Consider the following 115,960-nt stretch of genomic DNA (forward strand, 5'->3'; position numbering starts at 1 on the left):
TCTTGCCATTATGATGTCCCTTTGGAGACATCAACTACATTTAGGGCTGTCATCTTCCCTTTAGAAATGAGGCTTCTTTTTGGTTGGTTTTTCTTGACGAGGTGTTCAATATGGACAATCTGAGCCATTGGGGCATTCATTTCTAGATGTGCATCACATGCAAGCCATTTCTGGAGATGCATTACATGCAAGTCAGAAAAGTTGTTGGTGGATCATTTGTTTACTATTTCCATGGGACTTCTGAACTTGAGAAATTCTTCTGCCTTTTTTCTTCTTGACATATCATAGTTGTGTCCTTTCCTTGTCTATGATGTTAGCCTTTCTTGGCCTTTGGCTCCAGTGGGCCATAAGGGCTCTATCCCTTGAACTAAGGCGTTGTTTATTCTTTTGCAACAGAAGAATTTTGAAGGTATAGAAGAGTCTTTTCATGTACTTCTGCAGGGGCAGCTATCCTATGGCTATGGAATGGCTTTCATTTTTAAATATTTTCTGGCACCATCCACATGAATTTTATTTGTAACTAACCTCCTATTTTTGGGTGCACAGGGTTGTAGACTAGAAGGTTCTTTGTGGACCTTGCAGCCTTTTCTATATATCTCTATGCTTCTGTATTATTGATGATACCTTTTCTAATTGCCGTTTGGGGGAGAAAAGATGGAAATAAAAAACCTTCTTTTTCTGATGAATAGGAAAGAAAGAAAGAACCTTTTTGGCACTGCCTCTTGACAATATGTTAAAACAACAAAGGTGTACCGTAGGGTACAATTTTATGATTCTAAATAGACAAATGCTTTGGAAATCCTTGTCTTCTGATAGCCCAAAGACACAAAAATTGGAAATGTAGTAACACACTATGAAGAGGTGGCAGATATAGCAGTTTGATTTCCTGATTGGGTTTTGGTAGCCGCTTCATTGGTCTGGTTAATCAAAGATACAAAAATTGTATCACCTGAACCCTTTCCAGCTTGCCTGGACATATGCAGAATCTGACATTCACCCAAGAACCAACCCAAACTGCATAAATCCTGATTGCCACTCTGATTAATTCTGATGGCTAATTTCATTGCTTTGGTTGAAGATAGATTTTCAACCTTGCGGAGAAGTGCAATGGGCATCTAGAGCACCTGAAAAGGCCATTACAGAATGTTGTTCTTGGCTATCTGGAATCTTGGGAAGGTGGATGGATACAAACCTAACCTTTGTTATGCCTTTGTGAAAAAAAAAAGGCTAATTGACCAAATGAAGTGGGTCAGTTTGTATAGGTATCAGGGTCTATTGGGGTGAAACTTGTACTATGAGTAAAGGATGCAAAAGAACACTAGAAGAGTCTTGGGATAATTACCAGAAAGGTATGATTGTTATTTTAATTCCTTATGCCACCCAAGGATAGTGTAGGAAAGTCTTTGCAGTTGGAAGTTTGAACTAATTTTTCTCATTTTTAAAGCTATTTCCACCAAGTTCTAAATCTAATATAAACCCCATTTCATGGTACTTTAATACTTTATCAATTATGAACAAAATAGCAAGATGACAACTGGCTGGTTGGTAAGGTCTCCAGTTGGTTGTAGCAAGATGACAACTGGGTTTTCCTTTTATTTCTCAGGACAGGGGTTGTGAATAACTGGTATTCTCATGAAGCCATCTCAAAGACTCAAAGTCTGGGCTGCCCTGGAAGAAACCAAACTATCCACCCTTTTACATCCCTATGGCTAGAAGAGAAAGTCCATGGTCTCTGCTCGACATTGATTTCTTGAAATTAAATACTGGTACTGCTTGGATCCCTAGAACGGCTAGAGTTGGGCTGGGTGCAATTGTGGGAAGCCATAGAGGTGATCTAATTTGCTTTCTGCACCCTATTCTCCCCTGCATATCAGCTTTTGTAGCAGAAGCTTTAGCATTGAGACCATTTCTCTGAGGATATCAAAACTAGTATTTGAAGTGGACATCCCTCTAGCTAATTCAAGACATCAATGCATTGACTAAGCCAGCCTGCTCCTCACTTAAATATCCTTTAGGACATTCGCTCCCTTTCACTCAATTTTTATGTTATATTTTCAAAGATCAAAACAAGTTGCTAACAGTATAGCTGAGAGAGCTCTTTATAATCCTTTGGCCTGTTTTTTTTTCCTACTTTTTTTTTTTTTTTTTGCTTCTGATGGCAGCGAGTCCTTCGGTCTTTAGTCCTGCTTTTTTGTTACCTTTGGGGTTGCAATTTGTAATCGCTTCTGATCGCCCCTCATCTTTGGAGTGAATCTTTGATTGGTTATGTAGGTTTTTGGCAATTGGCACCAATGCTGTTGCTTCGAAAAACAGTGTCACATCAGCACCATGTCTGAAAGTCCATTTTTTATAAAACGACTTTGTTTGGTTAACCTTTTCATTTTAAACATTTTCTCAGACCATGCCTTAAAATCAGGGAAGGTGTGGTTTGGTGTTTTCTTGTGCCTATGTGGCAGCAACAGTAATGTCACCAAATAGAAAATCCGGGGAAAAAAACGTTTTCTGAAAAAAAAAGCATGCCTATGCAGCACCCTTTTCTAAGAAAATGCCTAAAGAAATGGCATTAGTTCCAAACACCGCTTAAATCTACCTACCAAAAGAATGAAAAGAATATAGTTTTAAACTTTCAATAAGCTTAGCTTCATCTTATACAATTTAATTTTTTCAAAAATCAAATATTAAAAATGAAATTTCTCATATGTTTAGTTTCGTATCAATTGCATGATGCAAAATTGAGAAATAAAATTTTACTTTCTGATCACATCCTTTCTCATCCCATCTGCAACCAAATGCACTTAAAATCTAAAACCATAGGAATTTGAATTAAAGGGAATTTCATTTACCCCCACTTCATAAAATCTTATATCATTGTATTTTGTAGAGTTGGGGAATTGATGCCAATACAAAGAGGGATATAATGTGATAATTGAGGGTTTTGAAAGTCTTAAATTGTCATGAATCTAGGTGAAGGAAAAATTTTTGGGGTGGTTTTTGGTGAAATTTTCCTTTCAACTAAATAAGGTTTTTAAAACTGAATCAGACAATAATCCGTTTAGGGGTCCTGTTCCCAGGTCAAACAGTCCAACCATTCGAACTGAATGGATGGCCAGCTCTGATTAAAAAAATAAAAAAATGGCCAAAAATTGTTGAATGGTTTGAACGGTTCGACCGCCCAGATCAATAGTTTGCTGATCAAATCAATAGTTTTTTGGCCAAAATGACGGTTCTGGGGTAAAATGGATGACTGGTTTCCATTTTTTCCGGTACGGTTCAATTTTGAAAACCATGCAATTGAATACAAATCTATTAATTTGATGGTTTTGATTGATTGGTTAAATGTAAAAAGTTGATGGAAAACTTATATGAATATTCTTACAAACAAATTGGGAAAAAACCATAAAAGGATAAAGAAATTTTGATCCCAGTCCTATTAGTGACGAATCAGGATTTGCTCCTTACTCATCCTCACAACATTACATTCCTTACAAGGAGACCAGATCTACTCCTCACATGGGGCGCCTCACACCAACCTCACGCACATCCTACCATGCATTGGGAATATCTCCCATACTTATAAGTTATTATTCATGGGAGATGGGAGATGTTCCCAATGCACAGTGGATGTGTCTATGAGGTGCCCCTGTTTGAGGAGCACATCCTGTTCCCCTTATACCAACTTCACAGCATTACAGTCGTGCATTTAGGGGTGTAAATTGATCGAATTCGAATCGGATCAGGCAATATCCGAATTTGAATCCTATTAGAAAATCTGATATCCAAATTCGATTTGATATTCGATGGATATTGAAAATTAATATCCGAATTCGAATCCGATTAAATATCTGAATATTCGATTCGATTCAAATTTGATTAATTAATTATTTTAGATAATTCATAAATATGTACAATAAATATTTTATTGATATCAAGTATATAAATTAATTATTATATATAAATTATATAAAATATTTCGTATATTATATATAATAATTAAATAATTAGTCGAATTCAAATATTTATCAAATCAAATCAGGTCATATCCGAATTCGAGTCTGATTAACTATTCGGTAAGAATAGGATATCCGAATTTGACCGATTAGATATTTGAATTATCCAAATTCGATTCAATTATGTCGAATATTGAATTCGAAATCGGATTTTTGAATACTGTTGACACCCCTGTGTGCATTGGGAGTTTTGTGACAATGCATAGTTGTCAATGTATAGTGAGGTTTGTGTGAGGTGCAAGTACAATTTCGTTAGCGAGTGAACCCCATGAACATTAGAATGTGTAAATTGTAACACTGGGGTGAAGGTTTGTGACAAGGTTCAAAATAGCGATATGTATATGGCCAACATGTATCGTATTGGGAGCTTCCCGATACACCCCTATAGAGAGTGTATCGGGGTTTTGACTAGTTCAAGGGGTGGAAGGACCTTAAATCGGCCCCTCTAAATCTGATTTGAAAAAAAAAAAACTAAAAAACTAAAAAACTAAAAAATTACCTATATTACTTGATACACCTCTACCAATGTATCAATATTTTGAACATTGGTTTGTGATACATAGTCCACTTAACAAACTCTAGTGGTCAACTAATCAATATTAATCCTTAATCCTATTTTTATTGAAAAAGCGGTTTAAATTGAATCAATAAAATAAAAACAAATAGAATAACTGATGATTAGAAAACCGAATGGGATTAATCTATCAGATGGGTTAAATCGTAATCCAAGCCTTTGACTGGTTTAGCAAATTTGGGTAAAAAACTGGCCATGTGAAAAAGATACTACTTGTCCAAAGGCGGGAGACTCACCTTAATCAAAGCTTCTTTGGCAAACTTGCCCACAAACTATCTCTTGTCCTTTTCGAATGCCAACCAAAATTGTCAATCAGCTTGAAAGACTTCAAAGAAATTTTATGTGGGAGGGAAGTGGGGAAAAGGGACCCCATCTTGTGAATTGTTCCCAAGTGTGCAATTCTAAGGAGGAAGGTGGTTTGGGAATAGGTCATTTGAGAGGAAAAAAATACAGTTCTTCAGAGGACATAAACCCTTGGAAAGCTATACTCTCAACCTACCAAAATTTCATATCCTTTATCAGGTACAAAATGGGAAATGGGAATAAAATAAATTTTTGGACTGATATTTGGTGGGGTGACTCTACCTCGGCTGAATCCTTTCCTCGCCTCTATAGCCTTACACGAAACAAAGAAGCTCCCATCTCCCTTGTCCTATCCTCACATCACTCCTAGTATAACTGGAACCTAAACATTAGAAGACCCCTAAGAGAAAATGAACTTGAGGAAATATCTAGATTCCTTTACACTCTCAGAGAAGTGCTCCTTTCCCCAAACAGCCCCTAACACTCGAGTCTGGACCCTATACCCAGTAGGTAAGTTCTCAACCAAGTCCTACTTCAGGGCTCTAATCAAGAAATATCAGTTAATTGAACTTTTCCTATTTAAGACAATTCATTGCACTCACATTCCCTCAAGAGTTTGCTTTTTTGCGTGGGAAGCTAGTCTAAAGTAGATCAACACTTTGGATCTTCTCTAGAAAAATAACCAAAGAAAGTCCTATTTATCCCCTCATGTTTGTTGTTTGTGTTTAAGCAAAAGAGGAATGATTCTATGGATTTTCGTAGCACATGCCATCTTATGGAGCATCTGGGAAGAAAGAAATAACCAAATCTTCAACAACAGAGAAAGAAACTTTGAAGAGCTTTTATCTATCATTTCTCATAGAATTTTCGTTTGGACCTCCAACTCAGAACATTTTAAAGGAGTACCACTTTTTGACCTCCAAAGAAATGCTGCAGAATTTATGTTCTCCAAACACCAACCCTTAATCCTCCCTACCCCACATTCTTCTATGGTAGAAGGGGAGATAACCTTGTAATTTGATGGAAGTGCATTTGGAAAACCAGGTGCAACAGGAATTGGTGGAATTTTTAGAAGAAGAGATGCTTTCAGTGGACTAATAGGGATAGCCTCTTCAACAAAAGGCTGAAATTATGGCAGCACTAACTAGAATCAGGATTGCGAGAGATTTGGGCTTTTAGAACATCACCATAAAAGGAGATTCAGCAAATATAATCAGGTGGCTTGCTGACTTTGGCAGTGGGCCATGGGCTTTAGCTCATTTTTTGACTAAAGCAAGGGATACCCTTCTCAACCTAAATGCAGATCTGGGTTGGATCCCTATGGAGCTAAACACTGATGTGGATGGTCCAGCAAAAGCTGTGCTCATAGGGATGTCTTGTTTAGAGTTGTTTTCTGTCTACATCTTCTTACGTGCCCTCTATTTCTTTAATAAAGTTACCATCTTTTTCAAAAAAAGAAAAGAAATCAGCCAGAACTGCCTAACCATTGAGTTGAACTGAAAAACTAATCAATCTGTATTGGTTTTAGAAAATTGGCATTTTTTTGTGAAAGATCTTCTTAACACAAAAATGCAAACATCTAAAAACTATAACTTTTTGCTCTGATATCCAACTATAATGATCTTTTTTTATTCTAAATAATTTGTTGAGATTTACATATTCGCAAAAGTGCCTTGTCCCACTATTTCTTGGCCTCAAATCTTAATCTTTAATATAAAAATTTTAAATTAAAATAAAAAATGTTACAGAAGAATATAATTATATAATTTAACATTTAATTATAATTGATATTATTATGAATTATACATATAGTCGATGCCCATAGAGGAGAGTTCGTCCTATTAGCTCCAAAATTCACCCAAATCCCCCCATTCCCGCTCTAGACTCGAGACTCGATTTCTTCGTGCTAAGGTCGGAATCCATAACTTCTCCAACACCGACGATCCTTCTGATAGTCACACCGTCCGGAGGTAATGTACACGTCTCGCTCGCTCGCTCGCTCGCTCTCTCATCCTTTGATATTATTTTTTTTTTCTTTCACTACAAAACAGACAAGGGGAGTAACCCACCACCGGTGACCACCGGTGACCACCGGCGACATTAAACAGGTGCGTTTTTTTTTTTTTCCTCTTCCCTCTACTCTATGTTTTTTCATTTGTATTTTACCCAAAACGGTTATACTGTTATATGCTGCCGAACATCCGAAGATGAGGGTTTTTTCTATGTCATCACCAGCGAACAATTTTTTTGGGGTTTTGTTTTGCCTTTGTTCCACAATCTCTGGACCTTTTGAGACAATGTATCTCTAAGATTAAGCACAGTGTATCCCTGAAGATTTTGCACACCATGTTTATTGTCAATTTGAAAGGAAAACAAAGAAGATCGTATATAGATAATAGTCATAATACAAGTATACAACAATGAAGCCAAGCAAAAAATCCAAGCCTTTTGCAACAGATATTTTATCAAACGATTCGAGCTAGCTGAGACAGACAACCACATAAAACACTTGATCTGGTCAAACCCATCAAACCCCCCTTTGTTATCCTTAAAAGAGAAATCCAGACAACCTCAGCATATAAAATAAACCATGACCAACCTTAGTATTACCATCACCTTCTATAAAAATAGCTGAGATTAGAAATGATAGAATTGATGCATCAATGACAAGCCCATCTGCCAAAAAAAGTATGTTGTAAGTGGTCGCCAATGATGGCCAATGGTGGGTTCCTCCCCTTGTCTATTTTGTAGTGAAAGAAAAAATAATATCAAATGATAAGTGTGTGTGTGTGTGTGTGTGTGTGTGTGTGAGAGAGAGAGAGAGAGAGAGAGAGAGAGAGAGAGAGAGAGAGAGAGAGACATCACCTCCATACAGATTGTTGGCGTCGGTGAAATTGTGTATTTTGAGCTCTGGCGTGAGGAAGTCGAGTCTCAAGTCCAAATCAGGAATGGGGGGACTTGGGTGAATTTTGGAGCTAACGGGACAAGCTAATGTTTGTCTTGTTAGCTCTGCACGCATGAAGGAAGGAGTTCGTACGTAGGGGTGCAAATGGATCGGATCCGATCCGAGATTTGGTCCTATTTGGTCGAATTCAATTCATGGTCCGACGTTCGATCTTCAGATCGAATCCTATGAACTGATCAGAAACCGGATCGAATTTTGATCACCCCCTATCTGATCCGATGTGTTATATATTTATAAATATAAATATATATGCTATTTATTTATTTATTTATAAATATATTATTTATACTATATTTTTATTAATTTGTTATATTATTTATTATTATTTTTTAAAAAATGTATATCTATGATGAAAATAATTAAAAAATACTTGTATTTTTTAATTTTCTTTATTTAATTTATTAATTTTTAAAGAAAACAAGTCGGATCAAATCAGATCCAAAGATCCAATAGGATTCGAATTCAGATAAAGTTCTATCAGATCCATTTGGATCTTCAAATTGGATTGTATTAGAGATGAACAGTGTTGGATCGGAGTCGAATATACCCTGATTTGAATCCAATCCAATCCGTTTGCATCCCTATTCATATGAGAGGATAGTTGTCGATGTTCGATTGTTTGGGGCGCTCGAGTGTCACGAGGCTTGTCGTTGAGGCCCCGTGCTATGCTCTAAGGTGTCGAGAAAGGCTATGAAACAAAGCAACAAGCAATAAAAGCAACAATGATGACATACAAATTAGTCAAAATGCACTTTATATTGCATTAAAAGCTGGCAAACAAAAGCACACAAGTTTGTGTTAAGGAGATTCCGTGCTTAACCTTTATATGGTATTAACACCACTCTGATAAAAGGAAACATCAATATTGGTAAAAAAAACATACTAATAATTATAACAACGCCATTGGGATTCCCCCTATACAAAACACATATATTGCCCCACCCAAGACACTCGAATGGCATGATGTGGGCACGGTGGATGGCATTTGATGGTGCGGCAAAGATTTCACTTGTGACAGTCTCCTCCAGTCAATTCAGTCTCTGTCCTTGAAGATTGGCTTCTGCTTGTTGCTTGGGTCTTGGATGGTAGGCTTGAATGTGCTTATTATGTTGAGGAAACCTATAGAAATGTCCTAAGTTAAGTCCTTGGATAGCGGCTTGAAGGTAAGTCAGGTGTGACTTGGGTTAGCTTGCACTACTAGCTAAGGTAAAAATTGGTGCAAAAGTTGAATTTGGATTAAAAGGGTGGTGGACATTGAGGGTGTTCTCCAAGGTTCTCTCCTTGTAGGATTACTATATGGGTTGGATGGAGGTTGGGTGTTGGAATGATTCCTATTGTATTAGTGTCACTCTCTTCCCATGTTGGTGTTAGAGTTGGCCTTGGGTCTTCTTTTGGGCCCATCACTTGAGGGCGCATATGGCTTCTATTGCGGCTATGGCAGTGTTGGTGTTGTCCTCTTCCTAGAGATGTCACGATCACTTTTGGTGGTAGTGTCTATGGTTGTTGTTGCATATCTCTTTGATGTCACTTGATATAGGGTTGTAGAGGTGTAAATCGGGCTAGGCCGCCCGCGGCCCAACATGGCTTGATCCGATGGTTCACGAGCCGTGCCGCGGCTCGGCACGATTGTATGGGCCAATGGGCTGTGTTGGGCTTGGGGTTTCATGTTAGTGGTTTGGGCCGGCATGGCCTGCATTGTTGTGGCCTTGGCACTGCCTGGCCAGTAGCACGACTTGGTCCGTTCGAAGAACTAGCCGTTGGAGACCCCCTCAACAGCTAGTTTCAACTTTTTTTGGGGTTTTTTTATAGAAATACCCCCCAACAACTGTAAACAACTATATAGGGGGGTATTTATGTATTTTGGCTTCGAGGGAGATAAAATGACAATAATCCCCCCCAACAACTATAAATAGTCTCAAGAGAAGCGCTGAACTGATCTTCTTGGACAAAAGAGATGACAAATGCAACGAAGGTTTTTGTGCCGTTTAACATATGATTTCCTTAAGGTTTTAAAAACCGGATCGGACACAAAGCCGTTTTGGGGACCAGCTTCCGCATTGATGGTCCGACCGTCTGGTTCGAACAAATGGTCCATTTTGATTTAACAAAAATGAGTAAAATAAAAAAAATGGCGAAAACCGTTATCTCGGTTGATGGGTTAACGGTTTGACCACCCAGGTCAGCGGGTCGCTAACCAAATCAACAATTTTTGGCCCAAGAGTGGCTTTGGGGTGAAATGGAATTGATTGCCTGATCAGTTCCAACGTCAACCAGTCCGACCATCCATCTTGCTCTAGTTTTCAAAACATTGGTTTCATTTGTGGAGTTGGCATTAGTGCCCCACACTCGTGTCACAAGTGAATTCTTCGTCGTGCTATCAAGTGCCATCCATTGTGCCTACAACATGCCATCTGAACGTCTTTGAGTGTGTCTTAGGTGGGGCAATATATGCATTTTGTAGTAATTATTAGTATATTTTTTAGCATTGTCGATGTTTCCTTCTGTCGCTCCCCCAAAAGTCTAACTTACTCTTTGAGGGAAGTAGGTAGTTGAATGGTGTCAATAACGTGCAAAGGTTAAGCACGAGGTCCCCTCGACCAAATTTGTGTGCTTGTGCTTGTTATCTTTTAATGCAATACAAAGTGCTTTTTGACTAATTTGTGTATCATCTTTGTTGCCTTTGTTGCTTGTTGCTTTGTTTCATAGGCTTTCTTGACACCTTCGAGTGCCGCACGAGGCCTCGATGACTAGTCTTGTGATAGTTGGTATCAGAGCTAGGTTGCTCATTCCTAGTCATTTGACCCGCAATGCAAGCAACACCATAAAGCACAATAGGGACATTATGGAGGAGATTGAGCATGGGCTTTCTCCATCCCACGAGATTGATGATGCACCCGTTGATGACATCATCAAAGACAAAACACCAAAGACCAAAACATCAAAAGCAAGCAAGCGCAAGAAATCCACTAACAAGCATGCAACTATCAAAAGGAAGATCGGTTTAATATTTTAGCTGTTTTTAGTGTTTTTCAATTTGTTAGATGATGAATGGGATGATCCCTAGCATTTAATAAGCCTCTAGTAAGAAAAAGGCAAATCTTAAATTAAGGAATTTGTGCAGAAAGCTGTGGGTAAACTACTGTCTTGGGTGTCGGCAACGTAGGAATTTAAAAATCAGAATTTGTGATTGTTGTTTAGTTCTCAGACTTGGATGCATTTGTAATCTGAGGTGGCTCGAGGCAGCCTTTACTGGCCTAGGCTCCTTTGTACTGTTATTTGATTTAATAAAATACCTTACCTTTTACAAAAAAAAAAAAAGGAATTTGTGCAAATACATGTATCCTTTTTTGTCTTTTTTGTGTATAGGTTCATCATATGCCCTGGATCACGTGGATAGCATTAAAGGATCCATTATATATTTAGATCTTGTATGTGCTTCATATTTTATTTTCCCCACTATGTTTTCATTTTGGGCATTATTTTGATGTTAAATAACTTGAATTTGAATTGAGTAATGAACTGTTTTATCCAAATGGGAAATAAAATGCTTTAGTTGATGACTTTCTATTTGTGATGTTGCTTTTGATTTCTCCATGATTTTAGTTTTTGGTAAATCTAAATACATGATTTTAGTTTTTTTTTTTTTTGGTGTTGTATTTGCAAGTTGATTTCCTACTTGCGATGAAATCCCCCTTCCAATAATTAAAGCTACAGGTCCCTTGTTAAACATTAGATTGGTAGGCCAGCAGTTGATGTGAACCAGCCTGTAGTAGTTTACCATAAAATACACCCCTCCAGTGCAAAGAAAGTGCAATAAACCTTTTCACCAATCACAAATTAAAAAGTTAGAAGACTCGTACGTTTTTTGAGAAATTATTGATAAGCCACTAATGGGTTCTAAAATCATATTTTTTTAGGAATTTTGGAAACTTAATGGATTCTCAAAGCCAAAACACTTCATTGCAGAGACTTCATCATGTGGAGAAGGTAATAGAACCTAAAAAACAAGGAAAATAAATGTTTCTATTCAAATGATACTCTGTGGTGTGTTTCCCAATAAGGAGGAAATTCTCTTTGATTTCTCAGAGAATCATCAGGGTTTTGGAGCTTGCTGGTAGTGTAATGGATGAGCTTTCAAACTCAACTGGTCCACGGATAGAAATTCTTAACAACCATTGTCGTGAGTTTATGCAGTCGATCAAGGTTTGTATCTTTTTGGTTATTTATGTACAAATTCGAATATTTGTTGATCTATTTGTCATGATTAGTTTCTTATTAATAAAAGGATTTTGAGCTTCCATAGGCCTGAGCAGGAGACAAAATTGGGATGTGATTTATGTTATTTATTAAGTTTATCTACTTATAAAAAACAATTTATATACATCCACATGTCTATACTGTGTAAGGCTTAAACTTGTAAGTTCAATGTCAATTTGGTTATTTTAAGTATGTAAATGTAAGCTCAGTTCCTCCCAACATTTGTACTTTTGTTCCCCCTTTCTCCCCAAAAAGAAGAGATGTGAGTATCTTCTGATTCCATCTCACTGACAGTTCAAGCATAACTTGTTGAGCTGGTGCTTGCGTCTTAGGCCTCATTATTTCTTTAGGCTGAGAACCAACTGTTGACCTAGATTTTTAGTCAATTTTCTTGGTTGGACTGATGCCAACAAGGCAATAATAATGATAAAGATGATTATGATGAGTTTTTCTGACTTGGGTGAGTGGAATTTATTTAGATTCGGTTAGTTATCTATTTTAAAGTGTTTCAGAGTTTAAAATTTAGAAATAGTCACAAAGCAATTCTTACAGTGCTCTATAATTGTCAATCTTTCTAGTAGTGAGAGGGAAGTAGTTGGTTGTTGCTTACCACTTAAATTGAAAGACACATTTGGTTCAATGGATTTAAGATCTTCAGTTGGTTGATGTGCATGAAACCAAGCTTTATGGATGAATTTTAAAACTTTCTCCTTGCATACTCTGTAACATTTTCTTTGATAGTGGTGGGTATTTTGTACTCTGGTTTTATCCATTGATAACAGTGGAGCTGTGGAAGACTAATATGTATTCCATGCTTTAGAATTTAGATGGATCCTCAGAGGTTACATCTGACTACAAGCCAGCTAATCTTGCTTTGTTCAACTAAACTATGACCCCGTGGTTTGAGGTTGAACCAAGTTTTATCCCTTGTAGACGTACACAAAGATCAATTTGTTCTGGGTCATGGCTTCTATTCTATTTTAATGGATACCATCTCATTAATGCAAATCCTTTTAAAATCAGATCAGTCATAAAGTGCTCAGCCTGGAGCTCATTATCCTAACAATATTTAAGCTTGATCCTCTTTTCTGCCCACATATATCTAGTTACTTAGGGTTTATTCCAACCCTCATAGTTTTAACACTATGGCTCTTATTGAACCTTGATTCTTCCAACCATTGGCTGTTGCTACCGGAATATAAAGATTTTAAGCACTTGATACATTATGTCAGGACATCCAAGTGACATTGCGGGAAGAAATCAAAAGTGCATGCGAGTATCGTCCATTTGAGAAGTGCGATTACAGTTCAAGAATATCCAACGAGATCTGTTTCAAGAAGCTGGAATATGTCATTGAGCAGTTAGATGGCATGAAACAAAGCATTGATCAATATTATGGTGCAGTCTGATGAACTGTGACGTGCAAGTTCCAACATCATAAGCAGTTAAACACACTTCCTTCCAACCCCTTTTATGTACTGTCCAATTTAGACATCTTCCTTCTCTGTCCAATTTACAAGTCCCACTATGCTTTACTAGTTTGTTAGTCATGTCCAACAAAGATGTATTCATTGAGTACCTTATTACTCTGGATTTCCTACAAGAATTATATAAAATGGTTTTCCAACAAAGATGCAGTTGTATTGATTACCAATTTACCATGTTACTACGGATTTGTCATCTGTGTGTAGTGTAGGAGTTGGATTCTCAAACCGCTGAATGCAATGCACATATTGCATGTTGGTTAATCTACTTTTAGTTTAGGGTCAGTTTGGAAGGAGTACAAATGCAAATTTGTAGAGTGTAAAACCTTGTGTTTTGTATGTATTTGCACTCTACAAATTTGCATTTGTACTCCTTCCAAACTGAGCCTTAGGGATGTATACTTAAAAACCTTCCTTGAGGTACAATGCCAAATTCTACAAGTATCAGATACTTGGGATTGTATCAACCTTTTAAATTGATAGAAGATCATCTACCACCTTTCCTTCACTAGCGCCAACCCCAACCCCAAGCAACCTCAGCTGGTTTGCCTTGGATGATATATCTAACCATGCCAACATGATTGCCAGTTTTCGGCCATATCAATGTCATCATTAAAGGGAGTTACTGGTTCAACCACATAGTCATGATATCAAATTGTCCTAATTCAAACTTGATCCCATGTGGGGTGATCTGAATATGACTCGATTTCCAACCCAAAATTTGATTAGTTTATAATTGAATCAAATATGGATGCACTCCTCCCATTCAATTCAATTTTGAGCATATATGCTTAAGTTTTACATTGTATCAATCAATAAAGGGTTTGTGTGTGTGAAGGCAAAACACATTTCACTCAATTTAGCAGTGGGAACTAAAAATTCAGGAACAGGTGACCAGGTCTTTGGTCTGCTAAGGGGGAGACCATATCCAGCAAACATTTATGCAGCACAATTAGCATTTTTTTAGGTACTTATCTAACCAATCCATTAGGAAGGTGGTTCAGAAGGCTTGTGCAATTTGCGGGCACGGTACGTGATCACCAGTTCACCACAACAATGGGTTGAAATATGCCACCGATAGAAGTTGAACAATAGGTTGAACATCAGACTTGAGGCTCTCATAAAAACTCTTCACTCCAAGCCTTTAAATGCTTCAAGCTGGCAAATGGGTACTGCACAAGCAAAGAGAAAGGTTTTTGTATGGACTTGACACAAGCAAAGAGAAAGGTTCTCATTCCAACAGATGCACTGGAATGCTCAATTGGGTTTTGCTTTTGCCAAAATTTTAATGGACTCAACACAAAGCCTGAACCCAATACAGTTAAAATTGAGCCTGAAGCCCAGCCCATGAACAAGTCAAATCGTAGCATCCACGTTGCTTTCAAGAATGTTGGTAGGAGGTCTACACCACACAATTATCTTTAATGTCAGTCCGCTGTCTGCCACCAGAACACCAGACTCATGAAACTGTAGTTCAGCTTCGGTCAGTGCAAAGCCTGTGCGAACAGCCTTTACAGCCTTGCATTAAGAATATCTCTGTACTCATGTGCTTTATTTCATGGAGAGATATTTCCAACGCAAGATTGCAAGAGGCTGTTTCAATGGTGTTAGCACGGGTTTGCACTGGCTGAAGCTGAACTCATGAAACTGAGTCTTTTAGTCTAGAATCTGGATTGCATGTATGACCGAACCAGATGATCTTCGCTCCAGGACAATAATAAAAGATGAATAAGAGATTCCAATTCACTGTTGCTAATTGGCCAAGTTGTATCCAAAGGTAGGTGGTGTCTAATGTCTATTGAGAGCATCTCTTGTAAGCAACCATTTACAATAGCAGCGTTGTACCAATGCAGTTGTAAATGTGGTAAAAGAAATAGGGTGTAAAAGATCCAATTAGTAAAGTAGATTTGCATTTTATAGGTTCAACTTTCGTATACTTGTATCGGGTTTTACGTACATCATAAATGCTAAATCCAAATACCATATTTATATCATATACTTTTTTGGGTATTTATATGTATATTATGTATGGCAATATTTCTTTACACACGAGCATATTACATGCTCTTACACTAGTAAAATATAATATTAAAGTTATTTATATTCTTCAATATCCCATTATCATCTGAATTCAATTTGAATGCAATATTTTGGGTTGAATTGATGAATCAAATTTAGGTCTATCCATATCTGATTTAGTTCCATCCATTTATAGTTTATCATGGTAGATTGTGAAAAATTTTGTCTATTTGGGAGCTTCTTGTGTGTGACTGGTTACCATGGCTGTGATGTAAGAGAGTATTTGCGACCAATAACTCTTTTAACAGGCAAGGAAATAAAGGAGTTGGGATTTCCTACCAATAAAACAAGTCTCAACATCCTTCAAAATTCCAACATGATATGACACCGCACATCTCACTATGCGATTAGGACCCACCACAAATTTGAGACCCGCCATGTATTAGATGTAGGGATGATCATGGGTTAGGCCCGGCCGGGCTTGGGTTGGGCTTTTGTAGGTTATCAGCAATATTAAAGCCTACCTGGGCTTGGCTCGACCTACCCAAAAGGTTCATAACTCAGCCAGCCTTCTAGCAGACGAAATACACGTTTGTCACTTCTATTCGTCGAGTCGAATGGGGAGGTACCCCCGGCCTGATATTTCATGCCCAGGCCTGGTCTCATGTCGGACAAGGCCAGGCTGAACATCTGAGTTGGCTCATATGAATTAAAATTGAAATTTTAATTTAACTTTATGCTCATAGTTACATAAAAAACACACTTAAAAAGTTATTGTATATAATAATATATAATACTATAGTATTATATATATAAGGCATACATGCTACATTTATATAGACTGGCCCGGGTCATTTCCCAGAAATATGGGTGCCTAGACCTAGAAATTTGTGAGTCATGATGGGGGATTATTAGATGATCATCCTAATTAGATGTATGGTGTTATATCATGTTGAAAGGGTTTTTGAGTGTATTTTATTGGTAAGAGAGCTAAATCTCCCTTTAAGAAAAAATCTTTATACATAACATCTAGGAGATTCCTTTTGGTCCCCACAAAATTGGTCTTATAAAATTGTAATTGTGCATTAAGAACATTTTCATATCTCGTATGTATTCATTTTATGGGAAGATGTTTCCCATACATGGCTGAAGTGTTGTGAGGTTCATGTAAGACCAATCTTGTGAGGACGAGATCTGGATTCAGCACAGCTGCACATTTAAAATATCTCTGGTACATATGTGTTGAAATTATGGGACATGTCTGTAACGTGGGGCTGATCCCGACACCACACATCTCACCATTAAACTGGACCCACCATAAATTTAAGCGGTTTGGATTGGTCGAAATGTACATTTGCCTCGGGAAAATAAGGACAGGCTTCGTTTTCCAAAACCAAAACGGTCCAGATTCGTTCTACAGGAGGAGTACAATAAATGTGTAGATACTAGATATACACTATGTGACCAAAATAACATTCCAATCTCCTCCAATTACTGCCAAAGTGCCAAGCAAGCAAGGGCTCGGATCTGCTACCTATAAACTGTTCCTACATCTCTACCCACTAGACGAGACATTCTTAAGTGCTTTGTGGGTAGAGATGCTGTTACATAGGCGTTACTTCAGCAGATGCATTGAAAATAATAAAAATAGATTTCGATTTTTATGTATGTCTATTATTTAAGGAAATTATTTTTTAAAGTTTCATAAAAGGTCAAGTATTTTTTCATTGTTACGTTAATGTAGAGCCTAATGATGTCTAATTATCATAAACAATTATGATTATTATTTTTTTAGATTTTATAAACAAATAAAATACAAACTTAAATGAAAAAACATAAACGAAATCAAATACATACTGCATCATTGGTTATATCTCCCATTGTCGGCATATGTTCCCAATAGTGCTCTGTGGGTAAAGGGTGGGAACAACTTGTGGGGAGCAGATCCCAAGTGGCCAAGCGACGAGTTGGATGCTACGTGTGCAGAGCTTTTGCTTGCGGGAGGCCCATGCTTTCACACAATGTGCAGAGTTTTTTTTGCTTGGAGGAAATTCCGTCGCCTAAAGTCATATCCCGCTAAAAAGAATTTTCCGTTTCGTGACGCATTCGAACAAAGCACCGCTAAAACTTATAAGGTTCGATGCTTCGATTCATAGGAACAGGATCCTATTCAGCTTCTCTCCCATTTGAATTGACAGGGAAGAGATAAACGTAGAACAGATGACTGTGAAGCTCTCAAGACCTCCAGCTTTCTCCAAGATCCCTTCTCTCAACCATTGCCCTTCCTCTTCGTCGCGATTTCCCACTTCGTTCTCTTTCAGCTGCTGGCTTTCCCGCCGGATTTCGTGCCAGAAAATGTCATGCTCGCATGAGGACACTCCTCAAACACTTCAGACAATTACCATTTCGTATTCAGAGCTCAAAGTATGTCTGTTTCGATTCAATAACGACTTAAAATTTCATGGTTCTGATCATGAGACAATTACCACTTCAGACAACTTTTTTTTCATCTTTTGTTTTTTTTTCGTTACTCTGGATTTATATGACTTGTTTTTGTTTTTGTGGAATAGGACAAGGATTTGGATTTGTCGACGAAGATTGAAGATGGATTTGGACCCAATGGATTGGGAATTCTATCAGTTTCAGAAGTATGGATTAAATGTCGTCTTGAAGTTTTTATGATCAATTTAAGTTTCGTGTTTTGAGATGTTTACTTTGAGAATAATCAGATGCTGTTATCTTTTGTAGTATCTGCTTGTTAAACAAGTAGGAAACACGAACAAATTCGAGGAAAAAAATGAACACTCTAAACAACGAGCTTTGTATTTCCAAGTGGACCAATCCATTGTATTTCCAAGTGGTTTGATTGATAAATTCGAGCTTCGTTTGAATCAATCAGCACATCTTGATGAAAAAGCTGTGGTTGAAGCAATAGTTGAAGGCAATAAACTTGGTTGGGTCAATGGTTTAAAACTCAATATTAAATTCAACTATTTAAGACAGTTCAAATACAAATTCCCTTTTCCCAAAAATAATTAGAAGACAAAACATTATTTGTTCTTCTCATAGCTAAGCTATCTCAACACAACCAGTACTTATTAGCTTTTTGTGGCTTTACATGCACCTGGACCATCCACCATTGCGATATATTATATATAAGAAGGCTTTTCCTCTTCCTCAGTCTGTGTCTCTTTTTCATCTTCAATAAGTTTTTCTGCCTTTATGAATAAAATATGTTCTTTAAGCCATGAAGTCCCTAGTGGTTCCTGCTTTACAAACTAAGAATGATGTAGTTGGCATATTTTGTTATCATGGGTCTTGACACATTCATTCATCATTGCTAAAATTTAACAACACTTGTTGAATATGCTTCCTCGTCTGTCAGAACAATATTGCTGTTAGTTCTAAATTTGGATGGTAATGCCTTAGCTGTTTTATATTGTGGCTTGTGAAGAAACAATTTGGAGTGCCCTAATATGTGTTGTAGGGCTGATGACCCAGTAGTTGAGATGGTCACTTGGCATCACTCTGATTATGGTGGCGTGGAATCAAACCTGTGTAGCTGCAGGCTCTCTGTGGCAAGGTCGGTGGACCTCATGTGTTCCCTTCTCTGTCCCCACCCCTTGATCCCCCGTAATGGAATTTGTAATACCAAAAAAAGAAGTGTTGTAGGTGTCATGGTAATTTGCCTTAAGTTATAAAACTGGGCCTGAGGTCCAAATTCCTAATAGATCTTTTGATCCACACCTTAATTTTGAAGACAATTGATGATATCCTTCTTTATTTCTTTTAAGGTTTATTTGCTATGCTCTCTTGGTTTGAGTTATGGAAAGCTGACCTTATTCTTGCATAACTGTTTGCCAATTTCTTATTATATTTTGGATGCTTTGACTCTCTCAATCTTTTTTTTCAATGAATTTGACTCTCAGTCTTTCTATGTGAAACTTTTGGCAGCTTTGGCTAAAATTTATCCTGGCTTTCTTTTCTTCTCAGAAACACCTTGTTTGTTCTTTTAAAACTTTTTTGCTAGGTTTTTTGGTTTTAATTATACAACGTTATTCTAATTCTTGCCTATTTGTTTGCCAACCTATAGTGATTTTTTATCTTTTGACTTCTTTTGACTCCTTTTTTTTTCCTGTGGTTCTTCTTTTTTCATCTGCTATTTTCTTATGATTTTTGTGATATTGTGGCCTCTCCTTTTATTATAGGTTCCTGGCTTTCCTTCATTGCGTCAAAATCTTTTACATCTTTCACCCAGGTACTATTTTTATTTTTGTGAGGGTATGATGTAAGAAACAAGACAAAAAGAGGCTTGAAGTGATCAGAAAGTGTTGTTTGATCTTTCTCCTTTAATAGGTTAGCAAGCATCCCAGAGGAGGTTAAGAAGGAGCTTGAAGATCCTCAGAGCAGGTAAAGCTGTCACTTTTCATTCTACTTGGTATATACATTTTCTTTTTAGTCACAATGTCATTTTCTTGAATGCCATGGAATCATAGAAATAGAAATTTTGGAAACCACAAGGATTTTGATTAAGTTTAGTAGTCAATATTATTAGGATAAAAGGAATTCAAAGTATGGTTCACAGAACTACTTGACCAAAAATGATTTCATTAGGTCAACATAATTTTCACTATGATTCATCAAATTTATCACATAAACAGCTTAAATGTCCCTCAATCAGTAAATATATACCATCTATTAGATATGATGATTAGAAGTGGCTATTCTGTTCTGGTGGCAGCGGTGGTGGTGTAGAATGTAGATGCAGTTACAATAACTTAAACTTTTAAAGTTGGCTACTTGATAAATATCAGGGCACATTAGCTAGGTTTTGAGAGAAAGCAAAATTTTGGCATCTTAATGGATGAAACTGTTGTAAGGCTTATTTAATTGTTACTTTATAGTTGTTGTTAGTAGGTTGACTTCTTAAGATACTGTCAGTTAGTTACTTGTCTTTTTTCTTATTTGTTTGGTTCTAGGGTGTGCCGCCCGGGGCATACTTGTAATTTCTATTATTTTTATTAAGTTAATATAAATAGAAAATTGGCGGCTGCCAGTAGAACTTTTTTCCTCTCAATCGTATCTCCATTTTTTTCTTCTCTTTCTCTCTCTCTCTCTCTCTCTCTCTCTCTCTCTCTTCCACTCTCCATGAATCATTACATTGTATCAGAGCAGGTTTTCTGGGCTGTAAAAGACCTACGATGCCTCCTGTTTTGAGCAAGGTTTCCCTCTTAAAAAATCTTGGATGTGGAAGACAGGGAAACCCTAGTAGGTTACTGGCGGAAACCCTAGCAGATTTCTGGCGGCACTTCTTGCGTTTTTTCCTTGGTCATAATACCAAGGAAACCCTAGTTGGAGAAGGGCGATGCTGAGACAGACTCCCTTCCTTCTCTGTTCGATGCTGTGAAGTTGATTTCAGGTTAGCACCTTTGTACAAGTGCTGAACAGGTGTGTTCTTTGTGTCTGTCTTCTTTGGCCGATGATGTGTAGGGTTTATTCCTTGGTTATATATATATTGGTTTGGATGTTGGATTGTTAGACTGTATGAACTGCAGTCAGACTGATAGTAATGTCTGCCTTGGTTGTGTTGAACTGATTACCGAGCTGGTTTAATGACTGAAGTTGTGTGGTGTTTGGACTGTTTTTCAGCAGTATCCGATGGCAAACTATGAATCAACTTCATTGGGGGTTACACCAACCCGCAACGCAGCGGGTATGGGAGGTGAAAACATGATTTTTCCCATGCCAATTACCCCTTTAAATGGTCTGAACTACCTGGAGTGGGTTAAGAGCGTAAAACTCTATGTAACGACAAGGGGTAAAGCTGGTTACATTAATGGAAGGGTGAAAGAACCCAAGGGTGAGACAACTGAACATGATAGGTGGGACCAATATAACAATATGGTTTATCAGGTTGAATCTTTAACCTGGTTACTTTATGTGGGCAGACACCGCTAGTAAGATCTGGGAACATGCCAAAACTACCTATTCTGAGCAAAGGCATTATGCCTAGGTTTACCAGTTACAAGCTAAATATTCAACCTGTAAACAGGGAAACCGTAGCTTGTCTTCATATTATTGAGCCCTTACCTCCATATGGAAAGAATTGGATCATTATCAGGCTATAAAGTGGAAACATGATGATGATGCTAAGGCCTACAGGAAGCTGGTTTCTCAACAATGTGTGTTTGCCTTCTTGTTGGGACTGAACCCTGGATATGAACCGTTGAGGGTTCAGATACTAGGAAGCAAAGAGTTGCCGACGGTTCACGTTCAATTGGAACAAAGCAGGCGGAATGTAATGGTTACAGCTAAGGGGGAGCAACAAGTTGCTTTGGCTGCAATGAATAATAACTCCACGGGGAAGAAAAGTGACACTAAGAAGATTGATGATAAAGATAAGTTGTTCTGTACCCACTGTTGGCGTTCACGACATACACGTGACACTTGTTGGGACATCCACGGGAAACCCAAGTGGACAGTGAAGAATCAAGAACAGGGTAAAGGTCAAGGTCAGAAGAAAATGAACACAGCTCAGAATGCAGCACATGTGGCAACCTAAGATACTCAGGTTGCCGGTAGTACCCGGGACCACCCTAATAGGTCTGACCCCAAGGAAGATATAATGAATTCCTTCAGAGAGCACTTAGAATCTTATGGTAGGGCTTTGCGACAAATGGACAACTCAGTCACTGGTACTCCCTCTACTTCATTTGCATCTACTTCAGGTAATACGGCTTCTACATTCCATGTCACTCCCACGGATTCCCCTTGGATCATTGACTCAGGGGCCTCTAACCACATGACCGGTAAGCCGAACTTGTTTCAGTCTTATAGCCTTTTGTCAGGAAGGGATAGAGTGAAACTTGCAGATGGTTCTTTTTCCTCCATTGCAGGCCAAGGATCAATATCTTTTCCCCATGGCCTTAACCTGAATTGTGTATTGCATGTCCCTCAACTTCCTATAAATTTGCTTTCAATTAGTAGCATTACAAGCTCTTTAAACTGTAGTGTAACCTTTTTTGCTGACTCATGTGTTTTTCAGGACCTAACTTCTGGGAGGACAATTGGTAGAGGGAGCCTAGTGGATGGTCTCTACATTCTTGACAACAAAACTGGTCTCTCGGTGACATCCTCAGAGTCACATAGTCAGTCAAATAAGAGTCAATTTTTTTTTTGTGGCATAGTCGTTTAGGTCATGCTTCTTTCAAAATAATAAAGTCTTTGTTTCCGGTTTTATTAAGTCATGTTCAGTGTCAGAGTTCCAGTGTCAAACGTGTCAGTTGAGCAAACAATGTAGAACAACTTTTCATTCAAGTAATAAAAGATCAAATGTTCATTTTCATGTTCTGTATTCTGATGTATGGGGGCTTACCAATGTAATCTCTGAGGGCGGATATAAGTACTTTATCACATTGATCGATGATTACTCTCGCTATACATGGGTAATTCCTATGCGTAGTAGAGACGAAGTTCCAAAGATTATGAAAGACTTCCAGAAGATGGTATTTACGTAGTTCCATGTTGAAATACAGATCTTCCAATCCGACAATGCAAAAGAATACTTCCATGGGGAGCTCAATGAGTTTTTTGTCTCCCATGGCTCTATTCATAGGAGCTCATGCGCTAGAACACCACAACAAAATGGTGTTGCAGAAAGAAAAAACAGACACCTCCTTGAGGTAGCTTGCGGGATGATGTTACACATCAATGTTCCAGAAAAGTTTTGGGTGGATGCTATACTTGCAACTGCTTATGTCATCAATCGCATGCCCTCCAAAGTGTTGAACTACATGGCCCCTCATCAGTTATTGTATCCTTAGTCTCTATTTTCCATTCCCATGAGAGTCTTTGGTCGTCATGCCTTTGTCTCCATCTCGAGGTAAGTTAGACCCTCGGTCCATTGCTTGTGTCTTTCTAGGGTATCCCTCATCTCAAAAAGGGTATCGGTGTGTAGAGAACACTGATGTGGGCCCCACTGCAATGGTTTCCATTGTGTTCATAGGACATCATTATTTGTTTCAGTTATAGTAATGTTAGTTTGAGTCAATTTGCTAATTCAGCTATTATTTATTTCAGTTTTATTTACTTTCTTTATTATGTAAGTATCAAGGGCTGATGTGTCCTTTCATCATGTACTAAACATAAACCTATAAATATTAAGAGAGTGGCGGCGGCAGATCAATTAGAATCTGTCCCTCCTTTCAGCAACTTGTGTTCTCTTGCTTCTCTTCTATTCTCTCCTTTTTCTCTCATCTTCTCTTTTGTTTTACAAACCTAAAACCTTTTAGGATTCAAGACTGATTACAGTCTTGATCTTCTACTTGGTATCAGAGCCTATCTAGGGCTTCTCATGTGTATCTAGTCCAGCCGACCACATGAGAACTAGCTAGGGCTGGAAGTCTTGAAGAAGTTTTTCGGCGGCTGAATCTTGGAAATTACCAGGAGAGGTTCGCAGCAGTTGAAGACTTGCCGCAGCCTGCAGAGAGTTGGTAATCAGGAAGAGGCAGCGAAGGTTAGGGTTCAGGTATCCCTAGAAGACAGTACACCGAAGGCAGGTAATCAGTAAGTAAGTTTGTTTCTTTACTGATTTTTAGAGATTGCAATCAGCCGAGATAGGTTGGACCTATCTAGAAAGAGGGGCCGAACTGTGTTCAAGTTTGCTCTAGGGTTTGGCTTGCCGAACTGTGATTAAGTTTGTCTAGGGTTTGATTGTTGGGCCGAACCCTCCTCTTCAAAGGGGATTAGTTTTTAGGGTTTCACAGTGCCCTACGACAAGTCCCACTGGTGCGGACTGTTTGGAGAGTGCAGCTGAGCACTTTAGTGATTTCAGATCACTAATTTTCTTCAAACCTACAGTTGAAACCCTATTTTTGCTCTCATAGAAGTGGGCCCCACAGTAGTGATTTCAGAGAACAACATCTCAGATTGATAGGCGATTGATTTTAGATCAGTTTTGTGTTGGTATTCCTGATCTGATTAGACCAGGTTCAGATCACATCAATTTTGTGTTGGTATTTCTGATAGGATCAGATCAGTTTTGGATCAGCTTTCAGACTTACTTCCTTGACTCTGTTTTCTGGTATAATTGCTCTAACAGTTTGTAGCCACTGAATCTTGATCAAAGATGGAGTTCAAGGGTCAGGGAGATAGTAGTTTTGGAAACCACAGCTATGGTAATGTATCTGAAACCGGGTTTCAGATTACAACTATGAGATTTGATGGGTCAAATTATTTGGAGTGGGCACAATCAGCCATGATGGCTATTGGAGGAAGGGAAAAACTGGGTTATCTCTTGGGAGATGTGAAAGAACCTTCCAAGGGGGACCCAATATACACCAAGTGGGTTCAAGAGAACTATTTAGTTATGGCATGGCTGTGTAATTCCATGCAGCCACATATCAGCTGAAATTACTTATGGGCAAAGACAACCAAAGAAATATGGGATGTTGTGAAAGAAACCTATTCCCAACCCCTTAATGTTGCCAGAGCCTATGAACTGAAGTGTGAGGTGAACAGCCTTAAATAAGGAGAGAAGCCAGTTTCTGTCTACTTCTCTACTTTGAAATCCTTGTGGCATGAGATTGACCATCTGGAGACCCTTGAGTGGGAGAGTCCCAAAGATGCACAGACTCACAGAAAACAAGTTGAGACAAATAGGGTATTTGAGTTTCTGGTTGATTTGAATTCAGAATATGACATTGTGCGACAATAGATATTGACAAGAGATAGTGTGACCCTTTCTCAAGCATACTCCTTGGTGCATAGTGAAGAGACCAGGAGGAAAGTTATGATGCAGCCTCAGCCTTCTTTCCCAACCTTGACAACTATTAAACCCAAGCCAGGGGGTGACTCAGAAAGGGACCGGAAGAAGGAGGATAAATGGGATCTGGTATGTGAACATTGCAAGAAACCCAAGCACACAAAAGATACTTGTTGGAAGCTACATCCTCACTTGGTCCGAGCAAAACTGAGAAATAAGAAGGGTAATGCTCATATGGCAGTGAACAATGATTCAACATCCTCATCAGGTACATCCCTGGAGACTTTAGCTGCTGTTCGGGCTGCCCTCATACAGTTGGAAAAAGGAAGTTGGAAGTTCAGCTCAGCCATCCCAGTCCCCATAAGCTCCTGCTACATCTGCATTTGCACATTCAGGTACTCGAGCCTCAGCTTACCATGCTTCAGCTCCAAGTAATACTGATCACTACTGGATAATAGATTCAGGTGCATCTGACCATATGACTAGCTTGCCATCTTTGTTTACTTCTTATCACTTGTCCTCTGGCCGAGATAGAGTATCCATTGCTGATGGCTCTCTTGTTCCCATTTCGGGCAAGGGGGACATCAAGTTATCGGACACTATCTCTTTATCTTCTGTTTTGCATGTTCCTAAGCTTGATACCAACCTCCTTTCAGTTAGTAGTATTACCAAACACATGAACTGTTCAGTAACATTTTTCCCTGACCGATGTGTTTTTCAGGATTTGGAGACGAGGAAGGTGATTGGAACTGGCCGTGAGACGAACGGGATCTATCTGCTTGGAGAGAGTACCCGACGGGGAGAGTCAGTGGATAAGAAGTCTTTTGTTTCCCAGTTTGTGAGTTCGGTTATGCTTTGGCATAATCGATTAGGTCATTTGTCTTTTAAGTCTTTGAAGAGTCTATTTCCTGCTTTATTTGAGTCTGTTGAGCTATCAGAGTTGAGGTGTGAGAGTTGTGAGCTTGCCAAACATTGTAGAACCTCTTATTCTTTAAGTAATAAAAGGAGTAATTCCTCTTTTGATATTGTGCATACTGATGTTTGGGGGCCATATGATATCTCTTCTGTGGGTGGGTACAGATATTTTCTACTGTTTGTTGATGACCATACTCGGTTTTCTTGGGTATATCTTATGCGTTCTCGGGATGAGGTTCCTGCTCTGACCCAAAACTTCCATCAGATGACTCTCACTCAGTTTGGAACTAAAATCAAAGTCCTCAGATCTGATAATGCAAAGGAATACTTTGCTCAACCATTGACCTCCTACCTTTGTGGCCATGGAGTTATTCACCAGAGCACTTGCCCTTATACACCACAGCAGAACGACGTTGCCGAAAGGAAGAATATGCATATCTTGGAGGTGGCTAGAAGCATTATGTTTACCTCCAATGTACCTATTCGCTTCTGGGGTGATGCTATCCTCACGGCAATTTATCTCATTAATCGAGTTCCTTCCCGGGTCCTTGATATGAGAACCCCCTTTTCCCTTCTTTACCCAGACAAGGAGTTGTTCATTGTTCCCCTTAAAACCTTTGGTTGTACTTGTTTCGTCCAGCTTCTCGGGCCTCATCATTCCAAGTTTGACCCTAAGGCCTCCAAATGCATTTTCCTTGGTTATGCACAAACTCAAAAGGGTTATTGCTGCTATGATCCGGTTTCAGGGAAACGGTTTGTCTCTATGGATGTCACCTTCTTTGAGGAGACACCCTATTATCCTAGGGTTTCTCCTCAGGGGGAGAGCAGTAAAAGTGGGGCTGTTTTGAGTTTCTTTCCTCAGGGGGAGAGCAGTGAGAGTGGAAGTGGGGCTGTTTTGAGCAGTGAGAGTGGTAGTGGGGCTGTTTTGAGTTCCTTTCCTCAGGGGGAGAGCAGTGAGAGTGGAAGTGGGGCTGTTCCTTTACCTATTCCACTGGGTAATGAATGTTGTAGTGGTGAGGGTGGTCAGAGGGAGCCGGAGTTGAGAGTCTATCACAGGCGATACAGGTAGGTTGATCCTAGTCTTCGGCAGTCCCGGCCAGCTCCAGTTCCTTCTGCGGCTCCAGATCCAGAGCCTACTGAGATACCTCTCGCTGTTGCCACTTCCCCTTCTGTGGATGACCTTGATCTCCCTATTGCCATTCGCAAAGGGAAACGACATTGCACCACTTCTACAGCTCACAACATCTCACAGTTCCTATCCTATGATCGTCTATCACCATCTTACCGGTCCTATCTCACTTCCATTGCCGATGTCCCTATTCCAAGAACAGTGCAAGAAGCTTTATCGGTTCCAGAATGGAAAGATGCAATGCAAGTCGAAATGGATGCCCTGTTGAAGAATAATACCTGGACACTGGTTGACCCACCAAAAGGAAAGAAACCGGTGGGATGGAGATGGGTATTCACAGTGAAGCATAATGCTGATGGCTCTATTGAGAGGTACAAAGCCCGACTGGTTGCAAAGGGATTCACTCAGACTTATGGTATAGACTATTTGGAGACCTTTGCCCCAATAGCCAAGATGACCACCATTCGAGTTTTGTTATCCCTTGCAGCAAATCATTCTTGGCCCCTGTTTCAAATGGATGTTAAAAATGCCTTTCTGAATGGAGACTTACAAGAAGAGGTTTACATGCAGTTGCCTCCTGGATTCTGTGATACAGAGACAGGTAAGAAGGTTTGCCGACTGAACAAGGCATTGTATGGTTTGAAGCAGTCACCTAGAGCCTGGTTTGATAGGTTTAGATTAGCCCTTGGAAGGTTTGGTTATGTACAGGCCGAGTCAGATCATACACTATTCATCAAAAGGATGGAGTCCTCTCTGACACTACTTGCAGTATATGTAGATGATATTGTGGTGACAGGAAATGACAGTCATGAGATTGAGTCTCTCAAGCAGCTCCTTCATCAAGAGTTTGAGGTAAAAGATCTTGGTGCACTACGGTATTTTTTGGGTATTGAGGTTGCTAGATCCAAGCAGGGGATTTTTATCTCTTAGAGAAAATATGTTCTAGATCTGTTGGCGGAAACTGGAAAGCTGGGTGTTAAGCCGGCCGATACACCCATTGAACAAAATCACAAGATTAGTGCAGAGGGTGGGGACCCTCTTGAGGACACAGTTATGTTCCAACGGTTGGTTGGAAAGCTTCTATATCTCTGTCTCACTTGGCCGGATATCAGCTATGCAGTTAGTGTTGTCAACCAGTACATGCACTCCCCTAGAACTTCTCATCTTCTTGCGGCAGAACGAATATTAGCATACTTGAAGAGATGCCCGGGTAAAGGTATATTACTCAAGAACAATAATCACATGAGGGTGAAAGTCTATACAGATGCCGATTGGGCTGGAAGTGTTGATGACAGAAGGTCTACCTCTGGATATTGTGCCCTTGTGGGAGGTAACCTTGTCTCTTGGAGGAGTAAGAAGCAGAGTGTTGTTTCCCGCTCCAGTGCTGAAGCGGAATATAGGTCAATGGCTAACGGAGTGGCTGAAATCTTATGGCTGAGGTCACTACTTGAAGAGTTGGGTATTGCCTATGAAAAGCCCTTAATGTTGTATTGTGATAATCAGGCAGCTATTAATATAACCCACAACCTAGTGCAGCATGACAAAACTAAACATATCGAAGTTGATCGACATTTTGTGCGAGAAAGAGTTATATCACAAGAAGTGTGTCTTCCGTACATCACATTCAATATGCAGCTCGCGGATATCCTCACCAAGGCTGTATCAAGGAAGAAGTTAGAGACAGACCTATCCAAGTTGGGCATGATAGATATCTACTCCCAACTTGAGGGGGAGTGTAGAGAACACTGATGTGGGCCCCACTGCAATGGTCCCCACTGTGTTCGTAGGACAACAATATTTGTTTCAGTTATAGTAATGTCAGTTTGAGTCAGTTTGCTAATTCAGCTTTTATTTATTTCAGTTTTATTTACTTTCTTTATTATGTAACTATCAAGGGCAGATGTGTCCGTTCATCATGTACTAAACATAAACCTATAAATATTAAGAGAGTGGCAGCGGCAGATAAGTTAGAATCTGTCCCTCCTTTCAGCAACTTGTGTTCTCTTGCTTCTCTTCTATTCTCTCATTTTTCTCTCATCTTCTCTTCTGTTTTACAAACCTAACACCTTTTAGGTATCAAGACTAATTACAGTCTTGATCTTCTACTCGGTGCTTTGATCCTGTTAGTCGTAAGTTCTTTGTGTCTATGGATGTGTCCTTTTTTGAGTTTGAGCCATTTTTCCCTGCTTTTCCTTAGGGGGAGAGTAGTAGTGTGGAAGAGGAGAAGCAGGTCCATGTATCTCTTCTTTCTATTCCGGACCTTGCTCTCTTCCGTGTCTTCCAACGTACACGTCGTAGAGATCATCGATGTGATAGAGATATGGAGCAGCCAAACACTGAGCAATCGACACCATTAGACTCCCAGGAGGTAAGTCCACTCCCTAACCCTACTCCTACTGTGGATGACCTTGACATTCCTATTGCCCAACGAAAGGGAGTTAGGTCATGCACTACCAAACACCCCATTATCCATTTTGTCTCCTATGATTACATTTCCCCCTCATACTGAGCCTTCCTATCGGTAGTTGATTGCATCCCTGTTCCCAGAAATGTTGTAGAAGCCTTAAAATGCCCTGAATGGACAAATGCCATGAAGGAGGAGATTAATGCTCTTCACTAAAATCAAACTTGGGAGTTGGTGGATCTTCCAAAGGGGAATGATCCCGTGAGGTGTAAATGGGTTTTCACGGTCAAGCATAAGGCAGACAGAACAGTTGAAAGGTACAAAGCAAGATTAGTAGCCAAAGGGTACACACAAGTATATGGGGTTGACTATGATGAGACTTTTGCTCCAGTAGCTAAGATGAACTCATTAGGGTTATCCTGTTCTTAGCTGCTAATCTTGGCTGGGAATTGCATCAACTGGGCATAAAGAATGCTTTTTTGAATGTTGACTTAGAAGAGGAAGTATACATGGTTCAATCCCTGGGTTCTGTGCCAAGGGAAGTGAAAATAAGGTGTGCAAGCTGCGAAAGTCACTTTATGGCTTAAAACAGTCTCCCAGAGCCTAGTTCAGTAAATTTCACATGGCAGTTCAACAGATGGGCTTCAAACAATGTCAGTCTGATCATACACTTTTTGTGAAGAGATGTTAGGAACAGGTTGCTGTATTGATAGTGTATGTGGATGATATCATCATTACAGGAAGTTGGAGCTCAGAGATATAGAACTTGAAACAATTCCTTGCATCTAAATTTGAAGTGAAAGATCTAGGTCCCCTGAAGTATTTCCTTGGGATTGAAGTTGCTCACTCAGAAAAGGGTATCTGTATCTCTCAAAGGAAATGCACCCTTGATCTATTACAGGATACAGGCAAATTAGGTGCAAGGTCAGCAGATACTCCCATGGATGTTGACCATAAGTTAGGTGACTGTGTTGGTGAACCTCTGAAAGATGTGAAACAGTTCCAAAGGTTAGTGGGAAAGCTGATTTATTTGTCCATGACCCATCCAGACATTGCCTATTCCGTTGGGGTCCTAAGCCAGTTCATGCACTCTCCTAAGAAACCACACATGGTGGAAGTCTTTACAGATGCTGATTGGGTAGGAGCTATGGATGATAGAAAGTCCACAAGTGGGTATTGCACATTTTTGGGAGGAAATCTAGTGACCTGGAAAAGCAAGAAACAAAGTGTGGTAGCAAGGTCAAGCGCTGAAGCTGAATGTAGAGCTATGGCACATGGGGTGGCTGAAGTCCTTTGGCTAAAGAATCTTCTAGCGGAGCTTGGAGTTGTTGTTCATAGTCCTAGGTCCCTTTACTGTGACAACAAGGCTACAATAAACATCGCCAGCAACCCTGTCCTACATGAGAGGACCAAACACATTGAGGTGGACAAACACTTCATAAGGGAAAAATTAGAAAAATAGGAGATTTGCATCCCTTATGTCAACTCCAAGGAACAACTTGCTGATGTCCTCACAAAGGGGCTTCCATACTCGTGGCACAATGAGTTATGTGACAAGTTGGGCATGATAGATGTATTCAGCCCAACTTGAGGGGGAGTGTTGTAAGGCTTATTTAATTGTTACTTGATAGTTGCTGTTAGTAGGCTGACTTCTTAAGATACTGTCAGTTAGTTACTTGTCTTCTTTTCTTATTAGTTTGGTTCTAGGGTGTGCCGCCAGGGGCATACTTGTAATTTTCATTCTTTTTATTAAGTTAATATAAATAGAAAACTGGCGGCTGCCAGTAGAACTTTTTTCCTCTCAATCTTATCTCCCTTTTTTTCTTCTCTTTCTCTCTCTCTTTCTCTCCCACTCTCCATGAATCATTACAGAAACTTTGTCTGGTTGACTATGTTTTCATAGGGCTGGATATGGACTGTTTGAATAAAAAACTATAATAAAAATTGAAATTTGAACAAAAAAACTACTTACTGAAATTAGGTTTTCAAGTTTAAGAATCTAAAGGTCAAATCAAAGAAGAAAGGGAATTATGGGGCTGAAGTTTTCCTTGAACAAGAACCAGCACAGGCCCAATATTTAGCAAGTACTGAATGGAACAACACAATGCCAAAATACCAAGCTTCACATGATCGTTAACCAACCGAATGGTTTTCAATGAAATATACTTTAATGTTTATCCCAAATCAAGGCCTCAACCATTTGATGGCCAATAAAACTGAACCCTATAGTCCAGCCCATTTTCTGAAATCATAGAGTTCACTGAAGATCATTTCTTCATGTGTGATCAATTAATTTAAACAAACATACAAATGATAGACTCTTTAGAATCTCTTCTCAATAAAGATTTTGCTCTTTTTTTATTTTTCACATCAGGAGGCTTATTTTGGTGCAAATTTAACAAATGATAGTGATGTATGTGGTGATCATTGGATAATTTTATGCTAATTTTCTTTTATAATTTTTAGCTGATGATGAACTGGACACTAAGATACCTACATTACAATAGCATCCTAACTTTCTCTTATTTTTTATTAATTTTTCATTTTCTAGATACAATTTTGGATGGAGTCACGGAAAAGAGAAGCTTGAATCTGGTAAACTTGGTAAGTTTTATATGCTTAAAAATCAAAAAACTTCCAAGAAGTAGATGCACTGCTTGATAATTTGTTTTTTTTGAGAAAATTTAACCAAGATTTATTGAGAATAAAAGGGGGGGGGGGGACAAGAGGAGATATACAAAACAGGGGGGGGGGGACCCCCTGCAAGTTACAAAGGCGGAAGCTTGTCGTTATACAGATGCTCCAAATACACCAAATTTAGCTTGGCCATCTGCAGTATGATTGTATTTCCTAGGAATCCAAACTAAGTTAACATTCAATCCATCCAAAGAATCCCAAGCTTCAGTCAGATAGTGATAAAGTCTCCAAGGGCCCCCTTTTTTGTCTCTTAACCATTTTATTGTATTTGCTGAATCACCTGCAATGATCAAATTCTGAATTCCCAAATTCTTAATTATCCTGGTTCCGGTGAGAGCAGCCATCACTTCAGCCTTTGTGGAGTCGGCCCAACCGATTGGGCCACTAAAAGTCCAGCAGATATTGCCCCTTTCGTCCTTTACTATACCACCAATACCTGCAAAGCCCGGATTGCCTAAGGCACAACCATCAAAATTAAGGGTTATCACACCTTCACTGATGGAAACGGTATGCCTCAAGGGAGTTTGCTGAGGATGAGGCAGAAACAGAAAGGGGTGAATATTTCTGATAATATCATTGACTGAAAGTCCTTTAAATAGATCTGAATTCACTGACCAAAGGATGCAAAGATAGGTAATATCTGAGATTAACTCCTCCAAGGTTCTGCTTTTATTGTCAAAAATACAGGTGTTTCTTTCATCCCAAACGCCCCACATTACTGCATGAGGCACTGATTGCCAAAAGACTTTACCCCTTTTGCTAAGCCCTATTCCTTGCCATTGATTCAAGTTGTCCATAATGTGTTTTGGAAAAGCCCAGCTGTACCCCGCCATATTCAAGAAATGGGACCATATCCTTTGAGTGAAGCTGCAATGAAGAAGGATGTGATCTGCAGATTCACCCTTGCTGAGACATAAAATACAAACATGAGGAGAAATGGAGCATCTTCCCAAAAGTTTTTTCTGAAGGAGATCACTAGTATTAACTTTCTGGAGACAGGCTTCCCATACAAAGAAGCAAATTTTTGAGGGGATGTGGCTGCACCAAATTTTCTTGTAAGGAAAAGAGGGATGCTGATCTTCAGCAGTCAAAGCCCTGAGCATAGACTTAGAAGAGAATTCGCCATTTGGGTGAAGGGTCCATATTCGGGTGTCAGAATGAGAGGGGGATATATAGGCATCTTTGAGGGTTTGGATTAAAGCTATTAAATCAGAGATTTCCGAGTCCCTTAGGGGTCTTCTGAGGTGAAGGTTTAAAGAATTCTCGGCGGACTGGTTTGGGAGGCAATCAGAAATAGAGGCTTCTTGGACAAGGGTGAGGTTAAACAGCCTAGGGAAAGAGGCATCCGGGGTAGAATCCCCCCACCAAAGATCTTTCCAGAATTTAATTTTAGAACCATTTCCCACTTTATATCTTATAAAAGGAAAGAAAGCAGTATGAATGGAACATATACCTTTCCAAGGATTGATGGCCTTTATCCTGTTCAAATGGAGATTGTAATCCCTCCCGCTTGTATTTTGTCCATATTTACTTGAGATGACAGCAGTCCAAAGAGCATTAGGTTCTTTCGGAAATCTCCAGACCATTTGCCTAGAAGATAGGAATTATTCTCTTTAAGCTGTCCAGTACCCAAACTGCCTTCCTCTTTTGGTCTGCTTACTTGTTTCCAGCTGACTAAATGTTTTCTCTTATCTCCACCACCTTCCCAAAGAAAATTCCTTTGAAGCTTCTCAATTTGATTTTTGACTTTGGTCGGAATCTGGAAGACGGAGAGAAAGTAGACCGGCAGATTTGATAAGGAGGCCTTTAAGAGAGTAAGCCTACCCCCTTTGGAGAGACAACACTTTTTCCAAGTCGATAGTTTCTTCTCACATTTCTCCAACACAAGACTCCAAAAGTTGAGGGATTTTGGATTCCCTCCAAGTGGCATCCAAGGTAGGTAATGGGGAGATTCTCCACTTTGCACCCCAATAAAGATTTGAAAATTTCTAGAAGATTCACTTCCACTGAGTTGATAGCCACAATACTGCTTTTGTAGAAATTAACTCTCATACCAGTGAGAATCTCGAAACATTCAATTACCATTTTAATGTTTGTGATGTTGGTTTTAGAGGCATCTAAGAATAGGATTATGTTGTTGGCGAAGTGTAAGTGAGAGATGTGAGGTTTATCCCTACCCACTTCAAAACCTTTCACCAAGTTGAAAAGAATTGACTTGTCAAAGAGATAATTAAATATATCCATCACCAAAGTGAAAAGTAAAGGGGAAAGAGGGCAACCTTGTCTTAGACCCCTGCTTGCCTTGAAATAACCTTTCGCTTCACCATTTATCAATACTGAAAACCATGGGGAGCCAATACAACCTTTAATCCACCTGATCTAGTTTCTCCCAAAATCTCTTAGCCTTAAGCAATCAAGAATGCAGTCCCAATCCACTTTGTCGTATGCCTTGTCAAGATCAAGTTTCACAAGGACCCCCAGGATCCCAGAGGAGCTACTTCATATTACCTTGCATTTATCCATAGTTAGGTGGTATACATATTTATCCTTGCACTGCTTGATAAAATCAAAGTCACAGTTTTCCAAAACATGAGGAGCTACTTCGTATACCTTGCATTTATCCATAGTTAGGTGGTATACATACAAATAATGATAAAGGAACATGACTGAGAGGATAAGGGTTGAGATTGTAGTCTGAGATCATTAGCATTTGGGATCCCAAAAGTAGTCCAGGTGTGATCAAATTTGAGGTTGGTGAAAGGGACTCTATATAGGAATTAATTTTGGGGGATGATGGTTATTCTGCAAGTCAATCCTTCCAATGTCCACCCCCTGTAATGCTTATCCAATGTTGTGGCAATAAAAGGCTTGGTCAGAATAACATCTTAGGGTTAGGGTTCGGTTTCTGACCATCTACTTGTGGTGGTTGGGCTGTACATGGGCCTTGATTGGGCTGTATCTGATGCCTGGTTCAATGCAGTTGAAATTCAGGCTTGAACTGTGTGGTCTGTCCAGGGTTGGGTAGATAATGTAGATATTGTTGCAGACAAATGGTTCTCTTTCAAGTATTTAAGAATATCATTTTTAAATAGGGGCAAATTGGTTATAGGGTAAGATCTGATGCATGAGTTATAGGGTGTGAATCTCAGAAAAATACCTATTAAGTTTTGCAGCTTTCCAAGTTTGTCCTTGGGAATTGTGCTTTAAAGCTGCATAGCTTTCCCAATCTGTTTACTATATGTGAATCCTATAATGTCCAAATAGATCAGTGAAAGAAGTTAGCATGGTTGGTAGAGATGATTGGATTCTGGATGTTGGTTGATACTGGACTTGTTGAGGAATTTATTTGGTTGAGGAAAGTGGCAGGAAATAGGAAGTGATACATAAATTTTAGGAAGAATATTTTGGAACAAGATGAAGTAGGATGAAATAGAAAACCATTCTTTTTTCTTTCTATCTCAGATGGTAGTAGAGGAAAAGTTGGGGACTAATTCTAGGTTTTAAGTTTCTTAAAAAGGGAATTTCAAATTTTCTTCATCTTTTTCTTTTAATTGTAATTTTAATGATAATGTTCAATCCATTATATGATTGTCATATATTATGTTTCTTTCTTCTCAAGTGGTACCTGTTTGATTTCTTCTTGCTTTTATGCAGATATATTGAAAGGCTCCTTCTATGCAAATCCAATATTAGATATACCAACAGCTGACACCTCCTTGATCCAACGGTAATAGTGGATAGAGCAAGTGCATGACTTTGTTCATTATGATGTTGCCAACAATTACACCCATGTTATTATTGATTTCCTGCAAAAACTTATTATAAATATACATAAGCCTTTCTATCTTATGTAAATAAAAAGTCAACAGTAGCTCTGAGACAAAATTTCATGTTCATGGTTTAAACATTTATTTAACATTCTCTCAGGTTTGGTTAATTGGTTATCCAACAACAGTGGCCTGGTTTTGGGTTTGTTTTTTCTTGTAAATCCTCTTTTAAATAAACAATCTTAGTTAGGTTTCCCTTTTCACCTGGTATTCCTCAATGAACCTTCTGAAACTTGATATAATGTGGAACTCCTATTTCCTTTGTTAGTCAAATATCTACATCAGCTAAAAGCTGCTTTTGCACCCACCTCCCCTTCTGGGAAAAAAGGAGTCAATTTTGTTCTGTCATTTGATATTTTTGATAGTCACCTTCTAAACTATGAGTGCAGCTGTGCAGTTAATTAGTGAAGTGAAAAAGTTAATGGTAGCAATTCCCCCCCCCCCCCCCCTTTCTTGTGCTTAGGTGTAGTTTTCTCTTTTCTGTTGTGTAGGTATCCATCGTACTGCCAGCCAAACATATGGCCTCGTAAAACTCTGCCAGAACTTGAATCAGGTATTTGATCTTCTAATTATCAGGATTCAATACATGTTTTCAGCATATGGGAAATCTTGTTTAGGGGATGTACCTACTGTAATGTTCATTTTGTTTAGCCGTTCAAGTGCTAAGTTCATGGTGAGACTGATTCTTTTTTTTTTTTTTACTATTAATGTCAGATATGCACACCAGGTACTAATATAAGCATTGTTATGGTATCATTGTTAATAGATTTCCTAAGCTCTGTTACCTAGATACTTCATAGTGGGTGTTGTATTATTTTAGAAACTTTTGTTGTGTAAGTTCTGTATCTGCATTTTGCACTGTATCTGTAGTATGCCTATGTTGTATCTGGGTAACATAGCTTTAGGTGCCATATGAATCATATGAACATAATATGTTAGTTTGAATCTTATCTGTATACAGAGTTTTGGATCAAATAATTCAGAGTGACAGATCTTAATGCAGTGAAGTGGAATGGGTGCTTAATTCTGTCAATGCAAATGGATCCTGCATTTTTTCTTTCTCCTCCCAAGTGTTTGTTATTTTATTTATTTCCATATTTCTAATATATTTTTGGAAAAATAAAATAAAATGCAACTTTCCTTTCATGTTGTTCTTTGGACAGTCGTGTTTTCTGGAGGTGGTTAACCAGTTCGGTTTTGGGAGATATTTTTGTTGCACATAGTTTTTCAGAAACTGTATATCAGAAATTTCATGTTCTGAAATAGTATTACTTGATGTCTCTTGTAGTACATTGTAATTCAAAGCTGTCTAACAAGGAAGTTATTGCTGATGTTGTAGCCTTCAAATCTCTTGGAAAGCTGATCTTTGATGTGGGATTGATGCTGGCTTATCATTGTGATAGATACGGTATTACCTTGTTACAACATTTGCAATTTTTTGTTGCCATAAAAGGAACATCTTGTAATGGGTTGAATTAATATTAAGTTATAGTGAAATTCTTTGGGCTTGGAGCCAATTGCAGTGGAATTGCAAAGCAACTCTTCCCTATTTTCATGTATTCAATGCTTACTTTTTTTTTTTGCTAAATAATAGATTTAACTAGTGATCAAATAGAGGGAATAAATAAAAATACAGCACCAGTAACTGTGATAACAGAATTGTGGTATTTGAAACATAAAATGTTTAAACACTTATAAAAAACGTAAAACATACAAAGAACCTCTAGCCCATTGTCCATGGATGAGGATAAAACCATCAAGGCACCTGCAAATGATTCTGGAATAGAAGAAACTGAAAACAAAATGAACCATCCCTAGATATTGGCTTCGATATAAAGTTGTTCTTGTTACTCCTTCCCTGGTGAGATTATCCACTGATACGTTGTTTTGATAAGATGTCATTGGCTACAAGGGTGAACCGGACTGCCTCTGATGCAACCAACCTCTATGTGAAGCCCCCCTTAACCCAAGCATGCTAAAAGGCCAGAGAGTGCACCAGCAAGATCCTGAAGTAGAGTCTCTGCCCCCAACTGGGCCTGAGTGCCCAACCATGGCTCATACATGATAACTCCTTTGGATTTGTGGAACTGGCAATCCAATCACAATACACCATGCATTGTTTCAATTGTTTTCATCCTCACAAGGTGCTTAAATGACAAGGCGGTTACTGATTGGCCCAGAATAACCATTGACTATATAGTATAGCATTCCAGCTTGCAATAAATAAGCAAGCTTCAATATGTTTTTTGAATGTCATCCTATATTTATCAGTTTACCTGAAGTTACTTTTGTGTTTTAGCTGCATTAATAATATTGCAGCTCGAATGTATTTTCCTTTGTTCAATCTGCAATTTGGACTCTTCCTGACTATATTTTTCATAAACAGCGTCTAAAGGGATGACAAGGGATGATGATGAAGGCCTTGAGAAGATACTTATGCGTTCTCGCTGTCACAAAGGCCGTCTGCTTTATTATTTTCCAGCAGAGCAGAGGTATGTGGTTGTCTTCTGTGTAATGCAGTGAAGCAATGGCTAGTTGTTTTGTCCTCTCTAGTCGATGTGATGACTAATTGGTGCCTAGGTGCTGACTAGTCGATAAAAAAGACGATTCCAAATTTATGATATTAATGCAATCTCATAAATAAGCTAATATAGACTACAACTATGCAAGAAAAGAATGATACAAACGTTTAGTTTACAGTCTTTATTTTTTAAACAGAAAAGAGGTTAGTCTGGATAGGCTAGATCTACAGCCTTTATATTTCAAAGAAATATTGCAGCTTTGACTATTTTATATACCATCATCCAATCATGTTCCATCAGAAATATTTAAAACAACAGATGAATATAACAAAATGTAAACATATTCTATATTATTTTGAATAATTAGGTTGACTAGGTTGATTTGTCAACCTAGTCGATGCTTAGTCATCACAGGTGACCACATCATTAATATCTACTAACTACAGCGTGATGCAGTCAGTCTGGCCCTCAACTCGCTAGTCAGTTGACACTTTGATAAGTGATAAGTGATAACATGGGTCAAATGTTATGAGTGGCTATATGAAGGCAATGTTTCTAAAATTCCAGTTCATTGTCATGTTTTGGTGATCATGCGTTTTTTTTTTATCAGCACAAAGAGTAATTTATTAATGCTTGAAAAAAATTACAGATCCTTGTTACACAGTAGCCCAAATACATCAGAAACCAGAATGCCCGTCCTGATTACCATGTCTTGTCCAGATGCTGAAGTGAAGAGAGAGAGAGAGAGAGAGAGAGAGAGAGAGAGAGAGAGAGAGAGAGAGAGAGAGAGAGCAAGAACTGTTGCTGGCGGCACCAGCTTTTTTGGTATTTATTAGGGTGACCATAACATAACAGAAAGAGAGGGGAATTACAATAGTACCCTGCGACACTACTAGAAATAAAAACAAAGAAAAACAACTTATAAACAGCCTTTTAACACTTCCCCTCAAGTTGGGACATAGATGTCAATCATGCCCAACTTATCACATAGATCATTATGCTGTAAATGATGTAACCCTTTTGTGAAGATGTCCACAAGTTGATCTTCGGACCTGACATAGGAGATGCACACTTCCCCTTTGACAACATTTTCTTTAATAAAATGCTTGTTTACCTCAATGTGCTTGGTTTTATCATGCAGAACTGGGTTAGCAGCAATGTTTATGGCTGACTTGTCATCACAATATAAAGTCATATGTCCATCAACTGTAAATCCTAGCTCACTCAATAGATTTTTTTAGCTACATTATTTCAGCCACTCCATGAGACATTGCTCTATATTCAGCTTCAGCACTAGATTTGGCCACCACATTCTGCTTTTTTGCTTCTCCAAGTGACTAGGTTTCTTCCCACAAAGGTACAGTAGCTGTTGGTAGACTTCCTATCATCCAATTATCCTGCCCAATCTGCATCATACACTTCAATCTTCAAATGTCCGTGCTTTTGGAACAATAAACCTGCACCTGGGAATTTCTTAAGATATTTGAGAATTCTTTCAGCTACTTCAAGGTGGGTGCTCTTAGGGGCATGCGTGAATTGACTAAGAACACCCACTGCATAAGCAATGTTTGGCCAAGTCATGGAGAGATATAACAGTCTTCCTACAAGCATTTGAAATTGCTTCACATCTTTGATGAATTCACCTAGACAATCACTTAATTTGTGATTAGGATCAATAGGAGAATCAACGTGTTTCACTCCCAATTTTCCTATATCCTATAATAGATCTAGGACATACTTTTTCTGAGAAATGAAGATACCCTTTTGTGAGCGGTCAACTTTAATTCCAAGGAAGTATCTCAAAGGACCTAAATCTTTCACCTCAAATTGAGTAGCAAGAAATCCCTTCAATCTTTGAATCTCATCTTTCCAATCACCAGTGATAACTATATCATCAACATACACTATTAGGGCTGCAATTTTCCTTTCCCCTCTTTTCACAAACAATGTATGATCAGATTAACGTTGCTTGTATCTTTTTTGTTGTACAACTACATGGAACCTGCTTAACCAAGATCTTGGTGACTGTTTCAGGCCATATAATTAGGGATGTCCATGAAAAATTGAAAAACCGAACCGAATCGAGAAAACCAAATCGGAAAATGTTGTTAACCGAACCAATCAGTTCAGTTTTGGTTTGGTTTGGTATTTTTTAAAAACTGAAGGATCGGTTCAGTTTTTGGTTACCCTAGAAAAAAATCGACGGCTAACCGAACCGACCGGTATATGTTTATACGTATATTTTATATATATTTTAAATATATGTCACATCTTTTCTATATATTTTATATAAATATATATGCATTATATATAAATATATAATATTTTTAATAATCTATTTATAAATATATTATACATATTATATTTATAATATATTATATATAATATAATATTATACATATATTTATATAATATATATTATGAATATAAAAAACCGAAAAACCGAAACCAACAGACCGGTTAACTGGTGGTACCAGTTCGGTTTCGGTTTGGAGAAATTGAAAAACCGGTAGGACCGGTTCGGTTTGCAAAATGTGTCCATGGTTCGGTTAACCGAACCGTGGACACCCCTAGATATAATGACTTTTTTAACCTACATACCTTTTGTTCATTACCTTGAGCTCGAAAACCAGGGTGTTGTACCATGTACACTTCTTCAAGATCACCATTTAGAAATGCATTCTTGATATCCAATTGGTGAAGGTCCCAATTGAAGTTAGCAGCTAAAGAGAAGAGAACCCTAATGGAGTTGATCTTAGCAATTGGTGCAAAAGTTTTTGCATAATCCACCCCATATACTTGAGTGAACCCTTTTGCCACTAGATGAGCTTTATACCTTTCCATTGTGCCGTCAATCCTATGTTTCACTGTAAATACCCATTTACATCCATCTGGTTCTTTTCCCTCAGGAAGATTCACCAATTCCCATGTACCATTTTTATGTAATGCATTAATTTCTTCCTTCATTGCATCTGTCCATTCAGGCACTGAGAGAGCTTTTGCCACATTCTTAGGAGTAGGAATAGGAACACTGTCAATGGAAGAGAGGAATGCCCGAAAGGAAGGTGGAATGTTTTCATAGGAAACAAAATGGGAAATTGGGTGCTTAGTGGTGCAAGACCTAACACCCTTCCGGTGAGCACTAGGAAGGTCAAGATCATTAGCACTAGAGGTATCAATAGCAATAGGGTTAGGTATATCAATGGGAACTAAGGTACCTGGCTGGATAGGATCCGTCCCCGGAGAATTTGATGGCATTGGTGGTACGACTTCTAGATGCTCCATAGCTCATGAACTTGGTTGGCCTTTGTGACGATGACAGAAAACACGGAAGGGAGGAGGATTAGGTAGAAGAGGGTACTAAATCTAAGGTAGAGGAGGATTTTGAACCTGTTTGTCCTCATGCCTACACTCCCTCTGAGGAGAAATAGGAAAGAAAGGTTCACTCTAAAAAAAGGAGACATCCATGGAAACATGATATTTTTGAGAGACGGGATCAAAGCACTGGTATCCCTTCTGATTTGTAGGGTACCCCAAGAAGATGCAAGGAATAGCACGAGGATCCAATTTACCACAAATAGGTGACAAGTTTTGAACAAAGCAACGACAGCCAAGAACACAGAGAGGAATAGACAAAAGAGGAGCCTTGGAAAAGAGGAGCCTTGGAAAGCAGAAGCTGATGTGGGGCTTTGTACTATAACCATCGAGAGGGATGCGGTTAATGAGATAGGCAACACAAAGTATAGCTTCAAGCCAAAAACGTTTGGGGACATTCATATGAATCAATAATCCCTGAGCTACTTCAAGAAGATGGCGGTTCTTTCTTTCAGCAACACCATTTTGTTGTGGTGTTCGGACACAGGAGCTACGGTGGAGCGATCCATGTGAAGCAAAGAACTCCGTGAGATCATTATGGTAATATTCTTTGACATTATCAGATTGGAAGATTTGGATTTCAGTTTGAAATTGGGTGAAAATCATTCTTTGGAAATCTTGGATAATTTTTGGTACTTCATCCCTAGTTCACATGGGATATACCCATGTGTACCTAGAATAGTCATCAATAAAGGTAATAAAATACTTGTAGCTACTTTTAGATGGTGAAGTAACTAGGCCCCAAACATCAGAGTGAATGATATGAAAAGGAAATTCAGATTTATTATTCTTTGAAGAAAAGTGAGTTCTACAATGTTTATTCAATTGACAAGTTTGACATATCAACTTTGACACTGATTCTGACTTGAACAACAATGGAAACACAATCTTTAAGGAATCAAAGGATAAATGACCAAGACGACTGTGCCATAAATAGGCTTGACTCTTACTAGATTGACTCTTAGACTCTGTGCCTACAAGACTAGCCTTATTCTCCAGCAAGTAGACACCATCCACTATATGCCCTCTACCAATCATCTTCCCCAAGGCCAAATCCTGAATCACACAATAAGAAGGGAAGAAGGTTACTGAACAGTTTAAAGAATTGATTATACTACTAACAAAAAACAAATTAATAGGGATTTGAGGAACATGTGAAACATTAGAAAGGGTAAGGCCAAAAGGAAGAGAAATGGTTCCTCGACCAGCTATGGTAGAGAATGAACCATCAGCCAGTCTCACTTTGTCTTTTCCAGAGAGGAGATGATAGGTCTGAAAGTAAGTAGACTTACCAGCCATATGTTTTGACGCTCTAGAATCAATTAACCAAGGAGAGTCAGAGGAATGAGATGATACATAGAGAGCTGTGGCAGAATTACCTGATGTAGACGCATATGAAGTTGATGGAGGAGGAGCGTCCATCTGGCGAATTGCCCTACCATAAAGTTCTAAATGACCACGGAACGAATTAATGATGGCCTCCCTAGGGTTAGAACCAGAGGTGTATGTCTGAACTACAGTATTAGTCGGGGGCTGGTTCTCTTGAGTAGCCATGTTTGTTGTAGTGAATTTCCTTGAACCTTGCTGTCTTAACTTCTTATTCAGATCTGAACCCTGTTTCTTACTCAATTCCTGAGCCCATTTCGGCTTCCCATGAAGGTCCCAACATGTGTCACGAGTGTGTCGAGGCTTCTGGCAATGGGCACACCATAATTTTTCTTTTTTCATCCACCCTTTTTTGAGAGTCTCCCTTCCTAAAGAGATTTCCCCCACTTGTAACAACACTTCCTTTTGCTGCCAATACAACTGCATCTCCCCCAGAATTATTCATAAGATTTCTTCTACTTTCCTTTGACTGTACTAGAGCATATACCTCTTGGACAGATGGGAGATCCTTGATTCCTAGGATCTGTACTCTAACGGATTCATACATAGGGTTCAGGCCAAGGAGGAAGGCAAAGACTCTACTGTGAAACAAGAGACTTATATGCTTTGGCATCTTCATCACACTTCCAATCTACACTCTGATAATGATACAACTCTTTCCAGATGGAAGACAAGTCAGAGTAATACACAGAGAGACTCCTCTCCCCATGTTTTGCAAGTAGAGGATTCTGCCTGTAACTGATAGATTTTTGCATAGTGTCGCAATTCAGAGTAGTTTGACTTGGCTTGTTCCCAAATCTCATAAGCTGTTTCAGCCCACATAAAATTTCTTCTCACCTGAGGTTGCATAGACACTAAGAGCCATGACATTACCATGCTATTTTCCTGGTTCCATCTGTCATGCTCAGCATTTCCAGAATTGGGTTCTTTAATTGTTCCATTTATACATCCTATCTTTTCCCTTGAAGTAATGTATAACTTGATCCCCTTCGACCATTCTAAGTAATTGAGACCATCAAGAGGTATGGCAGCCATAGGGAAGGATAAATCCATACCCCCACTCAGTCCATTCTGCATTGAGGAAACACTAGAAGTGGCTGAATCTTCACTATTCATGATAGCTGGTTTAGATCACACTAGAAGTGATTGAATCTTCACTAAAAAAAACACAGTCCGACCTGTCCAACCTGTTTTCCCTTTTGCACACTGTATTATTTCTGAAAAAAAAAATCCCGCACCAGGAAACTATAGACAGCCACCTTTTGGATTGACCACAGTAAAAAAATACAGGTCATCACTGACCTACAAACTACCCACTGTACTTCTGTCACAGCACACACAGGTCATCTCCGACCTACAAACACTCCACAAAACTGCTGTCGCAGCACATACAGGTCACTTCTGACCTACAACCACCACAAGGATCACTCGATCCTACAAAAAAGGAAGGTATAGGTGCTGATCACCTCACATCAGGGATTTATCCCTCTTTTTTTGGTCTGTCCTGATACACAATCAGGAAAAAATAAAAACAAAAATGAAGAAATAAGCTTCTGAGATCAGTCCAAAGATCTACCTTGGTTCTTCAGAGAAAAAAAATCAGCAGCACGATGAGGGAGAAGACAAAGGAGGGCTTTCTCAATCTCCTTTCAGATCAAATGAACCTGCTCTGATACCATCTTGTCCAGAAGCTGAAGTGAAGAGAAGAGAGGAGAGAGAAAGGGAGAGGAGAAAAGAGAGATCTGAGAGCAAGAACTGTTGCTGGCGGCGCCAGATTTTTTGGTATTTATATTAGGGCGGCCATAACATAACATAACATAAAGAGAGGGGAATTACAATAATACCCCTGCAACACTAACAGAAATAAAAAACAAAGAACAACAACTTATAAACAACCTTTTAACACCATGCCCCCCTTTTACTAATACAGATTGCAACATTGCCCAAAATAGAGTGGACCTATCCACTCCCTGTTTTGCGAGAACATCTGCCATTCCATTTGCTGTTCTTTTTTTCCCATCCAAAGCTAGTGTTACAACTTTTTGCAAGGCGGTCAATTTCCCTGAAAGCAAACTTATATTTCCAAGGAGCTGAACTAGTTTGTTTTGCCCAAGAACTAACCAATAAGGAATCTCCTTCCACCTCAAGCTCTCTAACACCCATCTGTGTTGCCAGCTTTAGTCCTTGCAATAGAGCCATTGTCTCAGTCTTAACCGAGTCACCAAATCCAATTGGCCCAGAGAATAGAGCCACAACTGCACCTAGATGGTTCCTGAAAACTCCCCCTATACCCGCCATCCCCGGATTACCAAAGGAGCTCCCATCAAAATTTAATTTCAATTTGTTTTGTCTTGGAGGTTTCCATTCCATTATCACTACTTCTTTGTGTGTATCTGTTTGTACCACTTCACCATTTCCATAATAAGTCATTTGTGGAAACATCTCTAAACAGCTCCAAAGTTTTAGCCCAATGTGCAGATCTGATCCTTATGGATTCAATCACTTCCTCCATTGACCTACTCTTTTCTTGGAAGATTCTTTGGTTTCTCTCCTCCCAAATGGTCCACACTAAGGATGCTCTTGTGATTTTCCATAGAGATCTTCCCCTTTTCTTCTGTTGCTTCAAGAAACTGGAGTTAAATAAGCTAGCCACATCCTGAGGGAGTACCCATCTGCAACCAAAAAGAGAAAAGAAGTAGTCCCAAATACGAGTTACAAATGAACAGGAAAGTAGTAAATGAGGAAGGGTCCCAAGGGTTCTGAACTAATAAGGAGGTTAAACAAAGAAGCACAGGAGAAGTTACCATCAGGGGAGGGGTACCGAACTCTACCATCCAAGAGATTTTGATCCAAGAAAACCTTTTTCCACAAGAGAGAGAGAGTAAAGGGATAAGGGATTCACACTCATTGTCCCTCAACCCCCTTCTGAACCCGAAATCCCAATTTAACCCATGTGATGAAGGCCTGCCGAACTTGGTGATCATGTGGATTTGCTTAGTGTTTCAATCAGTTATGCAACTTCTCTTTCTCGTATTTCTAAAATTACTTTGATAACATGGCTCAATATTTCAATCGGTTGTGCAGTTTCTCTTTCTAAAATATTTGCTCACTGTCATTATCAAACTACTGGCTTTCTTGTATTGCAAATTTGAAATGTATTTTAGCTAGGTAGTAGGTACCAACCAAAGGTGAAATTGATAACAATCTTTTGAACTCAATTCAACAAAGCCTTATCCCAACCATATAAGGTTGGTGTTAAGACAACCAGAACTAATAAGTCAAGTGTACAAGAAAAGGCCGCATCGGCCTATAAACAACACTACGACATCACTTGAGCACAACCACCATAACAGAATATATAACAAGATTGTGCAAGTGGGGGAGCTCGTGTAACTGATTGTATGTATATCACCATTATAAATAATGGAAGAAAGATGAGAAGGAGGCATGCATTCATACTGAAATCTCTCTCTCTCTCTCTCTCTTATCAGGAGGAAGTCTCCCTCGAAGAGCCCTGTGTTAGGAAGAAACCTAACAGCTGGCTAGATAAATTGTATTTCGTAATTCCACTCTATCTAGGGCCATTTCCATTCTTTAGGTTCTGTGCCCTCAAATCATTTCTCACTAGCTCCACCCATGTCCTTTAAGGCCTACCCTTATATCTTCTAGATCTTTAAACCTGCAATGTTTCACCTCTTACCAGTGCAGTAGATAGTCTTCTATGCATATGCCTAAACCATCTTAGCTTAATTCCCTTTGTTTTATCACTTATTGGGGTTAGGAACAGTCTTCTCAAACCTAAATTTGAGAATCTTAGGATGATTTGCTGCACTTAAATGATTAAGATGTTAGGCAACAGAATCTGGCTAAACTAAATATGGTTTCCATATTCTCCATAGTGAAATCTCTTAGTTTGACATTCTTGTAACCAAATAGTCTGCCTTTCACCATAGCAACTTGTTAATTTTAAATAACCTAACTTGCGGTATTTCATTAAACTTCAAGTTAGAACATATGGTATATCTATCAGGACATACTAATGTCTTCGTAGATCTTTGGAGATTTTTTTTTTGAGAGAAAGGTTACTGATTTCATAATAAAAGAGAAAGGTACACAAGAAGGTGTACAATTATACAGGAGGAATCTTATCAGAGTGCACATCTTCTAACAGGGCACCTAATTTTGCTAGCCCATCTGCAAGAGCATTAAATTCCCTTGGAATCCAAATCAGGTTTGCATTAGAAGCAGTCAGTAAATCCCTTGCCCCCGTCAGAAAATGACTGAGTCTCCACCCCGGTTTCTTGTTTTCCTAACCATTTTATGGTGTTTGCTGATCGCCTTCAACGGAGAGGTTCTGAATGCCTAATCTGTTAATTATTCTGATCCCTGTAAGTGCAGCCATCACTTCTGCCTTGCTAGCTATTTTTTTTGATCAATAAGGTAGTCTTCTATGCCTATTGGCCACAGTACACCCAGCAGATGCTCCTATTTTCATCCCTTAGAACTCCTCCTATGCCAGCAGCATCAGGGTTGCCTGAAGCACTTCCATAAAAACTTAGTCCAAAGGCCTTGCCTTCTGGGAATTGGACTCCTGTAGGTGGGTGGGGAGGGAGGGGAGGAGAACAGGAAATTACCAGCATTCCTGTTGAGATCATTTACAGAGAATCCTTTGAAATTATGTGTGCTAGAGGCCCACAGACGACAGAGATGGTTAATGCGAGATAACAGATCACTCTTTGACTTAACCTGGTTCTTGAACAGCCAGTTATTTCTTTCTTCCCACACTCCCCAAAGTACAGCATGCAAAACCATGTGCCAATACACCTTTCCTCTCTTACTCAGACCTTTTCCTTGCCATTGATAGATGCAAATCAGTCCTCAAATATTAGGTGTAAATTTGAAGATTAGAAGAAAAGGAAGAAGAGAAGTAGGAGCAGCAATACAAGAGAAGAAGATGGCGAAAAGAGAAGGAAGAAGAAGAAGAAGAAATCGAATCCTCTCCTTTCTCCTCTAACCCTTTTTTATTAAGAATTAAAGTTAGAGTAATGACAAGTATGCCCTTAAGTGGGCGGCCAGCTAGGCAGTAACATAAAGAGATTAAACAAAAAAGAAATAACAGGCCCATTAAGAGAGGCCCATTAGCCAACAATAAAAGAAAAGATATTACAAGAGAAGATACTAGGGCCCATTTGGCCCAGTCTCTTTACATTGATGAATTAGGTCTTGTAGGTGATTTGGAGCCACCCAGCTGTGCTCAGCTAGTTGTAAGAAATGATTCCAAATAAACCTGGTTTCCTGGCAGTGAATGAACAGATGATTAGTTGACTCCCCTTCTCGAAAGCAGGGTATGCAGGCATGAGGGGAGATAAAAAGTCTGCCAAGAATTTTCTTTTGCAGCAGCTCGCATGTGTTTATCCTTGGAAACTTTCTTTTTCTTGGTTTTTTAATTCCAATCTTGCCTTAACCAACCTTAGACTGTAATTTTATTGTTTAAGAGACATCTCTTTCCAGTGTGCAGAGTGGAATCTTTGGTTTCAGGGCACAAAATGGTAACCATCTGACAATTAGAAAATTATATGTATTGCAGTGACTATGCACAAGGCGCTGGATCAATTTCATCATGGTGCGGATGGCATACAGATCATGGCTCTCTTACAGGTGACCAATCTTCTTTATCATTTTTTTTTGCTTTTCCAACATATTCTTTCAATTTCTTCAATATGTTTCACTAGAGAAGAGCTTGTTGAGTTGAACATTTTCTTGCTGAACTTATTGAACCTACTTTTAACTTATGTAACTATATAGAGCAAGGACTTATTTTGGCATGTATAACCAATCTTGATATAAGCTAGTAAAGGGGCCTAATAGTCTACTGTCTTGATGAATGGATAGCTTATTATCTATTTATGAGCATGTACAAGTTGGCATATTTGTTATACGATTGTTTAGTTTTTAAATCAATAGATATACATGCTTAATGAACTGTAATATGATAGCCATGACACATAAAATGACATGTGCTTCAATGCTTTTTTTCCTTGTTTGTTAAAAGTTATCAAAAGGATGCGATCGTCAAGTCCTAAGACAACCAATACCTACCTAAAATCTCTCTACCTTAATATGAACTAGTCCTCAAGAGTATATCAGCTTCAGCCCTTGAAATAAAGCTATGATGATGTAGGACAAAGTAGATGTCATATGAATTTCAGATCTGGTGTGGGCTTTGTGGGGTGGAGGGACTTTGGGTGATTAAGGATGAAGAATAGGGATGGAGAAGCAAGTATACAACTTGCAGTCCACCAAAGAATGAGCAAGAGATTAGAAAGGGAGAGAAGAACTCTTGCTGTTAAGGCTGTCAATGGACTCCGGAAATCTGATACCCGATCCAACATTTAATCTGATTACTTGGATTTTGATGTTAAAACCGGCATCTATTTGTAGTTGGATCGTATACAAATTTGACCCCACCTGATTTGATAAAAATCCAAGTATGATTATATGTAATTTAATAATGCATATACATAGATATTATGTATGATATTCTATATTTACATACATTTTTATATAATGTATAAATTAAAAATAATTAATTTTTAAAAGTTTTTCTTTATTTTAATCACAATAGAGTGGGGTTGGATTAAATCTGAAACTGATCTGAAATATTGGAATCGGATTGGGCTCTTATTTGGAATATTGTTATCAGGTGTATTATATGTACTGGACACAGGCTTAGTATCCACAAGGGTATTTTCGCAATTCTGTATACATATTGTTATGTACGGCTAGAACAGTATAAATAGAAAGCTTCACTCGACTGAAGCTAAGTTTTGTTGAGGCCTTAACTCGGTTGCCTCTTATTCTTCTTCCTCTTCTCCTTCTTTCTTCTTCTTTTCTTCTTCTTCTTGGTCTCCTGCTCAATACGGTATCGGAGCAGGTTCGTCCAGGCCTAGAAAACAACTAGCTTAGGTGTCTCTTCTTTGCTGCGAAGGAGCTATAGTACTGATGCTCGAAGACAAGGAAGAGGAAGCTTTTCTTGTGCTGCGGTTAGTCTCCACTGCCAAGTAGGGCTCTGCTACGAGTATGCTGACTGTTCAACTTCCTAGCCCAGAAAAAGGGTTCGGCTACATGTATTTTTGCTGGTAACTGGGTTGCTTCGGCTTAGAGGATTGTAGAAATCCATCCCAGATGTTCGAAGGAAGGCTCTGACCTGAAGGGGAGTTCGAGTTCATGACTGTACTGCCTATTGCTGGTACTGAACTTTTTTTTTTCTCTTTCTTGTTTATGGCTTCTTGCACGACTGTTAATGTTCCAGAATCTGAGTAGGGACTGTTCCCCTTCCTCCGATTGTATGTTGCCCTAGTCTGCACTCTAAGGGGCTGTTGATGAACCCTAGAACTTGAGTGATTGTTCAGCTGCCCTGGAAAGTGGATATCAGCCGATTAGGTGTGGTGAATCACCACTTGTATTGCTGTTCCTACTGTGTTTTTTTTTGGGGGGCTGAGAAGCTGTATCAAAGTTGTAAACTGTAGGTCTTTCAGACCTGGTTACACTGCATGTGCAGTTCGTATATTGTTTTGTGGACTCCTACACAGGGTAGGTGATAAACCCTAGTACTGTAGTTGCAGTGTTTGTGCTTGGTTCTCTGTGGGGCCGAAAATCAGCAAGTGTCTTATTGTGGACTGTTGCAGCTCTGTAAGACTGCTTTGGTTTTGTGTATTTCCGAACTGAGAATCATGAGTAGTGAAGATTCAGCTACATTCGAAATCTCCACAATGCTGAATGGAATGAGTGGGAACAGTGATCTATCATTCCCTATGGCTGTTGTTCCTCTTGACGGGTTAAACTACTTAGAGTGGTAAAAGGGGATCAAACTATACATAACTGCAAGGGGAAAAGTAGGCTACATAAATGGAAGAATCAAAGAACCACCTTCTGGAGATGCAGAACATGATAAATGGGATCAGGAGAACAGTATGGTTATGTCATGGCTTTTGATCTCCATGCAATCGCAAATAAGGAAGAACTTCATGTGGGCTGAAACTGCAAATGAGATATGGGATCAGGCAAAGTCCACATATTCTGAACTTCGACACTATGCCAAAATTTATCAACTGCAAGCAGCTTCATCTACTTATAAACAGGGGGAGAGGAGTTTATCAGTTTATTAATCTGACCTGACAACTGTTTAGAAGGAGATGGACCATTACCAGAACATTGAGTGGAAGTGTGAGGAAGATGCAAAATTGTATAAGAAACTTGTCTCACAGCAAAGGGTGTTTGCCTTTTTACATGGTCTCAATCCTATCTATGAACCCATCAGAGTACAAATTCTAAGTTCTAAGGATCTTCCTTCAATTCAGGAGGTCTATGCTCTTGTCCAGTCTGAAGAGAGTAGAAGGAACTTGATGAACAACACCGGAGGGGATGCAATTATGTTGGCGACAAAGGGGGGTCCCTCTACTAGTGGTGGACCTTCTTTCAAGAGTGGGGATCTCCAGAAGAAAGCAGAAGATAAGGAAAAATTGTGGTGCACTAATTGTCAGAAACCCCGATACACCAAAGATACTTGTTAGGGTCTCCATGGGAAACCGAAGTGGGCTCAGGATTTACCTAAGAAGCAAGGCTCAGATGGTATTAGAAGACCCGGGCAGCAAGGTACCAAGAAACACCACATGGCCAATATGGTTACTCGGGAGAATCAGCCCTCCACCTCCACTGTGACTCAACCACCACATGGCCAACATAACTACTATGGATCCGACCCAAGGGAGGATATTGTCAACTCCTTCCGTGACCATTTGGAGCTTTATGGTAGAACAATTTGCCAGATGGATGCTCCTCCCACCACCTCTTTTGCATCCACATCAGGTAATCCTGCCACAACTTTCCATGTTGCTTCTCACTACCTTGACTCTCCATGGATCATTGATTCTGGAGCATCAATACACATGATTGGTATGTCTTCTTTCTTCCAAACTTATCACTCCCTTTCCGGAAGAGATAAAGTGAGACTAGCTGATGGATCATTTTCTCCCATAGCTAGTCAAGGAACTCTCTCTCTTCCCCTTGGCCTTATTCTTTCTAATGTTCTTCATGTTCCAAAATTTCCTATGAATTTGTTTTCAGTCAGTAGTGTTACAAATTCCTTAAACTGTTCCGTGACTTTTTTCCCTTCCTATTGTGTGATTCAGGATCTGGCCTCAGGGAGGACGATTGGTAGGGGTCGTATGGTTGATGGACTCTATATGCTGGAGAATACGACTGGCCTTCTTGTTACAGAGTCTATGAGTCAGTTCAAAAAGAGTAAAATGTATTTATGGCATTGTCGTTTGGTTCACTTGTCTTTTGAGTCGTTGAGAGTTGTTTTCCCAGAACTGTGTAAGTCTGCGTCTGTTTCCAATTTTTCTTGTCAAACGTGTCAATTAAGCAAGCATTGTAGAACTCAATTTCCTCAAAGAAATAGTAAATCTGAGTTTCCTTTTCACATTGTGCATTCGGATGTGTGGGGCCCTGTTACTTCACCTTTTGAGAGTGGCTACGAGTACTTTATTACCTTCATTGACGATTATTCCAGATACACTTGGGTATATCCAATGCGAAACCGTGAGGAAGTACCAAAAATTATCCAAGATTTTCAGCGGATGGTCTTCACCCAATTTCAGACCGAAATTCAAATATTTCAATCAGACAATGCAAAAGAGTTTTTTCATAGTGACCTCACGGAGTTCAGTGTTTTGTCCAAAACCTTTCCCCCACCCGAGGAAAATTGGACTCTCATGCTATCCCATGCATATTTCTTGGCTACTCATTCTCTCAGAAAGGGTATCGTTGCTTTGATCCTGTTTCACGGAAATTCTATGTCTCCATGGATGTTACCTTCTTTGAGGATGAGCCCTTCTTTCCTGTTTCTCCTTAGGGGGAGTGTAGGTATGAGGAGAAATTGGTTCAACTTCCTCCTCTTCCTACTCCTTCTCCTTCTCCCCTTCTTCCTTCTAATCCTCCACCTTTCTGGGTTTTTTCTCGTCGTCGTAAAGGCCAATCAGGTTCAAGAGCTGAGGAGAATCCAGAAGCCGTACCTCAAATGCCATCAAATTCCTTGGGGGAAGATCATACTCACTCAGGTAACTTGACTCCCAACCTCCCTGTTGCTAATGATTTTGACCTTCCCATTGCCCACAGGAAAGGTGTTAGGTCGTGCACCACCAAACACCCCATTTCCAACTTTGTTTCCTATGAGAACATCTCACCTTCATTTCGTGCTTTTCTTACCTCCATTGACAGTATCCCTATTCCCAAGAATGTGGTAGAAGCTCTTTCAGTACCAGAATGGATGAAGGTCATGAAGGAAGAAATTGATGCTCTTCATAAGAATGGCACATGGGAACTTGTTGATCTCCCTAAGGGAAAGGATCCAGTTGGATGTAAATGGGTGTTCACTGTTAAGCATGGGGCTGATGGAACCGTGGAGAGGTATCAAGCTCGTTTAGTGGCAAAGGGTTTCACTCGAGTATATGGGGTTGATTATGCAGAAACCTTTGCACCTGTTGCCAAAATGAACTCTATTAGAGTCCTTTTCTCTCTTGCTGCCAATCTGAATTGGGATCTACATCAGTTTGACATCAAGAATGCCTTCTTGAATGGTGACCTTGAAGAGGAAGTTTATATGGTTCAACCCCTTGGTTTTTTGGCTCAAGGAAGTGAACAAAAGGTGTGCAAGTTGAAGAAGTCTTTATATGGGCTGAAGCAATCTCCAAGGGCTTGGTTCAGTAGACTTCATACTACAGTCCAGAAGAGGGGATACAAGCAATGTCAGTCAGATCACACACTGTTTGTAAAAAGAGTAGAAGGTAAAATGGCTGCCCTAATAGTATACGTGGATGACATAATTGTTACTAGTGACTGGAAGGATGAAATTAAAAGTTTGAAGGGCTTCCTTGCTACTCAATTCGAGGTGAAAGATCTAGGTCCTGCCAAATACTTCCTTGGGATTGAGGTTGCCCGATCAAAAAGGGGTATCTTCATCTCTCAAAGGAAATATGTCCTAGATTTGCTTAAGGACACTGGAAAGATTGGAGTTAAACCAGCTGACTCTCCCATTGATCCCAACCATAAGTTAAGTGACAGTCAAGGTGAACCACTTAAGGATGTGAAGCAATTTCAGAGGCTTGTAGGGAGATTGTTGTACCTCTCTATGACTCGTCCAGACATAGCATATGTTGTTGGTGTCCTCAGTCAGTTCATGCATGCACCTAGGTCCACCCATCTTGAAGCAGTAGAGAGAGTACTAAGGTATCTTAAGAAGTTCTCGGGTGTTGGTTTATTATTCCAGAAGCATGGACACTTGAGGGTTGAAATTTACACAGATGCGGATTGGGCTGGATCTCAAAGTGACAGAAGGTCTACTAGTGGTTACTGCACCTTTGTAGGAGGGAACCTTGTTACTTGGAGGAGTAAGAAGCAAACCGTGGTAGCTAGTTCCAGCGCTGAAGCTGAGTACCATGCAATGACACACGGAGTAGCCGAAGGTATGTGGATAAAGAATCTATTGGGAGAGTTGGGTTTTCCAGTTGGTAAACCCATGACTCTACTTTGTGACAACAAGGCAGCTATCAGTATTGCTGCCAACCCGGTTCTACATGATAGAACAAAGCACATTGAAGTTGACAAGCATTTTATCAGAGAGAAAATCATCACAGGGGAAGTATGCACTCCATACATCAGCTCTGAAGACCAACTTGCAGACTTATTTACAAAAGGGCTAAACTATTCCAGACATCAAGGTCTCTGTGACAAGTTGGGCATGATTGATATCTATGCCCCAACTTGAGGGGGAGTGTTATCAGGTGTATTATATGTACTGTACACAAGCTTAGTATCTGCAGGGGTATTTTTGTAATTATGTATACATATTGTTATGTACGGTCAGAACAGTATAAATAGAAAGCTTCACTCGACTGAAGCTAAGTTTTGTTGAGGCCTTAACTCAGTTGCCTCTTATTCTTCTTCCTCTTCTCCTTCTTTCTTCTTCTTTTCTCCTTCTTTTCTTCTTCTTCTTGGTCTCCTGCTCAAAGTAGATGATGTAGGACAAAGTAGATGTCATATGAATTTCAGATCTGGTGTGGGCTTTGTGGGGTGGAGGGACTTTGGGTGATTAAGGATGAAGAATAGGGATGGAGAAGCAAGTATACAACTTGCAGTCCACCAAAGAATGAGCAAGAGATTAGAAAGGGAGAGAAGAACTCTTGCTGTTAAGGCTGTCAATGGACTCCGGAAATCTGATACCCGATCCAACATTTAATCTGATTACTTGGATTTCGATGTTAAAACCGGCATCTATTTGTAATTGAATCAGATACAAATTTGACCCCACCTGATTTGATAAAAATCCAAGTATGATTATATGTAATTTAATAATGCATATACATAGATATTATGTATGATATTCTATATTTACATACATTTTTATATAATGTATAAATTAAAAATAATTAATTTTTAAAAGTTTTTCTTTATTTTAATCACAATAGAGTGGGGTTGGATTAAATCTGAAACTGATCCAAAATATTGGAATCGGATTGGGTTCTTATTTGGAATATCAATAATCGAATTGGATTTGGATGTAGCTGAATCCGATCTGAATCCAATCTGATTATATTCCTACTTGCTGTTAAGGTAAACAGCAAATAGATAGATAACCTAGAAAAACAGATAAGAGAGGGGGGGGGGGAGTGAATTTCCTGGCAACAAACAAAATTCACTAAATCGAACTGTATTTCATCAAATCAACTCCTCTAAATTGCAATTATAATGGCTCTATTTATAGACTAACCATGAGAACTCGGATGCCCCTTTACAGACTATAATTTGGACTATGAAATTGACCCAAAACAACTTCCAATTGCTTTAAAACTACGACAAACCCATAGGAAAACTTAAGGATTCTAAACCCTAAAACAACTCTGATACCACTTCACTAATCCTACTAGATCTAGCTCAATGTAAAGAAACTAGAAATTACTAAAACATAGAAAATCACATTTTTTTTCTTGAGTTTCTAATTCTACTTAGATTTTGTATGTAGGTCTTACCTGTGGGATGTTTATGAGAGATGGTGTAGAAGTACCTTGTCCTGATAGTGCTGCTGGCCTTTATGTTAAAACGCGAACTAATCAAATTGTCAAGGTATACCTTCTTTTCATTGAGGTTTTGCCAATGTGAAGCCTAAATAAGTATCATCTTTGTAGTAATACTTGCAAAAACCTATTTAGTTCCACTGTGAAAATTACTTGTTCTAGATTATTCACTGGAATTTATTAATGGTGAATGGGCTAACCAGTTGTTCTAATTTGTGTTTCTTAAATAGCATTTGTGGATTTATATTGCTGGTTTGGTTCCAATTAATTTCTGGTAATTATATTCCTATGGTTTTTTAGGAGGCAGTAGAATTCCATTCTGACTTAACAATTTATATGATACGACAAAGGAAATTATGGAAGAGATTTTAGTACATAAAAATATAATTTTCTAAAATTAAGTTATATCCCATTTAGTATCTTTGTTAACCAATTGCAAGAAACTGAAATTATTTGTTATGTTAGCGGCCCCATAACATTAAGGATTCTAAGTAAAAGTTGGAACTTGATGAGTGAGCAATCAAATCAATATTGCAAGAATAACAGTACAAAGGTACTTTTCATCACCATCAAAACCAAGGTTTCTTAGATATAAACCTAGGTAAACCTCTAGCAAGGTGCCAAATTAATAACCAGAAGATTTTCAAGAAACTCAAAAGCCTTTAGGCCTATTTTCATTCAATAATTCAGAAGTTATTTTACATTTGAAGATCATATGCTTTTTATACTTCTCTATGGTGTGTTAAATAAAGCTAAATTTTGATGGGAGTAGTGTGGGCAATCCAGGGACCTCAGACTAGGGATGACAATTTTCCCTGCTCTGCCCCAAATGGGGTGGGTTGTCCTCAATCTTTAATGGGGACAGGGTGGGAACAAGGAAAATATTTTTGCCCCCTGAATCAGGGATGGGATGGGGTTTGCATATGATTCCCCGAACCCAATCACCATAGTTGTCAAGGCGACGTGATGCCTAGGCGACAAGGCACCCTTGGAGGCTCGCCTCGCCCAGTCGCTAAGCAGTTTTGCATACTGTGTAATAAAATACTTTTATATTTGTTTTGGAATGGTAGAATACTGATATGTTTCATTCTATTGCCAATGGGTGTATTTATACAGTAAGCTGCTGCAATAAATAGAAAGAAAGAAAAATAGAAAGAAAAGAAAACAGAAAGAAGAAAAAATAGAAAGAAGAGAAAATAGAAAGTACAAAAATAGAAAGAAAGAAATAGAAAGAAAAAACTTTCTAAATCAATCCTTCCACAATCCTAGGAATATATACAATTCTATTTTCAGGTCTGAACCAGTAACCCCATGTTTTCCAACACTCCCCCTCAAGCTGGTGAATAGAGATCCTCCATTCCCAGCTTGGCTATAATTCTCCGAAAGTCTGTACTATTGAGCCCTTTAGTAAGTACATCGGCCAGTTGTCCTTTTTTAGACACATAGGGAGTGCAAATCAACTTGCTGTCCAGTTTCTCTTTTATAAAGCCTCGATCAATTTCGATGTGCTTTGTCCTGTCATGTTGAACAAGATTGTGAGCAATATTGATGGTTGACTTGTTGTCACAATATAGTTTCATAGGCTCTTCTCGTGGAATCTTCAGGTCTTTTAAAATTATCTTCAACCAGAGTAATTCACACACTCCTTGTGCCATAGCCCTGAATTCTGCCTCTGCACTTGACCGAGCCACTACATTTTGCTTCTTACTCCTCCAAGTGACTAAGTTTCCTCCTAAGAAGGTACAATAACCAGAAGTGGACCATCTATCTACTGGAGATCCTGCATAATCGGCATCTGTATATGCTTCAAGAGTCAGTCCTCCATTTCTTCTGAATAAAATTCCTTTTCCTGGATTGGCTTTGAAATAGTGCTGAATTCGATGAGCAGTTTGCAGATGAACTTCTTTAGGATTATGCATAAACTGACTTATTACACTTACAACATATGCAATATCCGGTCGTGTATGTGCAAGATAAATGAGTTTTCCAACTAGTCTTTGGAACATCTCCTTGTCTACACTTGCATTCTCGTTGGCTTCTCCAAGTTTATGATTGGGATCTATAGGCGTGGAAGCTGGTTTACATGCCATATTTCCTGTTTCTCTCAAAAGATCAATAACATACTTTTGTTGAGAGATAATAGAATGTGCAACTTCAATTCCGAGAAAATACTTTAGTCTCCCCAAGTCTTTTATCTCAAATTCTCTGGCAAGTCAGTTTTTCAATGCTTCCTTCTCCTTTTTATCATTCCCAGTAACAATTATATCATCCACATAGACTAATAGTGCAATAACTCCCCCTGAGGCTGTGTGTTTGATAAACAATGTGTGGTCACCTTGACTTTGCTTGTAACCTGTACTCAGCATTACCTTCGTAAACCTTCCAAACCATGCTCTCGGAGATTGTTTGAGACCGTATAGTGCTTTCTTCAACCGACAAACTTTGTTCCCTTTAATGCCTTCTCCAAAACCCGGTGGAATGTCCATGTATATCTCCTCTTCTAGATCACCATGGAGAAACGCATTTTTTACATCAAACTGTTGCAAATCCCAATTATAGTTAGCAGCCAACGACAGTAACACCCTTACTGTATTCATTTTAGCTACTGGGGCAAAAGTCTCCTGATAATCTACCCCATAAGTTTGTGTATATCCCTTGGCTAGCAGGCGTGCTTTGTACCTTTCTAATGACCCATCAGATTTGTACTTAATTGTGAACACCCATTTACAACCTACCATCTTCTTGTTTCTTGGTAGATCCACAACTTCCCATGTGTTGTTCTTTTCTAATGCCTCCATTTCCACTCTCATGGCTTTTCTCCACTCCTTATTAGAAAGTGCCACGGCTAGAGTATTAGGAATTGGAATAGTGTTAAGGCTAGCTAGAAAACTTTTATGGGATTTAGAGAATCTTTGGAATGATACATATTTGGCTAAAGGGTACAATGGGCGTTTGGTACATTCTCTGGTTCCTTTTCTCAGTGCAATAGGTAGGTCATACTCATACTCAGACTGTGAAGGTGTAGGTTCAGGATCTGGATTAGGAATTGAATCTTGGATTTGCACAGGTTGAGGATCTGGATTTTTCCTCCTAGAGTAAACCTGCATATATCTCACATTATCATGCACATCATTCGTGGGGTTAACAGTGTCCGAATTTGGTTCAATGGTCGGGTTGTTTGACTCTTGTTGAGACTCGGGAATGTGGGGCTCAGAGGAATGTGACTCAAAGGGATGTGATTCTTGACGATTGAATGTCTGTGAGGAAGGTAATACATCTAGGGAGAGTAGATCCGAGGCCTTATCTTCCATTAATGAGGGCTCCCCCTGAAGATAAGGTTGAGTGAAAAAAGATTTTCCTTCCTCAAATGTGACATCGGTGGAGGTGTAGAATTTTCTGGTGGCTGGATGATAACATTTATAACCTTTCTGAGTTGTATTGGGCTTCAGTTGGGCAGCAGTAAGGACAGCTTCCCCCCAATATTGTTTTGGCACCTGATTTTGAAAGAGAAAGGCTCGGGTGGTTTGCAAAAGAAGGCCATTTTTTCTCTCAGCTACCCCATTCTGTTGGGGAGTGTTAACACAGGAGGATTCATGCACAATGCCTTCTTTCTGAAAAAATGGGGACAAATTCTGATTAAAATAATCTATAGCATTATCAGATCGAAACCTTTTAATTCTCACACCAAACTGAGTTTGGACCATGTTATGAAAGTTGGGAAGAATCGTACCCACATCAGATTTAGACTTAAGAAGAAAAATCCATGTGACCCTAGTGCAATCATCAATAAAGGTGACGAACCATCTGGAACCAGTAATGTTGGGAATTTGAGAAGGGCCCCATATATCCGAATGAATCAAATAAAAAGGAGTTGAAGATCTTTTATTGCTGATTGGGAAAGAAATCCTTTTGTGCTTAGCAAGTTCACAAACATCACGATGAAAGGTTTCAACATCATTTCCTTTAAACAAGGAAGGAAGCATTGTTTTTAAAATAGGAAATGGAGGATGACGCCAAATTAAATCTTTATTGGAGGTAGATAAGAATGACTCGTGTGTGACATGCATAACAGTGTGAGATGATTTGCTGGTTGCTTCAAGGTAGTAGAGTCCATCTCTTTCCTTAAAAAGTCCAATCTTCTTCCCCGAAACCTGGTCCTGAAATACACAGTAAGAAGGGAAGAACACAACATTGCAGTTCACATCCTGGGTGAGTTTATATATAGAGATAAGGCTAGTGGATAACTTAGGAACATGAAGCACATTTTTAAGTAATAGGGATGGAGTAATTTGAATATTCCCAATCCCTGCCACTGTGGTGAAAGAACCATCAGCAACAGAAAATTTTCTATTACTAGGACATGGTGTATAGGTGAGAAAATGTAGTGAAGAGGGTGTCATGTGGTCAGTAGCTCCAGAGTCAAGAATCCATGGAAAAACACTAGCCGAGGCATGTAATCCTAGAGATAAAGACTCACCTGAGAGAGCAAGAGAGGTAGAACCACTTCCTGGTTTCAAGGATTTCAGGAAGCACCTTAGCCTTTCAATTTCTTCATCATTAAATGGTCCCTGACTTGAGTGTTCTTGCTGCGGGGTTATGGAGACATTATGGGCCTGTTGAACTCCTTTTGAAACTCCTCGATTTCCCCATTCCTTGCTGGATGTGGGAGGTTTCCCATGAAGTTTCCAGCACTGATCTTTCGTGTGTCTGGGCTTCTTGCAATAGGTACACCAGAGGTTATCGTTAGAGTCACGGGTGGTTGTGTCACGAGCCAAATTGTTCTCACCCTTTGAGCCATAACTTCCTCCCCTTGCCACCATGGCTGAGCCTTCGGGATCTTTAGGCTCAAGCATTATTCCACGGCGGCTTTCCTCAACTCTGACAAGGGATATGACTTCATTCAATGGAGGCACTTCTTCTTTGCCAAGAATTTGTATTCGGACCTGATCAAACTCAGCATTCAGTCCGACCAAAAAATCATACACCCTATCTCTTTCAATAAAATTCTTCAAGATCACAGCATCATCTATGCACTTTGTCTCAAGAACCCGGTAATGATCAAGCTCATGCCATAAATTTTGCAGCAGATTTGCATACTCTGTAACACTTCTGCTCCCTTGTTTGGCCGCCACAGTCTTCACTTTGACCTCATAGACACGAGCAACATCATGGGCTTTGGAATAGGTTTGTCGGACAGCATCCCAAATAGCCTTTGCAGAGGGAAGAAACATACAAGTATCACTGATCTCAGGTGTCATTGAACTCCACAACCATGACATAATCATGGAGTCCTCTTCGTCCCAAGCATCAAAATTTGGCTCGCCCAACCTTGGTCCTGTTCCAAGGAGGTGACTAATTTTTCCTTTTCCCTTCAAATAGGTACGCACTAGTTGTGACCACTTCAAGTAATTTTGGCCATTCAGTCTATATGTTGCCTGAATATTTTGCAAATCACCAGTGTGAGGATGAGAATTTGTTGCTCCTTCATCGGTTTGGACAGGAGCACTTGTTGCAGTCATGTCGGACATTGTTAATGGAGGAAAAATAAGGCCAGCAGGAAAGGAAAATAAAGGAACACTTCTAGTTACAGATCAACATTGAAGGCCAGAAGAGAAAAACACAAAAAACTGGCAATGAAGGCCGGAAAAATCTCAAGGTTGACAAACCAAGAGCTCTGATACCATGTTTTGGAATGGTAGAATACTGATATGTTTCATTCTATTGCCAATAGGCGTATTTATACAGTAAGCTGCTGCAATAAATAGAAAGAAAGAAAAATAGAAAGAAAAGAAAACATAAAGAAGAAAAAATAGAAAGAAGAGAAAATAGAAAGTACAAAAATAGAAAGAAAAAACTTTCTAAATCAATCCTTCCACAATCCTAGGAATATATACAATTCTATTTTCAGATCTGAACCAGTAACCCCACGTTTTCCAACAATATTGTTATTTTTTGAGATTATAATTATAAAATGGACATTATTAAAGAAAAACATTCATTTTTTGTGTTTATAAACTAATTTCTTTTTATTATTTTCTTATTTGTTAGGGTTTAATCAACACAAACATTGCTAACTGCTGTAGTGAACCCTCAATGACTTCAAAATCTGAACCAATAAGTAAGGGAAGAACTTAAATTTTTGTCTAATCAACACCTTTTCTTTTCTTTTCCTATAACAAAAATAGGGGTTGAGCCCTATATTTTTTTTATTTTTCTTTCCTTTCTTCTTTTTCTTCTTATAAATATGTTCATTTTCTAGACTTAAACATGAAGTTTATAATTTTCTTATGAAAACTATGGATAGTTATTAAAGAAAGTTGGTTATAGAACCTAGGAACTACCCTAGGATATGTGATTTTTACTTAAAAAAATCTCCTAGGCGCCCCCTGTCGCCTAGCCTCGCCTTGGCGCCTTGAAAACTATTTTAATCACATTTTTAAAATACCCCCAAATTCCCATAATCCTATTTCTAAAATACCTCTAAAATTTGATGTATTTTTAGGTAGTTTCCTCGGGGTGGGGAAAATTCAGGGATTCCTTGTTCCCAATGGGGGATGGGTGCCCTATTCCGAAGCTACCCTGCTACTAGGGACAGGGTAGGGGATTTTGGCTACGGGGAGGGGTGCCCCGCCCCGTCGCCATTCCTATCTCAGACATTGGTGGAGCATTCAGGAATAATAATGGTGCATGGTTGGGGCCTATAGGCCAAGGAGAATCAGAAAGGGCCAAGCTACTTCCTCTACATCGGGGGCTGAAACTAGGGAAGCCATCAAGCTATAGAGACATCTTATGGAATGGTTTCTTATATTCATATAGTCAGGTTGATAAATAATAACCCATATACATGGCAGTGCAAGCACATTTTAAGGGAAGATAAATGGCATGTGAATTGAGAGCAGTGTTTTAAAAATGCAAGGCACAAAAAAAAAGTGGAAGGGGCATTTTGTGCACGAGGCGCAAGGTGCAAAAAATAAAAATGAAAATAAAAAATTAAACATAATATTAATTAAAAACATAAACTAAAATTTTAAAATAAATGTTTTAAAAAAGCCTATTATCTCAAATTAAAATACATAAACATAACATGCAAAACATATTTAAAATGAAAACTTAAAAATAAAATCAAGCATAACATATAAAACATATTCAAGCATGTAAAACTCCTAATCTCTTTATTCTTTTCCCAATTGCATTACTTCAAATAGCTAATGTGATGCTAAACATTACATGTTCATGATTCTTGAGTCGCCTTTGTACCAAGTCCCTTGAGGCAAGGGCAAGGGTGCAAGGCACACTTGAGCAAATTTTAAACATTATGCATTCCTGTGCAAAATTTCAAAAGGTGCACGCCTGGGCTGAAGTGCAAGGCACACTAGGTGTAGCCTAGGCACATCAGGTGCACGCCTTTTGAAAGTGTTGTGCCTGGGACCTAGGTGAGGCATATACCCTAAAATGTGCCTTGCCTGTGCACCTAGGCAAGGCACATACCCTAAAATGCGCCTCACCTGTGCACCTAGGCATGCTTGAGGCATGCCTTTTAATTCACTGATTGGGAGCTAACTTTCTGTGGACAAGCAGCAAACTGTTTGTGGATGCATTAGTCAAACAAGGAGTAAACAGGGAGATTGTATTGAGGGCGATTAATGGGGAAAATGATCTCTTGAATTGCATATAAGCCGATGAGGATAGATAGGTAAGGTAGAAGAAACTACCTATGGATAATGGGGTTCTTGACACAATCTCCTTGTATATAACAATATAATATTCATTTTTTTATCACTAATTAATAAAAGTGAACAATTACCAATAAAAAGAGATATTGCCAATAGGTGAGAATTAAGTAATAGGCTGCTTTGTGATGATTGTAGTCATTCAAAGTTTTAACACCTTTAATAGACACAAAATTTTGAGTAAATAGGACAACTTCATAAAACATCAATAAGTTCATGCATCAAAAGAGTAGTCGATCAAGACTACAATCAGTCTTGAATCCAAAAGTAAGAAGGGTTTCAGATGGAGAAAAGAAGAAGAAGAATAGAAGGAGAAAAGAGGGAGAAGCAGAAGTATACAAAGGGTTTTAGAAAGGAGAGAGAGGGTCGAATTGAATTAATCTGCCGACCCACTCTTAATATTTATATGTTTACTAATTGTAGAAAAAGGCAAAATTGCCCTTAATGCTTACATGGCAAATAAACTAATAATAAAGATGAAATAACAAGCTGTAACAACAAAACTGAAATAACTACCAACTAACACTGACATAACTAACAAAGAATATATGTTGTGTTGCCATATGAACACAGTGGGGACCACAGCTGTGGGGTCCACATCAGGGTTCTCTACACTCCCCCTCAAGTTGGCAATAGATATTTGTCATTCCCAACTTGCATAGGTCTGCCTCTAACTTCTTCCTTGGAACAGCCTTGGTGAGAAGATTTGCAAGCTGCATGTTGGAGGTGATATATGGAAGACACACTTCTTGAGATGAAACCCTTTCTCTGACAAAATGTCGATCAACTTTGATATGCTTAGTTCTGTCATGCTGTACCAGATTGTGAGCTATATTAATAGCAACCTGATTATCACAATACAACATCAAGAGCTTCTCATAATCAATACCCAACTCTTCAAGTAATGACTTCAGCCATAGGATTTCAGCCACACCATTAGCCATCGATCTATATTTAGCTTCAGCACTAGAGCGAGAAACAACACTTTGTTTCTTACTCCTCCAAGAGACAAGGTTACCACCTACAAAGGCACAACATCCAGAGGTAGACCTCCTGTCATCAGCACTCCCAACCCAATCAGCATTTGTATAGACCTCTATCTTCATGTGGTCATTATTCTTGAATAATATACCTCTACCTGGACATCTCTTCAAGTATGTTAATGCTCTCTCAACTGCAAGGAGGTGAGTAGTTCTAGGAGAATGCATGTATTGATTGATAACGCTGACTACATAACTGATGTCTAGTCGTGTGAGACAAAGATATAGGAGTTTTCCAACCAACCGTTGGAACATAGCTTTGTCTTCAAGAGGCTCTCCACCCTCTGCATTGATCTTGTGATTCTGTTCAATGGGTGTATCTGCAGGCTTGACACCCAACTTTCCAGTTTCTGCTAACAGATCTAGAACATACTTCCTTTGAGAAATAAAGGTCCCATGTTTAGATCTAGCAACCTCAATACCCAAGAAGTATCGTAGCGCACCCAGATCTTTCACCTTAAACTCTTGATGGAGTTGTTTGAGGGACTCAATCTCACTATTATCATTCCCTGTCACCACAATATCATCCACATATATAGCAAGCAAGGTTAAAGAAGAGTCTACTCTTTTAATGAACAATGTATGGTCTGACTAGGCCTGTACATAGCCGAATTTTTCAAGGGCTTGTCTGAATCTATCAAACCAAGCTCTGGGGGACTGCTTTAGTCCATACAAGGCTTTATTCAGACGGCAAACCTTCTTACCTGTCTCTGCATCATAAAATCTAGGGGGTAGTTGCATGTAGACTTCTTCCTGTAAGTCTCCATTTAGAAAGGCATTTTTAACATCCATCTGGAACAAAGGCCAAGAATAACTCACTGCAAGGGCTAACAGAACTCGAATAGTGGTCATCTTTGCCACTGGAGCAAAAGTCTCCAAGTAGTCTATACCATAAGTTTGAGTAAATTCTTTTGCAACTAACCGAGCTTTATACCTTTCAATGGAACCATCAGCATTATGTTTCACGATAAATACCCATCTACATCCAACCGGTTTTTTTCCTTTGGGCTGGTCAACTAGCTCCCAAGTATTATTCCTTAGAAGGGCATCCATTTCAACCTTCATTGCATCTTTCCACTCAAGAACTGACATGGCTTCCTGCACTGTTCTGGGGACCTGCCTCCACCGCTTGTGATAGACTTTCAACTCCTGACACCTCTGACAACCCTCCCCATTACAGCCCTCATCATTCAATGGAATGGGTAAAGGAACTCTAGATGAGTTAACCCCACTCTCACAACTCTCCCCCTGAGGAGAAACCCTAGGGTAATAGGGTACCTCCTCAAAGAAAGTAACATCCATCGAGACAAATCTCCTCCCGGAAGTAGGTTCATAGCAGCAATAACCCTTTTGAGTTTGTGCATAACCGAGAAAAATGCATTTGGAGGCCTTAGGGTCAAATTTGGAATGGTGAGGTCTAAGAATCTGAACAAAGCAGGTGCAACCAAAGGTTTTAAGGGGAACAATAAATAATTCTTCATCTGGGTATAGAAGGGTGAACGGAGGCTTCACGTCAAGAACCCGTGAAGGAACCCGATTAATGAGATACACTGCTGTGAGAATAGCATCGCCCCAGAAACGGATAGGCACATTGGAGGTAAACATAATGCTTCTAGCCACCTCCAAAATGTGCCTATTCTTCGTTTCGTCAACCCCATTCTGCTGTGGTGTATAAGGACAAGTGCTCTGGTGAATAATCCCATGATCAAGTAGATAAGAGGCCAGTGGCTTGGTAAAGTATTCTTTCGCATTATCATATCTGAGGATTTTGATTTTGACCCCGAACTGGGTTAAAATCATCTGATGAAAGGTCTGCGCCAGAGCAGGAACCTCATCTCGAGAACGCATAAGGTAAACCCAAGAAAACGGGTATAGTCATCAACAAACAACAAGAAATATCTATACCCCCCCCCCCCATAGAAGGGATGTGATACGGGCCCCAAACATCGGTGTCCACAACATCAAAAGAATTACTACTTCTTTTATTACTCAAGGAATAAGATGTTCTACAATGCTTTGCAAGCTCACAACTCTCACATCTCAAATTTGACATCTTAACAGACTCAAACAAATTAGGAAACAAACTCTTCAAAGACCGAAATGATAAATGACCTAACCGATTATGCCAAAGCATAACCGGACTAACAGACTAAGAAACAAAAGACTTCTTATTTTCATGATCTTTCTAATGGGAACTCTCTTCAAGCAGATAAATCCCATTTGTCTCATGACCAGTCCCAATCACCTTCCTTGTCTCCAAGTCCTGAAAAACACATCGGTCAGGGAAGAAGGTTACTGAACAGTTCTGATGTTTTGTAATACTACTAACTGGAAGCAAATTAGTATCAAGCTTAGGGACATGCAAAACTGAGGATAAGGAAATGGTATTAGACAACTTGATGTCTCCCTTGCCAAAAATGGGAACAAGGGAACCATCAGCAATGGACACTTTATCTCTACCAGACGATAAGTGATAGGTAGTGAACAGTGATGGCAAACTAGTCATATGGTTAGATGCACCTGAGTCTATTACCCAACAATGTTCAGTGTTACCTGGAGCTGAAGCATGGTAAGTTGAGGCCCGAGTACCTGAATGAGCAAAGGCTGATGTGGCAGAAGCTGATGATGACTGAGATGACTGAGCTGAATTCCCAACCTCCTTTTCCAACTGTATTAGGGCAGCCCGAACATCAGCTATGGTGTCTAGAGGCGTGCCTTTTGTGCCTGATGAGGATGCAGAATCGATATTAACAACCATGTGAGCATTACCCCTTTTGTTCCTCAGTTTTGTTGGGACTAGATGAGGGTGCAACTTCCAACATGTGTCTTTAGTATGCTTGGGTTTCTTGCAATGTTCACACACTAGATCCTGCTTATCTTCCTTCTTCATATTCCTTTCTGTATCACCCCCAGACTTAGGTTTAACTGCTGCCAAGGCTGGTGGGAAGGGCTGATGCTGCATCATAACCTTTCTCCTAGTCTCTTCACTATGCACCAATGAGTAGGCTTGAGATAAGGTCACACTGTCCCTTGTTAATATCTGTCGTCTCACAATATCATAATCAAAATTCAGACTAGCTAGGAATTCAAACACCCTATTAGTCTCAACTTGCTTTCTATGAGTTTGTGCATCGTTCTGACTTTCCCACTCAAGTGTTTCCAGATGGTCAATTTCATGCCACAGAGATTTCAAAGTAGAGAAGTAAACGGAGACTGGTTTCTCTCCTTGCTTGAGGTTATTAATCTCACACTTCAATTCATAGGCCCTAGCAACATTAAGGGGTTGGGAGTAGGTCTCTTTCATGACATCCCGGATTTCCTTGGTTGTTTTTGCCCACAAATAGTTTCGGCTGATATGTGGCTGCATAGAGTTGCACAGCCATGTCATAACCAAGTAGTTCTCCTGAATCCACTTGGTATACATTTGGTCCTCCTTGATGGTTCTTTCACATCTCCCAATAGGTATCTAAGTTTTCCTCTTCCCCCAATAGCCATCATGGCCGATTGGGCCCATTCTAAGTAGTTTGATCCATCAAACCTCACAGTTGTAATCTGAAATGCAGTCTCAGACATATTACCAGAATTGCTAGTCCCAAAAACACCTTCCCCCTAATTCTTGAACTCCATTCTTGGTTAAGAATTAGTAATCAAAAGCTTTTAAAGCTACTGTAATAGAAAACAACACTTAAACAACTGATAACAGACAGCCTAGGTCTTCCACAAACAAGAGGAAACAGAATTCTGTATGAACACAGTTCAGATCTGAAACCAATCAACAGTTCTGAATTTTAGGGTGAACCCAGTTCAGATCTGATCTGAAACCAATCGACAGTTCGGAATGTAAGCAGTCCAATTCTTGATAAAGGTTCTCACCCCAAAAACAGGCTTTGAAGCCAAAACAAGTCTAGAACTCACTTAGAAAACAATATGGAATGCTGAAACAGATTTAGGGTTTGATCGTAGGGTTAAGGAAATCTTTGTGAGAACAAAAACAGTGCTCAGCCGCACCTTCCAAATAGGTCCACAGTCAAGTCTGGTCGTAGGGTTAAGGACAAACCCTAGAAAAACCAGAGAATTCTGATCGCCTCTGAAAAAATAAAGGAGAGCTCAGCCGCTCCTCCTAGATAAGTCCAACCTATCATTGACTGATGACGGTCTCAAGAAAAGATAAAACTTACCCAGAAAACTCTGATCGCCACCTTCAATCTCGGGAACCCTAATATTGATCCTTTTAACCTTCTCTTATTCTTCCTGATTACCAAAACACTCTCCAAGCCTCTACAAGCCTTTGGACAGCTGCTAAACCCTTTTGGTAACCTCCAAGAATCAGCCAACAAACAGTTCTTTCTAAGCTTCCAACCCTAGGCAATTCTCATGTGGTCGGCTGGATTAGACACACATGAGAAACCCTAGATTGGCTTTGATACCAAGTAGTCGATCAAGACTACAATCAGTGTTGAATCCAAAAGTAAAAAGGGTTTCAGATGGAGAAAAGAAGAAGAAAAGAAGGAGAAAAGAGGGAGAAGCAGACGTACACAAAGGGTTTTAGAAAGGAGAGAGAGGGTCGAATTGAATTAATCTGCCGACCCACTCTTAATATTTATATGTTTACTAATTGTAGAGAAAGGCAGAATTACCCTTAATGCTTACATGGCAAATAAACTAATAATAAAGCTGAAATAACAAGCTGTAACAACAAAACTGAAATAACTACCAACTAACACTGACATAACTAACAAAGAATACATGCTGTGCTGCCATACGAACACAGTGGGGACCACAGCCATGGGGTCCACATGAGGGTTCTCTACAAAAAGTAACATGAACTGCATTGGAAGCTTAACTTGGCCACATTTTCATGCATAATAATTATATTTTAATTACTGGCTTAAATAAAACTAGAAATCATTGATGACTTGTTCTATGTTAAAACAAAAACTGGTAAAATCATAAAATGCCCCTCAAATTTCCATTTCCAGGAATATCTATAAGGCCATGGTACCCTTGAATCTGAGAATTTTTCCATCTTCCTGTGCAAGAACTACACCAGAACATGAGTATTCATGTATCAGAAGCTAGTAAGCTTATGATCAGGGATTCTTAAAGTGAATTTCAATTTTTGAATGTGGTCGAGAGCAACAAGGGTAGGAAAAATTAGTGATTTAGGTAGGGTGTAGTTTAAAAAGTGAAAAAGGGCTTATATAGGAGACCTATTGGGGATGGTTAACAGGGCAGTTAGTGAGTTACCTATCATATCCATCTAGTGTAAGAAGGTTATTGGGGATACTATTTTTTATGACTATCCTTGTTTGTTCTTTGGGGATCTTTGGCTTGTGGATACCAGGCTTTTGATATGTTGGATGGTTAAAAAGCAGCAATCTATGGGTATCGACTATTTCTTCATCACGTGCCTATAAAGTTTGGCCAAAAAACTTGATGCCAATGTCCCCCAGCTATCATATATCTTCAGCAACCTTGAAATTTATTTCTGTCATACTCTGATAAAATATTTAATACTGTTGAGAAAAAACTTATGCCAACTATTTATCAATAAAAAAAAACTTATACCAACTCTCCTTACTACACATTGAGGAAGAAGTTTATCAAAGTTTCTAAAAGAGCAATAAAATTTGTGGTGTTCACTTGTCAAAAAATGAAATTTTTGGTATTCCTTGATTGTGGATGTTTGCATGGAAATGCAATTTTAGGCAAGTTCTGAGCTAAAATTAGATTGACATAGAAGCTTGTTGTTTTCCTCTTTTTGATAGAACAAATAAAACTGGTTTTCATTATTTGAACATTAGAAGTTTATATATGAAGTAACTTGATGTGGCATATTGGACCTTATCAGGTTTTTGTAAGTCCAAAGGTCATATCCAAGGCCACTATGTTGATTTCACAAATAAGGCACAGGCACCTTCAATAAGATCCAAGATATTTTTGTCATTTTTCAAATTTCTTTTTCCTTTTTTTTTTCATGAAAAATCTTCTGTTTGGAGAGCACTTTCTTTATGTCACGATTACTTTTCCAAAGAGGGATCCTGTGTCCCTCTCTGAATGGTTCTGGACTCTCTTTTCCAAATTAAGGAAAAGAAATTGAACCTTCACAACAGCTTTATTTGCTCCTCAACATGAAACTCTTTGTAGTAAAAGTTCATCCCATCTACCCTTGCATCTGTATACAGCTTGCATACCTTCATTTCTGTCCTTTCCTTTTAATAATTTTTTTGGTTAGTCATCCCAAAAGAAGGGGCAAAAATAATGGAAGAATGAATGAAACAGACTCCATCATCATCATCATCTTTTCTCCACTGATTGGTAAGACTTGCAACCGAAGGTTATGACTTGGGTGGGTGAAACTCTTTCTTGTCCCTCTTGTCTATTTGTCTCATTCTTCCCTTTCTTCTTTCACCTTATGCCATCATCTCAAATCAAGTGCAGTTGTGATATGAAATGTAGTTTATTGTTGCTCTTTGGTCAGCCTGCTTCATGATTTCTATACCGATCAAATGCAATAATAATACAGAAAAGGTAACAAAAATTTCGAGATTGAAAACTGGAGAAGTGAACTAAAGGAATTTTTGCTAGGTCTACTGCACTCTTTTCAATGACCTGGAAGATTCTGCTTCTAGCCTTTGGGTGGTAACTGAGGATGCTTAATTAAACATTCTTTCAGGCACCTCCTTTTACCTTTGGTAATAACTTATAGATTATTGGCTGCTATTCTGTAGATTCAAATGATATAACTAGTTCCGGATGGCTAGAGTACTATGATGCTTCAAGACCCGTAAATATAAAAATGTTGAAACTGTTCAATATATTAACTGATACTCTTCATGTGGTTCATCAGGTTGTTTTTCAAGAAGATGAAATAGCATTCCAAGTAGGAGAAACTACTGAAATACTCTCAGGAGGTCGTCTTTGTGCAACACCACATTGTGTTCAGGTATTCCATGTCTTGTTTTTTTTTTTTTCATTTTATCTTTAATAGACAACTGAATGTGTATTAACAGAAAAGGGAAGGGAAAAGAATTCAAGAAATATACTAGAGAGAAGAGGCAAAAGAGTACTACTATCCAAAAATATAGAAAGACATGGAAAAATTATCAATTTGTTTGTTCTCCTCCACTTTCATTTATTTCATTATCAATTGTCAATACTTTCAGTGTTGTCATTGGAAAAATTAGCATGCGTTCTGTTTCCTCCATTACATTTTTTTATTTGTAATTATGAAAAATTATGTGTATCTCAATGTAGTTATGTGAATTTCTTTTTCAATTCAGCCAGCTATTCTATCAAATTATTTCCCTGCTTAATTAATGTCGAAGCTCCATTTTCACTACCTTAATTAAATAGTCCATACCAAGCAAAATATTGAAGAGGATACTTTCCTTAGAATTAGAATGTGGATGAATTGGAGAGGTGCTCCTGGTTTGTTGTTTGATTAGTGCATACCCATCAAATAAAAAGGAAAATCCATCCTGGAGGGGTTAATTCCAGTTTTGTTTCTAACCTCTTTACAGTATTTATGGAAAACATTGTACAGTAAAATCCATCCTAATTTCATTTTGTTTGATGGTTAGGCACCTAAAGGAGAGCAGACTTATGGTGTGGAACGATCTACCTTTGCATTATTCATGCAACCTGACTGGTATGTTTGATGGGTATATGGTAACCATTATGGAGATTGAAGACATGCCTTAAATTTTCAAAAGCTTCATATCATGAACTACATGTGCCGTCCAATATCCTCTGTTTCACAAATTCAAATATTCTGTTTGTTTCTGGACATTATATTTAAAACTTAAAAGTAAAAAAATTTTAGATAAAGAAAACAAGCTTTGGGGTTCTTTTTTAGAAGTTAGAACATGTGCAGCTTCAATAATCAACAACCTGTTATTTTATTAAAGATGGTAACGATTTCAATTTTCAATTGACATGTCCAATCGGACTCAGCATCAATGTAAGTGTTAATATATCTTATGAAACCTTGTTTCTTTGTACTATATTTTGTTAAGACATGTTGGCCAATGATCTCATTTGTCAACATCTTAAACTGCATCTAGCACGTAAAAGAGGTTATTAAGAGAGCGTGCATTCCTTTCATGCAAAGGGGACATTTGATAATGACTGAAATGGATGAAGTGAATAAGTGCCTCTTCTTGGGATGGTTGTAACTCTTATACTATGCGATTAATGAATAAATTTCTTTATTCATTAAAAAGTGAATAATTGCTTTGTCTTTTAGCGGATAGATTTTCAAATAACAAATTATTCAAGGGTATAGTGATCAACCCAACTTCAGCTTCAGCCAATAAGGAGCTCACAACCTCAAAAATTCATTGACTAAATGTCAAATCAGCAAGTTATTCAGTCCTGTCACTTCATATGTTATCAAACAGCCCCTAAGGGTTTGGGTGAAGGATGAAGAAAGAAATTATTGTTTCTTAGAATTCACTATATGGTTTAATTTATTTTATATTTCTGCTTGTTGTGAATCTTCTGAGCATTATGTAGGTCCTTAGAAACGGTATGGGTTATGTTTTCTAAAAGATTAAAGAATATAAATTTTGGGTTAGTAATGTATGGTTGGTTTATAGAAGACAAGGTTGATGGGTAGCATTGGTTCAAAATCCAGCAAAATATGCTCTAAATCTTGGGGACATCAAGAGAATAGTTTGTTTGTTTTCTTCTAGCATCAAAGAACTACCAGGAAAAAAAACAGAGAACAAGAAATCATGTATTTCTCCAATACTGATTTCAAGAGAAGAAAAAATGAGCAGTTACAGAGAAGGAAAAAATATTAACTCATCCAATCTTGCCATTCAGGACAGGTTTACATGTATATGTAGAACTTTTCAAAGCTTTGACTGAAATAACTGCATCTGACTCTTAGTTAGAACCTTAGGAACTCCTAAAAATAGAAACCCAGAAAATAGAAATTCAGCAAAAAGTAGTTCGACTCAAACTAGGGGTGGCAACGAGCCGAGCTCGAGCATAATAGAGCTCGGTTCGTGAGGCTCGCGAGCCGGCTCGAATATATATATATATATAATATAATATAATAAAAGTATTATAATTATTAATTTTTTAAATATCAAATAAAAAATATTTTTATATATACTTTTTTATTTTTATAAAATATATTTTTCTCAAAATCGAGCTTGAGCTTATGAATTTTTTACTCGAGCCGAGCTCGAGCTTGGGGTTCTGGCTTGAACTAAGCTCGAGCCTTGTAGAACAGTCTCGAGCCGAGCTCAAGCCTGGAACTATTCAGCTCGGCTCGGCTCGAATCCACCCCTAACTCAGACTAACAGTTTCCTGAAAATAATAGGAAACTACTAATTATTAGATCTTCTGAAAAATAGATACTCCTTAAAGAAAATAATATCTAGTTTAAAACATAAAAATAGAAAACTATTAATCTAAAAGCTTTTACTGGGTGCAATTATTTATTCTTCCATATGTTTTAGTAATTTTGGAATGTCCAAATTTCTCCAGTAATTGATTTGTTATATCCTCTATTGCTATAAAAGGCAAAACTACATCAGTTAGACTACAAAACATTATTTGGACATACAATTCAGTAACATGTAAGGACTGTCCATCCTTGAAACTGTGCATACACAGTGAGAAATTCTCAGTAGGGTTTGAGTTCGAAGCGGTTGTTCAAAATAGAAAGATATTCCACTGGCCCAAAAGCTCAATACTATGTTTTATGTGAATTCTAATTAACCGTCTTATCTGTATCTACATATGGATTCCCTGGTTTTTGTGGATAACAAAACCAATAGAGAAAAAAATGTGCCAAAGACATCTTTGGAGTCCCATAAAGAGTTGTTATTACCAAAGTGTTGGCAAGTTCATTTTACAGAAACTGCAGCATGGAATCCTGGGCTATTTATGCAATTTTCATTCATGGGGTTTGTTGGCTCTTGGTCACTCTTGATTTTTTAGGTGAATAAAGTTTTCTAAATAAAGATGGTTTAACAAGACTCAGTTTTTCATCAAGTTTTCCACATTTTGAGTAGCCATTTATCCATGATTTTTATTTGTGTTTCTACTCTACTTTTCTGCAGTTTTTCAGTAAAGCTTCATTTGTAGAAAAACTTTCACAAAGATGAAGAGTTTAAATTTCTATAGCACATCAGATCCAAATTCTATGGGACTGTTGAAACACAGAAACTGTTTTAAGAATCATGTTTTCATTTTTGTAATTCAAACAGTTGGGCAGTATTTATGCAGTTAGATTATCTACCTGACCTAGTGCGATATCTATGGAATTACTTATTTGTCTCCCTGCGAAGCTTGAAATTTTTAGTTTTAGTAATTATTGATTCTTAATTTATTTGTAATCACTTTGAAACTCTTCTTTTGCAGGGATGAAAGTCTTAACTTTCCTAAAGAGGTCCATCTTCATCAAGAGGTATATTTTATTGAATCCTCAAATCTTTTCATTCTGTATTGTAAAAATATCTAGATGAACCTAGGTAGATAGAGCACTCAAAGCACCCATGCAAGACACTAACCAATGGCTTTAGGACTATGCAAATTGGATAGAATGTATTTTCAATTATATCCAGTCTCTGAAACAAAGTCCTATCCCAACTATTTGGAGTCAGCCATGAATCCTGTTTTTCCATTCCACTATTCGAAGGGCCACATCCTCTGTTACAATGAACAACTTGGCATGAGCTTGAAACAATTTGGGGTTCTTTTTCTAAAGGATTTGGCAAAATTTATATGTTGACTGTTAGCTGACATAAGCCTTTATCTGGGTTTAGTAACAGTAGTGCGAGAAAGTGAACTGCTGCAGAGCTTATAAATTATGTTCAGTACACATCCTAAAACCAAAATACACAGATAATATATATATTATGTATGTATGAGCGTTAAACATTGGCAGTTAGTGTAAGCCTTGGTGGATCTTATAGGTTCCTAGAGAACAAATTGATGACATTGTTGCATTATTCTGACATATGAAAAATGCAAAATACACGAAAGGATTTTCAATTTGGCAATCAACATAGTACTGTGTAGTTTTTGAGTTGTTAAAGTTTGCAAAACATGGATAGAATACTTGAAACCAACTCTAGATTTGTCTTAGGGTCTCTATTTCTGTTTCTTTACGAAGGTAATGTGTGATGATTATGATATCCAATTGAAGCTGTTATCTGTATTGTTTTACAGCTAATCCCGCCAAATGGAGTTCTTACTTTTGGAGAGTACTCTGAGAAGCTCCTTGACAAATATTACCACTTAAAATCATAAGAAATTTGTATACTGTATCTTGAGTAAAGCTTCATTGTTTTCAGATAAAACAAAAAATAGTCTAGCTGTGTTGTAAATAAATTACATTTAAAATCATTGTTGTTTCCATGCCTCATTTACTTTGTTTCCATATTCCTTTGGTTGGGTTAAACTGCTATTTTATTCTCTAGACATGCAGACTCCCATAAATTGGGAATGATCACTGAGAACACCATGACTCGAGATATTCATGCCATTCAATAGCCATTTCCAAATACTCAATCAAGGTTTACTTCAAATTTTCCAAAAACCATGTAGATTAACAAGGTCAAGTGACATCATCCTGCAGGCTTTTATGATCTTCAAGCACATATTTCTTAAATATGGGATCTTACCTACAAAACACAATTTCACCAGAAGCCGTACCAAGTTTTCAAGTACCTTAAAATCCCACCTGATTTTAATGTTACGATGACCTAGGACCGTGATTATAAAATCAGCTCTTTGTTGATAAATAGTTTTATCTTCTTTAACCAAAATTGGGGCCATTGTTTGGTCAATGGTAAATCTCAGGGTTACAAGTGTGACAATGTGGATTTGCATTTCAGAGCAGCCACTGTGTAAAAATTGCCAAAGGTTAGGTCCGCATTGGTCTACCCCTCCCAAGACCCCATATAGCTGGGACTAACATTAGGTAATGACCCTAACAGTATAGTAATTCTTCATCCAATTCCTCCACTAAACCCCTGGGTTAGACTCCACAATCTCCCCTAAATACCTCCTCTGGCTTAGTAGTACACAATGCAAAGTCATTTTGTATCTGAAATTACAAATCCCTTCTTACCATCTTTGATCTTCACAAAGAGTAAACAATTTATTTAGTCTGACGAAGTTGTTGACGTTCTCTAAGCAAGTCGATAGATTGAACAGAACAGATTTGCATGCTGTGTTTTTTGATTCTGAAACTTTTCCCTGTTACCGAACATCGAAGACTCGATCCATTAAGTGGTTTATCCATATCTAGTGATGAGATTTTAAGTACGAGAATTTGCAATTGATTCTTGGATCTCCGATTCACTTGAGTTGTGGTGGGAATAGAGTTGTACACATTTCCTCCAGGTTATCAGTTTGATTTTCTTATAAATGACCCCTCGAATTGGATAATTCTTCCGTACTCCAGCTGTTCCCTGACACATTGTATTTTAGCCATGGTTTTGAAAACTGGATCGGATGGTCGGACCAGTTGACCCAGGAGCCATCTAGGTAATCGGTTCCATTTCACCTTAAAATCGTTCTTGGGCTAAAAACTGTTGACTTGGTTAGTGACCTGTTGATATAGGTGGTCAAACCATTGATCTATTGATCCAGACAATGATTTTTGGCTTTATTTTATTTTAATTATTAATTTTTAAATCAAAATAGGCTGTTCATTTGAACCGGATGGTCAGACCGTTTGACCCAAAAAATGGCGGCCAAAATGATTGTATTGACTCCAGTTTTTAAAGCCTTGATTTTAATCTAAATCTTCTAAAAATAAAAACTCTGCACACATGGCATCCAGATGCTCATGAGGAATATCTCCCGTAAATGTATGTAAATTAAATTCATGGGTAAAACGTCTGACCTCCTTGCACAGAAGTTATACTTTAGGGAGATCCCATCTCATTAGATTTGGTTTACACAACCGAAGTGAGAATCAGACCGTGCATTGTGCTGAGTGCTGAGGACAATTGTAAGACGTCAATCCTTAAAGCTTAATAAATGCACAGAGTTTTGACATGTTTATATCATTATATGTGAGTCGATAAGGTCGACAGTTGTTGACTGCATCAATAAAACATGACCAGACTGTCCTGACTCTGAGAAGGCGATGTGAGATGTAGAATAAAGAAGAATTTTCCAAATAAAAGAAGAATAGACATGCGGAATGGAAAAGTGAGGGAAATGTGCTACCTGAAATTATGTAGGAAAGTTACAGCTTGAACCCAAACAATGAATCTTTGTGTGTCGGCAGTTTTATTGTATTGAACTTCAACACTACTATTTATAAAACCAAGGCTTTAAAAACCTTTCGGAACTAGAATCTTTCTGGCCACCAGTTTTTGGGTTGATGGTTCAATCACCTAGTTTGAATAGACAGCTCGTTTCAAATGAAAAAATAAAAAAAATAAAAAATAGTTAAAATAAAAATAAAAAGGCCAAAAACTGTTTAGCAGGTTAAATGGATTGGTGGTTTGACCGCTTGGATCATTAGATCTCTAACCAAATCAACAGTTTTTTTGTCAAGAACCAGGTTGAGGGTGAAATGGAACCGATTGCCTAGACAGTTCCTAGGCTGAACACTCCAACTGTCCAAATCAATAGCAATTCAAAAACACTGAATAAAAGTAAAACAATGACTGTTCTGCCTAGATTTTGACTATGTATATGTTTGGTTCTGTTGGAGTTTACAGAAAGACCATTTATTACTTTAAATGTTTATTACTTTCCAACTCAGATTAACACCCATAAAAGTATGCCACATCAGCATTTTGTTTCAAGAAATATTGGGGCATTAGGGGAAACGAAAATTTGAAGTTTCCCCAAATGCTCCATACACAAAAAATCAAGCATTTCAGTCTTCAGTGTTTATTTGATAAATGATGAAATCAAACAATACTTTCAGATACAATAGACACAAACGCCCATATGACACTGATGTGGTGGCGTTTTTTCAATAAATACCAATGGAACTAAACATCCTCTCTGTGATCCGCTTACTTCTTTCTATAATGTCTGAGAATGATATTAAGTTTCCACCATTTAATGAAATAGGGTGACAATGGTTGAAGTCATCCAATCATATTTATTTTTGTTGGTTGAGAGTTGAGACCCCAGCTGCTTTAGGTTGCGTGTAGAAGGGACAAAAACATGATTTCCTTGGAAAATTATATTCAATAGGACAATGGATTATGTTCTTTGATTTCCCTGCTGCTTCACTCAATTCGGAGGGGGAGAGCTTAAATAGTTAGAAGCGATTAGTACAAGTTTACAATATATGAATAGATGGTACCAAGCTTTGTTTGGGAAATAACTTAGGTGGTAATTGTAGGAAAATGACATACTTTCCAACTTCAGAAAACTGTTTGCTTTCCACAGCCATTTTACATCAAACATCGGAAGGGAAGATAATACTTTTCAGGTAATTGATTTTGTTTAACCATGAAGAGCTCTGAGGGAAGAAAGGTAGGTATGATATGTTTATCATGGTTAAGAGTTGTGGGATAACTCTTAACCCACCAAACACTAGCCAAACTTCAAACAGTTGTGACTTATGAGCTATAGGTCTGAATTGCTCTCATGGCACTCAGTTTGAAATCCAGCAAACCAAAATGTAAATCTCTCTCTCTCTCTCTCTCTCTCTCTCTCTCTCCTTGTCAAGTGTCAATAGGATTTGATCTTAGTCTACATGACTATGTTCTGCAGTCCCTCTTCCTTGATGAGTTTCTGATTGTTCGCCCCTAAAATGAAAAAAAAAATGAAATGGGAAAATATATTATGGGTATGAACCTAATTGTCTTCAATGAATCCTGTCCTTCAACATCCAAATGGCCTACCGGCTCATCAACCTGAACCATTTAAAAGCAGACTAATAATCTCTTAGATGTTAAGTTACTCTCATAATTAAGTGAAGGGTGGTTAATTGGTATATTAGTTGGTTCGTTTCAGCATTGATGTGGAATCGGCTTCTGTAATCACCGATTGGAAAATAAAAAGAATTAGGATGGTTGAATGGGTCCACTGTAAATCAGTGACAATCATAATTCATTGTATGAAGTTCACATCTCCGCCCCACAAGGGGCCACCCCACAATGCCCTACAGCACATCCCCGCTGTATATTAGGAACATCTCCCAATAATGATCATTGAAAGCATTGAGAAATGTTCCTAATATACGGCAGGAATATGCTGTGGGGCAGCTCGTTGTAGGGCGGAGATGTGATCTCCCATTTGTAGACCATGGACCACAGGTGCATGGATCATATTACGCATGATAAATCTGTGATAACTGAAGTGGTCCAGAAACGGGATTTAAGTTTGGGATAAGTAGACTGCAGTCAACCTAAAAAATCTGTTTAAATTTCCATTAATACTTGCGAGGACAAGGACAGATGTAGATGAGAAGTAATGAAAAGATTGAAAGCGTTTTATTGCATTTTGTGCATTAATTGAGACAAAGAGAAAGCACACAAGCAACTGATTTCCTGCTTTGACTGGTGGCAGAATGAATGACCTGGCCCTTGCAAGAATGTAATGACTTGTTGGGACAGTGTTGCTAGCGTTAATTGATAGCAAATCTTAACTCAATTTCTACAACAAAACCCCTCTAACATGCCATTCACTCTGATTATGGCTGCTCTCTTCTTTAAGTCCTAACCCAAGTTTAAGGGGCCGTTTGATAAAGAGTTCAAATCAGCCCCCACACAAGGAGCATCCCACAATGTTCCACAACACATTTCAGTCGTGTATTGGGAATATCTCCCAATGATGGCTCATCATTTCATGTATCATTATTAGGGGAAGTTCCTAATATGCAGCTGTGGGATGTTATGGGGTGCCTCCTTGTGGGGGCCTGATGTGAATTCATTTGATAACACTGAAGTACCTTATTATCTTGTCTTTTATGGATAAAAATAAGGGAAAGTCTATGATGTGGGAAAGACATGGTATGGAAAGAGTTTTGACCAATGAATTTTGATAAATAATACCTGATTGGCTACCCTAAAAATAATTAGACGATAAGATTTGATTCAGTGGTAGAGTCAGAAAATTTCTCTTGGGGGGCTGTATAGGGAAATGAGATGGGAAGGTTTGGGTCTATTATAGATCTTTTTCAAAGAAAAATAAACAAAATTTTTAATTTTAGGTGTTTGGAGGAACATTAAAGAATGATCCTTTAATATTTTAGTTCAAGTTTTTGGGGGCAAAGGATCCACTTTATTACATTTTTTTACCTTAACTTTACTAACAACTATTGCTCAGTTTAGAAGGAGTACAAATGTAAAGTGCAAAACCTAATATTTTTTATGTATTTGGACAGTACATATTTGTATTTGTATTCTTTCCAAATTGAACCTACAAAAGTTTAGGGGGGACCAAGGGCCCATCATTATACTTAGCTCCGCTCCTGATTTGACTTATAATCAACCCAATTTCAAACTTTCAATTTGAGGAGTTCACATCTGTTTGGTTTGCGGTTAGAATCAAATCTTTTGGAATCAGAATCAAAATCAGAATGTTTATTCCCATAATCTGTTTGTTTGGTTTAGACAAAAATTAGGATTGAAATTAGAATAAGTTGGAATAGGATTTCATTTCCAAAGGTAAAGAAGAAGAAATGAGAATAGGATTTTGATTTGGTCCAACCAAACAATTGAATTGGGAAAGAGTCATTCCGGTTCCAACTCTAGAGCTTTAGAGATACAACTTAAGCTTTGGTAGGGTTAGACTTTAGAGAGGCGGTGCCGGTGCCGGCACCGTCAAAATGATCAAGACCAATCACTGTCAATTCTCATCCACTCCTTCCAACCAAACCTCTCTCTTCAATTTGGTGCTCCGACATTGCCACGTTTAAAAAGTGACAATCAAACGTCTGAAGAAGCAGCCAATAACACCTCACACATCATTGAGGTGGGAGAGAGAGAGAATTGATAGATATTTCTCTTGTTCAGAGCCTTCTAAGCTCTAGGGGTGGGGGCCATGTAATTCACATTCCTGTCCAGATTCAATTGAAAAAGCAGAGTCTGAGTCCAAAACTTTAGTTTCACCCATCCAACTGGACTCGATCACTTTCTTGGAGCTTAGCGGGTGCAGTGGTCATTTTCTGGTTGACTAGTTCGGACTCAATGCTCATTCCGCTGAATTCGGATCCAACTTGTTACTTGTTGCCATCCTTTGGTTCTTGGTTGGGTGGCCAAGTGGGTTTCCAGCTTCATACCTGGGTTGCAAAAAATTTCAACCCGGTTCGGTAAAATGGATCCAAAAACACCCTTATATTTTATTAGATTTATTTAAACCTCATTTTATTAAAACACCCCCAATTGTTTGCATGGACTTTTCACTAAGAGGTGTTTGTTTTGCCATCTAAAATTTTAAATAGGGGTGGCCATGAGACGAGTCTTTCATGAGTTTTTCGAGCTCGACTCATGAAAAGTTCGGCTTAGCTCAGTTCATACCTACATACATGCATGCATACATACATACATACATATAAATAAATAAATATATATATATAATAATATTTTTATTTTTCATGTACAATAGTAAATAATTTTTATAATTCTTAATTTTTGTCTAAAAAAATTATTTAAAAAAAAAACTTGACTTATAGTTGAGCTCAAACCGAGCCAATCTCAAACTTACGAGCTATGAACCGAGCCGAGTTTGAGTTCAAGCTCAAGCCTGATACTATTCCTGTGAGTCAAACTCAAATAGCCAAGTATTTGGCTTGGCTTTACTCGTATTCATCCCTAATTTTAAATATAGTGACATGATCACCTAAATTAAGTAGAAATGTTGAAGGGTATGGACCTCTGATTTTAATTCCAAAATTATTTCTAAGATTTCTTCATATAAAAACAAAATTAATCAAATAGAATAGTTGCTCGTGTCTTATTAGGAGGTAAAAATTGTATTTTATTTTTATTTTGATTATGTTTATTCAAATAAACATTAAGGTCAAAAGAGGTGTTTTAGTCAATAACCCAAAAACTTTTCACTTCTCACCTTTATAATCTCTTACATTCCTTAGTGATGGGCCCACGTTAGATGATAAATTTATGAACCTGATACAAAAGGGCAAAATCTATTTTTTTTTTTTTTGTATTTAACACAATACACTAACTTTAATTAATGTGAGTTGACGTTTTTTTAATTAATTGATTAATAATTCAACTAATCAATATTGCACTGATGACAGAATATTCAAACCACCGAAAGCCTTTCTTCAATCTGACAATGCCCTCTAACCATCCAAATAACGTTACCCATCAGGCCATCACCAACCATCTCTGACTGGAGATCTCAGGAGTAGCGGTGCTTCAAATTCCACCGGCCCTACCAAATAGTAGACCGGGTCGGACAGGATGCACCTGACCCGGATTGGTATTTACAAAGAAAAACACACCTGATGATCGGTAGGAGTGGATACGAGCAGAGCGGAGCCAAGTGCAATTTTTATTCTAGGACATAAGGCTCGGTTTGGAAGGAGTATAAATATAATTGTGTAGAATCTAAAATGTTGTATTTTGTATGTATTTGTATTGTATATATTTGTAATTGTATTCATTTCTAACCGAGATTAATGATTTAAGTCTAGGTTTGAATTCAATTCTAACTAGAAATATAAGTTTGAATTTGACTCACTCAAAAGCTAATATGTTTGAACTTGATAATAAATAAAAGTTCGTATAAAATATTAAAAATTATACATATAAAAAATCATTTCTATCTATAAAACTCATAAGCTGAGTTTCATTGGACTCGAGTTCAACCAATTAGCAAACAAATCTATATACCATGCTCAAATTACGCTTGAAGTTCATTTTAGACCAAATTGAATTAGGGATGGCAATTTTTCTCAACCCTGATGGGGTTAGGGTCAGGGATAGGGAATGAAGTCCCCACCCTACCCCGACCCTGATTCTATATATTAAATATTATTCATATTAAATACTATATGTGTATATATATGACATTATTTATATCATATATATTTAAAATATTACTTATATTTTAATACTTTTTATAATTTTAAGTACATTTATTTTTCAAAAGATATTGTTAATTAAAAAATTCGGGGATTTAGGTCTCTATGGAAAACTCATCTTTGTCAGTGATCAAAGATGGAGGACAATTTTTATCTCGAACAGGAATTGAGGTTAGGGACTGAGGTTTATTTCAAAACTGGAGTTGGGAACGAAGAATATGATACCTATCCTAAATTCACCCCATTGGCATTCCTAAATTTAACTACTCGATTACCAAGGGTTACCACTAATTTCAAGTTGAAAAATGCTGATTTCTCTCTTTGCACACGTACAAGAGATGGGCTATCAATGGATTCCAAAGGTCCAAAACCCAAATCAATTATTTAATAATAGGATCGGGTGCAAATTTTATTAAATTACACTAAAACAAAACCCGATCCAAATAATAATATATTAAAATTTGGATCGAATTCAGTTTTAAAGTTTCAATTGTAACTAAATTTTCAGATGATGTAAGATCTAAGCATGAGAGGTACAACCCCTGGACACACCTGGCATTATTTAACATGGAACAATTATTTGTTTTTTTATCAATCAAAGATGACGGATGACCTAAACACACTTTAATTAGGGTTTCTTTTAACCGAATTTGGGATTTGAATCTTAATTAAAGTTTCTGTTAAGCATCAAGTCAGAATACAAATCATTATATTCTATATCGTTGTCAAGAGCTTTGGAGTCTAGCGTTAGAATATAGCCCGTGAATCATACGAGACAAATTAATGGCAACACTGCCATTTTTTCACTGTTCCAGCTTCCAATCAATCAATCTTTGTCCACCTGATGCTTACATCTTTGTTCTGTTTTCCGCATCAGACTGACTTGTATTGTCAAAAAATGGGCTTAAATGATTGTTTCCCATCCATGGGCCTCCAAGAGGTGGCCCATACAAATGAGGGTCCTGGGGAGTGATATTGTTTGGACACAACATAAACGGGCACCTCAAAATTAGAATGACAAAACAAGCTTATCTTTACTCTTTTAGGTTCTGTTTGTTATTTTTAATAGAAGTTCATCTACATTGCTACAAATGTTTAAGAGTGCAAAAGAAAGAAAATTCTGATTCATTTTTACTTTGGATTTTATTTTACTTCTTGTGCAATGCAAACGAAAAAAAAAAAAAAATATATATATATATATGGTAAAAGGTGGAACAAAAATAAATCAGAATTTGCATTCAAATTATTTTCACTCCCATAATTTTGCACCAATGCAAATAAAATTGCACTAAAAAACAAACTATGCCTTAAATTATATATATCTTGGCAACGTTGTAGCTTGTATGACGTCCCCATTTTTTAGGGTAAATTGTAGATAGGTACCATGTACTTTAGGGGTAGTCTCAATTTAGGGTTTGAACTTTTAAACATACCACTTTAGTACTGAACTTTCAGAAATATACATTTAAGCCCAACTCCATTAATTACGATAAACAGTAAAATTATAAAAATGTCCATATCATGATTTTTTTTTCAAGAAAATGTTCTTCTACCTTTGGACTTCGGATATAAACCAACAATAGCAAAGTAAGCATCTAAAATTGAGACTACCCCTAATGAATAAATCAAAGTGAGCTTACTTTGCCACACTGAAATTGTAGTTTAGGTTGTGTTTGGTTGCAATCTAAATAAATTTACGCTGATGCAAAATCATGGCAATACAAATGATTTGAGTGTAAATTCTGACATATTTTAGTTTTATTTTATTTGATTAAAGTACAAATGAAGTAAATTAAGACATGAAACAAAATAAAATAAAATTCAAAACAAAATTAAACAAGAATTTGCATTTTTTTTACACTTACACTCTCATCCATTTGTACTAATGCAAATAAAATTGCATTGCAACCAAACACAGCCGTAGTAATTTTAAGGCTCACTATACTGTTAATTCAATCAAATTAAACTTAAATGTATAGTTTTGGAAGTTTAATCAGTAAATGGAACACTTGAAATTTCTTGTCATGGAGTGAAACTACTAAATGGAACCCTTAATTTTCACTTTTTTCAGTGAAATTCACACGTTTGATCGGAAGGAGAGATCAGTCCCGAGATAAGGTGGACCCGCTTGAGATACCATATATCTATTGTCTGATCACGCCTGGCGTGAAGCAGACAAATGCAGTGGTCGATATCTTCGCTTTTTCTCACGAAATGAAATGATTCCACAATTTCACGCCAGCACCGCAAGAGTTTTGTAAATTCAAATCAGCCGCCCACTAGATTGCCCCCACAACGTCCCACAGCATATTCCTGCTGTGTATTATGAACATTTTCCGATAATATCATTATTTTTTATATCATCGTCGGGAGATATTCCCAATACGCGATTTTGAATGTACTGTGAGACGTTGTGTGGATAATGTTATGGGGGGCTGATTTGCTCTCGAGTTTGGTTTGTCTCCTGGCCTTTAGTCCTTTACACTCTTTACAGCCACACAAATCACAACCAAATCGCGAGAAATTTCGAAGTGCGATCAGCCAGTCGAATTTCTGCAACCGAAGAGTAAAATTAAAACGTGTGTCTAGAGAGGATAAAGTTTCCACGTGGCTTAGTTGAGGAAAGAGGGCCGAAGCTGACATCCATTCCTTACACGTCTCTTCCTCGTTATCGCCAAACGAAGGTCAATAAATTACGACGCAATCCCGACAGACATAAAAGGACTCCTTCTGTAATGACCATAATAGCCTTTATTTGTTCGGGTTGCCTTTATGTCATTTTCAGAGTTCGAACTACTACGGTTAAAATTTTTAATTGAAGAAAAGGGAGGGGTAGTTATGTAATTTGACAAAAAAGTGATTTTTGTGACTATGACTGAGTTGTTAAGTGGACCACCTCTTCAAAGCGAGCTCACTAGTCACTAGCTCAGCTCCTCCAATCCTCAAACCTATTTAACCAACGTCGGGGGCTGATTGGGGTTGCTCCGGCTCGTCGGCTCTCCGCCCATTGTTAAGCATATCCTCCATGGCCGTCCGTGTTTCGTATCTCCCTCCCGTATCCCGGCCTCGCCAGAAGAGAGGCCGGAGAATCGGCTTCCGAAAGCAGTGCTTAGCGATGGTGAAGCAGCAGAAGACCCGCTTCTACATCATCGGACGTTGCGTCTCCATGCTTCTCTGTTGGAACGCTCATGCCCTCCCAGATTGACTCGGCTGTCAATTCTCTTCTGCATTCCAAATTCCGGTTGATACAGATGAAAGGGTCGGCTCCGTCTACCGACATGACTCCTCCGGCAGACTCTCTCGTGCATTCCAAATTCAGAACTATTACAAGCTTCAATCAAGACATCTGGCCTTGCTCCACTCCCTACCTCCTTCCGGTCTCAATTCAGCTGCTCTCAAGGTGTTCGTCTATTTTTCAAATCAAGACAAGGATGCCAGAGTAACACATCGGCCACCTCGGAGCGGTGGCTTGGAGGAGATGAATCGACCAATCAGCCCCTCATTGAGCCCAGTCAAAGACTTGTGGCGAGGATTTCAAGTTGCCAGGTGGCAAATAACAGTAGATTTATAGAGATATGCTTCTGGTTGAACAATGGTTGTACATAGAGCACCTATAATATGAAAGAAAACGAAACATTAGACGTTGATGTAAACATGATTTCTGTTGTTTAATTATGATTACGACTTTATTTAAGTCTTAAGTCACGGTGGTTAAAATGGCGACGGCCCGCCCATGTGAAATGTGGGCCTGAAAAATACCAAACCCGATTAAATCCAAGTCCAGCATTATAATGATGCGACATACCTTCTGCTCAGAAAGGAGTAAAAAAGCAAATTAGAGATAGAGACCGAATAATCTGGACCATTGACCAGCCTTAGCTCTTTTTTCTCTTTTAACTTCTTTTTAGAAAATGGTAGCCTGATTGGGTGGGTTGGGCTTCTTAAACAGACAAATCTACTTGGTTCTGATACTCGTGAAAGAATGTGGCCCATCCAAGTTGTTCATCATCGATTCACCATAGTGGACCTTTTTGGGCAGAGTCCAAATTGGGAAGTTTTTTGTTCACTTCCCTCTCCCGGTCCACAATCCACATCAACCTCTACTCTAGCCAGGCGATATTAGCTGTCCAGAGTTTTATTTTTATTTTTTTAATTGAATAGAACACCATAAACATAAAATAAAATTGTTGTTGTGGTCAAGTGGCAAGAAACCTTGGGCTGAAATTTTTGCATTATGAATAGATGCTGAAACAATTTAGATTAGCTGAATGCAATGGCTGTGTAATAGGCTGTAAAATCAAACAATGATAAATTGCACTGGCCTGGCCCCACAGTGAGAGGTTGAATGGCAATGAACCCTATGTATTAAAAAACTGATGGGTCATTATCATTGGTCCACAGCCTACTAAATAGCAGTTAATCTTATCTCATTATCATCATTATCGTTCACACATTATCATTGATTGCGGTGCAAATACACTTTTGCACCAGTGGAGTAGAGTGAAATGGGTTACTCAAAATTTTACATAAAAAAAAATCAGTGTTAATATTTTACCAATTATTGATGTAAAAACTTTGTACGATGCATAAAAACACTGCTACCAAATGTGAGTAAAACCGGACGGGAGTGCAAGTTTATACTGCAAACAAAGGCAGTATAATTTCAGCTATTCTTTGCCCCCTTCAGCTTGTAATCCCATCTCCGATATGTAAATGTAACGTTATTAGACAAAGGAATAGATTTCGAAATTTCAAGAGGAATCGTAATTTCAATTCCGGGGAATTGGGGGCAGAAGAATTTACAGTAAGCGGTATAACATACTCCAATCATTCGATAAAGAGAGAGGGAGTGAGATGTATTTTAAAATAAGTCATTTTATAATTTTATACGTGGCCACGGCGCCAAAAGGAGAAAATAAAAAAATAGAGTGATAGAAGGAGGTGTGAGGTGTCCCAATAATTGAGTAAGAACAACTCCAACACCACCAAAGTCATCGTCAAATGTCCAGAACATCTTATACTCGTGCGGCTGTTTTTATTAAGGATGAGGTGGCCTTTGGATTTAGGCTACCTGACAAAAATATCCGTTACACCGACTGATACAATCTTAGATTAAAACCAAGGTTTCTAAAATTGAACCGGGCAACAATCTAGGGTTTGGTTTTCGAGTCAAATGGTCTGACTGTTTGAATTGAATAACAGTTTATTCTGACAAAAAAAAAAAGAAGTTAAAATCATTAGATGGTTTAAACGGCTTGAACGACTCAATCACCCGATTCAACAGTTTATTGATCAAATCAATGGTTTCGAGTGAAATAATGATTTTCAGATAAAACGGAACTGATCACCTATCGATTTTGAAAATCATGATTAAAACCGTGAATTTTACAGCCCTTGATATATCAATGTGGCCCACCTAAAATTGGATGAATGTGAGATTAAGTTGAGGTTATGGCTGTAATTTCATAGTTTTAGTCCAAAACTATGCCATCCGAGATAGCGGATTTTGCCTCGACACTTGTAATAAAAGAAATCATCCTTTTTCATTAATATACATGTAAGATCTAGATTCTACCAAACTCATATCATTGAACACTTTGTTAGATAGATGCAGCATTGCAACTTTGGTGGGGTGGGTGGATGGGGCCTGAGGCCAAACCAGGCCAAGCCTTAAATTCCGGAGCCCATTTTGATAATGGCCATTACTAAACCCTAATACGACTCACACCATATTCTAATAATTTAGGCATTCAGGATTTCTGTTTTTAAAGTTCTAACTTTGGATTTTCTGCTTTTTTTTTCGGACTTAAAAGTGTTTTGATTTTAGATTATGTTAAAAGAAACGCTTACCCAACCTTTAAAATACTTTTTGTTATATTTTGTTTACCACAGCCCAAAGCTCAAAAGTTTTAAGGAAGCTTTTTGACAATGTAATCTAATTGGCCTATCTCTAGTACTGACTCTTGTGTACAGTTCTCTATCAATCTATCATAATGAAGCTGCTTTCCTATTTTGCCAAAAAATGCAGAAACAGATCCAAATATAGCCTTAGCCTCTTGATCACCTTTTCAGTTGAAGGCAAATTTTTGGACTGTTCATCAAAGTGAAGGTGGGATTCGATCCCAAGTCTCCACTACAAGCTTACAACCAGCCAGATATTTTAGCAATTGAGCCAGTAAAAATTTTCATATGAGTCCATGACTTGCCGCTGTCACCTAAGCGTAGGGGTGGATTTGGAGCCGAGTTGAGCCCAATAGTTAGTTCATTGAGCTTGACTTGACAAGAAAGTATGAGGCTTAAGCTTGAGCTTGAGCTTGAGTTTGAGCTCGGTTCAAGCTAGACACTTGAGCTCGAGTTCAGCTCAAGTCAAAAGCTCGTAAGCTCGAGCTTGATTGTGAGCCAAATGTTTTATAAAAATAAAAATATATTTATAAAATTATTTTAAATTAATTAGTTGTTGTTGTTGTTATTATTATATATAAAAATAAAAGTATTATATATATATATAACATTCTTATCTCATATATTATTTTCTATATATATATAATATTTTTATATTTATTGTATGTATGTATGTATGTAGAAATTCGATTAGGCTTGTGAACCTCACGAGTTGAGCTTTATTAGGCTCGAAACTCAATTTAAATTGAGTTGAATTGAGCTTGAATAGTTAGGAAAAAGCTCGGCTCATGGCCACCCCTACCTAAGCCCGATTAAATTTGGCCATAGGTGTGATGCATTTCAATAACACCATAAGTATTTCTGCTTTGTATCTCCATCAAGGGAGTGTGGTTGATTTGTGCATTTTGGTTCCCTGTCTCTACATTTGGGTTAAGTTGCAAAATCTTGGATAGCAAGGGAAGCTTAGCAGAAACTTCAAACTTGAGGGGCTTTTAGGCTATGTTTGAGAGTTCTTATTTGACAAATAAGTGCTTAAAAATAAGTGCTTATCTCATGAGTACTTGATGAAAAGCATTTATTTCAAATAAAGATATTATAGGTATTTTGAAAATGATGTGGTGGGCCAAGATGGGCTAAAAAAAAGAAAATAAGAACTTTTTAGGTTTTTTGAATTCTACTTATTTCTCAAATATAAATGTTTATTCGGAAGTCCTAGATGTCAAATAACATTACACACGTAGAGATATGCTCATGAATGAATAATGTTTGTACATAGGCATTGGTCCTGCTTTATACATCAGAAGTCCTATGAAAGAAAACGAAACAGTAGGCATTGATGTAAAATGTGGACCATGTGAAATGTGGGCTTCAGTTGGTATGCTTCATATGTGGGCCTGAAAGCATATCAAGCCCAATTAAATCCAAGTCCAGCATTATAATGATGCGAGACATAGCTTTTGCTTAGAAAAGAATAAATAACCCAATTAGATCAGAGGCCGAATAATGTGGACCATTGACTAGCCTTGGTTAAATCTGCCTATTTCTTTGCCTCCTAGGACTTCGAGTAATTCAAGTCCAGCTGGAGATAGGTCTTTTGGGGAAAATATTTTTGGAAAAAACTTTGCGGAACCAAAAAAATAATAATAATTCTGTGAAGATGTTGTAATAATAGTATGGGTGTAAATGAAAATCTTCATAAGAGGAAAATTCTGCAATCTCCTCTTTGCCTTTGGTGTGAGAAAGACAATGAATCAGTGATGCATGTTCTATTTCATTGTGAAAAAAAGTAAATGTGTGTGGTTTGGTTCAAGTTGGATTTGTTAGTAGATCAAATCGATAATTTTCAAAATTTTGTTAGTCGGTTTGCTATGACTATCAGATCTGCTTTCTCTCGCTAAGTGGAGATTATTGTCAGCTAGTTATTGGATTATGGGTGATATGGAAGGACAGAAATAGCTTTTACTTTGAAGATTCCTCTTCTAAGCTATAATTAATGTCATGAACCAAGGTTTTTAAAACTGATTCGGAGAATGAACTGGTCAGAGGTTCGGTTTCTGGGTTGAATAGTCTGATTGTTCGAACTGAATGGTTTGCTTATTCTGACAAAAAAATTAAGAAAATTGAAAAAATAAAAAACAGTCAAAACTATTCGAATGGTTAATCACCCGGGTCAGCAGTTTGCTGACCAAAATCAACGGTTTTTGGGAAAATCTGGTTAAAAAAAACGGAACCAGTAACCTAATTGGTTTCCAATTTTTTGGTCCGATTTTGAAAACCATGCCATGAACAGGTTAAGAGTAAGAGTAGAGACAACTCTACTCTTGCAATAGAAATCAGGAAACTCTTTAGCTGAGCGTAGCCAAGGCATTTCCTTTTTTTTTTTTGTTGGTACCCTCCTACAGATGATTTTGTGAAAATAAATGTTGATGGAGGGTTAAAGGCTCCCAATAAGGCGTCCTTTGATATCACCGCTAGGGGTGCATCGGGTTGTGTTGTTGGGCTTCATGTGGTTATCTTACAGCTAGTTCCCTTAGTAGAAGCTCTTACCCTTCTGGAACCACAGCGAAAGCAGCTAAAAGAAAAGGTTCGTCTCGGGTGGTTTTTGAATCTGATTATCAACAGTCAGTCTCTTACCTCAACATTCTCACTATTCCAAGGATTTGGTCTTCAATTTGGATTTGATAAACTTTTGTGAAGGTCAGGTGGTTAAGTTTTTGTAGTGCCCCCGAAATATGGGTTTTAAAATTAGACGGGACCGGATGGTTGGACTAGAAAAATCAGGACTGGTTCTGTTTTACCCCAGAATCATTATTTTACCAAAAACCATTTGGTCAACAAACTACTAATCTGGGTGATCGAATTATTCAAACCATCTAATGTTTTGGCCGTTTTTAATTTTTTTTTGTCAAAATGAATCGTCCATTCAATTTAAACGATCGGACTGTTCAACCCGTCAACCCGATAACCGAACCCTGACCAGTTCGATTTTAAAAACCTTGCCCTAACTGTGAATGCTGCAGCCCATGAGTCAGAAAAAGGAGGTTTTCATTTAGTGTTGTGGCTGGAAAGTGTCTTCCCAACATGGTTATCGTCTTTCTTTTCTTCGTTGTCTTTAATATTGTGTTTGGTGAAACCTTATACGTTTCCCCCATCTTTTCCTTAATTTGCTTTTTGTCTCTTTTTCAAACCGTGTTGGTTGTTTTCTCTCCTGTTTTGGTATTATAGTTGTTTGTGCTCTTCCATGAATCCAATTTTTTACCAAAAATACACTATGAGAGGCAGCTTCTGTCCAGTGTTCACTGTCAGATTGGAACAACCGGTGGGACTGGATCCACCAAACTATTCCAATCTAATTGCTTAAAGAAGATTCTCTTTAAATGTACAAAGAACTCTACACGTTTCACTGTCGTGTGGTCGAAGAAGGTCGACTCTGTAATATACAATCTCTTGGTCACGTGGCAACAGAATAAGATGAGAGGCGTTAAGATGCACGGTGCCAGAAGTGTCGTAACTCGTAAATCTGTGCCGGTCATTTTTGCAAGGCCATCTGGGCCAGTGAACTGGGGGCCCACGAGCTGACCCGAAAACAGTGTGGGGAGTGCGTTGTACGCACTCATTGTAGTTTAGAGGTTTAGAGGCTTAGAAGTAAGGGTTTTGAATCCTTTCTGTTGGTGGGCCGTTGTCGTGGTCTCGCGGAACGTCTTTTTATTTTCCCTTCTTGTTTTTATCTCTGCTTGGGACCTTGGGTAGTTTCTAGTTTCTCTTGTTTTCTCTCTCATGACACTTTTTTCTTCTCTTTCTGAGCTTTCAGTGATACAGAAACACAGACCTGGATATTCGCCTCTGAGTTGTATGGGTTTATAATATAAGATCCATTTGTTTTTTGTAATCGTCGGGAATGAGATAGAGGAGAGGGTGAGAAGCAAATCAAAGGGAAATGCCGACATTTCGTCATGTTGGGTTTCTGATCTTGGTTCTGCGCGTTGTCTTCCTATTGGCAGTGGTGTATTGTGGATTTCCGAAGAGCCTTTCCGGTGGACCAGAGCTTGTGACAGGGTAAGACATCGCCGAATCTTGCAGGGTGGGATCGTTGATTTTCCCATTGAGGGTACCTACAATCCTTACACTTTGCCTTATTTTTTGGTCCGTGGTTGATTTTAAGGTCTGGGTTTAATTGAGGATGGCATTTGGCTTCCGGATCTTGATTCTTGAATTCGTTTTATTTTGCTCCTTAATTTTCTCTTCCTGGATTCCGGGTCTGGTTATTTTGTAATTTATATGGATGGGCTTTTTGATATTCCTTGCTTCTTTACTGTTTTCCTTTTCTTTGTTTAGTGGATTCTGGATTGGATGATTGTTGATGTTCTGAGGTTCTTTGGTTTTGTAAATTGACATCTATGTGGGTCTATACTGTTCTTTCTCTTTTGATCTATTTCATAGATGGGTTTTCGAAGTTGTTGATTCATCTTCTCTACTTGTTCATTTTCTTCGGCTTTCGATCTTTTTTAAACTCTAATGGGTGGGGATTTGTATGTGTGCAACAGTGCAAGTGGTTCTCTTTTACTTATTGTAATGGTTTTGGCACATTTCTTTTTCTTTGAACCAGACTCTATTTTATGAGAGTGAAATTGGGACATACTCCAAAAGAATTCTATGTTCAAATTGAAACTAGAAGTCATGTCTGTGGGTCACTTGTAGTGATTGCCCCAGATATGGCGGCCTGAATGTAAAGCTTTCTTTCTTTCTTTTTTTCGCCTCCTTCCTCTTCTTTCAATTCCATTGACATTTTTGCAGATGAAATCCTTATCAAGACTGTGACATTTTTGCAGATTCATTTGAATTTCTTTGATGCTGCCGCCTCATCCAGGACTTCTCTAGTATCTTGTTCAGATGAAATATGTAATTTGGCCGTTCAAACTTTAGTTGGTGGATGCACTGGTCAGAATCCCCACTGGTCATATCTTATTATGTATAAGATATGTTCTTCTTTGACACTGTTCTCGGGAAGTCTTTGGTTGCAAACTCTTCGGCTACCATAATATTTGGGTAGGCATTATGTATTAGATATGTTCTTTTGTAGGATTTGGGTGATGGGGATAGTATTATGTTTTTTGGAACTTACATGATTGAGATTTGGGCTTGAGACTGATGTATCAATTATGTGTCCAGAGACTTGACCAAGCTAGACAGAGCAGTTGATGGAATTTTTGGGTTTGGTCAACACGAACTATCTGTCATTTCACAACTGTCCTCACGAGGAGTTGCACCAAAGGTGTTTTCTCCTTGCTTGACAGGAGCTAATAGTGGTGGAGGTATATTGGTTTTTGGTGGGATTATGGAGCCAAATATTGTCTATAGTCCTCTTGTTCCAAATCAGTACGTCATCTTCTTGGAGCTATTATCTTTTATTTGCCATTTTTTCTTCTCATGTAGACTAATTATTACAGTCTCCTTTTTTATCTCAAGTTTGTTTTCAGAATTATTAGTAGCATAAATAGTTGTGAATGGACATATTGGAAACACTTGCATTTTTTTTTTCTTTTTTATTAGTAGAGGACATTTTTCTTTATACTGGAACACATTTATAAATTTTAGTGGGGTTGATAATTAGATAAACAGATAGTTGTTTTGATTCTTAACATTAAAGAATTTGTCCACTAGAAGTGCCTTTCGAAGTCTATGCTTCAAGGAGAGAAAAGAAATTAGAAACCTAGTAGTCAATGATCTTTACTTACCTATAGAACTATCTGGTTAAAGCTTGTTTGCTTCCTTTGACTCTATTTCATTTATATCATAACTTTGCATTTATCATATGAATCTTTATATTAGTTTGGTTAAAGCTTGTTTTCTTCCTTAAGTTTGTTCAGCTGGCTCTAACAACGTTTTTGATCATCATCTTACGCTACTTTCCCCTCATCGTATCACTTGTTGAAGCTACTCCCTGATTTCCATGAGTATACATGTTCATTTCTAATCCTATCTTTTCTAGTTTTACCATTTAACCATTTCAACATCCATATTTACTTCCATGCTCATCTTTTAGACATGTTTTTTGATTTCCTGATGCTCTACTCCATATAACGTTGTTGGCTTTATGGCCATTTTATAAAACTTTCCTTGTAGCCTAAGTGGTATTTCCCAATCACTCAACATTTTGGATGAATTAATTTTATGGGCAATATCCTCCTCAATCTCTCACTTGTTATGAATTATTGAACCGAGGTAACAAAAGAAATTATAGAGCCATATCTTGGTCTCTGGTACTAATATTGCACTATTCTCACACTAATTATATATTCCCTCTAGTTTTGTCAATCCATGGAATTTCCTTTTTGACAAGTTTAATCAAACATCCATGAATATGTGATCAAATAAGGGCTAAGTGTCAATCTTTGTTGAAGTCCCATTCTCATTAAAAACTTCGATGGTCTCTCCCATAGGTGTTTAATGCTGGTTATTGTGCCATTACATATGTCCTGTGGTCCACACATCTATTTGTCATTCACTCATTCATTTCTTTTCCAAAACATGCCATACCATCTCTTCCTATCTAAAAATCAGCTTACCTTAAAGCCCTCACACATCTTTTATTCTGCACGAGGTATCTAACATAGATGGCAATCTTTGTTTATGTGCATAAGAAAAATCAAATTTGATTCATTTTAATTTTGATTCTGCATTGGGTTTGACTTCCTTTTGTCTCAAAACTTTCAGGCCTCATTATAATTTGTATTTGCAGAGCATTGCTGTCAATGAGCAAATTTTTCCCATTGACCTAACAGTGTTTGCTACTTCAAGCAAACACTGTAAAAAGTTCATTGTAAAAAGGTTTTATAGATAATTATGATGTATACATGAAAGCATTATGCTGCTTAAAGTAATCACCCACTAAATTATTATTCTGGATGACATGTAAAACTAAGAAATAAAACATGTTTAACAAAATAAGGAAGTTCTTATATATGTTAACAATCGACACTGCTCTCATGGACTATATTCCATGATATTGTAAAGACCAATTGCTGTGATTTGCATAATTGCATCTCAAATTACTTAAGATAGACAATAGTTGGGATCTCCCAACAAACAATGTAGAGAGTGCACATATCTAAAAAGGCCATTATTCAATGGTGGCCCCCAAAATTTGGGGTCTTGGGAGGGGTAGACTAGATAGTCCTATCTCCTAATCTTTGGCATTTTCTTTTGCACAAAGTGGTTGCTCTCACTCTCATGATATGAGAGTGCACATATCTTTCATCTAGAAGTAGAATTTAGGGAAATTTTCAAGAAGTTTACTTCTATCCAACTCATGCTTAACACTTCTTTGTGAAAGGTTGTTTATTAGATATGGTTGTTGCATAACTTATGTCCACTTTCTGAAGGTTTTAGCAACTAAGCTTCTATGCAATAGATAAATAGCGGGGATACCTTTAAGTGTTTTTTACATTGCAAATGCATTTATGAAATTCTTCTTTGCTATTTCTATTTATTGGATATAGTGTCATGCTCTTATTTGTTGTAATGTATTTAAGAGTTTGTGTATACACTACACATATTATATTTGAAAATAAGTTTAATAATGACATTTCATATAGCCAAAGAAGTGGAGAATTAGCAATAAATCACAAATCATGAAATAAAGAATTGGGAAAAACAAAATTCAGTTATATTTCACATTTACATAGCCTCCCTCCAAGATCTAAAATTCAAGAGACCAATGAAGGGTGACACATATGAGCTAGGGGTAGCCCAGAAAGGACATGGACAGTAGTAAGAAATGATTTGGCAATAATAATTTAACAGTGAATATGACTTTAAATTGAACAGATTGGCAAAACAGGGTTCATGTAGCCAACCCCATATAAATAGGATAAGGCATGGATGATAATGTTGGTGACATATTAGGGATGATTGTTTATGACTTGACCTGACCTACCTAGCTTGCAAATTTTTGGGCCTAGGCACCCATATTTTTTCTAGGTCTGGCCTAGCTCGGACCCACATTAAGCCTACAAAAAAATGCAGATCTATGATGTTTCATTATATCGTGATAAACCTGATATTAGATGCAACCTTACGATGGACTTTTAGCTAGCAACCATTAATTGTAAACTCAATATGGACTTTCAGTCAAAAATTTTATCCCCATATAATTGATGTGATTATAGATTTTTAGATTTAGAATTATCTTGAGAAAGATGTTTAGGCACACATTAGACTTCAATATCTTAGTATTTATTATTATTATTATTATTATTATTATTATTATTATTATTTTATTATCATCTTATGAATATATACTTATTATTTTATTATTGTCTTATTAATATTTTATTATTATTGTGTATTATTTTAAAAATAATTTATTATTATTTAATAAAATAATATATGTGTATTTTATTAGTACTTAATTATAATATATTAACATTTTATATGTACTTAATTATTATTATGCTTATTATTTAATAAATTAATATCTTTGTTTTTATTATTTATCGATTGATATTTTATTATAGTATTACTATTTTATGAATATTTTACAAATTTATTATTATTATTTTCACTATTAATATACTTTAATTATTATTATTATTATCTTATTATTACTTTCATAATATTTTATTAATTTATTATTATCATTTTTATGATTATTTAATTATATTGTATTAATATTTTATTTACTCTTTTATTATATTTTATAATTAATAATTTTTGTTATTATTAATTATTAATATTTTTATTATACTATTATTTTATTATTATTTTACTAATATTTTGTTAATAGTGTATTAATATTTTATTATTTATTATTAATTTAATAATAGCTTATTATTTTATTAATATTAGGGTTTGGGGGTCTTTTTTTCATGAGTTCTTTATTTCTTGAGAGACTCTGGAATGGGCCCTGGAATGGTCATTCCCCCATATGGGAGAATCTCATTTCTCAAGAATGGGAATCGAAATCCCATTCTTGCCAAACAAATGGAAAGAATCAGAATGGGTCATTCCGATTTCGATTCCAGGCACCTATTCCTGGAAATCAAATGGGCCCTTAGTCTTCTTGTATTGAAGTCTAATGTGTGCCCAAACATCTCAAACGGGATGTAGGATTTCTCAAGATAATTCTAAATTTATAGATCTGTAATCACATCAGTTATATGGGGATAAAAAAAAGACTGAAAGTCCATATTGAAGAGTTTACAATTAATGGTTGCTGGCTGAAAGTTCGTTGTAAGGTTGCAACTAATATCAGGTTTTTCATGATATAGTGAAACATCATAGATCTGCATTTTTTTGTAGGCTTAATATGGGTCTGAGTTGGGCCAGGCCTAGGAGAAATATGGGTGCCTAGGCCAAAACATTTGCAAGCCAGGTAGGCCATGTCAGATCATAAACAATCATCCCTAATATGTCACCGACATTATCATCCATGCCTTATCCTATTATATTGGGTTGGCTACATGAACCCTGTTTTGCCAATCCGTTCAATTTAAAGCCATATTCACTATTAAATTATTATTGCCAAATCATTTCTTACTATTGCCCATGCCCTTTCTGGGCTACCCCTAGCTCACATGTGTCACCCTTCATTGATCTCTTGAATTTTAGATCTTGTAGGGAGGCTATGTAAATGTGAAATATAACTGAATTTTGTTTTTCCCAATTCTTTATTTCATGATTTGTGATTTATTGCTAATTCTCCACTTCTTTGGCTATATGAAATGTCATTATTAAACTTATTTTCAAATGTAATATGTGTAGTGTATACACAAACTCTTAAATACATTACAACAAATAAGAGCATGACACTATATCCAATAGAAAGAAATAGCAAAGAAGAATTTCATAAATGCATTTGCAATGTAAAAAACACTTAAAGGTATCCCCACTATTTATCTACTGCATAGAAGCTTAGTTGCTAAAACTTTCAGAAAGTGGACATAAGTTATGCAACAACCATATCTAATAAGCAACTTTTCACAAAGAAGTGTTAAGCATGAGTTGGATAGAAGTAAACTTCTTGAAAAGTTACCTGAATTCTTTAGATGAAAGATATGTGCATTCTTATATCATGAGAGTGAGAGCAGCCACTTTGTGTAAAAGAAAAAGCCAAAGATTACGAGATAGGACTATTTAGTCTACCCCTCCCAAGATCCTAGATTTCAGGGGCCACCATTGAATAATGGCCTTTTTAGATATGTGCACTCTCTACATTGTTTGTTGGGAGATCCCAACAATTGTCTACCTTAAATAGTTTGAGATGCAATTATGTAAATCACAGCAATTGGTCTTTACAATGTCATGGAATATAGTCCATGAGAGCAGTGTGACTGTTAACATATATAAGATAATCTGCAGCAACCAATCAAGTTGTATCAAGATAAAAGTCCATTCTGAGGTTAAGCTACTATAACTTCTGCAACAATCTTTTTTTTTTTCATCAGTATTTTTTTAATCAACAATAGGCTTCTTATATTCAGATTCTCTAAAACCTTTCTACTTTAGGACATTGGAAATGCTTTGCTTCATTTTTTTGAAATGTCAAACTGTTGCGTAGCAGTTCTGCTGTCTGAAACAAAATTAAACATGATATTAGCAACCACACTTTGAGTGTGTGGATGCAATGTCAATACCAGTAATCTTGTGTGTATATTTGCCTCAATTAGTACATGAATGAGTTGGCTAGAAGAAGAAAGCTAATCTTTGTTTTTTTTTTTTTTTTTTTTTACAAATCCCCAGTGTTCCCAACACAGGAGTAGCTGGAGCTATAGCTATCTTCTTATACACAGGTAATTACATAGAACCTTAACTCCACTTCTCATTTCCAGCCATTCTCGTGGGTCACCAAGAAGGTCAAGCAATCCTGAAGTACCTGAATGTAAGCCATGATTCAAGAGCAACTCTGAAATTTCCTAATACACGTTTTCTAAAGCCTGAACTAATAGCTCCTTGCTCCTTTGTTCTTACATCTTGGCCTCCAGTAAGTCCTGTGGTAAACGAGGGATCAAAAAAATTGTTTAGCAACCTCCATGGCTTGTCCTCAAATCCAGTGAAACACTGGATTTGAGACTTAATTAGGTGCTAATACTTTTGCTTATTCCCTTACATTTCCAATCCGTTTTCATACCTTCTAGTTCAAGCAGCTCTTCCCTCCCACCTCTCTCTTTCTCTCTCTTCTTAGTCTGTGTGAGTTTGTGTTTGTGGGAAAATGAAACTTGTTGGGGAGAAGAGATATGCTTTGTTACTAGCAGCTTGGGTCTCTGATTACGTGAAGAATGTATATGGTGGATACTTCAATGTATTTGTTGATGCATTTGGGGAAGAAGGGGAGCAGTGGGATTTGTTTAGGTTGTAGAAGGAGAATTTCCTGAAGCAGATGAGCTTCATAAACCATGGATTTGTGATTAGTGGTAGTTTCCATGATGCTCATGGAAATGATGCTTGGGTCTTAAGGCTTTGCATCTTGATTCAAACACTGTATGCCATGGAGAAAAAAGTGCTTGGAATTTGTTTGGGCACCAAGTATGCTATAATTCTCAATCATTTATTAAGAGACTTACCATTGTTGTTTCTTCCTGAAACATTTTTAGTTGATGATCAATACAAAATATATACTTCGTTTACCTGAAATGTCTATGATCACTCCCACACATGCATAGCTGAAGTGACTTCGCAATTTTCACCAATATGTATTGGTCGAGTCCAGATTTCCTACCCACACGATATAGCAGCCACACATGGAAAATATCTCATGCTCTTACATGTTATTATGCATGGGGAGATGTTCCCAATGCACGGATGTAGTGCTCTGTGGGTAGGTGTGACTAGAGTTCTTGCCGGTAGGAGATCCGGAGTCATATTGATTTAACCCAAAACGTTTTTGGTGCAAACAGCAATATATGGTACCGACCACAACCTTAGTTAACTTTTTGCTAATCTTTTGTTTGTTGGTTCTCTCTTTCTCTCTCTCTCTCTGAAGTGAAGTAAACAAGTTATGCATTTGTTGTATGCAACAGGTATGGGAGGTTCCTTTTGGAGCTGAGGTTGCCTTCTCAGGCAAAACAGGAGTAGAGATGCTTGGTCTTGGAAACCTTATATTAGGGATTCAAGTCCATCATGAATACAGAAAAGACATTTTATATAATCATTGACCGTCTTGTCAACAACTGTATACAGGTAATTGTTTAGGTGGTTAGACACTTATTGCCTCACTAATTGCTTTCTCTCAACTTCTCTGATCAAATCAACTAACTCTGAGCTGTAAACCAACAGAATTTGCTGAACAAACGAAATCAAGAATCGAGATTGCTGAAGCAGATAGGAAGACTTGGGGGAAGATTTGCAAGGAGAGAGAGAATAGAATTGCTCTAAATTTGCAATCGTCTTTTTGTTTTACATCTTACAAATTATGTTTGGTCTGAAATATGAATAAGCCCAGCTTGGGGTCATGCAACAGATCCTTTGCATTAGCAATGAATAATTGTATTCTCTTTCTTTTTTTATGCTTTTTGTATCAAGTACTTCATACAAACTAACTTTAGCTGTAATGGATGCAAACATGAATTTCAATAAAGTATATATTTTCTTTTATCAAAAGCTCATTTGAATGCAAATTTACTTCTTTTTTATTGATGTACTTTTACATCTTAGTATCAGTGTAAATATGTATTGGTCTGTCATTTGTCAATGCATAAATGTAATATTACCAAACATAGGCAAAAGTGAACTAGAGTGCAAATTTAACCTAAACCAGAATTTACACTCCATTTGCATTGTCTTTCCAAACGCAGCCTGGATGTGCCCTTCTATTCAACAGCATTATTTAGAAACAAAGAAATCAACCGTGTTGAGAAGAACAATAGGCTTTAGAACACAAAGGCTGTGGTGGCTGTGAACTGAATAACTTATTGTGGGGGTGTTTTCCAATGCGATGTTGTTTTCATTGTTGCAAATTTCAAAAACAAAACAAAGCCGGCTAGTTTGAAAACAGATTGATTATTAAAGCAAGAAACTTGCTTTTGGTTGTATATGTGTTTTATGCTTCCAAAGATGAAACAAAAAGAAAATGTATTATTGATTTTCTAATTTAGATAACATGATTTTATTTGGTTGTTTAATATCATATTTCATAAATCGTATAATATATATACCATAAAATTTGCTTTTGTTTTAAAAACCACTATTTTGATTGTTTCAAAAACATGTATTGATGTTACTAGAAAAAGAAAAACATGTATTGTTGTTTGAAACAATATTGTTTTTGCTTTTCAAAACAAAAACACCATTCAAAAGAATTTATTTTCACCGATGTGACAATTTCAAAAATAAATGAAGACAAAAACATTCATATGTTGTAGATTGAACGCCCCTTAAATAATTATATAATAAAACATTTTTAGATATTATCATATTATAGCAATCAACCCAATTCAGCTTCATCTAGAACGAGCTCACAACTTAATAACTTATTCATTAAAAAGCAATAAGTCGTATTTTGTTTGGGCCCCATAATTTTCTACCCGGAGCTATATTTAGATAATCAGGATCAACATCAAATGGGTCTAATTTAACCTAAAAAGAAACTAATATGTTCTTTTTTTTCCTCTTACTTCTCAATTTGAAGATCTACGATGGATCATCAGTGATCCCATGATTTTTCTAGAAATATGTCTTTGTTTTGAGAAGCAAAAATAAGTTTTGTTTGATTTTAAAAAATAATCAATTCATATTTTTGAAACCGTTAAAATGATGGTTTTTAAAAATGAAAACAAATTTTAGAGTACATATATTGTATGATTTATAAAAGTTGATGAGAGATCATTATACCTGATGCTTCTCAATCCAAGGTGGTGTACGAACTGAGGAGAGCAACCAGATAGTCTTTGCTGGTAGGGCGGGGCTGAGCTACAAGGATGAGGCCGCACTTCAAGACATGTGGTCAAGGAAACAGAAGTCAGAGGCCCGAGGAGTTATCCCCGGGTAAGAACTCCGACACTGAAGTCAGTAAGAGGTGGTAGGATGATCGGGCCGAGTTATAAGGATGATGGTCCGAGGTAAGTAGCGGTGTAGGTCTCAGAAGTTGGATCCCTTTCCTCGAGCATGGAGTACCTTTTATAGCCGAAGATTCGTGTCCTAGTCAGATTGGGCTTCTGGGGTTGTCAGGATGAAGTTAGCCATCGAGGTATTCAGGATAGAGTCCCATTACCTCGCGGAGTCGTCTTCCTTATTCTTCTTTATCCGTAGTTGTGCTCATCCATATGATGTATAGTTGACGTGGCTGGAAGGATAAGATGGGGTGCCACAGTAATAGCATAGCTTGGCTGAGCTAGCCCATCGTGGCCGGGTGACCGAGCTAGGCTGACATGGCCAAGCTATGCCGATGTGGCCGAGTTAGGATGACATGGCAGGGTGATAGTTGGACGGTCACATGTCTCATAGGGCCAGCTCAGCCATGACCCGAACAATACCAAAACATGATTCTTACACCAGAAATTCTAGAACATATTTTTATCTCAGTTTTGGTACCAAAAAACATGGATATAACCAAAAGTATGTTTTCCATGTTTTTATTTTAGTAAACCAAATTTTCATCAAAATAGATGGTTTAATTTGTTTTTTTTTTTTACTCACAATAAGAAAAGCAATTCACATGGAACAATGCCCCCTTAATTTTCTAAGGCCCCGTTTGGTTTGTAGGAATAGGGGTCTGGAATCGTAATCGGAATGGGCTATTCTGGTTCCAACTATTTGGTTGGGCGGATTTGGAATCCCATTCCCATTCCTAGTGGAATGTCAATCCCCCATTTGAAGGAATGGCCATTCCCTCCCCCTCCCTTGGAAATGAAATCTAATTCCTACTTATTCAAATGATCATTCTCATTCCTGTATGAACCAAATAGCTTATGGGAATAGACCGTTCCAATTTTGATTCTAATTCCAATTCCAACTACGAACCAAACAGATCCTAAGTTTTGGTAGGTGTCAATCTATGCCTTGAAAATGATGTATCATTAATTATTATTAATTTTCTAAAACACAATGTACTTAATAAACAAGATTTGATTTGGATAAATCAGGCCAATTGGTCAACAATGAGAAATCATGCTTCGTTGTTCATAGTAAAATGCCCACCACCAAAGTTAACATGATAAAAAATGTAACAAGGTTTTCTCATAAAATAGTTGGCATTCACTTATCTTGGTGTGCCTAAGGGCATGAAGCACTTGAGGATTGTTGCTTTGAGCTTAGCATATTCAAAAGATCAAAGCTAGAAATTAAGGTTATGTTTGGTTTGAAGGAAAATGCAGACAAAGGAAGAGAAGGATAGGAAACCTTTACAAACCTTGTATATGTTTCTCTGTCTTTCCCTTCCTTTCCCTACCTTTTCCTTCAAACCAAACATAGCCTAAAGGTTGGAATTTGGAAGGCTAAACTTTTGATAATTGGAGGTAAGGTTACTCTAATGAAGCATGTCCTTTAGAGCTTAATTATTCATATGTCGACTGTGGCTGCTCCTCCTAAACTGTAACTCATAGAATAATTAAACTGCTTGCTAACCTTGTTGGGGTTCTTTATATCACGACAATCAATTGCATTGGCTTAGTTGGCAAAAAATTTGCAAGCCCACTCAAGGATGCCCCATAAGTTGACCAACTCAAAGTGCTTCGAAACAAAAGCATTTGGGACAATCTGATCACCTCAAAGTATATTAGATCCACTTCTATCCTGTTATTGGACAAAGCTAATTTTTGTTAGGGTAAATTTCTTAAACTACACTTATGGTTTAGCTAATTGAGTAAGTGTACTCTTACTATTTGGAAATTGACTAATGCTACTCCTATTGTTTCTAACAGTTGACTAATATTCCCCTTACCATTAGCATCCGTTAACAAAAAGACAAAAAAAAACTATTTTATCCTTTATTCTACTTCAAAATTTCAAAATAAAATAGAAAAAAGGGGAAAGAGATGTTAGTTCATCAAAACCCTAACATTTCAAACCCAGAAGCTCCACATTGTGGTGAATCGAAAATGGTTACTATTTAATGGCTTAAGAATCTCTACCTTATCTCGGTGTTTAGAAATCCAAAGTCCCTCTCTGCTCATCAAAGTCCCACTCACAGGGAGCACACACTCCCTTCAAGATTGGAGGCAGAGCTCTTAGGGCACACACTCCCTTTGTGTTTTCCATTATATTTAGTCTTTTGATATTTAAGCCAAAGTTTGTTGAGCATATTTAAAGCTTCCTGCATTTTGTATATATCGTTAAAGAGATTTCGTGCAATTACGAGCGTAAGTTTATTTGTTGGAGTCGAGGTTGATAATGAGCTTTAATTTAGGACTATTTCTCTTGACATAGTTCAAATTTTTTTAAGATTTAGGTTGCAATCTTGTTCGATAATGGAGTCTTTTTTTTTTTTTATTGAAACCAAAAATCAAAAATAAAAAAAGGGCTACACACAACGGGGGTAGCCCCATCCCCAAATGTCAGCACAAGAGAGACACTTTAATTAGAAAGGCAAAAAAGAAACAGAAGCAATGTTTGAATGAGAACAATTAGCAAGCCAATCAACAACTTGGTTACCTTCTCAGTAAGTGTGACTGTACTCCACAACGCCGTCCATCCTCTCAACCAAAGACTTGCAACCTTTCATGATCCTTATTGTGAGCTTCCCAAGTAGCCCACGCTTCAGCAAGATTGACAGCCAAGGTTCCTACACCATAGGCTTTGAAATCTAAGATCTGACCAAGGTGGTTTCTGACCACACAAGCAATGGTGCATTTGTTGTTTATGCAAGAAGGATCAAAGTTTATTTTGATTCCATCTACTTTTGGCTTAGTCCATTTGATAGGGATGACCATCTTTTTTGGTTCCATTAGTGAATCACTACCATAAATTGTAGAAGCTTCCATAAAGAAGTTTTTAGCTCTATCAATGATAATTGAGGGAAGAATTTTTGTTATTTCGATTCTTCCAAATTTGCCACATTAAGATAGCAATTTTTTCTTTTACAAAAGGGATCTTAGGATGACGGGAGATATCATCCAGAGAGGCCCACAATTCAAGAACCAAATTGTAATTCCCTTGAGGAGCCGAAATAGAATCTTTGTGATGATCCAAATTTGTTTAGTGAAGTGGCAATTTAAAAAAAATGTGAGTAGAATCCTCCTCTTCACCACAAAAGTCACAACGGCTGTCAATATCAACACCTCTTCTCCTAAGAGCTATATTGGAAGGGAGTTTATTATTAAACAAGATATATAAGAAAACCTTGATTTTGGGGGCAATTTTTAGATTCCAAATTTTATTGATTTCTTTTGTCACTCTAGTAGGGATACCATGCATCCAACAAGCCTCATTATATGCTGACTTGATAGAGAAATCACCTTTTGGGTTAGGTCTTCAAACTTTACTATCCTCAAGATCATCTGATGGAATGAAAATATTTCTAATTTTTTTCCCATGCACTTAATGACACAAGGTTCTTAATCAAATCTTCTTTCCAAGTTTTAGTCTCATGATTGATGACATCACTAACCCAAAGGTTAATATTACCAATATCTGCTTTGTTAACCAAATTGATGAGGGGAAACTCATCTGGCCACTAACAAGAATTTTGTCTCATTACCATTGCCAATAATCATTCCAAGCCCATGAATGATTCTTTTTTGGCGTAGTCTCCCAAAAGTCATCTCTCTGGAGATATTTTCTAGAACTTTCCAACCTAATTTTGCAAGGAAAATTTCATTCATCTAGCCTAAATTCTTCAAGCCTAGCCCACCCCATTGTTTAGAAGTGGGCTTCTTTTTAAGGCATGGGATTACTAGCAAAGAGTCTCCTTCGATAATGATGGGAAAGTCTTTGTAATTCAAAGTTAAGTTATGGGCTTCCCAAGCTGTCCAAACTTTTGCTACATTAGTGAAGGTATATATCTAATAAAATAGGCTTTAGCTTCCAAAATACTTCTAAGTGAATTTCTTACAACGCAATCAAATGGAAAAAGAGCCATCACTCTTTCTCGAGGCACCAAAATTAATTTTGATAGCCTTTCCTTGAGTACACTTCCATAAAATGGGTTTACAAGTCTTTTTGCACGATTTAACCCCCTCTAGATTAAGGTTATTTTGACTATTAATATACAGATTTAAAACCTGATTATTGATAATAATAGTAAGATTTGCACCGAGAATTTTACATATTTTATTGTTTCTATTCTTTCATAAGAACCAAAGAATACAAGCACTTTTTTCTTTGGTTTGATCTTTGTTAACTCCTATCCTGTCCAGGTTCTCCCCCACCAAGTTTTAAGATCAACATTGTCAATTGGCCCCTCCAAAGAATTTACAATGGCCAATCACACTTGTTTTGCAATAGGACAAGTCCTGAGTGTGTGGTTCACATCCTGTGCCTCCCCACATTAAGAAGAAAGAATAAGAAAATTTTTAATTTTAGGAGGAAGTTGAAGGCTCCACACCCTACATCCAAGATTATTAATGTGCCTAACTCCTTTTTATGTTTGGTTTGAAGGAAAAGATAGGGAAAGGAAGGGAAAAGTAAGGAAATCTATACAATGTTTGTAAAGTTTTCTTTATCTTTTCCTTCCTTTTCCTACTTTTTCCTTCAAACCAAATATAGCATTAGTGATAAACGCTTCATTGTAGGCCGATTTCAATGTGAATTAACTTTTTTTTATAATATTGTATGTTCTAATTTTATGCCAGTAGGAAAGCTGGACTAAGGAACGGATATTTTCCTCCATTTCCTGTCATGATTGATGGCATCAGAAACTCGAAGATCCTCTCTATTCGAGTCAATTTTGAGCCACCTCACAAAGAGGGAGGTCGTCCATCCACCTATCCCTCCAGAAGTCAATAGTTGTCCCATTCTCGACAGTCTAACTCCTAGGCTGTGTTTGGAAATAATGAAAATAAGTGTGAATGCAAATATATAGAGTGTAACACAGTTCATATAAGGTTGAGTTTGGAAACAATGCAAATAGAGTGTAAATCCTGGTTCGGGGTAAATTTGTACCCTGCTTCACTTTTGCCTATATTTGGCAACATTAAATTTATGCATTGAGAAATGACAGACTAATGCATATTTATATTGATAATAAAATATAAAAGTACATCAATAAAAAAGAATTAAATTTGCATTCAAGTGGGGTTTTGATAAAAAAAAAGCATATGCTTTATTGGAATTCATGTTTGCATCCATTACAGCTAAAGTTTGTTTGGTAAGAAGGTAAATTTGTCATTTACTGTTATTTGCATCGTTTCCAAACACAATCTAAATTGCAAAATTGAGTTAATTTTGCATTGACAAATTTATCTTCTTACCAAACATACTTTTATCTGTAATGGATACAAACATAAATTCCAATAAAGCATATGCTTTTTTAGTTTTTTTATCAAAAGCCCACTTAAATGCAATTTTACTTCTTTTTTATTGATGTACTTTTACATCTTATTATCAATGTAAATATGCATTGATCTATCATTTGTCAATGCATAAATGTGTCAATGCATAAATGTAATGTTACTAAGCACAAATAAAAATGAACCAGAGTGTAAATTTATCCTGAATCGGGATTTACACTCCATTTGCATTGTTTCCAAACGCAGGCCATAAGGTTTATTCAAGTTCTACATGATTAATTTTAGGCATACAATCATTCCATTAAAGCCAACGCAAGCCCACGGCTTGCAGCTTTCACCTAAGTCCGATTAAATTTGGCCGTGGGGCCTCAGCTATGCCATGCATTTCAATAACATCGTAAGTACTTCTATTTTGTAGCTCCATCAAGGGAGGGTGGCCGGTTCGTGTATTTTGGTTCTCTGTCTCTACATTTGCGATAAGTTGCAAAATCTTGGATGGCAGAGGAAGCTTAGCAAACTTCAAACTTGAGGGGCTTTTAGGCTATGTATGGGAGTTCTTATTTGACAAATAAGTGCATAAAATGGCGTGCTGAGTGTTTGGTAAAAAACATTGATTTCAAATAAGGATAATATAGGTATTTTTAAAATGGCGTGCTGAGCCAAGATGATATAAAAAGAGAAAATAAGAACTTAAAAACATGGTTTTCAAAACCGGACCGAACTAGACGGTCGGACTAAAAAAATGGGAACTGGTCAAGTGATTGGTTTCGGTTTTCCCCAAAATCGGATTTTCTTTAAAAATCATTGATTTTGGTCAGCAAACTGCTGACTCGGGTGGTTAATTGTTTGAACCATTCGATCGATTTTGACCATTTTTTATTTTTTAAAATTTTTAATTTTTTTTGTTAGAATGGGCTGACTGTTCAGTTCGAACAGTCGGACCGTTCAACTCGGTAATCGGACCCCTGACCGGTTTGGTCTCCGGGTCAGCTTTAAAAACCATGCTTAAAAATAAGCTTAGAATTTGGGTTTTTTTTTTTTTAAATTCAACTTATTTCTCAAATATAAATAAGTACTTTATTGGAGTAGTCCTGCCTCAAAATAAATGTTTATTCGAAAAATATTTAAAAATAAGCACTCTAATTTAAACTCTTAAAGGAGAATTGTGAATCGAGAAAACCAATTTTTGTCCCCCCTCACATCTTGACCAGATGTGTTGCCATGGGCAGATGGTCCAGTATTTCAGGATTCAGGGCTCCACCTCCACATGGAGCGCACCCCACAATCCATCCCCTCCGTGATTTGGGAACATCTTCCCCATAACAAACACAAACATGGAAGATGTTCCCAATACTAGAGGGGATGGGCTGTCAACGCATCCATGAGATGAGGAGGCCATCAGAATTCCTTTTAAGAATGTCTTTAGTTCCTTTGGCGTTTATTGAAAAAACGCTGCCACATGGAGCACACCCCACAATCCATCCCCTCCGTGATTTGGGAACCTCTTCCCCATAACAAATACAAATATGGAAGATGTTCCCAATATTAGAGGGGATGGGCTGTCAATGCACTCCATGAGATGAGGAGCCCATCAGAATTCCTTTTAAGTATGTGTTTAGTTCTTTTGGTGTTTATTGAAAAAACGCTGCCACGTCAGCATCATATAGGTGTTGGCATTCATTGCATATGAAGTAAAATGAAACAACTGTTTGGTTTCACCATTTATCAAATAAACGGTAAAAAATTGAAACGTTTTGATTTTTGTGCATGGGGCATTTGAGAAAACACTAAATTCTTGTTTCCCCCAATGCCCCTGAGTTTATTGAAACCAAATGTTGATATGCCACACCTTAATAGGTAGTAATCTGAGGTAGAGAATAAAAAACATTTAAAGTGAAACCCAACCAAACAATAAAAATCGGAAACGTTTAAAGTAAAAAACATTTAAAGTGAAAAAATATAAATAAATGTTTAAAATGAAAAAGTATAAATAAACGACCACCCATAAACGTAAACAAAACCAAACACCCTTTAAATCATTAGAGAGAATATTGTCCAATTTGAATTGAACAAAAAATTGAAGGGATAACTGGACTGCAATCCACCTCATAAATATGAAATTGCAGCCCCCTCCTAGTCTATTACTAGCTCTCCTATAAACCGCATCCTACCCATAAATTTGACATCAATCCATGAACAGGATTCAGTACATCCCTAGAAATCTTAACTCTACCCTACTATAAAACCCCAAAATCGAAATACCCACTGAATTATGGTTTCATTGGTTAATTGGGTGGTTCGTTCCGACTGAAAATCAGTGGCGTTTTAATGAGGCACCAGGTTGATGTGATACTAGTTATTCTGGGTAATGTGCTCTCTTCTAGTTTAACCATTTGGCCTGGTCCAAGTCTGACAACACTAATTGCAGAGTCTTGTGGTAACCACCGAATTTAAGTTTTGTATACTTGGAAGTTGGAACTTTGTAGGTCTTCAATGGGAAAGAGTGATGGGTAGAAATAGAATCAATAGAAAGCAACCTTTCACTCTTTATGGGTATTGTATATTTGTGGCTAGTTGTTGGGCTTTTTGCCAAAAGTTTACTAGAAATTAGCCTTGGCTTAACCAACCTGTTCTGTGATAAGCTCTTGCTGTCGTTGGGGCTTTAGATTGGGTTTCGGTCAGTGTTGAATGAATGGTCAAGTAACCCGTCCCCCTTACCCATAAAAAGTCTAGATTTATTGATCATAAATTCACAATACATTGCTGGTTATGCTCATCGATATTCCTAATCTGCGGTTAGATGAATGTGGTCAGTAATGCATTGTGGTTGGTAGTTTTGGACTCTACCCATAACCACCCCCAACCCTGGTGACATCACCCAACCTTCTATTAACCTGAGCAAATTGTTTGAGCATTTATCCAGGACTGGGCTATGGATGTCCAGTTTTAGGCCTTATGTGCTCGTTTGGGTGGGCTAAAAGTTTTATATATTGAGCTGCTTTCATTGAAATGCTTTAATGAAATTAGCTTGAAAAACTTTTCTTTTTATTCTTTTTAGCTCAATGACAACGTATTTAGGTTTTCTAGATGCTGAACGAAATAAAACTTATAAGTTGTCCACATGGATAATACTTTATACAACCTAAAGTTAAAGTTGTTGCATTAAAGTCCTCTTAAACAGATAAAGTTATTTACCCAGATAAATGCAATTACATGAAAAATGTGATTATTTATATCTAAAAAAAGAATACCCCCTAAAAGTTGTGAAGTGTTGTACTTTGAAAATGTGATTATTTATATAAATATTACATCAATTTTATCGATATTGTATTTATATTGATTATCGATGTAAAACTATACCGTGAGTGGAGTTTTACATTGATTTACAATATAATACTACACTCCATCCAAACATTGATAAATACAAATCGGGAGTGGAGTTTTACACGGCAAACAAACGCGGGAGTGAGTTTTTCATCGGTCCACATTTATACCGCAAATAACTGCAGCTTAAGAGAGACAGTTGCAAACTTAGGCCTTAATTGGCCAGATTGAAATTGGACTGGGTAGGTGTATCAGATATCATCTAACAAAAAAAAAAAAAGGTGAATTAGAGATCAAACAATGATTGAAATGTCAATTTCAATAAAATTCACCTTTTCATTTCTTTTTGAAGGGTTGCACAACCGAGATAGCCCCTCCACCAACTCATAACCCCCAACCTAGGTGCAGGCGGGATTCGATCCCAAGTCCTTGCTACGACCAGAGAAGACCTTACCAACCCACTAGTTGGCACCTTGCATTAATGACTACTTAACACTTTTAGTATGTATGCTCTGTTTGTTTGCACTAAGGCCCCGTTCGGTTTTCGGTAAGTTATTTACTCGGGACCCAGGTAAGTGTTTCCAAGTAAAGACTTAACTAGGTAAGTGCATTTACACATGTTCTTTTATTTCCCATGTAAATAAGGCAATGACCATTTTAGCTATAAAAGTCAATTATTAAAAGGGGCATTTTGTCCCATTCAAGTGTTGGCAACTTTTCCCCAGGTGGGAAAGTTATTTACCCACCTAGGAGAAGATTATATGCGCTACCAATCATGGGGATAGAGAGAAACTGATGCTTTCTTTGATTTGTGGTTTTGTTCTTTTGATTTACTTTCTTTGCAATGTTTTCGGGCAGGGTTGAGTGTGGATGGAATTTCTTGCTTGGGCTTTGGGGCAAGCAGGCTACATCCTTTCATGTAATTCCCTTTTTGATAACGGTTGATTAATAAAATTCTACGATAGCTGCCCCTCCCCTTAGAGTGAATTTTAGGCTAAAAAAAGTGATACCTTCAAAACAAAATTATATACCAGAATATACATTGAACCTATATGATCTGGTAAGAAATCGACCCATTGGGGTTTTAATTTGGATTAGGTTAGCCCAGATCCAACCCAAAACAGTCAGGTTTGGTTGAAGTTCAAGTTAGGGTTGAAAAGTGTAATCTGACTTAACTTTAGGTTTGATTAGGGTTGAGTCTTTGGCCAACCCAACCTGACTTAGTTTCATATTTGTATATAAATATTATATGTACATTTATTATGTATTTATGTATATATCAATAATTTTGAGCTTAAGGCTGTGTTTATTTGCAATAGAAGATATCGTCCAATTGGGGTATTTATGTATCCCAGTCATTTGGTTGTCATACAAAAATGTAATGATTAAGATGTCAAAAATATATTTTCTAACACTTTTATATCATGAATAAAGCACATTACTGTACTGAATACAAATTTGTGCTTTTCATGTTTAATCCAAAAATTAAAGGCAATTAATAGTGGGGCCTAAGTTTTGCATTGATTTCAACCAAACAGGAAGGATACAAAAAACAGGTTACACCTTGCATTCTTGAATCAGAAAGAGGGTAATCATGCATGTTTGCATCGCAACCAAATACAACTTAAATGTAAATTTCTTAAAAAACATGATGACTATGTTCATTTTATATGTAATAATGATACTAAAATTGAATTGATCTCAACACTTGAATGGACTCAATATGAAATTTTCAAGTTAGGGTTGGGACTTCCACAGCTCGGATTGGGTTAGGGTCAATCTGACCTACCCAGCCCTTACTTGCACCAATGCACCTTGTAAGATATAGAAAAAGAAAGGGCTCCATTCGGGAGGAATGCAAATATTGGTTCTAGTTCAATTTTGTCGGGATTTGGTAAGAATTTATTTATGCACTTCAACTCACAATATTTACAAAATTTACACCCAAAATTAGAACAATGTTTACATAAAAAAATATAAACTTTGAACTCAAAATTGATGAATGTTAATTTCGTTTGCATGGACAAGAATGCTCTCGACTCGGAATACTTGCGCCATTACGCGGCAAAATCTCTTGAACAGGACAAATCTCCGTGCTCCCGCAATGCTAGGGCACAGAATGTCCGTTTTGCCCAGACGTCTGCTTATGCGGCATCGTAAGCAATTCCGTCCTTATTCAAAGGTGTAGGCCTAGATAGTCATTCTACTTTTCATAAATATTTGCATCCTGTCAGTAATTAAGTTATGGTAGACTAGGGATCATTTTAATAATCTGAACACAAATCTGAAGCTGTTATTATGATATAAATCCGAACTGGTAATTCGTCTAACGTAGCTGATCTGTGTCCTATTTTATTGACTTGTCTTTTAGCGTATAGCATTATATGCGAATAAAGTTCAGGTATTTGAGCACCAGAACGGCTGAGACGAGTTTTCTTTTTCCTCGCTTCCTGGTTCCTTCTGTTGGATTTTCATTTCCTTGTATCTTCTCAGTTTCATACTCTCTGTCGTTCTCTGCAATTTTGGTCGGTAGTCGGGAAAATGGGCGTCGATCTCATTAGGAAGATGTTTGAATTGGAAGCCCAAGGCTGCAGCCACACATCATGTACAGAGTTCTTGTGCCAGATCTAGGGTTTCATCTCTCGAGATCACGAATTCTTTTGTTCTTACGCCTGAGATTCTGATTTAGTTTCTTCGCATTTCTCTGAAAGAAATATCATCTGCAGTTTACAGTTTTCAATCCGGCTTTGGGTGCGGAACCGGTCAGAATCCGGAGGTGTTTCCATTGATTGGATTCTTACAGGAAGAAATTCGAGGTGATTTTTGCGA

General features: G+C 37.7%; 4 protein-coding genes across 14 annotated transcripts in view; all 4 read left to right on the top strand.

Annotated features, from left to right (window-relative positions):
* Positions 1-6,183: 6,183 nt before the first annotated feature.
* Positions 6,184-13,737, top strand: LOC148842755 (mediator of RNA polymerase II transcription subunit 11-like). Of its 2 annotated transcripts, XM_088959347.1 has the most exons (5): positions 6,184-6,854; positions 6,936-6,992; positions 11,767-11,836; positions 11,936-12,052; positions 13,339-13,737. In XM_088959347.1, the coding sequence occupies exons 3-5, from the start codon at positions 11,783-11,785 to the stop codon at positions 13,513-13,515; spliced, it is 348 nt and encodes a 115-aa protein (XP_088815473.1). In that variant the 5' UTR covers positions 6,184-6,854; positions 6,936-6,992; positions 11,767-11,782; the 3' UTR covers positions 13,516-13,737. The 2 variants fall into 2 exon arrangements, with proteins under 2 accessions (XP_088815473.1, XP_088815474.1); XM_088959348.1 differs by lacking the exon at positions 6,936-6,992 and having other exon boundaries at positions 6,680-6,854.
* A 3,751-nt stretch (positions 13,738-17,488) lies between these two features.
* LOC148842756 (2-oxoglutarate (2OG) and Fe(II)-dependent oxygenase superfamily protein) lies at positions 17,489-76,916 on the top strand. The gene is made up of 15 exons (XM_088957260.1): positions 17,489-18,033; positions 18,180-18,257; positions 19,818-19,867; positions 19,966-20,019; positions 32,372-32,424; positions 36,172-36,244; positions 36,836-36,897; positions 37,684-37,752; positions 38,731-38,836; positions 49,215-49,285; positions 56,709-56,809; positions 72,381-72,476; positions 73,114-73,181; positions 75,911-75,956; positions 76,721-76,916. The coding sequence occupies exons 1-15, from the start codon at positions 17,830-17,832 to the stop codon at positions 76,799-76,801; spliced, it is 1,212 nt and encodes a 403-aa protein (XP_088813386.1). The 5' UTR covers positions 17,489-17,829; the 3' UTR covers positions 76,802-76,916.
* Positions 76,917-93,446: 16,530 nt separating this feature from the next.
* LOC148842757 (aspartic proteinase 36-like) lies at positions 93,447-103,025 on the top strand. 5 transcript variants are annotated; one of them, XM_088957262.1, is made up of 6 exons: positions 93,447-94,484; positions 95,258-95,474; positions 95,598-95,804; positions 101,169-101,218; positions 102,446-102,605; positions 102,702-103,025. In XM_088957262.1, the coding sequence occupies exons 2-5, from the start codon at positions 95,407-95,409 to the stop codon at positions 102,469-102,471; spliced, it is 351 nt and encodes a 116-aa protein (XP_088813388.1). In that variant the 5' UTR covers positions 93,447-94,484; positions 95,258-95,406; the 3' UTR covers positions 102,472-102,605; positions 102,702-103,025. The 5 variants fall into 5 exon arrangements, 2 of the variants coding, with proteins under 2 accessions (XP_088813388.1, XP_088813387.1); XM_088957261.1 differs by having other exon boundaries at positions 93,914-94,536; XR_016103155.1 differs by having other exon boundaries at positions 94,089-94,536; positions 101,169-102,331.
* A 12,285-nt stretch (positions 103,026-115,310) lies between these two features.
* The window catches only part of LOC148842758 (syntaxin-32-like), a 10,948-nt gene continuing 10,298 nt past the window's right edge, over positions 115,311-115,960 (top strand). For 2 of the 6 annotated variants that reach the window (XR_016103320.1, XR_016103322.1), the window contains exon 1: positions 115,500-115,960. This exon is cut by the window's right edge and continues 284 nt beyond it. The gene's annotated coding sequence lies outside the window, so the exon portion shown is untranslated. The other 4 variants (XR_016103321.1, XM_088958117.1, XM_088958116.1 and 1 more) reach the window with 4 other exon arrangements.

The sequence above is a fragment of the Nelumbo lutea genome, chromosome 8 (assembly GCF_056320005.1).
Source record: "Nelumbo lutea isolate HS-2025 chromosome 8, American lotus-T2T, whole genome shotgun sequence".
NCBI lineage: Eukaryota > Viridiplantae > Streptophyta > Magnoliopsida > Proteales > Nelumbonaceae > Nelumbo > Nelumbo lutea.

Excerpts from the sequence above, each read along its gene's own strand:
- LOC148842755 (XM_088959347.1), top strand. The coding sequence starts at position 11,783 with ATGGATTCTCAAAGCCAAAACACTTCATTGCAGAGACTTCATCATGTG. Across the intron at positions 11,837-11,935 it reads GACTTCATCATGTGGAGAAG|AGAATCATCAGGGTTTTGGA; the intron begins GTAATAGAACCT and ends TTGATTTCTCAG. Across the intron at positions 12,053-13,338 it reads AGTTTATGCAGTCGATCAAG|GACATCCAAGTGACATTGCG; the intron begins GTTTGTATCTTT and ends ACATTATGTCAG.
- LOC148842756 (XM_088957260.1), top strand. The coding sequence starts at position 17,830 with ATGACTGTGAAGCTCTCAAGACCTCCAGCTTTCTCCAAGATCCCTTCT. Across the intron at positions 36,245-36,835 it reads GACACCTCCTTGATCCAACG|GTATCCATCGTACTGCCAGC; the intron begins GTAATAGTGGAT and ends TCTGTTGTGTAG. Across the intron at positions 49,286-56,708 it reads AGATCATGGCTCTCTTACAG|GTCTTACCTGTGGGATGTTT; the intron begins GTGACCAATCTT and ends TTTTGTATGTAG.
- LOC148842757 (XM_088957262.1), top strand. The coding sequence starts at position 95,407 with ATGTTCTTCTTTGACACTGTTCTCGGGAAGTCTTTGGTTGCAAACTCT. Across the intron at positions 95,475-95,597 it reads TCGGCTACCATAATATTTGG|AGACTTGACCAAGCTAGACA; the intron begins GTAGGCATTATG and ends TTATGTGTCCAG. Across the intron at positions 95,805-101,168 it reads AGTCCTCTTGTTCCAAATCA|TGTTCCCAACACAGGAGTAG; the intron begins GTACGTCATCTT and ends ACAAATCCCCAG.